Source organism: Mustela putorius, unplaced genomic scaffold (genome assembly GCF_011764305.1).
Source record: "Mustela putorius furo isolate JIRA1106 unplaced genomic scaffold, ASM1176430v1.1 tig00000095_pilon_pilon_pilon, whole genome shotgun sequence".
In the NCBI taxonomy this organism is placed as follows: domain Eukaryota; kingdom Metazoa; phylum Chordata; class Mammalia; order Carnivora; family Mustelidae; genus Mustela; species Mustela putorius.
In genome coordinates, this window is record NW_025421280.1 from 28,177,033 (window position 1) to 28,295,575 (window position 118,543).

General features: G+C 51.2%; 3 protein-coding genes and 1 long non-coding RNA gene across 7 annotated transcripts; all 4 read right to left on the reverse strand.

Moving 5' to 3' along the window:
- Positions 1-735: 735 nt before the first annotated feature.
- Positions 736-2,825, reverse strand: F2RL3 (F2R like thrombin or trypsin receptor 3). Of its 3 annotated transcripts, XM_013060668.2 has the most exons (3): positions 2,508-2,818; positions 1,269-2,239; positions 736-947 (listed from the first exon to the last, which is right to left on the reverse strand). In XM_013060668.2, exons 1-3 carry the CDS (start codon positions 2,815-2,817, stop codon positions 873-875), a joined length of 1,356 nt encoding a protein of 451 aa, XP_012916122.1. In that variant the 5' UTR covers position 2,818; the 3' UTR covers positions 736-872. The 3 variants fall into 3 exon arrangements, 2 of the variants coding, with proteins under 2 accessions (XP_012916122.1, XP_004761124.2); XR_006607360.1 differs by lacking the exon at positions 1,269-2,239 and having other exon boundaries at positions 2,508-2,825; XM_004761067.3 differs by lacking the exon at positions 736-947 and having other exon boundaries at positions 954-2,239; positions 2,508-2,824.
- Positions 2,826-7,190: 4,365 nt separating this feature from the next.
- On the reverse strand, positions 7,191-41,827 carry SIN3B (SIN3 transcription regulator family member B). Of its 2 annotated transcripts, XM_045082150.1 has the most exons (19): positions 41,673-41,827; positions 41,323-41,429; positions 39,879-40,032; positions 33,217-33,417; positions 31,183-31,326; positions 25,612-25,734; positions 24,883-24,972; positions 24,268-24,386; positions 19,997-20,204; positions 19,042-19,158; positions 17,526-17,764; positions 16,627-16,810; positions 14,062-14,671; positions 13,697-13,866; positions 11,135-11,308; positions 10,843-10,935; positions 9,709-9,803; positions 9,266-9,470; positions 7,191-9,088 (listed from the first exon to the last, which is right to left on the reverse strand). In XM_045082150.1, the coding sequence occupies exons 1-19, from the start codon at positions 41,802-41,804 to the stop codon at positions 8,858-8,860; spliced, it is 3,396 nt and encodes a 1,131-aa protein (XP_044938085.1). In that variant the 5' UTR covers positions 41,805-41,827; the 3' UTR covers positions 7,191-8,857. The 2 variants fall into 2 exon arrangements, with proteins under 2 accessions (XP_044938085.1, XP_044938087.1); XM_045082152.1 differs by lacking the exons at positions 24,268-24,386; positions 24,883-24,972; positions 25,612-25,734; ... (3 more) ...; positions 41,323-41,429; positions 41,673-41,827 and adding an exon at positions 21,508-21,562.
- LOC123392620 lies at positions 35,236-38,774 on the reverse strand. Its single transcript, XR_006607367.1, has 2 exons — positions 37,174-38,774; positions 35,236-37,045 (listed from the first exon to the last, which is right to left on the reverse strand). It is a non-coding gene; the product is annotated as an uncharacterized LOC123392620 (long non-coding RNA).
- Positions 41,828-51,320: 9,493 nt separating the features above from the next.
- On the reverse strand, positions 51,321-113,879 carry NWD1 (NACHT and WD repeat domain containing 1). Its single transcript, XM_004761070.3, has 21 exons — positions 112,991-113,879; positions 111,581-111,817; positions 111,121-111,219; positions 107,343-107,428; positions 105,020-105,136; positions 100,449-100,746; positions 93,643-94,915; positions 89,018-89,221; positions 88,074-88,233; positions 87,350-87,467; positions 86,527-86,685; positions 82,042-82,239; positions 78,485-78,607; positions 72,217-72,425; positions 68,123-68,395; positions 66,760-66,850; positions 61,889-62,043; positions 59,679-59,955; positions 57,540-58,090; positions 55,040-55,145; positions 51,321-53,496 (listed from the first exon to the last, which is right to left on the reverse strand). The coding sequence occupies exons 4-21, from the start codon at positions 107,424-107,426 to the stop codon at positions 53,195-53,197; spliced, it is 4,698 nt and encodes a 1,565-aa protein (XP_004761127.2). The 5' UTR covers positions 107,427-107,428; positions 111,121-111,219; positions 111,581-111,817; positions 112,991-113,879; the 3' UTR covers positions 51,321-53,194.
- Positions 113,880-118,543: the final 4,664 nt, after the last annotated feature.

The following is a 118,543-nucleotide window of genomic DNA, read 5'->3' on the forward strand; positions in this document are numbered from 1 at the left end:
CTAAGCCAGATACATATGGGCCCTGATGGGGAGCCCAAGAATGGCCCCCACTTCCCTCTGTCTTGGGGAAGCCTGCTTACTCCCACAGTTGATGCCTCCATGACTCTGGACACAGTGCTCAATGCTGTTCTCCAGGGTGGGGTCAGTGGCTCCCCTTCCCCACGTGGTAGGTACCCTTCCCCTGCATTCAGAACAGCTCAGACCCAGGGTAAACAGCTCGGGGTGGGGGGCGCGGGGCTGTAGCCCTCTCTCCCACCAGGCCCACCCATCTACTCTGCAGTTGCCCACCCACCTGGTCCTGGGGTGGTGGGGGACATTAACATAAAGAAGAGTCAGACCTTGGGTTAGGAGGAAGAGGTACTGTCCTGCCGCCAGGGTGACAGAGGGTGACAGTCCTGTGTGTCCCAATGACAGGCCACACCAGGCCTTGGGGAGAAGAATGAGGGCTTCTACAGTGATTGTCCAGGAGATGCCCCATGCCCTGAAGCCCATCCCAGAGCTAGACCCTGGGCTATGGGGAAGGAGGACTGCCAACCAGCCTCCTGGTCACCTGGGCCATGAGGGAGTGGGGGCCCAAGCCTTCTCCTGGGAGGGGTCCTGCACCTGGTGCACACGAGCATCAGCCCTGCCTCCACCCCACCTCGGACGCAAGGGAGCAGGCTGGTCCTGGGAATATGCATTTCACCCCCATATTAATTTTTTTTGCACTGCTCTAACCAAAAAACACAAAACAGGTGACTTAAAACAACAAATTTATTCTCTGACAGTTCTGGAGGCCATAAGCTTGAGATCAAGGTGTGAGCAGGGTTCGCTTCTGCGGGGGGACTCCGAGGGAGGGTGTCTCAGGCTGCCCACCTGGCTTCTGGTGGCTGCTAGCAGTCGTCCTGTTTCCTGGCTGCGGCTGCGTCACCCCCATGTCTGCCTTCGGATTCAGATGACCTCCTTCCCTGTGTGTATGTGTGGCCTCTCCTTATAAGGACACTGGTCACAGGGGATTTAGGGTCTCCCCCTACGCCAGTGTGACCAAATTGTAATAACACCTGCAAAGGGACCCTATTTCCAGATAAGCTCCCATTCAAGGGTTCCCCATAGATGTGAATTGGGAGGGAGTTCCCCTGCTCCACCCCCTGCAACCCACCTCTCCATTTGCCCCGCCTTCTGGAGGGCGGGGGGCGTCACACGAGTGAGGTGGACCGGGTGCCCTGGGTTCCCCCCTCCCTGGAGGCTGTGGAGGCGCCCTGAGCCCCGCAGAGCAGCCCCTCCCGCACCTTGTCCCTGAACTCCACAGACACGTAGTAGTAGATGAAGGGGTCCACGCAGCTGTTGAGGGTGCTGAGAGCCAGGCTGGGCACGTAGGCGGCGTACAGGTCGCCCCAGGCGTCGGGGCGCGGGTCAGAGTAGTGCAGCAGCAGCAGGACGTTGCTGGGCACGAAGAAGGCCAGGGCCGAGGCCAGCACGAGCGCGGTGAGCATCCGCGCGTGCCCGTAGCGCGGGCCCCCGGCCGCCAGCGCACACAGGGTGGCCCCGTAGCTCAGCAGCATCACCAGCAGCGGCAGGAAGCAGCCGAGCACCGCCAGGCAGAGGAAGGCGGGTCGCCAGTAGGAGGCCTGAGCACCCACGGGCAGCGCGTCGTGGCACAGCACGTGGTCCGAGTGCGACAAGCGGAAGGTCTGCTGCTGCAGCGCCAGGGGCAGCGCCAGGGCGACGGCCACCACCCAGGCCGCGGCGCAGAGCCCGGTGGCCAGGCGCCAGCCTCGCAGGGTGAGGGCGCGGAAGGGGTGCACCACGCCGAGGTAGCGGTCCAGGCTGACGGCCACCAGCAGCAGCACCGAGCCGTACATGTGGCCGTAAAGCGCGGCGGTGGTCGCGCGGCAGGCGGCCTCGCCGAACGGCCAGTGCTGGTTCTGCAGGTGGTAGGCGACTCGCAGCGGCAGCGTCAAAGCCAGCAGGAGATCAGCGGCCGCCAGGTTCATCAGCAGCATGGTGGAGGGCAGCCGCGGCACCCGGGTGGCCAGCACCCACAGCGCCAGACCGTTGGCGGGCAGCCCCACCAGCAGGGTCAGCCCGTAGAGCGCGGGCACCAGCCTCGTGGACACCCAGCCCAGCAGCAGTGCCCGAGAGCTGTCTGGGAGCTCCAGAATGTTGCTGTTGTTGGCCCAGAGCTGACCCGGGAAGCTGCGCGGGTGGGGGGAATGAGGGGTCTCCTCCTGGGGCCCGGTGAAGGGCCCCAGTGTGCCATCTGGGGGAAAGGGGATACAGGTGTTGAGAGTCTGGGAGTTTCCTCCACCTACACTGCCCCCAAACCCCTGATGCTTCCTTGGTGGGGGGGGGGGGCGGCTACAGTCCAGGCCCCAACTCTCAGGAGCCCTCAGTTTGGTGGATTAGAGCCGGACACAGTCCTGTGGGCTCAGGACTGGGCTGGAGGAACCCCCCTCCCCAATTCCCTGTCTCCTACTCCTCAACTGTAGGCCTCCCTCCAGTTCCAAGACAGGCCCAAGGTCACTCACCATTATCTCCTCCTGCGCTCCCCATCTCATCGTAGGTGAGAGTGTTCTGGCTGTCATCTTCCAGGCTGAACCCCAGCACCACGGGCCACAGCAGTGCAAGTGCCCACATGCTGTCAAAGCTCGGCACAGCCAGCTGCTCTGGGCTATGGCCGCTGACCTCAGGCTTCCTGCCGGGCTGACCCCCACCCCCAGCTTCCTGACTGCCAGTGGAGGAGTGGACAGGGCCCAGGGAGATAAACCAGCCCCTGCCCCCAACAAGCCTGTGGCAGGCCCGTGGTATGGGCTGAGGAGGCCTGGTGACTAGAGTCATACACAACGCCGGCGAGATGGGGGAGGAAGTTCCAGGCTGCAGTTCCCTCCTTCAGCCTTTGTGCAGCCTAGAAAGCCTCTATGGGCCAAGTGGCTGCTTCCTGCTGCCCAGTCGTGTCTGCAGCCCCTGTTCCCATGACAGCCCGCCAGGTCACGTACTCAGGGGTTCTTGGCCCTTCCTGAAACCTCTCCCCATCTCCTGTCTGTGCCTGCCTGGATCACAGCCCTGCCTCCCAGGTCATAGATCAGAGCACGTGACTGATCTCTCCCTGTCCGAGCACCCCAGGTCCCCTCGGGGGGCCGCCTGCCTTATTGTGGCCTCCCTCATTCCCCAGCACGCTGCCCTGGGCGGGCAGGCCCAAAGCGAGGTGCAGAGAGGGGAGGCACTTTGTGAGGCTGCAGTCCGCTGAAGGTGTCTGAAGAGGTCTTGGTCCTCGGCCCGGACCCCTGATGCTGACCTATGCTATCCTGGGAGTGGAGAGGAGCCCCTTCGGCTCCCTTCAGTCCTGGCTCCATCATCAGCCCGGGGCTGCTGGGAATGGTGATGGCCACACCTCAGCCTGAGAGTGGTGGTCAGGTCAGCCCAGGACAGAGGGCACAGAGGGCCGCTGAGCCACCACCACCCTCCTCTGGGTCCTCCACTTCCCTGCACTCAGATGGGGGTGCTGTGTAACTGGAAAAAAGCCAAGGGTCCTCAGAGGGCCTCTGTCTTCTGCACACAATCCCCTCTGATGTCTCTCTGGGGAGAGGCCTTGAGTATCTTGCTCTGGAGGTTCTCAACCAGTATGGTCAGGGTTGGGTCACGGTGGCAGTGGGGGAGGGGGATCTGAGAGCAGGAGGACCCTGAGGGGGCGGTGGGGGGTCAAGGAAGGAGAAATGAACTAGGGGTGGTAGACGGAGAGTGATGTGGCCATGTCCTGCTTCTGGGAGCCTTAATCTAGCCACACACTCAAGGTCACAGGGACCAGCCAGGAAGTGACCGAGCAGTCCTGGACAGAGTCAGTGCAGCTGAGGGTGAGACACCGAGGTCCCTGCCCCCAGCCCAGGGGTGGGGGACCAAGGCCTAGAGTTCCGGCTGAGACAGGGTCCTAGCCAGGAACCTCCCACATTTCTGGACTGTTTCTACCAGCACTTGCGACAAATTCAGCCACACCTCTGTCTTTTGGCAGCTTGTGGCCAAGGTCACTCTCAGCACACAGGGGAACCCAGATGAGGACCCCCTGCTGCTGTCCAGGAGTGGAACAGGGAATCTGTGCAGGGAAGGCTGGGGGGCTGGCAGCTGGGCAACTCTGGGGCAGGGTGGACAGGAGCCCCCCCCGGGAGGATGGTTTGACTGAAGAGTCCCGCGTCTGGGAATTGCCAGCAGGTACATGTTCACAGGAAATCACTCATATAGGGGTATTCCCCTTGCACAGAGGGGGGGTGCCTGTCAACCGCCCCATCACAGAAATCACCCTGTGCCAGCCGGTGGGGGGGACCCCAACACTGGAGGCACAGGGTGACCTGTCATGGCGAGGCAGTTCCTGCAGGATGCTGGGGGCAGCTGCCTTTGGGGAGAGGTACTTGGGTGCCTACTTCTCTCAGTTTTTTTTTTTTTTTTGTACTATTGGGATTTTCTATATCATCCATTACTTTAATAAAAACTCATATTTTATTTACTTATTTAGCTCCATGCCCAACATGGAACCCAACGTGGGGCTTGAACTCCCCATGCTGACATCAAGACCTGAGCTGAGATCGAGAGCCAGACACTCAAACCAACCAAGCCACCCAGGTGTCCCAAAAACTCACATTAAGGGGAAAAAAAAAAAAAGGCAGAATAGTAGCTTTAAAAAGGAGGGAAAACCTGATACAAACTCGTCCATGATAGGATATCATAATGGGAGTGAGATAAGCCAGTCACGAAAGCATCAAACTATAAAGCCCCTTGAGGGGTCATATGCTCAGGGACAGGAAGGAGATGGGGCAGGGGTGGGAGGGGGTGCCAGGGGCTGGGGGCGGAGGTGGGGAGTCCGTGTTTCATAGGGACAGAGTTGCAGTTTGGAAGATGCTGAATCCTGGAGATGAATGGTGGGGACAGGAGATGAAGTACCTTCACCAACCATGTGAAGGTACTTAAAGCCACCAAACTGGCTGCTTAGAATGGCTCAATTTTATGTGTATTTTAACACCATTAAAAACTTACTTAAGGGGGAAAAAAAAAACTTAAGGGGTGCCTGGGTAGCTCAGTGGGTTAAAGCCTCTGCCTTCAGCTCAGGTCGTGATCCCAGGGTCCGGGGATCGAGCCCCACATCGGGCTCTCTGCTCTGCAGAGAGCCTGCTTCCTCCTCTCCCTCAGCCCGCCTCTCTGCCTACTTGTGATTTCTCTCTCTCTGTCAAATAAATAAAATCTTCAAAAAAACCCCAAACAAACTTATTTAAAAGGGTGGGGGGAAAAGGGCAATCAGATCCGAGTCAGCAGCTAACGCTGGGTTCCCTCGGCTTGCAGCCTCACCTGAATGCCCCCGCCCCAAGTCCCCGGAGTCCATCCTGGTCCACCTCGCTGTCTCCAGTGTTAGATGGAGGTTGGAGCACCAGGTAGCGCCTCCTCGAGTCCTTCCAGTATGACATCTCTCGGGGTCCCGTCTTCGTGGAGATTATGATTTCCTTCTGATGTCTTCTGAAGGCAGGTGGACTCCCACCACCGTGCCTCCACCTCCCCTTACTCCCCTGCTGGGCCCCAGCCAGCGAGCAGGGACATGAACCCACTTCTGGCCAAGAGGAGGTTGCTCTGACCCCATCCGGGTTTGAGGTCCGGCTCTCCCAACTCCAGATGGCCCATACCTCCTCCCTAGGACCTCTGTCCAAGCTGCTGCACCGGGCCATGTGCGGGAGCTCGGGGACACTGGGCGGTGAGACAAGGTGCTGGAGACTCTCGGGCGAGCTGCCAGTGGTTCGATGGTTTGGGTCTCACTCCACACCCAGGGCCCTTGGCCTCCTACTGAGAGGTCCCAGTCCCCCAGTCCCCACCCCACGCCCTCCTGCGACTGCCTTGAGGTCAGCTGGTTGTTCAGAACAGGTGGCCTCCTTCCTAGCCAGAACGTCAAGGGTAAGGTGCGGTTATACTTTGCAAAAGGTGTAACAGGATAACAGAAGAGAGAAGTAATACAATAGTAACATAATAATAATGGAACGAATGTGCACCAGGCCCTCCTGGAAGCCCCCACCCCCTCACCTCCCCAGGCACCACACGCGGGCTGCCTCCACCACCCTGGGGAGGGGAGGGCCGCCTGCCTGGTCCTGTGGCTTGGTCCCTCCCCAAACTTGGAGGAGGGAGGAAGGGAGGTGCATGGTGGGGAGGAGGGAGGACTGCTGTGTTCTTCATTGTGTGGCGATCAACTGCAGCAGACGGTGGCTTGGCACTATAGGCCCTTAGGATCCGGGACCTCTGTGGGTAAGCCCAGGCCCAGCAGGCTGGTCCCCTGCTCAGCGCCTCGCCAGGCTGCAGGCCTGGTGTCCACAGGGCCAGGTCATGCCCCCTTCCCAACAGGACCAGCAGGTGACCCTCCTTCCCATTTATCATCACAGCCACAGGCCCCGCCCACTCTTCAGACCGATGCCCTTCCCTTTTAGGAGGCTGCCTGGCCAGGGCCGGCACCCCAGGACACCCCTCCCGGTATTTCCAAGCAGGCCAGTCTGTGAGGACACAGGGCCCTGAGACCCATCCTCAATGTGGGCTCGAGGCAAGGAAGAATCTGGGACAGAACTGAGCCTCATTCACCGAACTCCCTGGGAGGCCCAGACTCTCTGTGGAGGGGAAAGTGTGTACAACCAGGGGGCACTGTGTGTGTGTGGGGGGGTGCCCATGGATGACAGGGTCCCTGGAAGGCAGCAGGGGCCACTTGGGGGAGATTGAGGACCACAGGGCCAATGGGCAGGAAGGCCAGCCAGGAGCCTCACGGGGTATCTGCTAAGGGGACCCTAAGAAGAGCTGTGGTCTCCTACTTCCCTGGAGGTGGGGCCCGAGTGAGTTCAGAGGGGTGAAGACGAAGTCACAGGAGGTGTGTTGAGAAGGGGGGCCGGGCTGGGAGCAGGGGTCAGGGAGCATGGAGGGAGGGTGGCTTTGTGGGCTGCGGGAGGGAAAGACCCCGTGTTGGGCAGGCGGAGAAAGCTCGGAGCCAACAGCAGTCTTTAAATTGGGTTTCCCACGGGCAACATCTCTCCTTCCTACTGAAAATAAAAGCTGAGCTGGGAATGAACATTCCAGAAAACTGTGGGTGGGGACAGGACCCTCCTGTAGAGGCGTGGGGTCGCCACTTGGGGGTCTGGGAATCGCGAGGGCGCAGGTGCATATGGGGATTCAGAGACAAGCAACGACCAAGAGACCTCACGGAGTTAGGTCAATATTTAATTTTTAACTTTAATGTGCAAATAAATAGAAAAGGAAAACTACATTCAAAACAGCTGCAAAGGAAGTACAAGCCCCAGAACAGAAATTCTTCAAAAACAGAAGAGAGGCTCCCTAGAAGCATGCAGGGTGGGGCTCGGTGGGGCGTGGCCCGCACCCCAGGCCCACACGGAGGCACGGCAGGGGCCACGGGCTCCCGAGGATGGCGCCGGGAGGGTCTGGTTCAGGAATTCCGGTAGGTTCCCTTCTTACAAAACAAGGATGTGGACAAAGTGCCTGGTAGACTTGAGCCAACATGGGCTAGGAGACCCTGGGCAGGGCACACTAGCCCTATAATCACCCAGACCCCAAGTCAAAAGCTTTGCAAATCTTGAGTTCCACAGGTAACTTCTAGAAAACTTCTAGAAACATGTCTCCACTTCCCAGAACCGCGGATTTGGCACAGCTCAGTTTTTGGGAGGGTGAGGGCTGCCACTGGGTGGGTGGGAGGAAGGCTGCACGCGAGGATGGTTCTGGGCCCCCCGTTGGTCGATCCCCTTTTGAGGGTGCCAGGAGCCCAGCTAGGGCCTCTCAGGGTGCAAGAATTCTAAAGAGCTGGTCCCCCGCCCGAACTGCTTGGCATTCTTGGCATAGAAAGCCTTGCACACCTCTGTGTGACAGTTGCCTCAGCCCCTCACGCCCACACCGTCCAGGAACGGCAACATCAAGGGCAGGTCTGCAGAGTCCCACGAAGGCTCTCACTGCCCAAGGAACCAGGGGACTTGGCTGTTACAGAAGTTACAACCACTAAGAGAGCTTATGAATAAATATGTGTGCATATATGTATTTCTAGAATGTCCTTCTTAGGTACAGGGCACCCCTGGGCCCTCTCAGTGTGGGCTGTTTGAGCTCACTGGGAGTTTCAGGCTGAGCCCCCTCCCCTTGAGAGGCCAGGAAAATACAGGTTTGGAGTCTCCTTTTTTCCAGAGCGGGGTCTCCTCGACACTTCTAGTGCTGCCTGCTCACTCCACATCTTGACAACGGAGCAGAATCTCAACAGTTTGGCTGAAAGGGCCCCTCCTGCTTTCAAAGTGACCAAGGATCCCAAGCATCAGCTGAACTTGGCCCATGCCCCAATGATCAGATGCAGGCAGGGCCCATCTCGGGAAGTTTCCAGAAGCTTTCAGAACCGTTCAGGAAGGACATGCTTTTCAAGCAGATCCACCCCGGCCCGACTCCTTCAATGTTGGGGTCTCCTGAACGCCGACCCCCAACCAAGCACGTGGTTCAGCACAGACTTTTCCAGACACTGTATGCACAAAGGGACCAATGGTGCCCCCGTCTTGGGATTTGGCACGTGTGACGAAAGCGGCCCAGCAGGTACATAAAGGCGATCGCTTGCTCCTGGGCCAGTGTGTGGTGCCTCCTCCTTCCAGCAGGGAGTGGGCCCCCAGAAGTCAAGGGCAGGAGGGGCTCAGGTTTGGCACAGGACAGGCCCAAAGGAAGCAGGGAAGCCGAAAGGGATGGCGACACAGGGCCACAAGCCAACACGACTCCATCGCGCTCCGGTGCTCGCAGCCTGTGGCAGCAAGGCTGGGGGACACACTGCTCCCCTCAGGTTGTTCGTGAAAAGGCCCCGGGGCTGCTCCGGGCCGAGGCGGTAGCCACGCGGGGGTTAGGGTGAGGCTGGGCGGCGGCCGTACTGCACACGGTAGCGGGTCACGGGCAGCCCGTGCACGCGCGCGGTCTCGCAGAGCGTCTTGCAGGGTACCATGTCCTCGTCCTCCTCGCCCATCAGCCAGTCCTGCACCAGGCCGGCCGCCTCCACCGTCACGTTGTCCTCCAGCCAGCGGCCGTGCCACTCCTCGAAGTGCTGGTGGTGGCGCAGCAGGACCAGGGGCTGTACCTGAGGGGGGACGGGTGTGGAGTCAGGGCAGCCCCAGATGGCGGGGGGGCGGGGGTCAGTGGGAACCCGGGAGCGCACCCCTCCTAGATGGCTGGGGATGGGAACCTGGGGGCACACTCCCTCCCTGAGGCCCATGGCCAGACCCCAGGCTTCTGGGCCGCGGAGCCAGGCGGGCACCTGCTTGGCCCGGCAGAGGGTCCCGCGGCGGTACATATAGTCCTCGGAGTTGACGATGAACAGCATCTTGTGGGTGCTGAGCTTGAAGCGGCAGTCCACGTTGCAGGCGCTCTCCACCCCGACCAGCCGCTTCCAGGAGCTCTTGGCCTCGCCGCGCAGAGCGCGCACCTGCTCACACTGCCACCTGCGGAACTTCTTGAGGTTCCTGGGGGAGAGGAGGAGCAGCAGACTGGGAAATCCTCATGGCCCGTAAGCATCGGGAAGGCATCCCACGTCCCCGGGGTCGGAGAAAGGCAAGCAGAAGCAGTGGCAATCTCCACCCAAACCCCTCCACCAGCGCCACGGGAAACCCAGTCAGACCCGCAGTCAGACCCCGTGCTGCCGGCGGCTGGAGGGGCCTCCCTGGGCCCGCGGGGAGGAACCGCGTCTGCGGGTCCTCTTACCTCTGCAGGAACACGGGCTTCAGGAGGAAGCCCTCGGTGGGCGAGCTGGACGCCCCCTCGGTCCCCACGTACTGCTCCACGTAGCGAGCCAGGTGCTGTGGGGCCGGAGGGAGACAGGCCTGTGTTTTCATCCCCACTCCCCAAAGCTCTAGGAGGATGGCGGCCACGGAGGAGGGATGCAAAACTGAAACCCCCAGACGGCTGCTCTGGACGGAGCTCCGGTCCACAGCCCGGAGTTCGACAGCTGTGGCCCTTGGCGAGCCCTACCACTCCCTCGTACCACCCGCACATGACAAGCGCCCACGGGGAACAGGGCCCCCGCACAGAGAGCCGGATCGGAGAGCAGGAACGACACCAGGGCCCATGCAGCAGGGCAAGGCCAGGGAGGGGATGGGGGTGAGCAGAAGGCGGGGCTGGCAGGGGCTGCCCAGGGCTGGGGTGGGTATGGCCTGCAGCGTCCGGGGGATGCTTCACCTGCTTGCCACCCTCCGAAAGCCAGAGGCTCCTCCAGACTCACGCCTAACCAAACCACATTTGCTGGAAACTTCTGGAAGGGGCAGGATGTACAGACCCCGACCCACACTCGTCTTGGAAAGCACTTCATGTGTGGGGAGCCCTGAAGCACGCAGGCAAGGATGCGGTGGGGGGGCCCCCACTGGTTGGGGGCTGAAGCCCCAGGACCCCAGGTGGACTGTGTATCTCGGAGTGCGGGCTGGGGGAGTTCCCCAACTCAAGAGAGTTACAGAACTCTTCCAGGGCAGCATGACCGGAAGCCAGGGCTCTGAGCTTTGCGCCTGGGCAGTGCGAGGTCACACACCCCAGGGGGACATCACAGTGTTGGCAGCAGGAACAGGGCTGTGGGGGGAGGGCGGCCTGGCTCTCACATGGCCTCCTGCCCTGGGACACCCCCAGTGGCTCCTGGGGCGCACGTGCAGCTGCCGTCCCCTGTCAGGCTTCCACAGACAGCGCTGGGGCTGCCAAGTGAGGCTGCTCCGGGTGGGACATTCTGTAGCCTGTACTCCGGCAGCGTGTGCCCAGGGCTTGTGGCGGGTGGGGAGCCCCCCAGGGCTGCCTGTGGCTGCTCCTGACCCCCACAGTGTGTTCAAGGTGCAGAGTCTGGATGGGGGTTCTCACCTGGACCTCCACGGGGTCCTCAGTCTGGGCCTCCTCGGTGTCTAGAAGCTCGATGGTCATGATCACCTGCCCCTTGCGCTGGAGGAACATGACCTGGGGAAGGGAGGGGTGAGCAGCTGAAGCCGCAGGGGGAGCCGGGGGGAGCCAGGCGGAGGCGGACAGGTCCTCTGCGACCGCCCTGCCCAGCCTGCAGGGCCCAGTAAGAGGAGCGGGGGTACCGCATCGAGCGAGGTCGCGGGTGCCCTCCTTGCAGCCCCAGCCTCGTGGGGGGCAGAGAGCAGCACCCCCTCACCTTGAAGCAGTTCTCATCTGCCATGCAACGCTCGGCCTTCCACTGGTAGCTGGTCTCCCTGGCGGCGCGGACGCAGCGGGAGGAGAGGTTCCCCCCGGCGGCACCCCGCTTCTTCTCGTTCAGGTAGAGCTCCACCACCTTCAGACAGACGTCGTCACTCACGAGGTGGTGCAGCTGTGGGGAGCGAGAGCCAGTCGGTGCCGCGCATGCGTGCCCCGGGGGAGGGGGGAGGCATCGCTGCTGCCCACCTCTCGCCGGAGAGGAGGTCAGCCAAGGCCTCGAGGGAAGGTCGGTCCGCGGGGCCGCGCCGGGGGCTGATGGCACCAGACCAGATCAGAAAGCAGCGCAGACCCCAGCAGACCGGACTGGACCAGCAGGCCCTGCCTGGGCGTGAGGAACGCACAGAGAAAGTACTAGAGCAAAGTGCCAGAACAGGAACGGCGACCGCCTGAAGACGGTAACGTGGCAAGTACCTTCTCCCTAGGTGTTGGGCTGTAAACACAATTCCTGTAATCCCTGCAAACGCAGACGCAGGAAGAGAGCAGCGAGGGAGCCGGGCAGCGGGGTCAGGCCGAGCAGGCGGGAGTCGACACCCCTGGGCACCGCCTGTGGCCCCACGACAGGCTCCTGCAGACCCAGGGCCTTCCCTGTGGCTGCTCTGGTGAATAAACACAATGTGTGGCCACTCGGCGAGATCCCAGTAAGCACTGGCTGCTGTCACCAAAAAGAAGAAATGCTCAACAAATAGACTGAAAGAGGCAGAGTGCGACAGCTCGGCCCTGCAGGCTGCCGATGGCACCACGGATGGGGCCCCGCAAGCATCTGGCCTGCTGGAAAGTGGAGAGCTAAGGGCAGGGCATCCTGGCCCAACCAGGGCTTCAGCTAAATAGCTCCATTTTTCTTTAAAAAATAAAAAAAAGACTTCTCGGGGTGTCTGCGTGGCCCAGTCAGTTGTGTCTGCCTTCGGCTCATGTCATGATCTCAGGGTCCTAGGATCGAGTCCCATATTAGGCTCTTTGCTCAGAAGGGAATTTGCTCCTCTCTCTGCCTCTTGCAAATAAATAAAAATCAAATCAAATATAAAAAAATGAGTTCTAGGGTGCCTAGGTGGCTCGGCTCAGTGGGTTGGGCCTCTGCCTTCAGCTCAGGTCATGATCTCAGGGTCCTGGGATCGAGTCCCGCTTTGGGCTCTCTGCTCATCCGAGAGCCTGATTCCCCCTCTCTCTCTGCCTGCCTCTCTACTTGTGATTTCTCTCTCTGTGTGTCAAGTAAATAAATAAAATCTTAAAAAAAAAAAATGAGATCTATAGGAGATATTTGTGGAAAAGGGAATTAAAAAGAAAAAACAACGTTCATCAGAGTGTCCGATCTGGTCCAACTGTCGGGGTGCTACAGACGAAGCTGCCACCCCCAGAATGGGGCCCCACTGGGGGCACACTGGACGCCCAGCCCCATAACAGCCGGTGCACAGGGGAGTGTCCCCGTGCCAGAGACCAGGCTGCAGGGGCCTGCCGGCGGGGAGGGCTGGAAGGAGGCAGGGCTGGGGCTGTCTGGGAAGACCCACCGAGCTGCACGCTCCTGTGTGTTTCTGCCTTGATGAGAAGTCTGTGAAACCTGAAAGGAAATGCCATTTCTAGCAGCCGTACCTGGGTGGGAGAGTCAGGACACTACTCTTTCCTCGGCTTTTTTGCTTTACGGTGAATAGCCTTCCTAGGTAAACAGGAAACCGAGTCAGGCTGAACAGTGCAACTCTGGTGACCAAGCAGGACTCACATCCCCAGACCACGTCTGCCTCATCAGAGGCTTTGCTGTTTATAATAACGCGACTGAGTCACGTGCCTGATTTCCTCCTGTGGACACAGCTGCGGTATCTCCTGTTCTCAGCAATGCGGGTAACCGGCCGACAGTCTCCCTCCAGGAGGAGCGGGCTACGGCTCCTTACATGTTGCTACCCTCGACAATGGTGTGTCGACAAGGAGCCAAATGAATCCTTGTATGGTCGCCAAAAGGTGGCAACAACCACGTGCCCGTCCGCAGGTGAGTGGATGAGCCAATGGGGTCCATCCACATGATGGCGTGGGAGTTGGCCACAGAAGACGATGAACTTCTGACAAGGCTAGATGTGGGTCAACCTTGGAAATAGCATACTGAGCTCAACAGGAGTCAAACTGGAAAGGCTACACGCGGCTGGGACTCCATTTATGTGAAATGTCCAGAGCAGGCAAATCCGTAAGACAAAAGACAGACTGGCGGCTGCCAGGGGCTGGGGGAGGAGAATGAGGGAGGGGTGACAGCGCATGGGGACAGGGTCTCCTCTGAGGCAACGGAAATGTTCTAGAACTAGATACAGGCATGACAATGCCACTGCACTGCTTTTCACTTGAAAACGGTGAATTCTGTGTTACATGAATTCTATTTTGATTAAAAGAATGAAAAAAACATGGGGGCCCCGGGGCCCTCTGCATAGCACGGGCTGCGGGCAGGGCCGGGGCAGGCAGGGTCTCTCCCGGAGGGGCTCGAGGCCTCCCCCCGCCCCGCTCACCGCCTGGCCGGCGCGCTCACCTGCCTGGCGATGCTCTGCACCAGCTTGTCCATGGTGAAGCCCACGTACGCGTGGATGGTGAACATCTCGCGCAGCGTGTCCTCGTACTGCGTGGGGTCGATGCTGCCCTCCAGCAGGCTCCGCACCATGTCCAGGAAGGCCGGGTAGTACTCCTCCAGCTCCACCTCACCTGAGGGGTGGGCACAGCGGTCACCCAGGGCCAGAGACACGCGTGGCCCTCCCCGGGATGAATCCGAATCTCCGTGGCACGCCGCCTCCCGCCACAGACGTCCTTGTTCTCGGCCCAAGGTTCCGGCACCTGCGTCCCCGCCCAGCTGGTGGAGGGGAGCCCCCGTGCGTCACCCCCGGGGGCCCGAGGCCTTACTTGGCTGCTTCAGCCGCAGCTCCATGGCGGGGTCGTTGCCTTTCTCCCGGCGGCCCTCGCAGAGCAGTTTCTCCCTCTCCTTCTCGGTCCGGTACTCGAGCAGCTGCTTCTGCGCCTGGCGGTAGATCTTCAGGAGCCTGGAGCACAGGGTCTGGTGGAGGCGCAGGAAGAAGTACCAGTTGTTGTTGGCGAAGAAGAGGCTGTACACGTCATCCAGGGGCTTGTGCGGCGGCGGCGGCGGTGGCTGCTCGGCGGCCGGTGTCTCTCCCACGGCCCCCTTCTCCTCCGGGGGGCTGCTCTGCGGCCCCGGTGCTGGCTTCTTTCGGTCGCCAGCGTCGGCACCCTGACCCTGGGGGCTCCCCCGGCCCTCGTCAGCGGAGTCCTCAGACGCCCCCAGGTCCAACTGCTGGGAGAAGAAGAGGCTGGGCACGAACTGGTGCACCAGCTGGTGGATGGTGCCCTGGTCCTCCTTCTGGATGGCTGGCTGCCGCTTCACGTAGTAGCTGATGAGGGCGGCCGCGTCCTCCAGGATCTGTCTGTCCTCGTACACGAAGATGAGGTGTGGCTCGCTGGAGGGGGCACTCCGGCCCTCAGAGTGCTGCTCCTGGTGCTGGGGGGTGGGGGAGAGGGGGACAGGCAGCCATTAGGCACAAATGACCAGCTGGGAGAAGTCCAAGAGATGGGGGCCCCAAGGCCACAGGGCTCTAAAAGCATCACACTCTGGTCCTGGGTGCAGCCCAGAGCCTCCCACCTGGTCCCATTCCCTGGCCCCCTCCAACCACTATCCTCTCTGGGTCTAGAGTGATTTGACTTAAAGGAGCACGGTAACCCCTACTGCAGCCCCCTAGACCTTCCTGCACTGCTCAAGATAGGACCCCAGTCCCTGGCATGTCATCCTGCAGCTCCCAAACCTGGCTTCTTTCAATGCTTTAGGGCTGCTGAGCTCCCTCCTGCTGCGTGGAGGACCTTTGCACGTGTCCCTCTGCTCTTTGGCCCTGGAAAACCACAGCCTCTGCTCAGTCTTTATCCAGCTCATGACTTTGCTTCCTATGAACCTGTAGATGATCATGTTCCCTCCAGACTACCCTGAACTGCCTGCTGAAGTCAGGCTGGATGACGCTCTCTCCTGGGTGGCACCGATCACCAGCACCAGGCACGAGGCTACACACACCCACTTTGGAAAAGGTGAGCGTGGATGCCATCCCCACAGGCGGGGAGCTCGCAGGAGCAGGGCCAGGTCTCCATCACCCCTCAGTGACCAGCCCAGAGCACAGCACTTAGGGGACTCCTCCAATAGTCACGAAAGGAGTGACCGACAGAAAACAGGCGCAAGGCCAGGGCCTCAGCTTTCTGGGGTAGGCGACTCTTTCTACCAGAGATCGTGCTCCCTCAGCGACGCTGAATTCTGCTGCAGCCGGAGACCTCCTTCCCCTGCAGGCGGGGAGTCCGGAGGGCTGGCATGTCCGGCTCCTGGCTCTGGCGTGACCTCCTCTTTCCTACTGCTTTCTGAGTTCCCATCTCACTTGGGCCACAAATGCCCTTGAAAACCTTGTTAAGTCCTTTCCTCAGAGCAAGTTCTGCGGCACAGAATCCAGAGCTATGCACTGCTAACGGCCAACGGCGAGGGGCTCACTTCCCTATGCGCAAAGGACTTGCATGTGCAGGGCTCGCCAGGCTGATGGGCTAAGGTCTGGCCCCCAACAGTACTGTGCCCCTTTCCTCTTGGCTCCCATGAAAAAGGAACTCAGTGGTGACCATGGAGGGCCTCATGGGTCACGTCACCGACTCTCATTCTGATCATATCCCACAGACTCTAGCTGGGGGAGTGGCGGTGGCGCTCTCAGGCCTGGACCACTGACTCGAGGATTCAAGTGAAGAAACCAATTAGCGGCAGGTGGGCCCTGCAGGGCTGAGGGTGGCCGGCGGCGGGGAGGCAGGAGGGAAGGGGCTTCCTATCACAGGCTCTCGCAAGTAGCTCACTCCCTGCACGCATTTTTCGAAGCCTAAATCCTCACAGCCTGGCCCCAGTTCTGTGGTTCAGGCCCCAAGAGCCTGACTGTGTCAAAGTTGGCAAGAAGGTGCAGGGCGTGGCTAGAGGCAGAGCCCTAGGGTACGGAGCCCTGGTCTCCTGTGACTGGCCTCGGCAAGTGGCCACGTCTTGGACCTGTTTCATCGCTGCTAAACCCAGGACGCTGGTGCCACATAACAAGGTCTTGTCAGTATGGGTCAGATGGAACATTCCTTCTCAGGGTCTACCTGTGCCGGGCACACAGCTGGTGGCGGAGAAATGAAAGCTGAAGTCACTGGAAGGAAGGTCCATCAAGGCCCCGGGGGTAAGCAGGGAGGGGAGAGCCCCCACCAGCCACAGGGGAACTGCTACAATCCTCCCCCTGGACCCGCTCAAAGCTGAGTGCCACAGAAACATCCCCTCGACCCCAATGTAGCCCTGCAAGACAGATGCTGGGGAAACAGAGGCACAGACAGCCGGCAGCCTGCCTGACACTGGGAGAGCCAGAGGTGGAGCCAGGATCCTTGGTCCGCTCTGTCCTGGGCAGAGAGCCTCACCTCGTCGTAGACGCTCTCGATCTCATTGAGTAAGCTCTTGGAGCGAAGGGCCTTGGTGTCGTTCTGTTTGAAGTTTACGGCCTGATGGTCCAGGGACTTGAGATAGGCCTTCTCGTACTGCTCCCGCCAAATCTTGTTGAAGCCCTGCTGGGCCTCCCGCCACTCCTCCTCTTTAGCCTTCAGCCTGCAGGGTCAGAGGGGCTCAGCATGGGGACAACCCCAGGCCCCCACCCGTCATCCCTGCACGGGTAGCCTGTCATCCACCCACAGGCCCTGCCAAGCGCATTCCAAACTCGGGACAGCCAGTGCCCAGCCTGGCCCATGGGTTCCGTGCTGAAGAAAAGAGGGAGGGAGGGAGCGGTGGCTCTGTAGAACCAATGTCTGGTTTAGTTTCTCAAATATCACTGCCCTCATCCCTGGCCTGGCCCATGGCACTGACACACTCTGGGTAGGTACTGGATCCATCACTAGGCTTAATCGCTTGACTGCAAGCCCCACAAAAAAGGGACTATGTCAGCCTGGCTCAGCTCTGCAACCCCAGGGCTGAGGACAGTGCATGGCCAAAGGCAGCCACTTAATTAATAATTAATACCTGCTCACTAGCACAAACAATGTGTTACTAAGTAAATGGCAAGCTAGGACAATCCTATTTGTGCTTTAAAATAGTTACTTTTCATGTTCAGATATGATTATGTGCATGGTGGAAAGTTCTAGAAGGACACAGACAGTTGCTCAGTCGTGCTTTTCTTTTGGGAGTAGAATGGGGCAATGAAGAAGGACTGGAAACCACACTAAGCCAGCCTGAGGTCCCGGGGACCCCCTCCCAATCACACTGTGACAAACAGCACTAATGAGCTCCACCGGGCTTGCCCATGGCAGGTGGGGCATCTGGAGGACACCTTTTCAAGACGACAGGGACGGCAGTGACTGGATTCTTCTTGAGGCTCTCGATGATCTCTGGTGCCTTGTCACCGTAAATGCGGTGGATGGCGCGGCGCTGGATCACCTCCGACGTGCCCCCCAAACAGTCGTCCAGCCGGAACTTCTCCTGGTCTTCAGGCGCCATCCGCGAGAGCTTCTTCTGCACACTTTCCAACACGCGGATCGTGGCCAGGTTGGTCTCCAGGACGACATCTAACTATGGAAAGGAAGGCAGGGGCCAGCTGTTGGGGGGCAGTGGGGCCCTGGGGACCGGCCCGAGTTGGCAGAAGAGATGTGTGGATAGAACTGATTAACTTCTGTGTCCCTGAGGGGATGATGGTGGATGCCAGGCCATGGCAGCCCTGATGCGGCAGCTCTGGGGGCCCTTAGCGAGCACGGCTGGTTACAGGGCTGGACTTGTGGGTTCCTTACCACTGCACAGATATCCAGCGGCCAGAACACAGATGGACCCATCTGGGGAGGGCGATGGGCCCCAGGCTGACCCACTTTGTAGGTATCGATGGCATTTATAAAAAGGGAGGAGTCGTGGTATTCGCAGCCCTGAGGATGACTCCACAGGGCTGATGGGGAGCGGTCCCCAAAGGTAACACACTGGAATTCCACTTATGACAAAGTGACAGATGTGGAGGACAGGTAGTTGCCAGGGGTCAGCAGGGAGGCAGGGAGGGCCACCAAGGGCGGCAGGAGGGATCCCAGGGGTTGGGGGAGCAGTGCGCTATCTTGGTGGTGGAGAATACCACACACACGTGGACACGTGCGCACACACAAATATAAGTTCAACTGTGAAGATGAGAGTAAGATCTCAGGGTGTGTCACTGTGCCCGTGATTTTACAAGCTGTGACCATTGGGAAGAAGGCTCCCCGGGATCACTTGCTGCGTGTAAAGACCTCAATAAGCATTCCGATGGAAAAATAAATAGGCCTATTTAAAATGGAAACAAATAGGGGCGCCTGGGTGGCTCAGTGGGTTAAGCCTCTGCCTTCAGCTCGGGTCATGATCTCTGGGTCCTGGGATCAAGCCCCGCATCGGGCTGTCTGCTCAGCAGGGAGCCTGCTTCCCCCACTCCCTCTCTCTCTGCCTGCCTCTGCCTGCTTGTGATCTCTGTCTGTCAAATAAATAAAATCTTAAAAAAAAAAATAAATAAATAAAATAAAATAAAACGGAAACAAACAGTACCACTGCCTAGCCAGCCTGAAGGCTAGCAAGTCGGAAAAGGGACACTTTTGGTCACTGAAAAAAAAAAACATGTTTGGTAGAATTTGCCTACTAAAAAAAAAGGGGGGGGATACTTTTGGTGCTGCCCCCTGCTGGAAAGTGCTGGAATCCCAGATACTCGAAAAGAGTCTGGGGAGGGTGGGTGGGGAGGATGATGGGGGTACAACCAGGGGTGGAAAGAGAGAGAGTAAACTGGAGAAGAGGGGACAGGCTCGGACCCCATGCCTCCCTCATCCCAGCAACACCAGCACACACACCTCAAAACGCTCGTCCTCACAGCGGTGCAGCTGCTCTTCGTAGGGTGTCTTCTTGGAGCTGACGAAAGTGGAGTCCTCTGACCACGAGGGGAAGGAGACCCAGGTGTCATTCAGAACCTGCACCAAGAGGAAATGCTATGACCAGTGCAGTAGGCTTCAGTGGCTAGAACCATTTACTGTGCCGTCCAGCATAAAAGATATGAAGACAAGTCATATAATCCGGATTTTACAGGAAATTAGCTTCTCAAACCAAGAGCAACCTTAGTTTTAAAGTAGTTTAAGGAGAAAACAGGACTTTGGTCAAGTAAACAAATTGTACTATTTCCGGGGTTGGCCAACTTTCTCTGTAAAGGGCTAGATAATAAGTATTTTAGGTTTTGTGGGCCAACCCCCTGTCGGCAGACTATCCAACTCTGCCTTTGTCCTGGCAAAGCAGCCATAGGCACTATGTAAATGAACGAGCATACGTATGTGCCAATAAAACTTTATTTACAAATACAGGCATAGGGTTGGAATTTAGTTTGCTGACCCCTGGACTACGTATCCTGAAATCCAGCAAGAACTCTTGAATTCTGGAAAGAGAGTAACAGCCTGTCTATTAACCCTGAAAAGGTATTCAAATGGTCAAGCTAAACGGAGACATACCAAGGGCACCAAATCTGGGACAGAGCAGGCTCCTAGAAGAAATACATGTAAACCTAGAGGGAGGAGTAGGCCAAAGCCAAGGCCAAAGCCAAGGCTCTGTGGTTTGCCAAAGCTACCAGCAGGGTAAGAAGCCATCGTCTCAGCTCAGGCATTTTGTCTGCTACCACATCCCAGCACCTACTACTCAGTATTTGGGGCGTGGGGTGGGGTCGAGGCTTAGTTCTTTCATGTAAAACATGGGTGATGGGGTTTTTGCAGCGTGGGGGGTGATGCACCATGTAAGCTGACAGGAGCCGCAGGGGAGCACTACCTCCTTGCAGATGGCCGTTCTCCCACTGCACTTGGGCTGCTGGTAGGTTTTGGGGAGCGCTCGGTAGCTGGATCCAATGCGCTTGCAAGACGCGTAGTCAATTTCCCGGCTTATTCCATCCCCGGATCTGTCGCTCATGGGCGGGGCGAATGACAGCTCTTTCACCCCCAGGAAGGACTTGAACTGTGCAAAGAGTTCTGGAAATTTCCTTCAGAAACAAAGACAAACAGTAAGTTGGATTCCCTGGGGCTTTCTGGGAGGGACCTAGGGATTTGAGAATGGCTTCCTGCAGACACCTGCCAATGGTCGTCAGGGGCGAGGGGGGACTGAGCATCAGGTGTGTGTCCTATGCTCAAATATGTGAGTAAATTTGCCTCTCACCCCTCCGTCACCTGCCACGTGCCAACACTAACGGGCAAGCCTTGAAACGTGCTGGAATAGACAACTCAGACTGGCAGAAGCTGGGATTAGTGAGGTTTTTTTCACTGAAAAGGGCCAGGCATCAGGCTGGGGGTCGGTAAGCTACTACCAAGCTGCCCGTGCCTGTCCTTGCAAATAAAGTTTTATTGGTACACCACTGTGTCCATTTGCTTAGTATTGCCTGTGGCTGCTTTTGCACAACAAGGCCAGGGTTCAGTAGTACTGCCCCTTGGCCCTCGACAGATAAAAGTCCACCGACTCTTGCTCCGGAATCTTCCTCCCTGAGGGAGATCCCTCCCAGGAAAACCCCCTGCAGACGCGATCTCACAAGTCACAATGTCATGGCCATGCAATGGGAAGGTCTTCATACAACTGCTCCCCAATGTCACCTGGATTTGTGATTAAAGGAGTATCAAATCCTACTGAGAGGCACCTGGCTGGCTCCATCGGTGGAGCGTGTGGCTCTGGATTTGGGGGTTGTGAGTTCGAGCCCCACACTGGGTACAGAGATTACTTAGAACAATCTCAAAAAAATAAAAAAATCCCACTGCAAGGATGCATTACTTTGACGGGGCACAGCGATCCTGCCACCCGCAGCTCCCTTCCTTCTTGCACTGTAAGGCCCCCTCCTGAGATGGCTGTCCACTGTGCCCTGGCTGTAGGGACCCCCTGCCAACTTCACTCCTGAGGAAAACCCACGAGCAAACGGAAACGCACGGTGGAAAGACATCAGCAAACCCATGCAGACGACATCTGACGCTGCAGCTGTGATAAACGCCAACTGTCAATGCTCCAAGGGGGAACAGTCCCTCCGACACAGCCCACTCCAGTCCTGACCCTGGCTGTGCCGTCGGCAGGTGGCCGATCTCTAGACCCCCTTACCTGGCTGCCCCTGGGCGCGCAGACCCAGATGGAGGTTCACACTGCGAGAAGAGGCCTTGTCAGGGTGACTGTTAGCCCAGCCAGGCGTCACAAAGAGGCCTGCTGTAGTTCTTCGCTGCACACCCCTGGGGCCCTCCCCCCACACCGCTCTCGGCATGTGGAAATGGGAATCGCGGACCCCAACCCAACACTGCCCCCCTGCTCAGCACCTGAAATTCCGAGCTCCTTCATTCTTCTCCCTTAATCATCACCCCTGCCCCTGCCAACTGCAGGAGGTAGTGCTGGCCATTCTGCAAACAAAGAAACTCTGATGTGCTAATAGGAAGCAGGGTCCCAATCCAGACTTGGGGCTAGTGATGCACCCAACTGGGCAGGCCCCCCCCGCACAGGCGTCCCTAGGCCCCTCGCCCACCACAGCATGTCCTCTTTCCAGCAACCGCGCCCACTCCTCGGCCAGGACCCATACCCAGGGTTCTGATTCTGAGCTCACACACACTGCTGAGGGGAAGGAGCACATAATCCAAGTCCACACAAAAAGCCAGCCACAGTTCAGCCAAGGGTGAGTAACGGCGCTGTGCTGCTGGGGCCGTTTTTCAGAGTGTCAGGAGATCCTCACTAGCCTGGGTGAGTGAACCCAAGGGAAAGGGACACCCTGACGTGTGTACCCCCTCTGGATCTCAGGAAGCACTGCCTGACGACCCTAACTTGACCTCTGAGTATCCCAACCTATGGAGCATGACCGTAGCACTGACTGTAGAAACTGAAGACAAAGTCCTTCATTACAAACCCTGCTGAGAAAACCTCGATTTGTACAAGCGAGGGAATAGCACGCAGTCGCTACGAATCACGTAGGCCCAAAAGACATCCAAGAAAAACATCCAAGATATACCGAATTAAAAAGAAAAAAAAAAGAGGCTGTTGCAGCCCAGCCTGACAGCATCTTGTCCTGAGGGCAGAGGATGGGCGGAGCGCCGGCTTCTGGGCTGGGCCACCCTAGATTCACCCATCACCTCGGCAAAGCTCTCTCTGAAGGGGTCTCTCAGCAAAGTGAGAAGTATTCACTCTGGGCCTTAGCCTCCCCATCCTTAAAATATACTAAAAAAACCGGGGCGCCTGGGTGGTGCAGTTGGTCAGGCATCTGACTCCATTCTTGGTTTTGGCTTGGGTTGTGATCTCGGGGTCCTGGGATCAAGCCCCGAGTTGGGCTCTGCGCTCAGCAGGGAGTCTGCTTGAGTCTCCCTCTCTGCCCCTCCCACTCATGCTCTAATAAATTAAAAAAAAAAAATCCTAAAAAAATTAAAAAATATATCAAAGCACATCAAATGTGTCCATGAGCCCACATGATGCTTTAAGAAAAAAAAGAATCGATCTGAATAGGAAAGGAGTGTGACTCGTCAACCAGCCATTATAATAAAGGGAGAAATCAAACATCTACTCTGGGCCGCCAGAAGGTGAAAAATGCTGTTGAGGTTCTCTCTTTTGCAACTCGCAGAGAACATATAAATACACGATCAAGCCACAGAAAGAATGTGGACACCACCGCCCCCTGACAGACAGAGGGACATGGAGGACAGGACAGCAGGGGCGGGGCGTGCCAGCACAGAGACAGCAGGCAATCAAGTGGGAAGGAGAGACTCACAGACATGTTCTAAAACCAAACCAAACCCAGACAAGGCGGCCAGAGCGAGCCCTGTGCTGGACAGCACCTGAGCCAACCTCAGTGGGGAGAGGTGCTCACTTCCAAGGGATCCTTTTGAGGGGGGAGGGAGCGTGATGTGACAGCATAGGAAGGGGCTCCCTGGGGGTGGCGAAAGTCCGTGTGGGACTTGGGTGGTGGGCACAAGGGGCTTTGCCTAAAAATGACTGAAGTCATCCGTCATTCGGATTCCTGGACCTGTGCTTTATTTTATATTTAAAAAGAAAACTTAAAAAACTTTTCCTAATTAACAGTAAAGGGGTCAGGAAGCACCTGTCCCTGGGGATGACTTTAGGGCTGAATAAAGCTCCTACACAGTCATTACATACCATGCACGCACCACATTCCAGACACTGTTTTAAAGGTCTTACGTGTAGGGCCCGCTTGCAGCGCTCTGAAGCTGTGTGTGGTAGCTCTAGAAATCCCCATTTCACAACAGGAAAACTAAGACTGTCTAAGAAACTCGTCCGACATGTGAGAGCTGAGGAGCAGGAGGCGGTGCTGGGGCCTCTCCCTTCTTAGAGCGCACGGTGCCCGTGCATCTGCCTCCCGGAAAACTTCTGCACCCCCAGCAGCCGCCCCAGCCCCTGGGGTCTGTCCACGTGCTCACACCCCATGGCACAGGCTACCGGCAGCAGGCTGCTGACCGGGTGACCACGGCTTCTCTCTGACCCGCAGGGGTGCCGAGTGGCTGCTTCTTTTTTCCTGGCAGTTTCTGATTGGCAGAATTTTTAAAAGCACATATCAAAGGGAATCTCTAGAGGATTATTCTGGGTGAAGAAAACCCAGTCCACGACAGTTATGTACGGTGTGATTCCTCCCATGGAACACTTCCGTTGGTTAAGTTTCAGAGCTGGAGCGCAGATCAGAGGTTTGCCAGGGGTGTGGGACCCAGATCCGGGTGGCACGCAGGACGGACGGACATGGGTGTGGCTATTATAGGTCAACACAAGCATCCCTGTGCTGCTGAAGCCGTATCTTGACCGATGGGGTGGACGCAGGAACTCTGCACGCAAGGGGAAAACCTGACAAGACGGGCGGACTCTGCAGCATCAGCATCCAGGCCGCCACGGTGGGAGAACAGGGCCAGGACCTGTCTGTGTTCTTTCTCTCTCTACTGCGGCTCAATCTAGAATGGCCTCCACCACCACAGCAATTTACAAACAGAAATCAAAGAAAGCATTTACTGTTTTCCACAAGCAACAAGCAACAGAAGGGTAAACAGAGCTTACGGACACACACCGGCGTGGAAGCCCTGGCAAGGGTCACTCACCCCAGAAACGGGCTGACGAGCTGGAGGAGCTCGGAGCCGGACACGAGCTCCTGGTTGAAGAGCGCGATGCAGCGCAGGAAGTTCTCGTAGACCTCCTGGCTCTTCAGCACCCTGCGCACCTGCGGGGAGAGCAGATGAGGGGACCCTCGAGGGCCAGCCCCACCCGCACTCCTCACCTCACCCCCTGCCCTCAGTTGGCTCAGGCCCCACTAGGTGAACACGGAGTCACCGAGGCACGTGCTCTCAAGTGACGGGCTGTGGTCAGCAGGGCAATGGTCTCCAGACAACTAATTCACAGCCTGGAGGGAATGTGCGTGAGACTAGCTCGCTGGCTCCTGTTAGCTATTGGGGTCAACTAGCTATTGACCCCAGGTGGGAGCCCCACAGCCACCGGCCTTTAGAAAAGCCACACAGCTTCAGGGAGACCAAAGTGTGCCTTCAGATCTGCGTGGGCCCCAAGCTCTGCTGCCTCCTGCCGGTACCACCTCCCACCGTGCGAGCTGGTGCCAGCCCCTTGTCCCCAGCCTGCCCCAGCCACTGCCCAGCCTACCAGGTCCCTCCCCAGGGGCTCCCGTCCTACACACCGAGCTGTTGAGGCCAGCCTCGATGGCTCACCTTGTCGAAGAAGGAGAACTCCTGCAGGGTGCCGTACTTCCCCACGGCAGCAATGGACAGGTCTTTGGTACCTCGGAGTTTCATTTTCTTCTGTGGAGAGAAACTCTGTGCTGTGAAGGCCCGAGGGACTGGCTGGGGTCTGCCCGGGACCCCTGTGGAGGAAATCTCTAAAAATTTTGGCAGTTTAGGGCTTTGGTATTAGGCAGGAGCCTTATGAAGTTGGGAGAGGAAGGGAGCGGTATCCCTTGAAGAAGGATCAGAAACCTCTCCCCCTGCCTGTTTTGTCCTGTAAGCTCTGACAGTGGTGGTAGGGGCAAGAACAGGATGAGAACAAGATGAGCCCAGAGAAACTTTGGTTTTAAATCTTGTGAAGAGTTTTGTCTCTAAGCTGGACTCAGACCAGAACCTGGCTGCTTGCTCGAGGCACTGAAGACCCTACAAAAACCATCTCCCAATGCAAGGCCTATGTCTAGAGGACACAGAAGCCAGCTCGAGGGGGTTCCACCGGCCAAATCTGAGCCAGTTTAGATGCCAAGATGAACAACAAGTCACGGATTACAACCCAGAGTAGGTCACCCAATAAAAAGAGACGAAGAAAAAGCTCTTCTTCAGGGTAGAAAGCCAACTAGTATTACAGCTCCTGCACACTGCTCCCTAGGTCATCTACAGAGAAGGGAGGCTGCTGGGGGTCCACAGAGGGGGACATCTATGTGCACAGCTGACGGTTACCTTGGCTGGTGCAGATACCGGACGGAGAAGCGAGGGCCGAGAGCGCTTTTTGCTGTGTTCCAGGTTCTTCTCATGCTCACTCTTATGGACACTGTTCATTTCGCATGGCCCATTTCCTGTGAACTAAGAACACAAACACGGGAGGTGATTAGTGTTGGAGAGATACAGCTGGGCCCCTCAGTACTGGCTCTTGGTGCATATGGGTGTGCAAAACCACCTCGGGCTCGGCCCATGGCCCCAGTGAATGCTGCCTGCCACAGGCTGGGACCCTGTCTGCATGTGAGGCGACTCTGGCTCTTGAGATGTCCATGTTGATGAAGGGAGAGACCCGGATACTCAGATTATCAGTTTCCCTGACACTTCTGACAGTTCTTACTTTTTATGATTCCATGTCCCCACTTGTAAACGTGTGAGCTAGATGGACCCTCAAAGACCCTTTGGGCAGGGGCGGACATATTCACCATGCTGGGCCCGTTATCGTAAATAAAGTTTTATTGGCACATAGCCATGCCCACAAGCCAAAGGGGCTTTCCCACCATAACCATGCAGCCAAGTCTTTGTAACAGAGATCCGATGGCTGCAAAGCCTAAGGCACTTACCATCAGGCCCTCTACAAAGCAAAAAAGTTTGTCAACTCCGACTTAGGCCAAGTGGTCATGTTTAATTAGGACAGTATCAAATTTCATCTTTGGTTTCTTTTTCCTACTTTTTTTTTTTTTTAAGATTTTATTTATTTGCCAGAGAGAGAAAAGGTGAGCACAAGCAAGGGGAGCTGCAGGCAGAGGAGAAGCAGGGTCTCTGCTGAGCAGGGAGCCCAACGCAGGGCTCGATCCTAGGACCCCAGGATCATGATCTGAGCCGAAGGCAGATGCTAAACCGACTGAGCCCCCCGATGTCCCTTTTTCCTGCTGTTTTAATAGAACTTCAAGTTTTAATATAAAGGGCAGTGAAAAAAAGCTCAAATTATACAACAGATTCTATGTGAGTGTTTTAAAAATTTAAAAATTAAAATCAATTTTTAAAAAATTGATTCAATCGCTTAAAACGTCCAAGATGCTCCAGTCAACGCACTCTGCTGAACTGGTAACAGGCGCTACTTCGAGAAACTGAGCGGTGGGAGCTTTTCTGAGGGAGACCCGTTTTTCCTGGGCCGGCTCTGCCAGGGTCCAGACTCGCAAGTGCAGGGTGTCCAGCAGGGGGCGCAGCGACCACAGCAATCAGAGAATAGGCGGCCCCAGCTGCCTCCCCTGCGGCACCCTGGCCACCACTGATAGGAAAACTCCAGAGGGAATTAAGTAAGGCTGCCCTTGGAGCAGGCCCCGCAGAGCTCCCAAGCCTGAGTATCTGCTGTACACGGCCCCCCACAGCTGTGGCGGAAGGTGCTCTGCGCTCAGCCCGCCTCACCCAGGCCAACCACTGCTGACTGGGCTCAAGAAAAGAGCGCCACCAGAGGCTGCAGCTGGGATGGCGTGTTTGGGGCTTGTCTGACCCTGGTGCCCTTGGATCTACCTCTTACATCCCAGCATGGGAGATGGGCAGCCCCCCGGGGAAAGAAAGGCCCGGCCAAGTCCAGGCCAGCTTTCCCCTCTTTGGCAGAGATCAGGGGCCAGCAGCGTGTCCTTTCTCCTCACCCCAAGGAGGCTGGAGATTGCAGCCCTGCCTGGACAGGAGGTGGGGGTGGGCAGCCGTCGGAGCAAGAATGCATGGTTGAGGCACCTCCCTGAGCCTCAGTTCCTCCTCTCACAGTCAGGGCCAGGCGGCATGTGGCGCCATGCAGCTCCAGCTCCTGGGGGACACGGAGGGAGGCCTGAGGGCCCGCAACCCACACAAGGGTGCGTGGCAGGCAGGAGGCAGTGAGAGTCCTCCGCTCCTCGTCTCTGTGACCCTGGAGCCTGCAAGGAGGCTCTCTGGCAAGCAGAGAAAGAAATGGGAGTGATGCCAGGACGGCACAGAACATTATTTGGGAAAAGGAGGCCAAGCCCAAGGAGGGACACTGTGCTTCGGGGCTGGGTTTGGAAGGGAAGGGGGCTGAGAGTGGACGTGAGCGTGGGGACATGAGGAGTTAGGCTCAGCTGGAAGTGCAGCCACCTCTGGTGGAGGTGAGCTCCCTGCCCCCCCGGGGAGGGGGTCGGGAAATCCACACTAGGGCTTTGCTCAGCCCTCCCCAGGTACTCCCCAGGGGCCTCCCACAGGCTGACTGGTCCTGGGGAAGCAGAGGGAGGCCTTGCCACTTGGGTGGACACTCGGGGAGGGCAAAGGGGGAATGGACAACACTGGCACTAGGAGGGGATGGGGACAATCCATCTGGATCCTCCGCCTGCTTTTCCTGAACATTCCCAGCTGTTCTTTCTGGAGCATTGCACACGTGCTGGGCTGCACGCAAAAGCGCTTAGAGGATGACGGCTTGCCGAGTCGGAGCAGGAAGGCCTTCATCCCCATGTGAAAGAGAAGGAAACCAGGCCTGGGACATGAGTGAGGGCATTGGCTCAAGCCCTCCTGAGCGCATGGGGACACGGAGTGAGTGTCTCAGCCTGGGCTGTGTGTTCCCAGGGCCCTGCCTAGCCCTCCAGCCCCAGAGGACATACAAAACTCCAGGCAGGGTAAAGGGACAGGCGACAGCTCCAGAACCAGACGTCAACCCTATGGAGAGAGACAGAGCTTCTCTGATTTTGAGTCAGGAAGTATTTCCAGGTGGCATCCTGACTTTGAGGTGGCATTGATGGACGCTGGAAGGCCAAGTAATTCTTGATGATCCAAACCCAGACCCCTGTACACACCCACCAAGCCTCTCCTGCTGCTCCCCAGCCCTGCCCACCCCCACCCCCCGTATCCTCCTTTAGAAGCAGAACCAGGAGAGGTGGTAGTGATGCACTTGGGCCGGCGTTAGTGGGGGAGGACCGCTCGTGTGCACAGGACCCAAGCCACCATCCAAAGCAGAGAAGAACAAAAGGAGGAAAAGGAGTAGCCAATAAACTCGAATAGAAGCGTGTTTCTTCCATCTGACAAAGGGGTGTTTACGAAAAGCCCACAGCTCCCAGAACACTCAGGTGGAAGATGGAAAGCTTTTCCCCTAAGATTAGGAACAAGACAAGAATGCCTCCTCTCACCACTTCTATTCAGCTCAGTAATAAAGGCTCCACTGCAGCGATTAGGCCAAGACAAGGAACGAAAAGGCATTCACAATGGAAAAGAAAGAAAACCATCTCTATTAGCAGATGGCATGGTAACATGCATATAAAAAAATCCTCGTGAATATACAAAGGCTATTAAAGCTGATAAATAGACTCAGCAAAGTCGCAGGAAGCAAAATACACAAAAATCAGTGGTATTTGTATACACTCATGATGCACAATCCAAAAATGAAATTAAGAAAAAAAAAGAATAAGATATTTGGGATAAATTTAACCTAAGAGGTGCAAGACAAGTACATCAAAAACCACGAATGTTGCTGAAAGAAATTAAAGATTTAAATAAATGCAAAGAAATCTCATGCTCACGGATCAGAAGACTTAACATTATCAAGATGGAAATATTCCCCAAAGCAATCTAAAGATTCAAGGCAATTCCTATCAAAATCCCAATGGCTTTTTTCCCTTTTTTTGCAGAAATGGAAAAGCTGATCTTCAAGTTTATATGGAATTCCAAGGGGCCCTGACTAGCTAAAATAATCTTGAAAAAGAACACAACTCAAATCACATTCTGAACTTAGGGCAAAGTTACAGTAATCCAGACAGTGTGGTGCTGCCCTCAAAAGAGACATGTGGGGGTTGGTCGATGGATTGGAACTGAACAGTCCAGAAATAAATCCATACAACTATGCTCAACTGGTTTTCAACAATGGTGCGAGGACCATTCAATGGGAACAGAAAAGTCGTTTCAAAAAACTGTGCTGGGAAGACTGGCTCTCCCCTCAGGAAAGAATGGAGTTGGATCCCTACCTCACACCATACACACAAAAAAATTAAATCAAAATGCACCAATGACCTAACTATGAAAGCTAAAATTATAGAAACTTTTAGAGGAAAATACAGGAGGAAACCTTCCTGTCCTCAGATCTGGCAGAGATTCTGAGACACTAAAAGCATAAGCAACAAAAGAAAAAACAGGTAACTGGATTTGATCAGAACTAAAAACCTGTGTATGTTGAAGGATACTGGAAATGAAAAGACAACCTACAAAAAGGAGAAAAATTTTTAATAAGAGCCTGGTATCCAGAATATATATATATATATATATATATATATATATATATATATATATATATATATATAACACTTACAGCTTAATAATAAAAAGATAAACTAAAAAATAGGCAAAGGAGAGACATTTCTCCAAAGATACACAAAAGGCCAAAAGGCATACAAGATACTCAGTATCCTTAGTCATCAGGGAAATGGAAATCCAAACCACAATGAGATACAACTTCACGACGACAAGGCCATAACTGAAAAACAGACCCAAACACCCAGCGTCGGTGACACTGTGGAGCACCCTGCTGGTGAGAACAGAAGATGGCGCAGCTGCTGTGAAACAGTCCGGCACTTCCTCAACAAGTGAAACACAGTCACCAGTTGACTCAGCAATTCCACTCCTAGGTACAGACTCCAAAGACCTGGAAACACGGACTCCAACACACCCTCCCGCACGAACATTCACAGCAGGCTCACCCACAACCACCAAGAAGAAACGAAACCACCCAAATGAACGCAAATGGATGGCAGGATATGCAAATTGTGGTCCGTCTGCACAGCGGAGGAGGACTCGGCCGTGAAAAGGAACGTGATGCCGATGCACGCCGTGCCGCGGGTGAACCCTCCAACAGCCCGCTAAGTGAAGGCCAGTCACTAAGGCCACATGGTGTAGGATCCCCCGTGTGTGACCTGTGGAGAACAGGTGCAGATTCATGGCTGCCAGGGACTAGGGGAGGGGGAATGGAGAGTGGCTGCTCCCAGGGACAGGGTCTCCTTTACGGTGATGAAAACGGTGTGGAACTAGACAGAAGTGCCGGCTGCACAACACGGTGAATGTACCAAATGCCGCTGACCTATACCCTTTATCCTTTCATGGTGTGTTTCATGTTATGTGAATTTCGCTTCTACTTCTAAGAAAGCCTTATGGAGAAAATACAAGGGAAAGGATATGGAAAGCACAACCCAGCAGGCCTCAGGCCATGATGGTGGGGGGGCACGAGGCTGATGATGCAGCCTGCACCCTCGACCCCCCTACCCCAGACCCCTCCTCATCCTCTCTGCCCTCACTGGCAAGCCTCACAGTGCCCGACAGGCACGTTCCCACAGGGCACTGGTTACAGACAGGTCTCCTCCCAGCTGGCCCTCACCCCCCCGAACACTGTCTGAAAGAGGAGCCCCCCTCAGGATCTGCTCCAACAGGACGTGGCGGTGAGCCTGCACAGGGGGCCTAGGGGTGTCTGCATGCTGTGTGGCTTCTGGGGGAAGCCGGCATGTCCCGGGCACAAATAAGCCCAGCCTGGTCTTCGGGGCTGCACTGAGAAACAGGGTCCCAGCTGAGAGGAAGGTGGCCCTCAGGCCAGGGTGGGCCCTCTATACTCACCAGGGACCGCTTGGCTTCAGGCAGGAACTGTCCAAACTCGGACAGCAGGTCCTCCTGGCCCCGGAAGAGGTTGGCTACCTCGGTAAACACTTCCTCTTCGGACATGCCTCGGAAAGGCCGCCCCTTCGTGCTCAGTTGCTCCTTCTGCCAATTCAGGAAAGGGAAAATGAGCAGTTAGCCAAGGATAGAGGCACGCCAGGCTGCTGACCTTCAGGCATCCCACTGTGGAGGAGACCAAGGGACGACTCACGAAACAAAAAATGGGCTGGCAGAGCCCATGCCTGCTATCACTAGGAGAAAGGAACCCAGTCCACCACCCTGCTAACAGCTTGGGGTGCCCGGCACGATCTGTTCTCGTCCCACCCCACAACACAGCCTGAGCCCTGGCCAGGGATGGGGCTTACAAGGGAGTATAGAGGGGATGATGGCAGGGGCAGAGTCATGGAATGGTCTGGCCTCAGTCCTTGCATGTCCTCAAACAAAGGCTGGGGAAGTACAAGGTCAGTACAAGGGAGAAGAAGGCCCTTTTTTGCGGACAGGGCGCAGGGAGTGTGGAGCTGGTGGTGGGCCTTGAAAGAAACAGGGTGACGGGGGAAGGAAAGGAGTACTGGGACAAGGGACCTGTCCACCCAGAGTCAGAAAGACCCCAAAAGTTGAAGGAAGATGGCCTAATCCAGAGCTTAAAGCACCAAGATGAGGACCAAAGGGGACCCAGGTTAGGAGGACAGAACTCAGGATGGAAGTCCCTGTCAACTTTAGAAGTAAGTCCCTGTCAGCTTCACACCGGAGAATGTGACAGAGCACGAGGTGGTGGAGCTGGGACTCGAGCACACAGCTCGGGCTTCCCACTCCACGGCTGTAAAGGGAATGAGACGACCCATCAAGGGACCATAATACTGCCCTCCCCTTCCTCAGGTCCCCGGAAGCTGGCTGTCTACTCTGACCCCCGGGACTTTGCACAGGATGTTCCCAGCACTAAAGAAAGTCCACCCTTTGTCTATACTCATCTGCCTGATGGCTCTGCCTGATTTCTTGGGACTCAGGCCAACGCTGCCCTTCCTGACACCCTGCAGTCCGTGGTCAGGGCTGGCAATCTGGGCAGACTTCTACCCGCTTCCCTTTCTTCCCACCCCACCCCTCTTAAGTCTCTTCCACCGCCAGACTGAACTAAGCAGCAAACCATTCATCTTTGCTGCCCCACTGCCTGGCATGGAGCCCACTTGTAATCCACTTGTAATCAGCATCAACAGAGGGCTGCTGTGTTGTCAAAACACCGGCGAAGCCATCTTACAAAGAGAAGACCATCTTCTCAGGTTCTTTTTAAATCCCCATACCGTGCGTTTCCTAGTACTTCCTGGGATGCAGGGGTGCCTCACAGAGCAAATTAAAATCCTGAAAAAACCGAACTTCAACAGGTATTTGGATGCCCGTGTTCACAGAAGCATTATTCCCAAGAGCCAAAATCATGGGAGCAACCCTGGTGCCCACCCGTGGAGGAACAGATAAACACACGTGGTACATACACGCCACAGAATGTTCTCCAGCCTTAAAAAGGAAGGATGTTCTGGCCCAGGATACAGCCTGGATGAACCCTGAGGACATCACAGTGAGTGAAAGAATCCAGACACAAAGAGACAAGTACTGTATGCTTCCACTTATAGGAGGTCCCTCGAGTTGTCAAATTCAGAGAGACAGGAAGTGGGATGGTGGGTACCAGGGGCTGGGGGAGCTACTGTCTCATGGGGATGGAGTCTTGGTTTTGCACGATGAACAAGTTTTGGGGGTGGATGGTAGGGAAGGTTGCACAATGTGAAAGTACTTAATGCCACGGAATGCGACACTTAAAAAGGGTTAAAATGTAAGTTTCAGATTATGTACAATTTATCACAGTAAAGAAAAAACAAACAGGCTAAATAAAAACGCATCGGAATTGTACAGGATTTCATGAATTCAGACCAGAAAATGTAAATGCCACCGACGCACCCTGAAAGTGGGCGCCACCGGCACCTGGCCAGGGTCACGTGGGCCTCTTACCTGGTAAGTGTGCAGTATCTCCAGGAATGACCTATAGATCTCTGGGTGGTCTAGAAAACGGGTCTTAATCTTGTTCACGTAGCTGATGGCGTTGTTGAACTCCACGGAATCCGACTCCAAGGGCACCTGGGGCTTGTCCTCCTTATACAGCATCTGCGGCTTGAAGTTCTCCGCACAGTCGCTGTGGTTGTGCGAATTCTCCTGACAACGGCACGACAGTGAGTTATTGGCAGTCCTGACGCCGAGAACAGATGTGAGAAATGCTGGACAGAGCCCTGGCCCACCTGGGAGCAAGCGGCACCCAGCACAGAGCCAAGGTTTTTAATGAGATGCAGGAGAGCGTTCCTTGTGGGGGCCTGGAGGGAGGGAAGTTGGGGAGGTGGTCACACACACACACAGGCAGATGATGCCTCCCTCACCACACTGTGTGTTTGCACTGTCCTGGGGGAGTCTCACCAGCCCACCTCCACCTGATCCAAGACCATGAAGTTCGAATGACACCCAACACCTTGAAAAATGAGCAGACAGTAGAAATACACGGCAAGTGGATTGTTTAATCCCCCTGGAGTTTGGGGCTCCTGCTGTCAGCAGTGCCAGGCCAAGTGGGGACCCTGGAGGTGAGTGGGGCCACCACCAACCAGGTTGTCCAGGACCATGGGACTCGCAGTGCTAAATCAGGGGTAGCCACCGGAGAGAAGAGACAGGGGCTGACTGGTCATCGTGCTTGCCCTCCCTCTGCAGTCTTTTCTAGCCACACAAAGACAGAAAACAGACACACACTTCTCTCTCCTAGACACCCCGAATTCTGATCTGGTGTGGGACTGACCCCACTGTCCTTGAAGGAGGGGGTGTTTGTTTCTAAACTGAAACTTCATGTGTGGTTCTAATGACTCCCTGCAAACCACAACTGGGCTGTTAGGGGTGCCCCCCACCTCCTACAGTATCCTGCGGGTCCAACACACACAGGGGCTGGTTCTGGAGCAGGCCAGGGACCCTCCAGCACAGCTCCAGGGGTCTGTTAGAGGGCACCTTCTCAGCAAGTCTTCCAGAACGATCTGCACCAAACCAAAATGGCCTCCATTTGCCAGCACGCCGAGCCCCTTTCTTGCTCCACCTTCCTCTGTGGCACATGTCACCTTCTCACACACACATATTTTGTCTTCATCTTGTCTACCCCTGACCAGACGGCAAATATCCACACTGTTCACTGCCATAGCCCAGGTGCCCAGAACAGTGTTTGGAACAGAGTGGGCCCCAGCCACTGCTGGGAATCATCAGACGCACGGATGAAGGAACAAACAGCTTGGTGCTTCCATTCGTGCTTGGAAGGCACAGGGCACCAAGTTCAGACCCGAAGGCTCCAGCAGGATGGGGAACGGCAGGCACAAAGGAGCAGGGCCGTCATCAGGACAGATGCACTCGCTGGGCACACTCGCTCTCACCGTGGTGGGTGTGTACTGCTGTGCTCGGGCTGCCATAAGGAAACACCAGAGACCGGGCAGCTTACACGACAGAAATGTATTTCCTCACAGTCCTGGAGGCTGAAGTCCAAGATCAAGGTTCAGCAGAGGTGGCTTGTGGGCAGTCATCTTGTGTGTCCTCACATGATTGTCCCTCTGCTGGAGGGTCGGGTCGGTCCATGTGTCCAAATGTCCTCTTCTTGTAAGGACACCCGTCGGACTGAATCAGGGGACACCCTAAGGGGCTCATTTTACATTAATGACCTCTGTGAAGGTCTCAAAAAACAATCACATTCTGAGTACTGAAGGTTAGGACTTCAACATATGAACTGGGATTGGGGGCGGTGGTTGGGGAGAGGGCACAATTCAGCCTGAACTGTGGGTACAGAGACGTTCTAGAAAAATCTGAGGCAAGACAAGCAGAGACACAAAAGACCCACAGCAGCTACAACTCTGAACACCACCTCTCCCTGGCAGTGGGATACATCCTAAGGCCCTCTGGGGACTGTCTTGCTGATTACCACATTCCTTCCAGGTGTGCTGGCCTGGCAGCAGAAGGAGCTAGAAGGAGCCAGGGAGAGGTGGGAGAGGGAGCAGCCCTGGGGTGGAGTTTTGTTTCAGAGGAGGCTGAGAGCTCATTGGAGCTCCCCACCCCTCCTCGGGGGGCATTTTCAAGCTCCGCGTACCCCTCTCCCACACCCTGGACTGAAGCGTGGGGACAAGATGGAAAAGCCTCCGCAAGGCCAGGGCTTGGCAATGAGGACCCGACGGTAATGGGGCAGCTGCTCTGGCCAGCAGTCTGGTGGTTCCTCTGTAAGTTAAACATAGTTACCACGTGACCCGGCAACTCCGCTCTCAGGTATGGACCCAAGAATCGCAAACAGCCATGCAAACGACTCAAACGGCTACCGGGAATGGATAAACACACGTGCAGCATTGCTGCGATGGACATTTCTTCAACTACAGAAAGGAATGTAGCTCGGACACAGGCCACAGTGAGGGTGAACCTCGACACCGTGATGCTGAGCAGAGGAACCTAGACACAAGAAGTTACATAGGATTCCACTGAAACGAAATGTCCAGAACAGGCAAGTCTGCAAAGACAAAGTGGATTAGCGGTTGCCAGGGGCTGCTGGGAGAGGAGAACTGTGAGATACAGTTTCTTTCCAGGGTGATAAAAATGTTCCGGGATTGAGGGGGGGATGGTTGTAAGATAAGGTAAGTATGCGCAAACCCGCCGAATTATATACTTCAGTTACAAAAAAATCCATTTATGTTATCATGAATCTTGTCACAATTTAAAAACATTTTTAATATAATCTCTGGAATATGTAAAAACCACTCTCCATACAAATATAAGCTGGCTTTGGCTCCTGGGCCAAACCCTGCTCTAAACCTTCCAGAATAATCCAGATTTTTCTCATCTGTGCCTGCCGGGAGTGGCTTCATTCAGGCATAGTCTGGTATAGTCCTACTAGACACCAGGGAGCAACCCTGCACAGACCACCCTCTGAGTGGCCGCAGCCCCTCCTGGATGCGTGTGAGACCCCTCATCAAACAGCACATTCCAAACGCAGAGCAGCTTCCCTGCCACCCCCACTGCTCCTAGGCCTCCCTCACCGCAGGTGCTGCCACCTTCACCCAGAGGCTGAGGCATCCTGGAATCTCCCTGCACTTCCCACTCTCACAGACTCCTCGTCCCCAGGGCCACAACGCTGCTCACTGCCTGGATCACCAAGGACCCCTCCCTGGCCCCCAGATCCTCTCTTGCCCCCCAGTCCACTTCTGGCACCCCAGCCAGAGTGGCCTTTCTGGAACTCTCCACAGGTTCCTGACTCCTGACTCTCTCCCCTACACTCACCCCTGTATCCCCCTCTCCCCCCAACCTCACAGGCTCCCTGGCTGTTTCTTAAGCACTCACTCATCACCTCAGGCCTTCAGACCTGGCCTGGGAAACCCCTGCGCCAAGACACAGGCAGGGTTCTGATCTCTCCCGTGGCCTCTGCCCTCAGCCCCTCAAGCCCTGGCCCCCTTCCCTCACTAAAGTCCCTCGTGTATCTCTTGTCTGTCTACCTGTATCTTTTTTTTTTTTTTGACAGACAGAGATCACAAGTAGGCAGAGACAGGCAGAGAGAGAGGAAGCAGGCTCCCTGCTGAACGGAGAGCCTGATGTGGGGCTTGATCCCAGGACCTTGGGATCATGACCCGAGCCAAAGGCAGAGGCTTTGACCCACTGAGCCACCCAGGTGCCCCATGTCTACCTGTATCTCGAGGGTCCCTGCTTTGATGTGCGCATGCCCAAGAGCAGGGACTCTGGATAAAACCCGGCCTGAAGCAGAAGAGGTGGTTGACACCTGCTCCGTGAGGGACTAAGACACAAATACAAGAGGTGACCCAATAGGGACTCACTGAACTTCCAGATGACCCTCCCCATGGCAGGCCAGCCTCTGAATGTAAAGGGGTCACTTATCGTACGAGCTAAGGGTTTAACCTTTACCTGTGTTCAAGCTGGCTGCTGCTGCAGCCGACCCTGAGGGGGCGGGCTCCCAGGAGGCAGGGGTGGCTCTGAACGGAACACTGGAGCTGAGAGTCGTCACCTTCCCACTGACACGCTGCGTCTTGCACCTCCAACACTTGCCACACACCACCCCAGAAGAGGGACATGGTTGTGAAGCAGCCAGTGCTGTGAAGGGTCCTGCCTGATCTGGACTCAGTCTGCAGGGCAAGCCAGATCAAGACACAGCAGGTTTTGAATTTCAAACCCGAGCTTTGCCATTTTACAATATACAAAACTGGGTGACAGGAGAACAACCAGGGGTGGGAGCAGAGCGGCCTCTGGGGAGTGACGTTACAACTGAGGCCCGCTTTACCAGCTCCAAGAGGATGCTGACTCAGAAGGCTGTAACCCCCGCAAGGGGACATTCTTCCCACCATGCCGCCCTGGCCTTTCTGGGGGCACACACCCCACATCATGGCACACGTCTGTCTTCCTCTTAGACTTGTGTTCTCAGTGAGGCTGATTCGGTCCCGCAGTGGGCACTTAGCGATGTGCGGAGACACTTCCAGGTTGACACACGGTGTAGGGCAGAGGCGGCCGGGGTTGCTGCTCAGCCCCATTCAGGGCACAGGACAGCCTGCTCCAGAAAAGAACAATCTGGTCCCACGGGCAACAGAGCCAATGCTGAGAAACCTGCACCAAGGGCTCCTCACAGCCGGGGACTCCCCTGACTTCTCTTCCTCTGTACCTTAGAGCTACTCCCTCCCTGCCTGGAGTTGATAGGACTCACCAGGACATGAGAAATGAAAAAAAAAAAAAACATCGAAGGTGTACATCGAAACACAGAAGCTAGAAAAACCAGTAAAACAAAACAAAACAAAAGTCACTGGGGCGTGGCACGTAGGGAGGCCTGAGAAGTTCTCGGGCTACTGTGGCCTCTCCAAGGACTCCCGGACATCTCATCTATGCCTGGCAGGAAGGAGTGCTGAAAGCAGGGCAGGAAAACCAGCAGGTCAACTGATGTGGACAGAAATGGAGTGGGCAGCAGGAAACAGGGGCTCTAGACGTCGTGGCTTTGGGGCTTTGGCAAGACCACATGGCTGTGTGGTGAAGTCAGGGGGAGACAGGGCTGGTCCTGTCTCGCTGTGTCCGTAGCATGTCTCCATGGAGTGAGCACAACAGCAGGGGCCTTGTGGCTACTGACCGGAAAACGAGACCTCGGAGCAGTCTGCGTTGAGATCCAGCCCTGCAAGCTGAGTTACTCCAACAGCTGGGGACCGAGCAAGGCAATTTCCACAAGTGAGGTCTCTGACCTCGGCTCTTTCTTAGGGAGCGATGGTCATGACCCACCCGTGTACAGACTCGACTCGTCCAAGCACAGCCCAGCAGCCCTGTGCACCGCTGCCAAGGAGCCTGCTCTTCTTCCCAGCCACCATGGTTCCGCAGGTGAACCCCGCTAAGGCTGCTGATCTTCTGGAGCAACGAGCCCTACATCTGGATTGTGGCGCTCCACTTGTAAATGTGAAATGGAAGCAGCTCTTTGGAGGTCAGCAGCCACGCGCTTCCGATTTCCTTTTCAAAACGGAGATGCTCTCCTTGGCTTTAATGAGGCAACATGCTGGTGGCGGAGCTTGCCTTGCATAGAGAGAAGGCAGAATTTACATGCAGGTCCCTCTGAGAGAGGGGGCGGTCACGGTCACACTGCCTCTGGCCATTCTCCTTCCAAATTTGACTCCTGCATTGATAGGAAACCACTATCTCCTTCATCAGAGGCCAAATGGACAGAACGCTTCCTGGGGTAGGCTTTTTTAATATTCCCCACTAAAACCCAAAGCCCTGGAGCAGAGACAGAGGAGGCTGAAAGAGCTGGTTCACGGAGACTAGGGGCTCTGGATGGGGGCGATGTGGTTCCCAGGAGTCATCTGGCAATGTCTGGGGATGCATCAGCTGCCATCGCGGGGCCAGGGCCTTGTGGGTGGAGTCAGGGATGCTGTACACATCTCCAGGCGCACTGGATAGCCGCCCCACCCCCAACAGCATTTCGGCAACGGGGCCAAGGGGGAGGAAAGGCAGTGGCTACTTTGTTAAGAGTAAAGCTCACACAGACTTCTGTTTTCTCAGGGGGTCTGGTGGGCTTGGGCAAGAAGGGACTGCACGGACAGAGGAAGCAGCAAGCCGCCACTTGAGACAGAAGGAACCAAAGCCACAAGCCGAAGCTGAGCCAAGGACCCTACTGGCAACGAAATGTAGCCCAGCAATGACAAAACGGCTATCCTCACATACATCTCAACTGCTTTATAGTGTGGCTGGTACCTGGGATGATCAGAGAGACCCCATGCCTGAGTCCGAGTGCAGCTTGCCTGGCGCGCTCACAGGGAGAGCATCAGGGTAAGAGCCTGATGATGACGGTGGGTGGTTATTTTGACAGGACATAGAACTGTTAAGACAATGCCCCCCAGACACAAACAACCACATCCACTCTTGATCTGAATCCTCCAAAGGGATTGGTGTGGGGTAAACAGGTGGCTGGGTAGGGACTCTGATCTATTTTGACCTGCATTAGAAGTGAGCACTGTGTCTAGACAAAGATTGGATCTTCACTGACTTTCCGGCAATAAGACACAGACGGGCTGCCTGAGCTAGGTAATTGAGTACCAGGGCTGAAGTGTCAGGACCACATCCCTCAGACCACCAGAGCGGCATACCTGGCTAGACAGAGGCGACTGTATGTTTAACTTGCCGTTCTTGGGAATGTCTATTCTGTACCCGAGGGGAAGGAAAGCGTTGAATCCAACAATGAGGTCAGGGTGTTCGTGGAAGAGCTGCGACACGCGTCGGATGACTCCAGGCGTATCGATGCTGGAAGGAAAAAGAGGGAGAGTGGGCAGAAGTGTCCTGGGGAGCACATGGAAAGCCAAATCTACTCCCAACTCGCTTGGCAGTGCCACCTAATGAGCTTCTTGAAGGACAACAAAGCACCCTGCAACGTGACCAGTGTGATTCAGCCAATGTGTCATCTACTTCCCCAGCGGCCAGGCTCGGGCTCCCTGTGCCTTCCCAGCGAGAACCACAGGACATTTGCATGGCACATCTCCCCCAAACACTCCAAGCACACCCACCCTCAGTTCTGAAAATGCCAGGAGACCAAGGGAAAGGCCGGGACTCCAAGTAGTGGCAGGAGGCCCTCTAAGCAAGGTGATGAACTATGACACAGGCATTAATCCCAGCAAGTGACAGCAAGGCATAAATATCAAAGGCCCCGCAAGCAGGGGTTGCACAACAATGCCAGTGGTCTCCCTTATGGCTGTAGGGGAGACCCCTCTCAAGGCTTTAGCTTGTCTCTCCTGGAAGGAAACCAGGCCAGCCCTGCCATGTTTCCTCAGAGTGTGTGGGGGTGGGGGGGAAGCAGCTGGGTTGGGGATGTGACCACTGAGAATCTAAGAGTCAGAGTGCCCATGTCTAGTCCTGACCGCCCCTAAGATTGGTCTGGGCAAGCAGCTGGCCCACTCTAAGCCTAAGTGAGCCTCCTGTCAGATGATCTCCCCCATCATGGCTAGTTAGAACTAGGTCCCCCACCTAGTTCTAACCCTCCTGACTGTGTGCCTACAAAATCAGCCAATGTGTTTTAAACCCCTTCTATGTGCCAGGCCCCTTACAGAGCATTTTATGTGCATTACTGTCCAACAGGCCAGGCACTAGGGTGCCCCTGGGTGAGGCACTCAGCTTGCTGACAAGATTTAAGGGGGAGAGAGCGCCAAAACACTCAATACTCAAGACAAATAACATTCTGATGTAGTGCTTAAACAAATTAAAATTAATTTTAAAAGATCCTTGGTGAACAAAATTCCTTTAAAAATCATTTTGAGTAAAGACACAACCAGACTCTCTTGCTTGCGGACTTCTCTCTCTCTTGCTCTCTCCTCACCCCATCCCTGCTCTTCTTCCAGGAATCCCCACAACAGCTCCACAGGGGGGTACTCTCCACTCCCGTTCTTCAGAAAGAACTGAGGCTCTGAGAGGTTCCACGACCTGCGCAAGGTCACCCGACTGGGGCGGAGAAGCAGCCGGGATGGGGGTTCCCACTCCGCTCAGCCGGATCGCGGCCCAGGGCGCCCCCCCCCCGGGGGTGAGGAGGGGTCCCGCGGGTACCTCTGGCTTTTGAACTCCTTCATGATCTCCAGGAAGCCGTTGTAGGTGGCAGGGTCGCTGCCGAAGCGGATCTTCACCTGGTCCAGGTAGGTGAGGGCGTCCTCCACCTGCCGGGAGCGGGAGGGTCCCGATGGGCGGGGGTCGGCGGAGGAGGAGACGGAGGACAAGGGTCCCTGGCGGGGAGGGGTACGGGCCGAGCCTCCGAGGAGCTGAGGTAAGTGGTCAGGGGTCTGGGGTCCGGGGCCGTGCGGAGCGGAGGCCGAGGCGGGGCCGGGCGGGGCCCGGGCGAGGGGCATCGGCCCGGGGGCCAGACGACAGGGTTCCTGAGGGAGGGTGGGGGCAGCACTCACGTGCACCGGCAGTTTCTCGTGGCCCGCGGAGCCCGAGCGACCCCAGCGGGCGCCGCTCAACCCCCGGCCCGCGGGGCCACCACCTCCGCCACCGCCGCCGCCACCGCCGCCGCCGCCGCCAGCGTGCGCCATGTTGGAAGTCGGAGCCGCGGCCCGCCCCGCCCCCGCTCGAGGGCCGGCCGCGCACGCGCAGGCTCCGCCCCGTAGGGGCGGGACTTGATTATGTCACGAGGGGGCGTGGCTCCTTGTAGGACTTGCTCTGGGATCTTACTCCCAAAATTGAAATGCTAACCAATTCCTTATATAGTGCAACTGAGCAAACTGAGACCTGCCCTTTGCTTTTGCCCAGCTCCACTAGCGAACTCGTAACGGTCTTCACATTTTTTAAAGATAGAAAAATTTCAAAAGAGAAGACTATTTCGTGACACGTGAAATCTCTGAAATTCAAATTTCGGTGTCTAAAATAATATTGGAATACAGGCGCATCCACTTGTGTACCTATCATCTGTGGCTACTTTTGCACTATGAGAGCAAGGAGAGTAGCTGTGACAGATCCTAAGATGTGCAGACCCTGATATATTTACTGAAAAATATTTGTGGATCCCTGGTTTAGAGGGTTGATCTGACAACGGGCCAGGGGCACACAGCACTACAGAGGGCCTTGCCAAGTGCACTTTTTGCTAACTGGCTCTAGACTTAGTTCCCTTCTCCTATCTTCACTTCATTAGCCCTGATCACATCATTTCCCCAGTGGACCAGTTCAGGAGCCTCTTAAGAAGAAAAATTACTAAATTTCTCAAATACTTAAAGCCCATTGACAAGTCCTTGAAACAGGCAGAGTGAACTTCCTCTAGGAACTCAACTGCTCAATGTTACTACTTTGTTAAGGGCAAAAAGCAGTCTTAGCCTGATCCCCAGGATCCTGTAAATCTACTTTAACATATAAAAATTCCTTTGGAAACTTCCTTTATCTTTAACCCCCAAGATACATGTAGGCAATCATCCCAAGCATATGACCCACCAATATACATCTGAAGGGTCTCATGACTCAGATTCTATTAGATGTAATAAATGACTTTCCCAGCAATAGCCAGCCCCCTCAAGGTCCTGGAAAACTTGCTTCCAAAAATTCCTTAGAGACTTATGCTATCCCTAACCCCCTCCCAACCTGGAAGTATATAATCAGCCACTCCTCCTGGCCCAGAGGGCAGCTCTTTCTGCCCATGGGTCCCGCCCCATGCTTTAATAAACTCACCTGTTTTGCACCAAAGCTGTCTCAAGAATTATCTTGGGAGAGGGAGAAGCAGGCTCCCTTGTGTTCCCTCTCTCACTATCTCTCTCTGTGTCAAATAAATAAATGAATAAAATCTTAAAAAAAAAATTCTTTCTTGAACCCTAACATATTTCCCACATCAGCAGGAACCTGGCCCTTACAAACCTTTTCTTATGGAATTTTCCACATACCCTCTCTGCCTGCCCAGCCTGGCTGCTCCCTGGCCCCATGGGTCAGCACACACCATTTCTCTTGTCAGAAGCCCTGTCCTATGCATTCTTCAAAGCACAACTTAATTTACTCCCCCCGCCCTTGCCACCCTCCCCAGTACATCACTTTCTTCTTCTTCTTCTTTTTTTTAAGGCTTTATTTATTTGACACAGAGACACAGTGAGAGAGGGAACACAAGCAGGGGGAGTGTGAGAGGAAGAAGCAGGCCTCCCGAGGAGCAGGGAGCCCCGATGCGGGACTCGATCCCAGCACCCTGGGATCAGGACCAGAGCCAAACGCAGACGCCCAACGACTGAGCCACCCAGGCGCCCCACCCCCATCACCTCCTTTTTGTGCTTCAACTCTAACACAGATTCCTGATAGAGAGCTACAACTGTGAACATTTATCAAATGAATGCACTTTCACACAATGACCAAATGGCATTTCTTTTTATACGTGAGGAAGCGCGGGAAAGCTAAGAATACCTTGGCAGGGAGTGCATCGCTTGCCAAGCTCCGTGTCAGGATTGGAATGGTGAACAAAACAGGCAAGACTCTTGCCCTCATAGAGGTCTCAGTGTTTTCAGAAAGATAGGGATCAAATAGTCACACACACAAAATGCAGTTTGAACTGTAATAGCTCCTTCAAAGAAAAGATGTAAGTATTAACACTTACTTTGTTCCAGTTACTGTGGCTGAGTCCCAAACCACCCCAAGATTTAGAGGATTGAAACGACAACATTTATTTGCCCTGCAACCTGCAATTTGAGCACTTGGGCAGGGAAAGCTCATGGCTCTGGTCGCTGGGTAGTTGGAAGGCTGGGGCTGGAATCTTCTGAGGGTTTGCTCCCTCACACATCTTGTCAGTTGCTGCTGGTTGTAGATTGAAACCCACACCATGGCTGTTCCCAGGAATACCTCCCTGCAAGTACGACATGCAGCCTTGAAGCGGGAGAGTGAGGTTCTTGTCTCACGGAGTCGAAGAATGAGTCTTGCTGACAAAGGAGGGTGAGCAAAGCAATCAAGTTTTATTAAGCAAAGATACAGAAAAAGCACTCAAGAGCAAGAGGGGTCCCGGTAGGGTTGCCAGTGAGGGCTTTTCATCTCTGGCCTTTTATTAGGACTCAACCAGGAAACTTGCCAGTGGCTAGTTAGGTCAGTGGGTCTGGAGCCAGACATGACATTTATACGTTGTATGAAGAGTCTTTGTTTCTTATGACATCTGGGATCTATAGATCTATTTTGCTAGGTCTGATTAATCTAACGTCTCCTTTGAGGCCTGATCATTTTTTCTGGTTAATTTCTATTTTCTGTGGTTACAGTGTAATTACTAGAAAAACATGTTACCCCTAGCAGTTGGGATAAGGGTTCTGGTTTTTCTTCCCTTATCTCTATTTTTGTTCTGTCCCAGTGTCTGGATACCTGAAATACCCTCAGAACCCAATTGGGACCCTTAGTCTTTCCCTACCTGAAGTCCCTTCCTTTCCCTTTTCAGCCTGAGCATTGTGGCAGCTGAGTTCTAAGAACGATTGTCCTGAGAGAACCTGGGTCACTGTCCTGATCCAGCCTCAGAAGTCGAATTTCCATGGTAGTCTTTCCATAGTGACTGTTACAAAGTCCCTCCTAAATTCAGGGCATCTGGGTAGCTCAGTTGGTTAAGTCTATTCTTGGTTTTGGGGCGCCTGGGTGGCTCAGTGGGTTAAGCCTCTGCCTTTGACTCAGGTCATGATCTCAGGGTCCTGGGTTCGAGCCCTGCATTGGGCTCTCTGCTCAGCGGGGAGCCTGCTTTCCTCTCTCTCTCCGCCTGCCTCTCTGCCTACTTGCGATATCTTTCTCTGTCAAATAAATAAATAAAATAAAATTTAAAAAGTCTGTTCTTGGTTTTTACTCAGGTCGTGAACTCAGGGTCGTGAGATCGCACCTCACATGGGGCTCCACACTCAGCACGCAGTTTAAGTGAGATCCTCTCTCCTCTCCTTGTACCTCCTGCTTGTGCGCTCTCTCTCTCAAATAAATAAATTAAAAAAAAAAAAAAGGATTTCGTTTATTTGACAGACAGAAATCACAAGTGGGCAGAGAGGCAGGCAGAGAGAGAAAGGGAAGCAGGTTTCCTGCTGAGCAGAGAGTTCCATGCAGGGCTCAATCCCAGGACCCTGGGATCATGACCTGAGCTGAAGGCAGAGGCTTAACCCACTGAGCCACTCAGGTGCCCCTCAAATAAATAAATCTTAAAAAAATAAAAAGTCAAGTACAAAAGGAGGGCAAACAGACTCCAGAACCTGAGGAATGGCCAGGTTCTGGAATAGCATAGGGGACAGAAAATACTGCCATGACCATTTTTGGAAAATGCTACCTGCCACCTCTGGGGATTTAACCTGGTCTAGCAGGGGATGAGGAAGGCTTCCCAGAGGAGGTGGCATTCTAGGTGAGTTCTGAGGGTTGTGTAGGCATTCACCATGAAAGTCAGAAGGAGTTTGGGTGCCTGGGTGGCTCAGTCAGTTAAGCATCTGCCTTCAGCTCAAGTCATGATCCCCTGGATTCTGGGATCGGGTCCCACATTGGGCTCCTTGCTCAGCAGGGAGCTTGCTTCTCCCTCTGCCCCTCCCCCTCTCAAGCTCTCGCGCTCTCTCACTCTCTCTCTCTCAAATAAATAAATAAAATCTTAAAAAAGAAAGAAAAGAAGAAAGAAAGTCAGAAGGAACAGCTGTACGAGAGCCCTGCGAAGGGAAGCAAGGTGGTGCATTTGAGCTTAGAAAGGGCAAGACAGAGACACCAGAGTTGTGGGATGGCAGAAGAGTTCAAGGCTGGCGGTGGGGACGGGGAGGTGCAGGGTAGGGGTGCCGAGGCCAGAAGAGGCAGACCACTCATCCTTATGGGCTGAGTTAAAAATTTTGGTCTTGGCATTTTGCACCGGTAGAAACCGCGCGTGGGTTTTCTCCGAGTTGCTGTTTGAGCAGCTTTGAATTTGGAAGCAAATGCTCCGGCTACTCTGCCGGGAAGCGATTGGAGGGGGGCCAGGGAGGCTGCGGGGAGGCTGTTTCATCATTTAGAAGGATGATGGTGGCTGAGACCAGGAGGGGGCCAGTGGAGATGGAGAGAAGGGTGGAGGAAGGGAGCAATAATCAGAAGGTAAAGCAGAGAGAGTGTGGTGCTGGGTAGATGGGGGGGGGGGTATGAGGAGGAAGAAAGCCTCGAGGATTCGTGGCTCCCAGCCCAGAAAGGGATTCAGCTCAGTTTCAGTGCATTCCTGTATGAACATCAGCTAGGGCCGCCTGAACCCCTCGAGGCCACCAGATGTCTAGACTGTCACTCTTACACCAGCGCCTCCGGGCAATCTGTTAGTCACTGTCCCGGAGAGCCAACTGCACTGCGTGGGCTTTTGACACACCGTGGGGGTCCTCACTCCATGCCTCCCTGCCTGCAAGGAGTATGAGTCTGTTTGCATTTCAAGGATCCCTTGTAGTTTTCCATTCTTTTTTACGGATCTCATGTGGTCTGAGGAAGCCCTCAGTCATTTGGAGAACAGGAAACCACAAGGCTATTCTACGTTGGGTGTGTGTGCACACGTGTGTGTGTGTGTGTGTGTGTGTGTATTCAACATGTGGAGAGTAGTACAAAAAATCTTTCACCCTTATTTTTATAAAGCATAGAAAATGCTGAGTTTCTTTCCTTTACTGTTTTCATCTACACGGACAAAATTAACAACCTTAAAGTTGACGGTTTAAAGATTTGTTTGTTTGTTTATTTGACAGAGAGGGACACAGTGAGAGAGGGAACATAAGCAAGGGGAGTGGGAGAGGGAGAAGCAGGCTTCCCTCTGAGCAGAAGCCCGCTGAGGGGTTCGATCCCAGGCCCCTGAGATCAGGACCTGAGCCGAAGGCAGACCCTTAACGACTGAGCCACCCAGGCACCCCTAAAGCTGGCGGTTTAGATGGACCAACACACATTTCCCACCATTTCACAAGCTTGATAACACTGTGGTAAGATTCATAGGTGGGTCTTTCTTTGGATAGTGTTCTGGCAATGTTAGAAAGACAAGTTCAAAGGATCCTACTATTGAACTAATCTGAGTCTTTACAGATGGCAAACTTTATGACCAAAATCTCTACAGTCCAGAATCATGTTGTGGCAGAATTATAAAGCAGGCCCCGAGATTCTCACCTCTGGTATGTGTACCCTTCCTACCCTGCCCTCCTAGAGTGGGGGCAGGACCTTTGAGTATAATGGATTTCACTTTTGCAACTAAGTCACACCACATGACAAAGGTAAAGGGATTTTGGAAGTGGGCTTAAGGTCCCCTTGGGTTGATCTTGAGTTCACCAGAAAGGAGATTCCTTGGGGTGGGCCTGACCTAATTAGGAACATCCTTTGAAAGACAGTCTGGAGGTCAGAGCCTTGAAACAGCAGAGAGGTGAAATCCTGCTGGCCTTAAATAAGGAACTAACTACGTTGTGCATGCCTGTGGACAAGAGCAGTCTTTAGGAGCTGAGGTCTACAGTCTTGTAGCAATGAGGAGCTCAGGGCTGCCAACAATCTGAATGAGCATGGAGGAGGGCTGTGAGCCTCTCAGCGAGATCCCAGCCCGGCTGGTGAGATCCTGAGCAAAAATCCCAGCCACAGTGAGCCTGGACTTGCAACCCACAGAAACTGTGAGTTATCATTCGCAGCTGCTAAATGAGCGGTACTTCGTTTTGTAAAAATGTCTACCTAATCCTTTTTGAAGTCGTCTTGCCAAAAATGTTTACCTTGTGATTATGATGTGTTAAAAAACAAAATTCAACCAAGTAAATTTAAAGATCGAGTTGACTTCATTCAGTGATTCACGAATTGGGCAGTATCCTGTCTAGCAAACAGAGACGAGCGCTAAGGAGCAGTAAAAAATGGAAAGATATTATAGACAGAGCGGGGCAAGAAAAAACAGATGATCTTATCTTTCTTTGGGGGCTGGAGGGACTCCATCAGGTGGATTACCTCACTAGGGCTGACCAGCAAATTCCAGACCGACTGGTTAAGATTCCAGTCCTGGGAAGAGCTATTAAATTAGGTATTAAGTGTTGCTTTGCTGATGTGGAGCTTAGCACAAGTGACTATTCTAGGCCAGCTGTTTCTTTTCTTAAGATTTTATTTATTTATTTGACACAGAGAGAGAGAGATCACAAGTAGGCAGAGCAGCAGGCGGCGGCGGGGTGGGGGGGAGCAGGCCGCCTGCTGAGCAGAGAGTCCGATTCAGGGCTCGATCCCAGGAACCTGAGATCATGACCTGAGCTGAAGGCAGAGGCTTAACCCACTGAGCCACCCAGGCGCCCCAGCTGTTTCTTTTTTAACAGATGTATCAATGTAGGTTTATCAAGTGTAACTAAGGTACCACTTGATAGTAAAGGGGAGCTGTGCATATGTTGGAGCTTGGGGTACATGGGAAATCTCTGTGCCTTTCACTCAATTTTGTTGTGAAGCTAAAACTGCTTTAAAAATTCTGTTAGGAGCACCTGGGTGTCTTAGTCCATTGCCTGCCTTTAGTTCAGGTCATGATCTTGGGGTCCTGGGATGGAGCCCCCCCACCATGGGGCTCCTTGCTCAGCCAGGAGTCTGCTTGTCTTTCCCCCCACTTGTGTGTGCATGTATACATGCACACTCTCTTCCCCCCCACCCCCTGTAGATAAATAAAGTCTTAAAAAAAATCTGTTGGGACTCCTGGATGACTTGGCTAAGCATCTGCTTTCGGCTCAGGTCGGTTCCTGGATTGAACCCCGTATCACATGGGGCTCCTTGCTCAGCAGGGAGCCTGTTTCTCTCTCTGCTGCTCTCCCTGCTTGTGCTCCGCTTTCTCTCTGACAAATAAATAACAAAAATCTTAAAAAAAAAAAAAAAAAAGATTTCCTCCTGCCTTATCTTTAAAAAAAAAAAATCTGTTAAAAAACATTTTACCTTGGGGCACCTGGGTGGCTCAGTAGGTTAAGCCTTTGCCTTTGGCTCAGGTCATGATCTCAGGGTCCTGGGATTGAGCCCCACATGATCTCAGCGCGGACTCTCTGCTCAGCAGGGAGTCTGCTCCCCTTCCCCCCGCACCCCCGCCACCTGCTGTGATCTCTGTCAGTCAAATAAGTAAAATCTTAAAAAGAAAAAAAAGGTTTACCTTGAATCTAATCAAGCCTTAAGATCACAATCATCGCACTTTCCTGTAAAGGGCTGTATTGGCTTTTGGAACTGTACATTCCCTGTCACTAAAGAAAGCTGCCCTAGGCTGTATGTAAATGAACGGGTGTGGCCATGTTCCAATAAAACTTTATGTACAAAAGCAGGTGGCAAGCCTGCTCTAGAATGCAAGAGACTAAAAGAACAAAACAACCATGTGCCACCCGTGAACAAATCTTGATTGGATCCTAGTTTGAAAAAAAAAATAGCTATAAAAGATGTTTTAGGGCTGAGCAGGAAATTTAGGGATGCCTACTGAAAGATATTAAATACGAAGTAACAACTGTTTGTTTTCATAGGTGCGCGGTTACGTTCGAGAATAACTTTATTCCCGAAAAGCCGTCTCCCGATGTATTTTGGCGGTGAGGAGTCTTGACATCACCAGAGTCAAAATGAGGACGAGGCAAGTTAGGCCAGTTCACTCCAGTGCAGGGTCAGATCCCATCTTTAATTTAAAATGTTGATATTTTGTTCAGGATGCATTTTTTAAATTCATTTTGAGTTTTTTTAAAGAATAGTAATAAAATATCACTTACTTTGATTGCTACACCCTTAAAGCCTTCAGCCCCTGAGGGGCACCTGGGTGGCTCAGTTGGTTAGGCGTCTGACTCTTGCTTTTAGCTCAGTTCATGATCTCAGGCTCGTGGGACCGAGACATGTGTTGGGTTCCACGCGGAATGTGGAGCCTGATTGGTATTTTCCCCTTCTCCCTCTGTCCCTCCCCCCCAGCCCTCGTGGGCACTCTCTCTCTCTTTCATGCAAAAGGAAAAAAAAGCTTTGTGCCTGAGATGAGTGCCTCAGTACTCTCATCCAGTCTGGCTCTTACTTTGAAATGTTTTAGCGGAAGATTGACAGTGATCAGGCAAATGTTAGAAATAAGCCCTAAACTTAAAGATACAGAAAACAGATTGGGGGGGGGGCGGTTACCAGAGGCAGGGGAATAGGGTTGGTGGGGAAAATGGGTGAAGGTGGTCAAAAGTTATAAGAGAAATCCAGTTATAAGACAAGTAAGTTCTGGAGATGTCATGTCCAGCACGGTGAGTGTGGTTAGTAATACTGTAAGGTATATTTGAAAGTCACTAAGAATAGATCTTAGAAGTTCTCATCACGAGGGCATCACGAGGGGCAGCTGGCTGGCTTAGTGGGTGAAGCATGTGACTCCTGATCTCCGGGTCATGAGTCTGAGCCCCATGTTGGGTGTAGCGATTACCTAAATCAATAAATCTTTTAAAAAAATAAATAAAATCTTAAAATCTTAAAAAAAAAAAAGTTGTCATCACAGGAAAAAAAAGGTGTAACTATGTGTGGTGCTGGATGTTAACTAGATTTATTGTGGTTATTGTTTTGTGATATATGCAAATATTAAATCTTTCTGTCATATACCAGAAACTGATAAAGTGTTATATGTTAATTATATCTCAATTTTAAAAAGTCTCAGGGATCTCATATATACTGCAACTAGAAGGTTGTATATTCCACTCATCTCGGGACTGTCCAATTTTTTTTTTCAGCTGTCAGGAGTAATCTTTTTTTTTTTTTTAAGATTTTATTTATTTATTTGACAGACAGAGATCACAAGTAGGCAGAGAGGCAGGCAGAGAGAGAGGAGGAAGTAGGCTCCCCGCTGAGCAGAGAGCCCGATGTGGGGCCCGATCCCAGGACCCTGGGATCATGACCTGAGTCGAAGGCAGAGGCTTTAACGCACCGAGCCACCCAGGTGCCCCAGGGGTAATCTTTTAAAGTCCCACCTTTTCCTCTCAAAAGCATCCCAATTCGGATGCTCCATGACACGGTCCTGCTTTGTGTAGGACAGTGAGGCGGGGATTTTGATAATCTTGCTTTCATCCTGGCCCCGCCAGGGCTGGAGACTTCCGGCTAAGTCACTCATTAAAGTACAGAGCTTGTCAAACATTCTTAGCAACCCAACTTCTTTCTCGAATGAGAGCTCGCTGCAAAAAACTCCAACAGAACAATTCAGAGTTGCATTTTATTAGTAAAATTTCTCTCCTCCGTTCAAAGTAGTATTTACTACAAGCCATGGATTCTCACTGAGGTTGTTGAGATGGACACACACATTTTAAACCCGAAGTTTTAGCTGAAATCTTACTCTGTCACAATGTCCACTTTCTTGCTGCATTGGGCAAAGCTCCCATTTCACTGAGGGGTGGTCCCAAAGAGTAGCTTTCCTCAAGAGCTCCCATCAAAATCTCAGTTAAATGAAGATGGCAGGAGAATCCTAAGTTAGTCCAGTATCCTAAAACCCGCTGCCTCATCCAGCTGGCCATGCATTTTAAAATTACAATTTAAAATATTTTTTTCAAAATGGAATTTGATGCTAACATCTGCAGAACTGCCAAAGCCTCCCTGGGAACCCTAGTTTGGGAAATGACTGAAGAAGTCAATAGGGTCACACCTCGCTTCGAAGCCTCTGTTTCTAAGGTTGTTTTTCTAAAACTGTCTGGAAGCCAACAGAGGGGAGAGGGAATAGCACCTTGAAGTTTGGACTTTCCTATTTATGGTGAAAGCCCCAGAAGCAAGGGCGGGGGGGCTTTTGGAAGGCTACGGGCAAAGAAGAAAGATCCATTTCAGTGAAACAGAATCAGTTCCTCTGTTGAACTTGGGGAGAGTAGAGATGGTCGAAAAGCTCAGCAAAGAGATGTTGGTGACTTTTTCTGTCCACTTCCGAGAGCTTCCAGTTTTTTAGATAAAAGACCATCTTTATCCTCAAAGTTGGGGAACCAGGGAGTAGGGATAGAAGAACTAAAATAGATTTCTTGTTTTCATGCTGGTTTGGGTCATGAAGTTGCCTCCTGAACTAGAGACACATAGGCTAAATGTGCCTGTGGATGTAAATTTGAGACAATCGCCAACTTCTAAGAGTGGGAACATTTTGCATAACAGTCTGGGTTTCCGACTTTGCTTACAACAGCAGGTAGCTCTTCCCGCTTTTCCCCATGGCTATTCTGAGGTGGAGTCGGGGTGCCCATATCCACCCAGGGCAGAACACACATCCTCCACGTGGTCCAGGGTCTCCTTTATTCTCGACTGTTCCCCCAGGTGCATGGCAATCACCTAGATTACTTGCTGGCCCCATGGACATTGGACTTGTCACCTATGGAATGGTCATGCTTCTGAGACTAAAATCAGAGGGAAGTGGATAAACAGGATAGGGACAGGATGTCTCCTGGTTCTCATTTCCCAGAGCTCTTGCGCCTGAGGCTTGACCAAATCACAGCTACCTACCAAGGCTCAGTTTCCTCATCTAGAACGGATATGGATACTCCCACTCTCGCTGAAGTATGGGCTATGATAGAGATCAGAAAATAGCACCTGATGCTTTATAAATTATAAAGCTCTGTGGTCTACATCTGTGGTTTGATCAGTCTCACATCCCTCCATCCTCCCGCTGCCTTGTACCAGCACCCTAGGTCCCCTCCCAGGCTTAGCCTCTCCCAAGCTCCGGCAATCTGGGTGGATGCTACTGACTCCATCCTTAGCTCTGGTGAGCACTGGGTCAGATGGGCCCATCACAGCACTGCATTCTCCCAGAGACAGGTGCAGAAGCTCACTGGGGCCCATAGAATCAGGGCCAGTGCTTTGGTTCAGACGGCTGGCAACAGGGAAGGTCTCTTTTCTACTGACCTTGGCTGTCATGTTGTTGACCTGTGGGTAGCTGGTCTTTGACTACAGCCAAAAAGGAGAGAAGAATGGAAGGGTGGTGAGAAACAGGGTTTGAGTTATATAACCTGATGCTTTGGGTCCAGATATACATCAGCACATACATACTCTTTGCATCAACCAGACTGAATGGGGCTAACTCACTGGAGTCCCATGACTTTTGGGAGTTCTACACTAGCAGGCAGACTTGGGAGCGTTTGTTCGATTTGCACTCATTTCCCCGGGCACTTGCTGATCTCAAGTCCTGGAGTGTTCCGGCAGCAGCTGCCAGCTCTTCTCTCTGTCTGGATTTGACCTTCCACACCGCCTTCTTGAAGTTCTTGAGAGGGTCCTGCTGTGACGTTCTCGACGAAGGGCACTGGAAACGCTCACGGATGAGATAGCCGTGTCTAGTGGGGGCGATGAAGCCATTGGAAGTTGGGATGATCCTGTTCACCACAGCGTGGACAAACTGGACAGCCAGCAGAGTGCCTTTTGGGGGTGGAGGGCAGGGCACTAATGAGAAAGTAGGGGCTACAGAGATCCGATCTCACCCACTGGAGAGTTGGCTGCATGGGGTCAAATCCTTCCTATGCCCCTTACTAGCTTACACACACATTCTAAACTCTTGGAGCCCCTCTTGCTTCCTCTGCAATATGGGGATGACAACTAAACCCACCTGCAGAGGGGAATTCCAAGATCTGAAAAGGTCACAGATGTCACGTGCTTTAGTATTAGTTTTAGCCCAGAGTGAACTCGGTAAATATTATTAGTGGAGCAGGAGAGATTGTGAAGCAACCGAGGAGGGGCCTTTAAGGCCACAGTCCACAGATCTCAGCTTCTGAACCACCTGTGACTTTTTGCCAGACATCTTTGCCATCAAATAGTAGACTACAATCTATTTGATTGCACTGTATTTTATTACAATGTATTCGAATCTACCCAATACTCATTCACTCACTTGCTTTGTGGCCTTGGACAAATCTCTTAATGTCCCTGAATGTCAGCATCTTCACTTGGGCACCTATCCCCCTTCCAGTGTCATAAGGGTTCCGTTCTCTATAGAAGACCAGGTAGGAGAGTGACGAGGGTGACCATGGGGACCAGGCAGACCAGCTGCAAACCACTGGGTACCAGTTACTCATTGTGTGACTTTGGGTAAGTCACCCTATCTCACAGAGCCTCAATCTTTGCTCTGCAAAATGAGCTGGCTGTCGAGAGAATTAAATAGCTTAGTGACAGTACCCAATACACAAAAAATGTTCACCCTTATTAATATGCCTCGAAAGTAGTACTGAGCAGACCCAGAAATGTGGGGTTTTCAAAGCAGTTGGTCTTAAGCAAGCTGCCCCTATCATTTATAGAGCGTAGGGCAAGAGAAGGAATCGGGGCCCATATCCTATAAGGTATAATATGTAAATGTTGCAAAGCTAGCTAATAAACTATTAAGTGAAATTTTCTCTATCATCCTTCACTGATGGATGTACCTTCAGAACCACCTGGAAGGTCATGCTTGGGTGGGGAATTGTAAGGCTTTTCAGTCCCACTATAGAATGTAATGGTGTGGGAGGGCCAGTCCCAGCTCTGAGCAGCTTGCTCTCCTTCTCTTCCCATACCCAGCTGTGTCCTTCACTCCTAAGGGCCTGACACATATGCATCCAGACCACCTACCCAGCTCATGCACCCAGACTCCATGCTTATCACCCCATGGTCAACCCCCAAGGCTAGGGATGCTCATACTAGGGAAGACAGTCCACCCTTGAGAGGATGAGCCTGGGGAAGAGGACTCTCCAGGCCCTGAAGAGGACACCATCCCAGGCGGGGAGAATGTTTCAGGGTTCCAGGTACCATGGGTCTAGAAGAGGAGATGTAGCTCCAGGGGGGGCTGTCCCTTTGACTTGCAGACACCTCTCTCTAGGTAGCTCCCTCCCAGCTTGGGAAGGCCAGGGCAGGGCTCTGCAACACCCAGAGCCCAACACAAGGCCTCCTTCTCCAGATCTAAGCTCAGTCTTGCCCCTGAAGCAAAATGACTCACCGTCTAGCACACTCCAGACGATGATGGAGCGATCCTTCAAGCCCGCATACACATACTTGTCATCCATGGAGAAGCAGAGACACTGGACTCCCCTACAGTAAGAATTCTGTAGAAAAAGACGATGTGATCTGGAGTGCAACTGAGATACCCAGGAGACCCACTGAAAGGCATTTGTGTCAGAAGCCAGGCATGCAAGCCTCCCATGGGGATGGATCCAACGGAACCCTGGAGACATGGATATATTCCATCACCAAGATTCTAGGACCAAAACACATTTGCATAGGGATTGGACTAAGAGGTCTGCAGACAGTTTGCCCTGGAGAGCAGGAATTACTGGATTTAATTTCCTAAGTGACCTCAATTCTCTAAGCATCAGCTATCATGGTCTTTAGTTAAAGGCTATATGCTAAATGCATCCTAGTTTGGATCCTAGACCAGGAAAAGGAAATGCACTGAAAAAATAGTATGATCCCAGTGAAGTTGGTAGCTTAGTCAACAATCCAGTCCCATGGTAATTTCTTGGTTTTGGCAAATCTGCTTGAGTTATATAAGGTGATAACATCGGGGAAGCTGGGTGAGGAGGAAGTAGAGGGGAACCCCTGTACTATCTTTATGACTTCTTTGTAGATCTGAAAATCATTCCTGAATTAAGTTCATTTAAAAAAAAATGGGGGGGGGAGGCTGTGCTCGGGTGGCTCAGTCAGTTAAGCCTCCAACTCTTGATCTCAGCTCAGGGCTTGATCTCAGTCAAACTCACGACTGTGAGTTTAAGCCCACGTTGGGCTCCATGCTGGACACAGAGCCTGCTTAAAAATGACAACAAAAACAAAAACAGAAAGCTAGGTGTGTTTGACTGCTATGGTCACATTTCCCATTTCAGTGAAATAGAAGTTTACTGACAGCCCTGTATTATAGTGGATTCATTAAAAAAAAGGTCAGATGGGATGAAGGCCTTTTAAGACAAAACTCTATATACTCTCTTCTCTTAGTTACAAGATCATCTCCTTATGTTTATGAATAATGTTCACATCTTGCAACCAAAAGTGCGGCCTTTGTGCCGACCGTTGAAAAACCGGAATAATAACACCAGCCTTACGAGGGCGTTGAGAAGATTAAACTCTTGGATGATATTTTAATATGTGTTTTTATATACTATATGGATATATTTATGACAGCCCCTGATTCTACGGATACAAACAGCCATCACAGCTCCTTGTGAGATGGGTAATGTGGACTCCTGCACACTTCTTAGGTTAAGGAGTCAGTTACTTGTTTCTGCCTTCCTTCATAGCTGCTATTCCTTCTGTCTAGAAAGCCCGTACACCAGACTTAGTTTACCTTCTTCTTCCTTTTTTTCTTTTAAAGCTTATTTATTTATCATCTCTACACCCAACATGGGGCTCGAACTCGCGACCCTGAGATCAAGCGTCACATGCTCTTCCGAATGAGCCAGCCGGGTGCTACGAGACTTGTTTGACCTTCCTAAATAGCAGCCCATGCCTCTCTACTCTGTTTACCTCGCCATTTTCTCAAAGTTCTTGTCACTCCACAGCCCATCATGTATGTGCTCTATTGCTTTTATCTTTTTTAAAAGATTTTATTTATTTATTTGAGAGAGAGAGGGAGAGTGCAGGTGGTGGAGAGGGGCAGGGAGCTGGCTGTGGGGCTCGATCCCAGGACCCTAGGATCATCCTGGGATCATGACCTGAGCTAAAGGCAGCTTCTTAACTGACTGAGCCCCTCCTCCAGGTGTCCTGCTTTGTTTTTATTCTACAAACATTTGTGGAGCCCCGAGGACATGTCAGGAGCTCTCCTAGGGATGGGGGCCACCTCAGGAAGCAGAACACAAGAAGATCCTGTCATCCCGGAGCTCACCCTGTGTCCCCTCTGACAACGTGGCTCTAAGAGGCGGGACAGCATGGACCCTGGCTATGGCTGGAAAGGGGCCTGTCACAGACAAGGCAATCAAAACCGTTGGACGCAAGAATGGCAGTCAGGATTAGGGTAAGGAGGGTGAGGCAGGGGTGTGCCGGGCAGGACTTGATCCTGTCTTTATTTAAAATGATATTTTTGGGGCACCTGCGTGGTTCAGTCGGTTGAGCATCTGCCTTCAGCTGAGGTCGTGATCTCAAGGTCCTGGGAAAGAACCTAGCATCGTTGTCGATGGGTTCCCTGCTTCTCCCTCTCTCTCTGCCCCTCCTCCCTGCCCTTTCTCCCTCTAAACAAATAAACAAAATCTTTTAAAAAATGATATTTTGTTCTTTGGGAATTTTTTGCATTTCTTCAGATTTTGGTAAACATTGCATTAAAATCGCATCTCTCTTAATGGCTGAGTCTTTTGGTGTCCCTTAAACTCTGCCCCCCAAGGGGAGTGTCTCTCCTTGGCCTCACCCCACTCCAGACCTCAGGCAATGGTCCTTGATGTGCATTTAACCCAGGACGCCTGTCCTCAGCTCTCTAATGCCAGGACCTCGCATCATGCCGTGTGGGGGCCACGCACCGTGTAGTTCATCTGGAATGTCCACTTGCAAGCCTGCAGGTCCCAGAGACACAGCAGGGCTTCCTCAGACCCGCTGACCGCGAGCTGCTCCCTGTGGCTGACCTGCATACAGGTGACCCGACTCCCGTGGGCCTCCAGAGGGAACACTTTGGAATTCACACACTCATAAAGGAAGAGGTCACCGTTGGTCATGCCGTAGATGACGCGGTAGTCGGCCAGCACGGCCACGCTGGATATGGTCTCAGGCAGCTGGGTGTAGAAGGTGTAGGTTGGCCCGTCGATGACCGGACAGGGATCCCCGGGGCTGAGGTCCAGCACCAGGACGATGCTGTCATAGGCGATGGCCAGGCGCTCCTCGCCTTGACTAAGGGCCATGCAGTTGATGGCTTTCCGGGCCTCGGGAGGGGGGATGCACATCACATCCTGTCTGGAGTTCAGGGGGAACACCAGCACCACCCCCGAGACGAGGCCGGTGAAGAGGAGATTGGCCTGCTGGGCAACCTCCAGACACCTGACCTCATTGGACGTGTCCAGGGCGTCTTGTTCCTCCCCTGCCACAGAGAGAAGACCACATTAAGAACAGTTCAGAGGGAGGCTCATGCCACGGTTTTCCTATCTTTAAGCATTTTATTTTATTTTATTTTATTTATTTTTTTTTAAAGATTTTATTTATTAATTTGACAGAGAGAAATCACAAGTAGACGGAGAGGCAGCCAGAGAGAGAGAGAGAGGGAAGCAGGCTCTCCGCTGAGCAGAGCGCCCGATGCGGGACTCGATCCCAGGACTCTGAGATCATGACCTGAGCCGAAGGCAGCGGCTTAACCCACCCAGGCGCCCCTATCTTTAAGCATTTTAAAAACTGCTTTCATGATCCATTCTCCCCAGCTTCTCCGCTGCAATTCCCCTGCCTCCACTCCTGTCTTCCTGTCTCCTCACCGCCCTGCCTAACACCTTCTGAGATTTTCCACTCCCCATCGGGACAGATGGACAAAGGGACACGCAGGACCCCTCATCCCAGCCCTTTATAAATGCCTGGAAAGGGTCACAGACTAAACATCTGGCCTTGTGAGCTCTATGAACTCTGAGTGCAAGTTTGTAACCCTATTAGACAATCTGCACCCTTCTCTCTCCAGCCCCACTGTACCCCTACCTCTGTGCCCGGCTTCACCCCGTGCCTAGCGGGCAGGCACCTCCAACGTGGTAACCTCATCTGTCTTGCTCACAGCCAACCCCAGAGCCCAGCTCCACGGCTGGCACTAACCAAAGATCTGCCAAACCCATGAACACAGGAACGTGAGAGTGAATCTCTTTTCTCCCTTGTTAATGATTTTAATTCCTTGTTAATGATTTTATCATTACCGTGGAGATTACGGCAGACACATCAGTGACATGCCCTGACCCCCCCTATACCAGTCAGGGCACCCAGCCCCAAGGCTGCCCACTGCTGTTGGGGCAAGGGAGCCCCTCATCTCAAAATGTTTGGGGAGCTGTCCCCAAACCAGAATGGCCCCCTGGGGATCAGGCTGAGCACACTTCTTTGTTCAGTCCTCCCCTGCCCCTGCCTGCTTCCCTCACTCCCTCTCGGGTTTCTCTAGGAGCTCCCCTCAACACACCCCTTGGGCAAATGTCCCCATCCTGTGCCGTTTCCGGGAAACCGGAACTAACGTAGAGATGGACAACCAGGTGGTCAGTTACCCACATGCTAGAAAATTTTTAAAGTCCAGTCCTGATCTATGTTAATCACTTTCAACCTGACTGGAATTTGGGGGTTCTTATGGACTGAGTAAGTCCCCCCTCATGTGATGGTGTTGGGAGGTGATGGAGGCATGAGGCAGAGTCCCCACGGCGGGATCAGTGTCTTTATACAAGGCACTGGGGAGCTAGCTTCCTTCTCTGTGCTCCTGTGAGGACATAAGAAGAAAGGGGCCATCAGCAACCAGGAAGACAGCTGTCACCAGACACCAGTCTGCCTGGGCCTTGGCCTTGGCCTTGGCCTTTCCAGCCTCCAGAACTGTAAGAAATTAATGTCAATTTTTTAAACCACCCCAGCTATGGTGTTCAGTTCTGGTAGCCCAAGCAGACCAAGGCAGGGGCTCTACCTCTTCCCTGCACGAATGACCAGGCTTCTATCTTACCCACCTTCCGCTGAGTCCCAAATGGTGACTTTGTTCTTGTCCCCAATCTTGGGGAAGTAAATGTAGCCCCCATTGTGTGACACTGCTGTGAGGCCGGTGCGATCCAGGAACGGGGTGCAGGCCCTCGGTTTCTGAAGGTAGGTGAGATCCCAGACTTTAAAAGACGAGGACTGCTGGGAAGCAGATGCCACCAAGGCCCCACCCCAGGCCAGCAGGCTCACAGGGGCTCCGACACCTTCCAGAATGTCCAGCAGGGTTCCCTGTTCCGACAGACTCCACACCTGTGGATAGACAGCAGATGGCCAAAGCTGACTTCTTCCTTCTGCTTGTCCTAGCTCAGAAACAGGCATAAGCCTATCTGTGCACCTAAGGTGGAGTCTCAGGCTGTAGTCCGAGGGCCTTCACCAGCCCCTCAAACTTCCCCACACCTCACCAATCTGCTACCACAGCAATTCTCAAAGTAAGATCCAGGGAACCCCTGGAAGTTACCTCCAGGCATCTTCAGGAAACAGTGCAAAGGCAAAACTGTTTTCATGCAAATTTAAGAAGTTATTTGTCACTTCTACTCTCTTCCCCTCATGAGTGAGTCCTAGAGTTTTCTAGAAGTTACAGGACGTGTGATATCACAACAGATAGGAGAACGCAGAATCAAATATGAGAAGCCAATTCATCATCCACTAAGTCAGGCATGAAAGAGATTTGTCCAAATGTGCAACAATGACACTCTTGCCATGAGCTGTTTTGTTTGTTTCAGAAACTATACTTATATTCATGGAAGTCTGTCATTAACACTGACATGTAATATTCATGAGTCGATAGTGTTTTTGGATTTCCCCATTTCTAATTTTTTTAATTTTTAATTTTTAATAAACATATAATATATTATTATATATATTTAATATATATATTAAATATAATAAATATATATATATTTTTTTATCCCCAGGGGTACAGGTCTGTGAATCGCCAGGTTTACACACTTCACAGCACTCACCACAGCACATACCCTTCCCAATGTCCATAACCCCTCCCCCCAGCAACCGTCAGTTTGTTTTGTGAGATTAAGAGTCACTTATGGTTTGTCTCCCTCCCAACCCATTTCTAGTTTTTAACATAGTTAATTATCCATAAATACTAAATGCAACGGGGGATCCTAGATTGGATCTTGGAATAAAGAAAAAAAAGGACATTGGTGGGAAAGCTGGTGAAACCAGAACAGAATCTGCGGGTCAGTTAATAGCATTGTCTTAAGGTAAATCTTTCAGTTTGGATAGAGCTCGAGTGGCATGAGGTACTAGTATTAAGCAAGCTGGGTAAAGAGTAGGTACACATATATGGGGCCTCTCTTTGCTTTTTGGCAACGCTTCTGTAAATCCTAAAACTATTCCAAAATAAATCGTGTGTTAAAAATATATCAATCAAAATGCTATAACCCACATGAACAAAAGCCCTTCGGGGTCCTCAATAATCTTTAAGAATGTAAAGAGGTGGGGCACCTGGGTGGTTCGGTGGGGTAAAGCCTCTGCCTTCGGCTCAGGTCACGGTCCCAGGGTTGTGGGAACGAGTCCTGCATCGGGCTCTCTGCTCAGCAGGGAGCCTGCTTCCTGCCCGCCTCTCTCTGCCTGCCTCTCTGCCTACTTGTGATCTCTATCTGTCAAATAAATAAGTAAAATCTTAAAAAAAAAAAAAAAAAAAAAGAACGTAAAGAGGTTCTAGGGCCAGAATGTTGGAGAACTGCTACTTTCTTTTTTTTTTTTTTTTTTTTTTTTAGAGAGAGAGAGCACGTGTGTGCACATGTGAGCACGAGGTGGTGGGGAGGGGCAGAGGAAGAGAGAGAGAAGCCTCGGAGAGACACTCTGTTGAGTATAAGGCCCCACATGGGGCTCGATCTCAAGACCCTAAGACCATGACCTGAGCCGAAATCAAGAGTCAAAGGCTTAACCAACAGAGCCACCCAGGCGCTCTGAGAACTGCCATTTTATTACGTGCCTCTCTCAACAGCCTGAGAACTTTGAGCTCAATGGGAATTTTCTTCCAAGTTCGGTGGGAAGGCTATATCCTTTGCGAACATTTCGGTGGGATTCCTCCCCCATATCCTCCCAATGACCTTCCCTGTTCTGCCTGCATGAGTTTTTGTCTCTCTATTTTGAAGCCAAGAGACGCCTAAGGAATCATACTTTCTGTTCCAGAGGCGGAGTGAGAACGACCCCTCACCTGAATGAGCGCATCCCGGGACCCAGTAATAATCAGGTTGTTCTTGGGACCAAAACCAGCTGTCTCCACCATGTCCTCGTGTTCAAGGTCAGTGGCCATGAATCGATGAAACCCCTGTGAGTCGGCCAAGAATATCCGCACAGATCTTCCAAACCCTGAAACGGAAGGCATGGGATTGTCCCATTCATTCCTGGAGGAGCTCGACAGTCATTCTGTTCAGCCAACAAAGATTTTTCTGAGCACCTGCCATGAGGCGGCGGAAGGAATACGGCGCAGAACAAGAGAGACATCGTCACCTTGCCTGTGGTCGCGGGGAGGGGGGCAGCTGACCACAGCGATCCATACGTTCACAGAAAACAGCCACATTATTTGTCATCACAAAACTGCTCGTTCCCAGAGGGCTGGGACTGCCTGTCTGGGCTGCTCAAGGCATCCCAGGACCCAGCACAAAGCTGGACATAAGGTAGAAAATGTTTTGCAGATGGAAAGGAAGGAGCGGGGGAGACAGGAAGGGTAAGAGAGCAGTTACAATGCGCGATGAGGACAATGCAGTCAGAGGGCTGGGTGCCGTACGGAACAATGACACAGAGACACACGTGGAGGAGGAGGCAATGTGAAGACGGCGACAGGGACTGGAGAGATGTGGCCACAAGTCAAAGAATCACAAGGCAGAAGCGAGAAGGTGCAAAAGAGAAAATTCTTCTCTGGAACCTTTGGAGGGAGCATGACCCCGTCCACATCTTGGTTTGGGATTTCTGGCCTCTAGAACTGTGAGAAAAGAGATTTCTGTTGTTGTCAAAGATACCACGTTTGCGTGGTCATTGGTTGCAGCAGCCACAGGACATTGGAGTGGACATTTGAGAGCGGGGCTAGCACCGGAAGAGTGGGAACGGCGGGAGATGACTGGGAGGTAGGAAAGGCCTGGGGATGTCTCAGGAGCAGCACAGAGACTCCTGTGGCAGGAGTGGTACGAAGGAGCAGGAGATGGGGGGGGGGGTTGCTAGATTTAACACAAAATAACACAAAACAAAAGACCCAACAGGACAGTTCAATTAAATTTGAAATTCAGATAAACAGTAAAATTCTGGTTCGTATAAGTGTATCTCAAATATTACATGGCATATTTTTATGCTGAAAACTTGATTTGTCGTGTATCTGAAATTTAACTGTATTCTGTATTCAGAATGGGCGTTCTGCATTTTCTCATGCGCCCCAGCCAAGGAGACTGGCTCCAGTGTGCTCCAGACACTGGCTGGGTGAATGCTTTGTTAAGAGGACCCCTGGCAGAGTGGGAAGTGGGCAAAGGCCTGGTTATGCAGCTCTTCCAGGGCCCGCAGCCCTGGGGGGTGATGGTGTGGGACACCGAGCTAGGCACCTGGCCCGCGCCAATCGTTTCTGTTTCCTGGAAACCCTGGAATCAGGTCAGCGCAGGAGAAGCTGGGGGCCGAGCGTCCGTTCTCCTGCCTCTCCAGGCCCTCCGTGGAATTGTTTCACTGAAGTCCACTTGAACCTGAGGCTCACACAGAAGGGTGTTACGGGAAACGGATCAGAGGCATCAGGATCGCTGCTATCCAAGGGCATCTGTGTTCCATTCTTGTGCGGGGTGTCAGAGATTTTGGTCGGCTGTGCAGGTGGTCAGCCTGTCTATATAACCCGCCCCCAGGAAGAATCCTGGACACCAAGGCAGGGTGGGCTTCCCTGGTTGGCAGGACCCTGTCGTCACACCCTGTTGCTGAGAGAAGTAGGCACCGTCCATGTACCTCCACGGGGAGGGGACACCAGGAAGCTCGTATCTGGTGCCTTCTCTGGGCTCCACGTGTCTCTATGTCTCTACCCTTTGTTGATCTTCATCTGTGTCCTTTGCCTCCAATAAATTGTGAGCACAAGACTTTCTGAATTCTTTGAACCTTGGCAAGTCACCAAACCTGACAGCGAGCTTGGGGACCCCTGAGCTGCAATTCCATTTATGACACTAAGAAATCCCTGCCTGATCTTAGCTGGGCTGGGATTGGGGTACCTCTCCTGAGCTACAGGTGGGTTCCCGACACTGTGGATAGGGGAACCTGCTCGGGCTCCCCCTCGTTGGCTGTTGGATAGAGCCACACTTGAGACCCACTGTGACAAGGTTCTAGGTCACTGAGGTCCTCAGTGGCTTTGGTCTTGGTCCTGATTCTATCTTGGGCTTCTACCCCACGTTTTTCTTTCTTCTGTCATTCCTATTCCCCATGCTGCATTTCACACATACTTATGCCACCTAAAATTCTTTTTTTTTTTTTTTTAGATTTGATTTATTTATTTGACACAGAGAGAGAGACAGGGAAAGCGGGAACACAAGCAGGGGGAGTGTGAGAAGGAGAAGCAGGCTTCCTGCTGAGCAGGGAGCCCGATGCAGGGCTCGGCCATGACCTGAGCTGAAGGCAGATGACCAATGACTAAGCCACTCAGGTGCTCCCCACCACCCACCTAAAATTCTTTTGGAAACAGGACGGAAGATGCATTACCGGTAGTCACCCATCAGTCAGCCTTGGAGTCTAAGTGTCTATCCATTCGACCTGTGCTCTCCATGCAGGTGTGGTCACCACGAGCCACGTGTGGCTCTTACTGTGGTCAATCCGAGTCGAGACGAACTGTCAGTGAACAACACAGGCCAGGTTTCATATCCCTGGCACAAGAATTTTTTAAACGTGAAATAGACCATTAATCATTTTTATATCAATGGGGTGCCTGGGTGGCTCAGTGGGTTAAGCCACTGCTTTCAGCTCAGGTCATGATCCTGGGGTCCTGGGATTGAGTCCCATATCTGGCTTCCCATGCTTTGTGCGGAGCCTGCTTCTCCCTCTCCCTTCCTCTCCCGCTGCTTGTGTTCTCTCTCTCTCTCTCTTTGTCAAATAAATAAATAAAATCTTTAAAAAATGATTTTTAGGGCGCCTGGGTGGCTCAGTGGGTTGGGCCTCTGCCTTTGGCTCGGGTCATGATCTCAGGGTCCTGGGATCGAGTCCCGTATCGGGCTCTCTGCTCATCGGAGAGCCTGCTTCCCCCCTCTCTCTGCCTCTCTGACTACTTATGATTTCTCTCTCTGTGTGTCAAATAAATAAATAAAATATTTTTAAAAAAATGATTTTTATATCGATTTCATGTTGAATTTTTGGGTGTGTTGGATTAAACAAGATCTGTTATTAACATGAATGACATCTATGTCTTTTTGCCTTTTTAAATAGGGGTATGAGAACATTCGGTTATAAATGTGGCTCATGTTTGTGGTTTGCTTTGCTGGACAGCACTGGTCTCCCACTGTCTTTGACCCTTGGCAAAGTTGTTATAGAAGTCAGGCTGGGGCATCTGCGGGGCTCAGTCAGTTAAGCATCTGCCTTTGGCTCAGGTCATGATCCCAGGGTCCTGGGATGGAGCCCTGTGTCGGGATCCCTGCTCCGTGGGGAGCCTGCTTCTCCCTCTGTTCCCTGCTTGTGCTCTCTCTCGCTGTCTCTGTTGTTATCTCTGTCTCTCTCTCAAACAAATAAATAAAATCTTTTTAAAAAATCAGGCTGATTATAGGGCATTGCAAATGCCCTGAGATTATGATGGTGGGTATATGTCATTACACGTCTGTCCAAACCCACAGAAGGTCCAACACCCAGAGTGAATGGTAAGGTAAGCCATGGACTCTGGGTGATGACGGTCTGTCGAGGGAGTTCATCATTTATAGCAAATGCACCACTGTGATGGGGGATGTTGATATCAGAGGAGGCTGAGCAGGGTGGGGTAGGGGGCATACGGGGGATCTCTGTACTTTCTGCTCAATTTGGCTGTGAACTCCAATCTGATTTTTCTTTTTTTTTAATTTATTGGGACGCCTGGGTGGCTCAGTTGGTTAAGCAGCTGCCTTCGGCTCAGGTCATGATCCCAGCGTCCTGGGATCGAGTCCCGCATCAGGCTCCTTGCTGAGCGGGGAGCCTGCTTCTCCCTCTGCCTCTGCCTGCCATTCTGTCTGCCTGTGCTCGCTCTCCCCCCCCCCCTCTGATAAATAAATAAAATCTTTAAAAAAATTTATTTATTTAAGTAATCTCTACACCTAAGATGGGGCTCAAACTTATAACCCTGAGATCAAGAGTCACACACTCCTCTAAAGGAACCAGCCAGGAGTCCCCCCTCCCCAAGCTGATCTTTTAAAAAAATAGTCTTAAAAAAATAATCAGGCTGAGGAGTTGGTCATCTGTGGGTTACCTCCTATGAAGCCTTCCCCGACTGCCTTAGACTCAAGAAGGGAACCCTGTCACACCCTCCCCTAACCCCTCATTCTTGGCTGGCCATCACACCAACCACTCTGCCCTGTGGCTGCCTTACTGTCTGCAAGCCTGGGAGCCCCTACAAGCAGGGGTCCCGTGGGCTGGCTCATCCTTGAGCACACCCCATCGGCTCACGCGGCACCCCTCCATCCCTGTCCCTATCTGGCAGGGATAACCACCGTCATCTCAAAGATACTGAACAGGGGTTGGCAAGCTACAGCCCGTGGGCCACAACTGGCCTGCCATCTCTTTTTGTATGACCCAGAAGCTCAGAAGACTTAGTTTCACAAAAATAAAAATATTCCTGTTTTGTGGCAGGTGAATATGATATGAAATCCACATTTCAGCCTCTGTAAACGGTGTCTGAGGGGCACACAGCCTCGCCCGCATAAGATAGAATCTGTGGCAGCTTTCATATAGGCTTGATTTGTGGCGAAAGAGACCACCAGGTCTGCAAAGCCAAGGTGTGCACTGTATGGCCCTCTGCAGAAAAGGTCTAGGACAGCCCCCAGCCCCCTTGTTCCCTCTGCTCCTCCAACAAAATCTGAAGCTGCCTCCTCATGGCTCCAAATAAGAGCTAGACGCTACCTGCTGCCAGAAGGGACTCGTCTTCAGAGAGTACCAGGAACCTCACAGCTTCCGGAAGCTTCTCCAGCAGGCTGTCTCCTTCAGGGGAAACCTGCGCAAAGTCAAGGATGTATATCAAGCATTTCCACAGAGTGAAGGGTCCAGGGTCAGGGACTTGGATGCAAGGCTCTGCCACTCACCAGCTTCGAAGCAAATGTCTCAGCCCTTGGGTGCCTTAGTTTCTTTATCTGTTAAATGGGCCATGATGCAGGACTACAGTATGGGGCCATCATGGGGGGGGGGCTCCCCCTTACCCTGCTCACAGTCAGCCCTCAAACCGTGGCAGCTAGTAGTGTTTTTGTTGATGCTGCTTTTGTAATCAACTCAGGGACCTGGAGAACATCCCAACACCTGTTTTCTGCCCCTGGGGGAGCTCTGGAGATCTCAGGTAAGATCGAAACACCAGTTTCTCCCCATTCCCGAGTGGCGGAACTCATTTAGTTTGGACCTAAGAGGATGGGTCATTCCTCAGTCCTGCAGCCCCAGGTCAGCTACTGATTTCTGAGCATCAGACAGCTACCAGCCTGCGAGCCAAAAACTTTATGCTCATTATCTCAGTGAAGGGCACAGATGGGACACATGGTGGGGGAGGGGCAAGAAAAGTGAGTTGTTTGCACCAATCCAAGCCAATATTTTAAAATATATATATATTTTAAATACATATAATATATAAAATATATATTTATAAATATAATATATATATATATATATTTGTTCACCTTTATTTAGCAGGGGTAGGAGCAAGTGAATTTCCTCATGGATGTTACTGCTGACTTTTTAAAAAACAAAAACAAAAACATGTGTTTTGGGGCACCTGGGTGGCTAAGCGTTTGGATTTGGCTCAGGTCATGATCTCAGGGTTCTAGGATCGAGCCTCTCATCGAGTTCTCTGCTCAGTGGGGAGTCTGCTTCTCCCTCTCCCACTCCCCCTGCTTGTGTGCTCTCTCTCCCTACCATCTTTTTTTGCACCATCCAGCAGACACTATTCTGCAAATTTGCTTTTTTTCTACTTTATGTGTCTGGGGCAGTAGTTCTCAAGGGGTGGGGAGGGCCATTTTGTGCCATCCCCGCCAGCTAAGGACAGCTGGCAATGTCTAGAGACATTTTTGGCAGGACCGAGTGCCAGCAACGACCCACAGTGGCCTGTCCCCAGGAAACACCAAGGCATGTTTCCTGAACCGCGCTGAGTTGCAAATCCCTCAATTAGGAAACCAAATGTCATTTAGGGAAAGATCAAAGGTGAAGTGGTTTCTCCCAATTTCTAGGACATCTGAGCACTTTGGAGCTGAGCCATGCAGGCATCACGTTCAGGAGAGGGACTTACCAAAGAGATGGAGCCCTTGCTAAACCCGGTCACCATCTTGCCTTGCTTCTGGACCGAGACCCCACAGGTTGGTGTTTCTTCTTTGACACTGGATAAATGTTGCCTCCCCTGAAGCGTTCCTGTGGCTGAGCTCCACAGACTGACCACGCCAGCCTCAGACACAGTCAGCAGCATGGCCCGGGAAGCAAGTACTCTGGTGCACATCCAGCGGTCAGAGACGTGTCCCAGGATACGGAAAACCAGCTCTGCCGTTTCTAGATTCCAAGCACTGATCTGAAGGAATCGTGGGAAGGAATAGAAATCTCAGCGTGAGACCTGGGTTGCAAGTTTTCCGGAGTCAGATGCAAAACGTGTGCTTTTTCATAGTACATGCATTTATTTTCAACACTCTTAGTTACAAAAAAAAAAAAAAAAGGCAGAGAGGGAGAGGAGGTGTCCTGAATTAGATCCTAGAGTAGCAAAAGGTCATTTGCAGAAAAACTGAGGAAATCTGAGTAAAGTCTGAGTGAGGTTGAGAGAACTTTAGCAATATTAATGTCTTAGCTGTAACGGATGTTCCCTGGTTATATAAGACGTTGACATGACAGAAGACTGGATAGAATGGCATATGGGAACTCTCCATAATAGCTTTATTACATTTTTGTGAACCTAAAATTTCTCCAAAATAACAGTCTTAAAAATGGGAAAAAAGGGGCCCCTGGGTGGTTCAATCATTAAGTGTCTGCCTTCGGCTCAGGTCATGATCCCAGGGTCCTGGGTTCAAGCTCCACATCAGGCTCCCTTCCTTCTTCCTCTCCCAATCCCCCTGCTTGTGTTCCCTCTCTCGTTGTCTCTCTCTCACTGTCAAATAAATAAACAAAATCTTTAAAAAAAAGGGCGGAAAATGTCAACCATACCATATGCATTCTCATATCTGTTCACTACAAGTAATTTTTTTAAAAAGATTTTATTTATTTAATTTACAGAGATCACAAGTAGTCAGAGAGGCAGGCGGGGGGGGGGGAAGCAGGCTCCCTGCTGAGCAGAGAGCCCAATGTGGGGCTCGATTCCAGGACCTTGAGATCATGACCCGAGCCGAAGGCAGAGGCCCAACCACTGAGCCACCCAGGTGTCCCACTACAAGTAATTCTTGATGATGGCAGGTTTCATATTTAACCTCACCCAAAAAAAGTACCTTTTCACATCAATAGTAACCAGGATGCCTGGGTGCCTTCAGCTCAGGTCATGATCTTGGGGTCCTGGGATCGAGCCCCGAATTGGGCTCCCCCCTCTACCCCTTCACCCAACACAAGTGCTTGTGCGAGCACTCGCTCTCTCTTGCTCTTTCTCAAATAATAAATAAAATCTTAAAAAGAAAGAAAGAAGGGGAGATTCAAAGATCTATTTATAAGGAAAGTTGTCTCAGTTATTTGAAAGTACAAAGAACTAGAAATAACCTATATGTCCAGCAGGAAGGGATCAATTTAATAAACTGTAGAGGAGTCAAGGCAAGGACATCCCACAAAATCACTAAGCCTGCGGTTTCTGAAGAATGTTTGAGGTTATGGGCAAAGAAAAATTGATTTATGAAGCAGCATCGCTAGCTTTCTATATGGTTTGATCCCCATTTTGTGTTATGCTTACACACATGAGTATTTGTACATACACATCCACACACTGCAGAACACAAACTCATGTAAATGTCACAACTGTGGTTGTCTTTGGGATTATTATTATTTCTTATTTCTTTTTTTAAAGCTTTTTTTTTTTTTAAAAAAAAAGATTTCACTTATTTATTTGACAGAAAGAACAAGCACAAGCAGGGGGAGTGGCAGGCAGAGGGAGAAGGGGGCTCCCCGCTGAGCAAGGAGCCCCATGTGGGGCTCGATCCCAGGACCTTGGGATCATGACCTGAGCTGAAGGCAGAAGCTTAACTGACTGAGCCACCCAGGCGCTCCTATTTATTTCTTTCTTCCTCTCTTCCTTCCTTCCTGTCTTCTTTTCCTTCTTTCTTCCTTCCTTCCTTTCTTTTTTTAAGATTTATTTTTGAGAGAGGGAGAGCAAGAGACAATGTCTGAGTGCAGGGAAAGGCAGAGGAAGACAATCCAAGCAGACTCTTCACTGAATGTGGAGCCCAACACTGCCGGCCTCTATCTCACGACCCTGTGATCATGACTTGAGCCGAAAACAAGAGTTGGACACTTAACCAACTGAGCCACACAGGCCCCCATATTATTTCCTTTTTTTTTTTTTTTTACTGTGTTTTCCAAATGTATGCAGTTTGGAAATCAGTCAACACTTCCCTAATATTTAAGCCTGCCCTGTCAATAATAGTATAATGAATGCATGCTGTGTGTCTTCAAATTTTGTATTAGTCCCTTAAAAAAAAAGTAAGAGGAAACAAGTGAAATTGATTTAAATTGAAATTGATTGTGTTTGGTTTAACCCTATGTCCAAATGTTACTACTGCAACGTGTAATTAATATCAAATTACTATTGAAATCTTTTACCTTATTTCCACAGTACTAAGGCTTTGAAAGCCAGTGTGTGTTTCCTACTTATGGCACATTTCAGTGCAGAATAGGCACATTTCAAGTGCTCAGTTTCAAACTTCATAATTGAAGTTTGGTGGTGACCTCCCATATTGGGCAGCACAGTTTATAAGCTACCAATATTACTTGTGTTAACAACTGCCAGTTACTAATAAAATATAATAATTAATAGCTATTAAGTATTTGGTGCTTACTATGCACCAAGCACTATGTCAGGTGTTTTAGTCATTATCTAATCAGGTAGAGGAAGAATGGAGGCAGAGAGGTACAGTGATATGATCAAGATCACTCAGCTTGCAAAGAAGTCATCTGGGAGTTAGGTACAGATTTTTTTCCCATGCCTTTAGTTCCTAAGCTTTCACCCACTGTTCTACTGTGTCTCTATTCATCATACAATCAGATTGTAGGTTTATAATTGACATAAGGGAATAACACAGCAGAATACAGATTGTTTTCAGGTGTATGTGGAATATTTACCAAGAGAGACCCGAAAATGAGTTTCGATACATCTGAAAAGATTCATCATACAAATGAAAGTAATTAGGAAAGAAAAAGGTAAGCTACCTGGGAACCTTTCAAATATCTGGGAACGAACAGCACACTTCTAAATAGCCTGTCAACCAAAGAGCAAATCAAAAGGGAAATCTGAAAGTATTTTTTAAAAAGATTTTTTATTTATGTATTTTACAGAGAGAGAGGGAAAGATCACAAGTAGGCAGAGAGGCAGGCAGAGGGGGAGGGAGAAGCAGGCTCCCTGCTGAGCAGCCTGATGCGGGGGCCCGATCTTAGGACATGACCTGGACATGAGATCATGACCTGAGCTGAAAGCAGAAGCTTAACCCACTGAGCCACCCAGATGCCCCCTGATGGTATCATTTACTGACGGTAAATGATAATATGACATAGCAAGTTTTGTGGGATGCAAGTAAGGCTGTACTCAGAGGACAATTTATAGCACTAAAATGACCAAATTAAAAAAGATTAGGGGTGCCTGGTTGGCTCAGTCAGTTAAGCCTTCTACTCTTGGTTTCTTCTCAGGTCACAATCTCATGGGTCAAGAGAGTGAGCCCTGCATCAGGCTCCCTGGTGAGTGGGGGGGGGGTCTGGTTGAAGATTCTCTCTTCCCTCCCCACCAATAAATAAATAAGTTTTTATTTATTTATTATTTTATGGAGAAAGAATGAAAGAGCATGGGGAGAGGGAACAGAGGCTCTGCTAAGTCTGGAACCCAATGTGGGGCTTGATCTCATGACTTGGACATCATGACCTGAGCAGAAATCAAGAGGCAGAGGCTTAACCAACTGAGCCACTCAGGTGCCCCAATAAATACATCTTTAAAAAAAAAAAAGATGAAAGGTCTCAACTCTTAGGGTCAGAAAGAACTATCAGAATCATCTAATCCAACTGTGTAGTTTGAAACCCCTTACAGCATCCCATCCAGTGGTTGTGCACCCATTTATGCCCACCCCCCTCTCAGGGACCCCACCACCTAGAAACAGCATATGCTGTCTTGGAATGCTCTAGTAACAGCTTTTCTTTGCAAACAGGACAGGTGTTTGTTACCTTTGAGCCAGATGCCAAATATACAACCTTCTTTGCTTCCTCCACGTGAAGACTCCAGATCTCAGGTTCAGTGGGATCTCTGGAGCCTCTGTCCCAAATGGTGAATTTCTCCTGCCCAGAGAGTAAGTCCCACAGACGCAGGGTGTGGTCCTTTGAGGCAGAGAGGGCAAGCGTCCCCTTGGCAAACACTTTCACATACTTCACCTCTCCTGCAGTAGACCGGGGGGTCGGGAGAATATGTTAGTTGAAAACATTTTGACTTTCCAACTCCCCAAATGCCTGTTGGTTTGGAAAAGATGATGGATTCGAACATAACCAAATTACAAATAAGGGAATGCGGCAAAACTCAATGAAGAGTGCAAGTGGTTGAGATTAAATCAATTGCCCTGATGTGACTATGTAATAAACAGAGATCGTGGCAATTTTAAAAAGCTCAGCGTCATCCTGGGAGTGTTTAAAATCAACAAACATGTAAAAACAAGGTAAGGTTATGGAGAAGATTTTACAATCATGGAGAGATATTTTCCAAGCAAAACACGAAATTTGGAAGACATAAAGAGGAAAGATTGATCAATTGCATTACATAAAAATGCAAAATTTTAGGAGGATGAAATATAGTTGAAAGTCATATGACAGATCAAGAGAAAATATTTATAATGTATAACAGATGATGGAGACTCTCCTTAATAAGCAAAAAGTTCTTACAGATAAGCAGGGAAAATACAAACAACCCACTCAGAAATTGGACAAAGAGTATAATGCTGTGCACGTGCATGAGCTGGGGTAGGGGCAGAGAGAGAGGGAGAGAGTCTCAGGCAGGCTCCACACTCAGCATGGAGCCCTATGCAGATCTCAATCCCATGACCCTGAGATCATGGTACCTGAGGTGAAGTCAGGAGTCAGACATTTAATGTACTGAGCCACCCAGGTGCTCCTGGCAAAAATTTTACAGATTGATTACTAGACTACTGACAAAGATATTCATACCGTCCTGATGGATGTATAAATTGATGTAAATTTGTAAAGGGTAATTTGGTAACACTGAAAGTTAAAATGTGTAGTCCCTTGGTTTTGTTAATATACTATAGTTATGTAAGATGTTGCCATTCTGGGAAAGTGGATACATGGTAGGGACTTCTACCTGTAGAGAAGTATAGTATAGAGAAGAAGGACTTCTCTGCACTACGTTAGCAACTTCTTGTGAGTCTAGAATTATTTCAAAATAAAATGCTCAGAAAAAGAGGGGACAAGGAAAAATGTGCATACAATTTGACTTAGAAATTCCACTTCTAGACATGCGTCTTGCAGAGATAATGGCACAGGTGTGTAAAGATACAGGATATTGGTTGCAGGGTTGTCTTATAAAAATAAAACTGCAAACAACCTATTTATGAAAAAGGAGTTGTTAAATAATATGGTGTAGGGGCACCTGGGTGGCTCAGTGGTTAAAGCCTCTGCCTTCGGCTCAGGTCATGATCCCAGGGTCCTGGGATTAAGCCCCGAGTCTTGCTCTCTGCTCGGCAGGAAGCCTGCTTCCACCTCTCTCTCTCTCTCTCTCTGCCTGCCTCTCTGCCTACTTGTGATCTCAGCCTGTCAAATAAATAAATAAAAGCTTAAATAATATGGTGTATCCTTATAAAGAATGTTATGCAGCCATTAAAAATAATAAGATAGATTTATATATATACCTAACCATAATAAATTATTACAATAGCCAATACTTACTGGGGGGCTTTCTATGTGCCAAGTGTAGCTGTTAGTACTTTACATGCGTTAAACTCCTTTAATATCATAAACATGTAATGAGGTACTATTATTATCCCATTGTATAGATATGGAAACAGAGGCACAGCAGCTGAGTATGCAACTTAACCAGAACTACATGATTAATAAGTAGTGAAGCCAGGATCCCAGCCCAGAACCAAGCTCTCAGCCACTACAAAGTAACATTACAATATATCGTGACAAAAGTGAGTTACAGCCCAGTGTATAAAATAGCACCATCTGCTTTTGACAAAAACATGAGTTTATCCAGAGCTATGTCTGCATAAGCCTAGAAAAAAAAATTGCTTATGGCATATCACAAACTGTGAGGACTGATCACTTCCATGGAGTCTGATGGATGGGAGAGGTCAAAGGGAGTTTTATTTCTTTATGATTCAAATGACAGGAGAGCGGGTAATTTTTATTTGTTGTGATTTGGATATTTTTCAATCCAAAATGTGTATAAATAGTAATACATTACAAAATATCCCCATACAGGGATGCCTGGGTGGCTCCGTTGGTTAAGCGCCTGCCTTTGGCTCAGGTCATGACCCCAGGGTCCTGGGATTGAGTCCCACTTCTGGCTCCCTGCTCAGCAGGGAGCCTGCTTCTCCCTCTGCCAGCTCTTCCTTCTGCTTGTGCTCTCTCTCTTTCAAATAAATAAATAAAATCTTTTTTAAAATTCCCATACATGGAACACGATGCCACAGTTAAAATGAATTAGAGATATATACATAATGTGGAAAGAGGAAAATATGTAATGTCAACTAAGACAAAAAAAGGTGATACTAGCAAAAGCTTACATGACTTTATAGAAAACCACATATATTTATATATATCCAAACACCCCCGGGGGAAGCGACTAGAACAACAATATGCTGGTAAATGCCTCACAACGGGCTCTCCAAGGGTTGGGAAAAGCCCTGATTTGTGACATTTGCCAATTTCCTTGGTGTAAATATTCCCATCCTCGATTGATTTCAAGACACTAACATGACATCATTGAATGTAGGGTTGTAACGAGAAACCAGTAGCAAGCACCCCATTTCCACTGCAAGGGTACAGTAGCCAAGAGCGTATGTAAGAATGTGTGGTACAATACTTAGAAAGTGCTGAGTTTGGGGTGCCTGGGTGGCTCAGTTGGTTAAGCAACTTCGGCTCAGGTCATGATCCTGGAGTCCCAGAATCCAGTCTCTCATCAGGCTCCGTGCCTGACGGGGAGTCTGCTTCTCCCTCTCCCACTCCCCCCTCTCATGCTCTCTCTCACTGTCATTCTCTACCAAATAAATATATAAAATCTTAAAAAAATAAAATGGGTAGGCTGTAAAAGAGAAATATCCAGGAGAGAGCAAGTTCATGGAGGACGAGAACCAGAGGATTTGTCTCAAAGTTATCACAGAGGGGAAGAACGTAAGGACCTGGTGTTAGAATATTAATGCTTTAAAAAAGAAAATAAAGTGCTGAGTTTTGAGGATTTATTACCTTGTTTAAATAGAATTGATTCAGCTGCAAGCTTCTATAATTGACTATTTTATAATGGCTGTGTTTGGGGCTCAGGGGTGGCTCAGTTACTTGTTCAAGCCAGCTCTTGATTTTGGCTCAGGTCATGATCTCAGGGTCTTGGGATCGAGTCCCGCATCGGGCTCTCTGCTCAGCAGGGAGCCTGCTTCCCCCTCTCTCTCTCTCTGGCTGCCTTTCTGTCTACTTGTGATTTCTCTCTGTCAAATAAATAAATCTTAAAAAAAAAAATAAAAAAAAAATAAAAACACTTACAAAATAATGGTTGTGTTTGACAACTGTCTCACCGCGTTCCTGAAAATTTCCCCATCAACTCTTGCAAGCCAGGATGAAAGACCTCCAGGTCACCAGCACATGATGGGAAATTTTCACTGTCCTTAGTACATATGCCTTTAATGCTCTCTGTTTTGCCAATAAACTGATGACTGAGTTTTCCTAATTACGAAGTTTGATGACTTTTTCAAAAATGAATCAAGGTTCATGGGTACATAAACGGATCCTTGTCTTGAACAGACGGTTCACGCACACACAGATACAAATACTGAATAGACCTAGATGAAAATAGCCATCCCAATGATAATAAAATGAATGGAATCTTATTGGATACTCTATCAGGACCCACCTCACTCCCAGCCCTTGAAAGAAATAAGAAAAAAAAGAAAAGAGTAAATTGAGAACATCTGATGCTGGCAGCTTTGGGGTTGGGGAGGGGGGATAGTCTATTACACACATACAGCCTGTTTGGAAAGCAGTAAGATGCCAGTTCTCAAAACCCCTAGAAAAGCTCACATCCTCCAATTCAAGACTCCTACTCGCTGGAAATAGTCAACAGAAGGAAAAAAGAGTTGATGAGAGTAAAAAGAGATGCGTCGCGGTGTTATCCCCAACAGCAGATAACTAGAAATAGATTAAAATAGCAAAAATTAAAAAATAAATAAATGGCATAAAATAAATTACCAAAAAATCATGTAATACATTCTGGAACATGATCTGTTGAGCATGAACTATTTTTGCTGCATTTTGACACGATAAATATACCATTTGATGGATCATAGCAGTGTGACTCACCCCAGCCTCAAATTGGAAACCATGTAAAAGTCCTTCAACCGATGCAATCACCTGATAAACACATTGCTGTCCCTTCCATACAACGGACAGACTCGGCAACGCAGAGGACAGACTAGTGCCATATGCAACAGTGAGAGCCAAGCCTTCCACACATCAGGCGGTGGACCAAAGGTCACAGAGTATGCAATTCCATTTGCACAAACAGTCCAGAAAAGACGAATTCATAGACCCAGGATGCACATCAGCGGTTGCCACGGGGCTGGGGGTAGTGTGGATGTATTCCAGAGTGGGCAGGCGGTGCAAAGAGAACTCCTTGGGGTAGTGGAAAGTTCTACAATTATGGTGATGGTTGTACAACTCGGTAAATCTACCAAAAAAGGTTGTATCCTCCGCTTAAAATGGGAGGAATGGTATGTCAATTACAACTCAATAAAGTTGTTTAAAAAAGATTCAATGGAAAGAAAAGAATGTCTATGGCAAAATGTTGGGAAAAAATTATGAAAGAGCATACATTTTTGGTTCACAATGATGTAATGTTTTTTAACACCTTTACTGAGGGGTGTCGTGTGGCTCAGTAAGTTAAGCGTCTGCCTTCAGCTCAACTCATGATCCTAGGGTCCTGGGATGGAGCCCCAGATCAGGCTCCCTGCTCAGTGGGGACTCTGCCTCCCCTATGTTGTGTTCTCTTTCTCAAATAAATAAATAAAATCTTTAAAAAATACTTTATTGAGATATAATGCACAAACATAAAATTCACCCATTCCATGGACCATGGTACAATTCATTGGTCTTTGAATGGTCACAGCTGGGCAACCATCACGCCAGTATAAATTTAGAATATTTTCAAAACCTGGATTTCCCTCCCCTTTCTCTCCTCATCATGTAAACCATTTGAAGGTGTGTAACTCAATAACATAATAATTCACAATGGCGTGCAACCATCACTTCTATCTGATGCTAGAACATTTCCATCACCCCAAAAGGAAACCCCATCCCCATGAGCAATCACTTCCCATTCCTCCCTCCCCAACTAGCAACTGCTAATCTGTTTTGCATCTCTCTAGATCTGCCTGTTCTGGACATTTTGTATAAATGAATCATATACATGATGTGGGCTTTTGTGACTGGCTTCTCTCATTTGATACAATGTCTCAAGCTCTGGCCTCATGGCTTCTTTGTTGTTCTGGAAACATACCAACTTCCTCCCCCCTGTCAGGGCCTTTGCATGGGCTGTTTCCCATTCCTGGGATGCTCTTCCTTTTTCTACCCCTCTGCCCTCTGCCTACCTCTTTCTTCGCACCCTTGGAATCTTGGCTGAAATGTTCCCACTGAAGAAATGTCTTACACCTAACTGTCCTAAGTGGGTCACTTCGGTTACTGTCTGTTACTGATGACACCCTGTCGTCCTCACTACAATCTGTAACTATATTTTGCCTTCCCAAATACTTGAGTCTGACTTGGGCCAGAATTAAGGTAAGGCGAGTGAGGCACTCATCTCGGGTGCCAAACTTAAGGAGGTGCCAAATTCCCGAGTTTCTCTTTAGCCTCTGGCTCCCATATGGTTTGGCACAGCACCATTACTGATGTTGTCTTTCAGACAGCTTGCTATTTAATCGTGGTGGAGTTTTTGCATTAATTTTGATTTTTTAAAACATTGCCTTGAAATATTATTGTTTTGAAAGACTATTTTATTTATTTATCTGAGAGGGAAAGAGTAGGAGTGGGTGGAGAAGTTCAGAGGGAGAGTGAGAGGCAGACTCCCCACTGAGCACGGAGCTAGAGGCGGGGCTCGATCCCAGCACCCCAAGATCACCACTGGAGTAGAAGTGAGATGCTCAACTGACTGAGCCACCCAGGTGCCCTTAAATCTTATTTATCTCGATGACCAAGTTGACAAAACCCACTTCCCAAGCCTCACCTGTGTGTCCAGTTAGAATGTGGATGACCTGTTGTTCCTCCATGTCCCAGACAGCGACGATGCCATCCTGGGTGCCAACCACCAGCAGCCTTTCCTCCAGACTCCACGCCATGGCCGTGATGCCTGCAGCCACACAGAGACAACAGTGACCACATCAGCTCCTAGGTTCGGACACGGGGTCCTCTAATGTTACCTCTGCTGTACAGATGGGGAAACTGAGGCACAGGTTCAGTTTCTTGTCCAGAGCGTCTCTAGAAAGTGGCAGAGCCAGGATTTTGAAGTCAGCATTGTCGGGGGCCAGATTCAGGGCTCAGCTGTAAAATTTATGTTGTTCTTAGGGACCAAACCACACTGAGGTCAGAAGTGCCTCGCAAGTTCGGTGGTTCTCACGTAGGGGCGATTCTGCTCCTGGGAAATGTCTGGAGCCTGGGGGTCACTGGGCAATGTCTGGAGACGTTCTTGGTTGTCACAACCAGGAACCAGGTGCTACTGCCATCCTATATATGGAGACCAGGGATGCTGCCGACCACCTCTGCAGTGCATAGGATGCCCCCCTCCCCCCTGCAGAGGATGACCCATTCCCAAATGTCAGTAGTGCCTGGTTGAGAAACCCTGCCCTAGCTGGACAAGACTCAGAAATGGAATTATATTGGCTGAGAATGCGGACTCCTGCTTCTGACTTCTCTTTGAGGTCCATGTGTATGGAAAAATAAAGGCTGGTGCTCCAAAGGGAAAAAAAAATCTTTGCCAATAATTTGGGCAAACAACAGCCTGGGGTGCTCTGCTGGGTTCTGACTGAAACATCGCTGAGGAGAGAGATGCGCTGATTTACACGGGAGAAAACACTGGCCCGGACCGTTGGAGATTCAGATTTGCTGAATGCCCTCGGGTAATTCTTTCCTCTGCTCTGTGCCTCAGTTTCCCCAGATGTAAAATAGCGAGGGGGAAGTGTGGAAATCAGAGCCGTCCAAGTCTGAGAAGCCCAGATTTTGTTCCTGCCTTATTGGGACAGGGAGTGAGGACATGGGATGGATCTTTCTTTCTTTGTCTCTCTCTCCCTCTCTCCATTCCCTCTTTCCTTCCTTCCTTTTTTTTCTGGTCACTTACAGTGTGACCTTGGAAACATGAACTCAAACTTCTCATTTATAAAAGGGCCAAACTGAAGCCCAGAGTGGGTCGAAACTTCCTCAGCTTCACCACGACTGGGGCTGGGATGAGAGTCATGGTGGGTCTGAAACCCAGAACATCTCCCCACCAAGGGATGGCAAAAAACAAAACTTGACCTGACTGTGACTTCCTATGCCTATGCCGTGGTAGAGACCATGAATGTCACTGCACCCTCTCAGATTTGTCCCCTGGAGCCATTCTGTCATGTTTCCTTTTGAAATCAAGCCCCCAGCCCACAGGCATTAGCAGAATCCATACTCCCTGGGACCCTGTAATTCCCAGACTCCCTTGCAGCCAGAGAAGGCCAAGGTCTTGCCAATGAGACACTCACTCCAGAGGTGATAAATTCTGCTTCTAGACCGTGCCCTCAAAGGGAAGGGATCTGCCATCCACCCCCACTTCCTACTGCCCACTGGCTGGAACGCCATGGTGTGGGTCAGAGAGGGAACAGCCATTCTGAACCAACAAATGGAAGTTTCACATTGAACATGGCAGCAAACAAGATTGAAAGGGTCTGGGTCCCTGACACATGGGGGACTAGGAGTTTTACCTCTGCTTATGCCTGGACTGTTACGTGAGGGGGGAATGAACTGCTGTTTTATTTACGTCACTGTTACCCTGTCCTTTGTTATAGCATTTGAACCTGTAACCCAATAAATATACAGTCTTACCCATTAAACTAGATTCGGTCCCAGAACCCTTCTGAACACACATTCAAGCAGCTGTCCCTAAATCAATTCCTCCACGCATCGTACTTAGTCTCTTAGAGCTTCTATTTTGGAAGCACTATGCCTTGGGAATGTAGCTTTCCCTACAAGGCTATGTGTGGCACAGAAACGGTCTGAGTTGCAATGACTGACATTTGAACCAGACATTAATTGTGTATTTGGTGGCCTTATAATTGATGCAAGAGATTATGGGTGGGCAGAGGAAGGGATGGACAAGAGGCAGTGGACTGGACATGAACGGATAGCTAGATGGCTGGCTGGATGGTTGGGGGAGTGGACGGATGGGTGCGCGATGAGTAAGATGGATGAATCAATGAATCAACTGAGAGATGGGGGGGCGAGTTGATGAATGGCTGGGTGGCTAGATGGGTGGAGGGGTGAGTGCTTGGAAGATGTCCAGAAGAGGGAAAGGGAAAGATACGGGGTGTGGCGAGAGGGGTGGGAAGAAGATGACTAATGAAAATATGGATGACTGATGGGTGGATGGAAGGAAGGAAGGGTGGATGGATGATGGAAGCACGGAAGGACAGACAGGAGAAGGAGGGAAGGAGGGAAGGGAGGAAGGGAAGATGAGTGAATGGGTGACGGATGGATGGATGGATGATGGATAGAAGGACAGACAGGAGAAGGAAGGCAGGAGGGAAGGAAAGAAGGAAGGATGATGGATGGATGGATGATGGATGGATAGAAGGACAGACAGAAGAAGGAAGGAGGGAAGGAAAGAAGGCAGGATGATGGATGGATGGATGGATGGATGGATGATGGATGGATAGAAGGACAGACAGAAGAAGGAAGGCAGGAGGGAAGGAAAGAAGGCAGGATGATGGATGGATGGATGGATGATGGATGGATAGAAGGACAGACAGAAGAAGGAAGGAGGGAAGGAAAGAAGGCAGGATGATGGATGGATGGATGGATGGATGGATAGATGGACAGACAGAAGAAGGAAGGCAGGAGGGAAGGACAGAAGGAAGGATGATGGATGGATGGATGGATGGATGATGGATGGATAGAAGGACAGACAGAAGAAGGAAGGAGGGAAGGAAAGAAGGCAGGATGATGGATGGATGGATGGATGGATGGATGGATAGATGGACAGACAGAAGAAGGAAGGCAGGAGGGAAGGACAGAAGGAAGGATGATGGATGGATGGATGGATGGATGATGGATGGATAGAAGGACAGACAGAAGAAGACAGGAAGGAAAGAGGGAAGGAAAGAGGGTGAAGGAAGGAGGGAAGGAAGCAAAACCAACAAATGGAGAGACAAGTCCTCTTGTCTCTGACGTTCTGGTGTCCCGGGGGCGGGATCTACGAGTTCCACCAGCTTCTCAGGGGCCAGTCAGGCATCTGTCCCTACCTTTTGGACTTACTAGCCGGAGCCAGTAAACCACAGAAACTGTAAGATGGACACTCTATTCTTAGAGCCAGTCAGCACCCTCCTTGTTCTGGGCTCATTTGCAGTATTTACAATACTAATCTACAGTCCCTAAGGGGGCAGAGACAGTCGAGTCAGCATGAGACAGCAAGGGCACGCCGATGGGACCCTGGGGGCCTCCCTACTGACAGAGGGGAGCCCCAGGGAGCAGCCAGAAACACCTGCCCTCTGCCGCCCTCAGGCACAACGGGCCAGGAAGGATTTTTGCTGTGCTGGGGAGACTCACCCTTGTGGCAGCCTGTGAGGGTTGCCCGGAGGGGTCCTCCTGGGGGCTGGAAGAATCCCCCCAGGGGTATGAGCACAGGGTGGGGGCACGCCCGGAACCAGCTCTGGGCCTGTTGGCACAGCTGTCCCACCAGGGCTGGATGTGAGGCGGCGAAGAAATGGAGTCTGGCCAGGAGTTCTGTATACAGGATGCTCCTCTCTGCAACAAAGGGAACTCAGGTTAAGGGGAAGGGCGCTGCCGACCAGTCAAGGTCAAGTCCCCCGCCATCTTCTCCTGCCTCCTTCTCTCCTTTCCAAGGACTCTCATCCCTACTTCAAAAGCACCAGGTGGTTCCTAGCTTCTGGGCCTTGGGCCAGGCGGTTCTCTCTGCCTGGGAAACTTCCTCCTCCTCCCCTTCCCCTTTCTCAGGCTAAATATCTCATTTTTTGGCTCAAGGCTTACTTCTTTAAAGAGCATTCTTCATCCCAGCGCTCTAATCCACTGGCCCCGCGCCCGCGAGCTCATCAGAGCTGCAACTGACATTTCTTTGTTTATTCCCTCCCTACCCTAGATTTGAGTTTCCCCTGAGAACAGGGATGATATCTGTCTTGTTCATTGTGTTCTTAGCGCCTAGAACATCACAGACACCCAGTAAATTGCAGAGGCCACTTTTCAGCAATGGGCTTAAACAATGGAATGCAGAGCAAGGCAAAAGGGCCCACAGCGACCATGGAGCTGAAGACAGGCCCTCAAAATATCCAGAAGCCCTAGCTGATGGGGCCAGCTACTGACGAGAGATACAAAAAAAGGAAAATCTCCATATGTTCCCCATACCTCCTGACCTTCCCCCTGTAAATCAGCTCCTCCCACTGCCTTGGGGCAGACAGCCTCCCCTGTGGGGTGTTGCCCACAGCTCCCTTGGGGTGAATTCAATAAACATCCATCTCCTTTGTTCTGGAAACTTCTACCTCCTTTGTCCTGCCTTTTCTGAATTATTTCACTGCTGGACCCTGAGCCGCCAGCTTCCATGGGATCATCATCCCCCCACACTCCATCTCAAGTTTCTTTACTCAATCCCATCATTTGCCGGATAAGAGGAGAGTCACAGGTTCCAGGGATTAGGAAGTGAATATATCTTCGGATCGAGGCAGTGTTTTCTGCCTCCCACAACAGGGGTATCATCATTATTATGCCAAGTTCATAAAGGGGTAATTGAGGCTCAGAGAGGTTAAGCAACTTGTATAAGGTCACACAGCCAGTAAGAGGCAGGAACCTAATCAATAAAGTTTTATTCCAACCTCAAATGGACCAGGGACGTGGAAGGCAGGCAGTTCATTTTCCTTGTTCTAACTGTGGGGTTTGGGGCAATGGTGATGATGCCCTGTGCCCTAGTTTGCTGATGGATGATGTGAGGCAAGGTCAGGACCAGGGGTGAGTGCCCCAATCACCATAGCTGCCAAATTTAAGGTGGCACCACCAAACTCAACCATCCATCCAGATAAACACTATTTTAATGGCAATATTTTAACAAATCAAAATTAATGCTCCCCAACCCATGACGAACAAAAATACCAGCCTTTAAAGCAAAAAACAGCACCACATTGAATCATCCTGATTCAATAGGAGCCTGAGGCAATAGGAGAAATCAGGTGGCCTTTGAGGACCAGGCTCAAGGTCCTGGAATGTACTAGAACTCAAGGTTGGCCAACTGCACCCTCTGGCGGTGACATTCATTCCTACACCTCATTATGGGCAAGCCACAGGGTGTCAATCAAGGATGGTTGAAAAGAACATGCTGTGCTGTGGGCTTTTAAATCTTCCCTCAAACTGGGCAGTTGTTCCCAAGGCTATTCTCCTGGTAAATCACTCCTTGTGAGGCTTACAACCAGTGAGCATGAATACACAAGAAAGGCCACATTGACGGGCACCAGCATCTTCCCTGGATGTCGTTTAGTTACAATCCCATATTTTGCAGATGATGGAAGCTGAGACTCCATGCAGAAGTGGCTCATCCAACAACAACAACAACAAAAACCCCAAAGAAACAAACAACAGCAATAAAAGAAATGGCTCGTGCAAGGCTGTTCAGATCAACAAAAGTGATGCTATCACGTGACAGATAGTAATAGGAGGCTTAGATGGCAGCGTGGGGACAGGCTCTGCAAGAACTGACTTGCATATCTTTCCTCGTAGCTCTAGGTAGAAAGGGTGACCAGCATCCCCATTTTGCAGATGGAAAGACTGAGGGCAGCGAGGTCGGGAATGGGGTCGGAGAGCGAGGGACTTACAAGGTGACACCACCAGCAAGTAGCAAAGCCCAGATTAGAATTAGCCCCGTGGGGCTCAAATCTGAGTTCTTGGCCAGGACCGGTCTGTGTGGTAGGGCTGGCAATTTGGCAGGGAGCAAGTGGATGATAATGTCCCCATCCTCACAGAGCTCAGCGTCCGGTGGGGCCCTCAGGTGATACAAAAGACAACAGGCAGAAGTAACAATTGAGAGCTAAGACAGACGGGAAAAGGGGGCGTTGCTGGAGAACACAGGGACTGGGGAACCAGAGGGGTTTCCTGGTTCAGTGGTGGCTAGACAGGCTGCTCCGAGGAGGAACATTTGGTTAAGCTTCAAGGGAGCCCCAGAAGGATATAGGGATTTAAACACCTTCGAAAAACTCCTTGTAAAACCCTCAAATGAAAACCAGGTGGGAATTGTACAATAAAAACCACTCTGGGGGGACCTGGGTGGCTCAGTCGATTACGTGGCTACCTTTGCTCAGGTCCTGGGATAGATCTCTGGGTCCTGAGCTAGAGCCCTGCGTTGCCTCCCTGCTTCTCCCTCTCCCACCCCCCGCTGTGCTCTCTCCCACTCTTGCTCTCAAATAAATAAATAAAATCATAAAAAAAAAAAAAAGGTATCCTGGCCACCTCATACGCACTGGATGACTATTATTATTATTTATTTTTTTAATTAGAAAATCAGGACACCTGGATGGCTCAGCATCTGACTCTTGGTTTCGACTCAGGTTGCGATCTCAGGGTCGTGAGACCAAGCTCTGCATAGGGTTCCATGGTCAGCGTGGGGGTCTATGAGATTCTTCCTCCCCCTCTGCTCCTCCCCCTGCTCTCTCTCTCTCTCTCAGATAAATTTTTAAAAGTCTAAGAAAAAAAAAATCAGAAAATTAAAAGTACTGGTGAGGATGCAGAGAAATTGGAACCTTTGGGCTCTGCTGGTGGGAATATGAAATGGGGCAGCCACCGTAGAAAATGGTAGGGTGATTCCTCGGGAAAAAAAGAAATAAATAAACATAGAATTAGCATTTGATCCAGCAATTGCATTTCTGGGCATATATGCCAAAGAATTGAAAGCAAAATCTTGAAAAGATATTTGTATACCCATGTTCACAGTGGCGATATTCCCAATGGGCAGAAAGTAGAAAGTGCCCAAGTGTCCGTCCATCAAGGGATGAATGGATACACAAAAAAATGTGGTCCATTCATATAACACAACGCTATTCAGCTTCACAAATAAAGGAAATATAACAAGGATGTACCTTGAGGACATCATGGTGAGTGAAAGAAGCCAGTCCCAGAAGGGCAGACATTGTGGGTCCCCTGATATGAGGTCCCTATGGTGGTCGGATTCATCGAGACAGAAAATTGGAATGGCGGGTGCCAGGGACTGGAGGTGGGGGTGGGGAGTTGGTGTTTCATGGGGACAGTCTCAATGGTTTGTGAAGATGGAAGATCTCTGGGCGGGGTGGGGGTCTGGGGGTGGGGGGGTGGGCGGGGGATGGTGGTGATGTTTGCACAACAGGGAGCATGTGCTTAATACCACTGAGCTCTACACTTAAAAATGATTATGTTGCTAAATGTGACGTTCTGTGTATTTTACCACAATTAAAAGATGAAGATAAAGACAGACCAACAAAACACGGTCCTGGGCAAAGCATCAGAGATTCTTCAAGTTCTAGGGCAGAAGGTGGGCCAAGCCCAGCCCGATGGCTGGCCCCTAGAGCTAAGGATGGTTTTTATAGATCAATATTTGCAATGGACAGAATGGCAGGAAACACCGACTTTGAACCCCAATGAAGAAAAATGTTTTCTTCCGGAGCAAATCTGCCCCCTTCCTTCTCTTGAGTGGACTCATGTTACAAAAAATTATGTTCAATTATTATGATTATATTTTGAATATTATCAATTTAAAAAAGTCACAGGAACGTGATTTCTCTCTTGTTCTATTAAGTACTGACATAATTTCCTTGATTTTTGCCTGAGATTTTCCTATCTGGGCCTTTCTAGAAAAAGGTACCATGCCAGGGAAGGGGATGGACACACTTTGGTAGTGCTTATTCCAAAGCTCTGCCAGGTTCATTTCAAAAATCTAGACACCCCTCATGTGTAGAGATCAAAGATGTGCAGGTTAATGAAAATCCAGCTGGGGGCTCAGTGAGAAGAATGGACTTCTAGAAGTCAGTGCAGCCCACCCCCTCCGGCCAAGCCAACCCAACTCACCCATGCCTCGGAGCTCCACAGCCGGGCGGCACAGCTGGAGAGCATCCCGGACCAGGCTGACCTCAGGACAGTCCAGGTGAGGGCCATACAGGTCAAAGTCCTCCAACAGGCCCTCAATGCCCCCAGAGATGCCCCGGCAGGAAATCCAGTTCATGTTGCCTGTTTCGGGGAAAGGCATTATGCGGACACATGCCTCCCTCTGGTTCACACGGGGAGGCGGGTTCTTACCTGTCCATTTCTCTGGGGGTTCTCAGGCTCTGCACTGCCAACGTTATCAGCACCCCTGCCCTCCACCCATCCGATGCCTGTAGCACCTCCTCAGGCATGATAAGCAACAACAGGAGCATTGCCAAGAGTCCCCAGGGTGTGGAATCCCCCTGAGTTGAGAATCTCAGGGAGAGGCAGATTGATAGCTAGACAGAAAGACGGAAAGACGGAGGGACAGATGGATGGGTACATAGGTAATGATAGATGGATAGATACAAATATAGATATGATATGATGATAGATATGATGATAGATATGACAGACAGGGTCTCATTCTAAGACCACATTTCTCACCTCTGTACTATCAACTAGCACGAGATGCCAAAAAGCGCCCCCGCTCTCCCAGCTGTGACAACTAAAATGTCCCCAGACATCGTCAAGTGCCCCCTGCTGTTGGGAGTGGGGGCACAGAATGACCCCTGGAGAGAACCACTATCTTAGGAGGGGCCGAGGATTCTGATTTTTTCCCTTTACCCTTTCCCAGGCTCCTGGAGGGGGGAGCAGAGCGGAGGGCTGGGACCCGCTCGCTGTTGTCCGCAATGGGTAGGAGCCTTACCCAGAACCTCCTGTTTCAGCTCTTCAGTGCGGCCTGAGTGGACCAGGTGATGGGGCAACTCCTTCAGCTTCCGCAGATTTGCCACCGTGTCTGAGAACCACAGGGGCTGAGGGGCTACCTGCAGGGGAGGAGGGGGCTGGCAGCCAGGCCGCAGTGGTGCAAGCTCACTCATGCACTCCCGAGATATAGGTCAAGCTGGCACACGCAGGGGCACTGGAGGGGATGGGGACACAATTCCAGACAGAAATGACTCACGCCCACCCCTGGCAGGGCCAGGGAAGAAGGAAGATCTTGGGACTCAGGGAATCCGAGGGGCATCGGAGCTGGGTCTCAGAGTTTAAATGGGAGTCTGTCTGGGGAACCAAGTTGGAAAACAATGGTATTCCTGGGCAAGGGAATGGCATGTGCAAAGGTCCAGGGGCAGGAGATGCCAGGAGTTCAGGGCAGTTCTATATGCTCCTGAATGTTGTGATTCTTCCCTACTCTGGAATACTGGGGGTGGGGGGCACAGTCCTCATCAGCTGCTCCCCATCCACCCCCATTATGCTCAGATGCTGAGGGGACATCCTGCTTTCTGGGGGAAGGAAAGGGAAGAAGGTCAGGAGCATTCTGGGTGGAAAAGAAGGAAAGAGCCAGGTAGTCCTTGCCAGGCAGCCTTGGTTTTGCTTGCACAGCAAGGTGGGGCCTGCTGGTAAAGAGCAGAGGTCCCAGACAGACACCTCACCTTACGGTCCAGGTTCAAGGGCTTCCCCACCAGCGGTAGAGTGATGAGTTTCTTGGTGCCCAGGCTCCAGGCTCCTGAGAAGAAGTCAGCCAAGACTCCATGCCTCTTGGCTCTCTCTGGCCTGGACAGGTAGCGCTCTTGGACCACCTCGGCCAGTTGCCTGAAGAAAGGGGACATGGGCTCATGGGCCTGGGGGACGGGGTGAACTCAGAGGGGGCCACCAGCCTTCCAGGAAGCTGTTCCAAATGGAGGTCCCTCCTAAGCCACCTGACGGGTGTTCTCTGGCACCAGTGACCACCTTTCCTACTTGTTACCTAATAGTCATCTATAAATTGGCCCATCTTTCTTTCTTCCCCTTAAATACATTTAGTTTAAAAAGGAACATTTGGGTCTTTCAATACGTCAAACTTAAAATAAGGTAGTATAAGACCCAACAACTTTACTCCTGGGTGTAGACCCCCAAAAATTAAAAAACAAAAAACAAAACAGGTGTTCAAATGAAAATTTGTGCTCAACGTTTTCTTGCAGCACTGATCACAAGCCCGAGGAACGACCCACGTGTCCGTCAATAGATAAACAAACATAATGAGGCCCATCTGTGCACTGGGATATTACTCAGCCACGGAAAGGAATGAAGCCCCGATTCATGCTAGAACAGGAATGATGAACCCTGGAAGCTTTATGCTGAGGAAAGCAGCCGGACGCTAATGGCCACATGCTGTGTGATTCCATCTATATGAAATGTCTAAAACAAGCAAATCTACGAAGACAGAGAGTGGATTCATGGGTGCCAGACAGGGGCTGTGGGCAGAGAGGTGAGGGGGCAGGGAGTGACTACTGATGATGAACAGGGGTAAAAGAAGGATCTGGAAAAAGGAGGAGCCCCGACGAGTGAGCCCTCACTCCCAGAAGCCCAGAGGGCCCTTCCACCATGTCGGACCCACCTGTGGGCGATGGCCAGGAGCGTGAAGCCGTCCACGGGCCGACGGGCCAAGCAGTGACCCAAGTCCCGGCGGAGCCTCACCCACATCAAGGGTGGGAAACGCAACAGCTCCTTGCTGGGCGGGGTCCAGTCCTGGTACACCGCCTGCAGGACCTCGTCATCCAGGGACAGGACGTCCTTCAGCTCTGCCTCTGAGAGCCCATGCCTGTGGGGAGGAGGGGTGGGCACTGGGACACACTGTGTCTCCTGAGGTCGGAGGGCGCAGACACCCAGGGACGGGGAGACGTGGCCAGCCACACAGCATCCTGCCCGTCCCCAAAGGGTCTGCCCTGAGGGTCAGCATTCAGACCCAGTTACAGCCATGCCCATCGAGTACGTTCTTCCTGCTCTTTCCTTCAACACACACACCTGCAGAGCCGTGAATCAGCCTCTCCCCAGCCTCACCTGAGTCAGGCAGCTCAGGGAGGGAGACAGGAAGTAACTTAGAAAAATAATGCAGATGCCACCTGTGCCCACCCGAGCCTCACCCGTGTTTCCAGGCCCCAGAAAGGACAGAGCGAGAGAAGGGAAGCAGCCCTAAAGGGGAGGGGTGGTGACGTTTCGGTGCTGGATCGCAAGGGACTTCTTAAAACCTAAGAGCATCGGACTGGAAACACTGGATTTGCCTGCATCTTTCATCCGGATGGACCACAATCGTAGCGCCCTTCGGGGCAGGGGAGGGAGGGAGGCTGGCTTCTGTGGGCAACCTGCGTATGGTGTTCAACTCTGACGTGGATGGGAATCTTCATTTTGATCGGAAGACCCGCCACCGACATTTAAAACATCTGCTCTCACTGCTTTCTAGTGTATAACGCGGTGGGTGCCCCCCAGGGGCTCTTCTGTGACATCAGTCATCTTGGACGATCCCAGCTATAATATCACGGTTTTCTCCAAACCGGAATTCCTGGGAACCACCTGCCAGCACCCCTGTGTGGTCCTGTGCCTCCTCAAAAACCCCCTCCTTCAGGATAGAATTCTTTCCTGCTCTTCGACACACCCTCGGCACAAATCAAGCTTGGGTCCCCTCCTTTCCCGCTCAGGTTCAGTGACTCGTCCATCCCACCGGCTGCAGGTGGAACAATCCAGCAGGCTTGCGGGAGGAAGCCCAGGAAGCTGAAGTCCCACAATTCCCCGGCATCGGGGCTCTGTACAGGGCCCTCTAGGGAGGAGCCAGGCCAGTCCATTCATTCTCAGAGAAGCAGATGCCGGGTCTTGGGAGGTCAATGGCTCATCAGACCTTTGGCAGGTTTGTTTAGACATTATTCATGGAGTGGCGTCTCCGTGCAAGTCACTGTGCGGACTCCTGAGGGACAGAGAGGTAGACCCCTGTGAAGCTTATCTTCTCATCCGCAGAGGCAGGCAGGAAATAACAGAAGAAGAGCACGAAGAAGCCAGGTGATACCAACGACGAGGAAGAAGATAAACCACGTCCCACGGAAAAGAGCTACAAGGTCGGGGGGAGGACGCTGGAGAGAGACGGTTCTTGGAAGATGTGAGTCCCTCCGAGAAGGTGTCACCGCCGCTGGGACTGGGTGGGAGGGAAGGGACCAGCATGAGATCTGGGGCCGGGGAGCTCCCAGCATGGGGTAGAAGGCAGCCAGGTCCAGTCGAGCTTGGTAAGGAGGCGGGATACTTTTCTCAGAGTGATGGAAGTCACTGGATGGCTTAATAAGGTCAGGAACCGAGTCAGATTTATGATTTGAAAATCTCCCTCCAGACAGGTGTTCCGACCATAGCTTGTACACACATCTTCAGAGCAACATCATTAACAATAGCCAAAAGGTGGCAACAGTCCAAACGTCCATGAACTCATGCGCGGATAAACCAAACCCTTTGCTATGGACTGAGTATGTGTCTCCCCCAAATCCACAGGCTGAAGTCCTGATCCCTAAGGTGATGGTGTCAGGAGGTAGGGCCTTTGGGAGGTGGTTAGGTCATCAAAGTGGAATCTCATGGGTGGGCTTAGTACCTTGGGGAGCTTCCTTATCCCTTCTGTCATGTGAGGACACAGCAAAGATGCCCATTTATGAACAAGGGAGCGAGCTCTCACCAGACACTGTATTTGCCAGCACCTTGACCTTGGACTCCCTAGCCTTCCAGAGAGATAAATTGTGTATAAGCACCCACCCCACACACTTTATGGTGTTTTTGTTACAGCAGCTCAAATGGACTAAGGCAGGGGTGTATCCATACAATGGAATATTCTTTGGCCGCAGAAAGAAACAAAGTTGGGACACACAGTGCAACACAGATCAGCCTGGCAAACAGTAGCTAAGTGAAAGAGATCTGTCATAAAATACCTCACAGTGTATGATAAACTTGAAACGTTTAGAGCAGGATCCAAAAAGCCACAAAGTAGGTTAATGGTTGCCAGGCGCTGGATAGAGAAGCAGGGGACAGCCCAAGGCACGCTCCTCCGCTCAGCCTCCTGTACCGCTGACATTTGGGGTCGGATCACCCTTCGCAGTGGGGACCGTTCTGTGCATTGTAGGGCTTTTAGCAGCATCCCTGGTCTCTGCTCACTAGATGCCAGCAGCATGACCCCCAAGCTGCAACAACTGAAAATGTCCCTGGACCTGGCCAAGTGACCCCTGGGCGCAGACCCTCCCCAGGCAAGAACCACTGGCCTAGAAGGACTCAGACCTGCCCCGAGAGCTGGGGCACCATCCCAGTGCACAGACTGCGTGGGGACGCATGATGTCTTTCCTGGAACCTGAGGTACCTCACCACCCCCCTGCATGGTCCCTCCCTAAACCACCTGCCATGCCGGTCCCTGGGATGGCTGCTCAAACACCCTGCAAGGCCCTCGGCTTTACTCATTGGACCAGACATAGGACCAAGGAGGTCGATTATTTGTGTCTCTCTAGATTTTGGAATCAGGAATCAAGAAGGATCCAGTAGGATGGTGCCAGGTCTCTGAAATGGGAGTGAATGATGCCAGTAGAAGCTTGAGGCAAGTAGAACAAAGGAAGAGTCCAGAACCGAAGCCAATGGGCAGAGAGGACCCAGAGGGCCAGAGGATGAGAAACTGTCCTGATTCTCATGGCTTTCTGGTTCCCATGACAACCCACCTCCTCCATGTGGATTGCATCAGGGTTGGCCTGAAGGTCCACCCCTTCCCCCTGGAACATTCCACAGTCCGTCTTTGTAATCTTACAAAACTCAGGCCCAGCCTTTCCTCTGGGGGCACCGGTCACAAAATCTAGGCTATGGCGTCCGATCTGGGGTATGCCGCCCTGGAGTTAGCAGTTGGGTGGGTGGACCTGGATTCCCTGAGCTCTTCCCATGGCCTTGACACAAAGCCCTTACTTCTTACACACTAGCATGTCTGTGCCTGACAAAAAGAAACAAAAAGCCACTCTCCCTGGTCTGATCACCACCATCTTGACTGACACAGGGCGGAGGACAAAGGTCCGGAAGAAAAACCTGCCCGTGAAACCGGAACGAGGCAAAACCAGCTAGCCCAGCATTTCTGCTGGTTCTGCAGCGGTGTGTCTGCGAATTAGCCTCCATCCCACCGTCCTGGGGGTCCAGAGTCTGGCTGCTGGGTGTGTGATGGACCCACTCCTCTCTCCTGCTCCTTATTTCTCACTCATCTGTGTCCCTCCCCACCATCTCTGAGCGGTAGCTCCTCACCGTCATGACGTCACAGTGCGCCACCCTGAGACTTTCTCTGGGCTGAGCAGCGGGTCTAAGTATTCAGTCCTTCAAGCTCTAGACACACACTGAAGTTGGATTTTCCTATTTGCTTTTTTACTGATTCCCACGCGACAAGATTGGGATGAAGTGTAGATGTGCACTGGTGGACGATCCTTCAGAGGATGTGGCTTTAAAAGGGTTTTTCTGAGCTCTCCCCATAGGATGGCGTATTAAATACAGAGCGGAGGGGCGCCTGGGTGGCTTAGTGGGTTAAGCCACTGCCTTCGGCTCGGGTCGATCTCAGGGTGCTGGGATCGAGTCCCGCATCGGGCTCTCTGCTCAGCAGGGAGCCTGCAAAAAAAAAAAAATTAAAAAAAAAAAAAAAAATACAGAGCGGAGCTGGCAGATTTACGACGGGAAAAAAAAAAAAAAAAAATCCGTGCCCAAGAAGGGCTGAGCGTCACTCAGGTTCAACCCAAATGTGATCACGAGGAAATATCAGACCAAGCCCGACGGAGGGGCACTCTACAAACTGCCCCCAGCCCGGGTGAAGGTGACCTTGTCTGAGAACCTTCTTGAGAGGGGCAGTCAGCGCATGTGGAGCTCCTGCTGGAGTACCGCGGGCCCTGAGCCGGGGAGTGGCGTCCTTACAAGAGGAAATGGACAGGAAGGCCCACAGGGAGGAGGAGGCCACAGGACGGGCAGAGGCAGGGGCAGGAGGGGTGTGTCTCCTGGCCAAGGGTTGCTGGCAACGCCAGAAATGAAGAGAAAAGCCTAGACCCGTGTCCCCTCTGGCGCCTTCAGAGGGAGTGTGGCCCCGCCGACGCCGCGACTTCAGACTCTGGCCTCCAGGACTATGAGAGAGGATGTTTCTGTCCCGGGGCCCTGAGGGGCAAGCGCACGCATTCTGTCCCAGTTATAAAGAGGGTGTAGACAACAGAGACTTACCGGGAAGAAGCGAGGTAGCCCAGCACGTGGGCCACCAGGAGCTGCCCGTGCGTCTGCTCCAGGCGGGCGCACAGCTGGTGCATGGCTTCCTCCGCCGTGGAGCCCAGGGGGGCCGGGACGGTGAAGGAGGCCCATTTCCGGGCCTCCTCGAAGGCCAGCCGCAGCCGCCCTGGGTGGCCACACTCTGGGAGGCTGGCCCAGACCAGCTCCCTCTGCTCCGGGCTCAGCGTCCTCCTCGAGGCTGCCAGCAGGGTCTGAATCATCTCTTGCCCTTGGTTTCCAGAGAGGGGTTTCACCTCCCAGAAGGCCTCTGCGTCTGTCAGTGTCCGTCGCAGGGTGTCTAGAACCCCCTGCTGCCCCGAGCAGGCTGAGAGGATGAGGTGAACCCTCGGCGGGCATGTAGAGGGCAGCCAGGGGACCCTCCGGGCCCGGCAGATGGAATCCATGTCATCCATGGAGTCCAGCAGGATCACCAGGGACTCAAAGTTTCGGCAGGAGACAGTGTGGAGGAGGGTGTGGAAAAGCTGGACCACCCTGGCATGGGCCTCCAGGACCTGGGCCGGGGGCAGGGGCAGCCCGTAGGCCAGGCAGAGCTGGAAACAGAGGCTCGGGAGCAGGCCCCGGGCATCGGAGCTCATCTGTGACATCCCCAGAAGCCGCAGGACGGTCACCGTCTTGCGGTCAAGCAGTCCTGAAGTTTGCTCTGCCAGCTTGCACATCAGAGCTGTCTTCCCGATGCCTGGGGGTCCAAAAAGCACCAGGGGTGAGTGAGGCTGGCTGTCGCTCTGCCGGAGCCGCTTCCCTAGCTGGGCCAGGAGCTCCTGGCGCCCGCAAAAGGTCCGGGTGGCCTCGGCGCTCAGCGCCATGTGGTGGCGGATCTCCTGGTAGAGCCACGCCAGCTCCTGCCGGCTGGCCTCCAGCTCCCGGAGGTGCTCGAGGACCTGGTGGTTAGCCCTGGCCACAAACTGCTCCCCCAGCTCCTTCAGGTACCGAGCATGAGTCTTGTTTTTGGGGTTCACCAGGTCTCGGCTCCATGGCAGGTGGTGGGTCTTGAGGACTCCAGGTTGGGTGTCAGCAATGCGTCCCTTGAGGCCACCGAGAAGGTTCTGGGCATCCATGTCCAGGCAGCCATCTGCGAGCCGGTCCACCATCTTGAGGGCGCAGTCGTCCAGGATGTGCTTGTTGAGGTCTTGGATCTCTCTCAGGAAGACGGTCGCCCCCTGGTCTCCGTCCGTCAAGCTCAGCAGGCCCCGGTCTATCTCCCATTCGATGACTGTAAAAGTTGGGGAGGGGGATGGAAAAAGAGTGTTGTCATCACTGTGTGCTCAGCGACTGGAATGAAGACACTTGAAAGACATATTTGGGAGGTAGGGACCCTAGTTCTCCCACTTAATGTGTTCTGGAGTCACCTCGGCATAACCACAGCTGATATGCAAACAAATGCACTCAAGTGTGTTCCAATAAAACTTTATTAACAAAAACATGCAGTGGGCCGGATTTGGCCAGAGGACTACAGTTTGCCAGAGTCTCCTGGGGGTGGGAGGTGGTGCTCAAAAAACCCACACGGCTGGGCTCTGCCTCCAGGAGTTCTGATTCAGCAGGTGTGTGGGGGGCCCATGAGTTTGCATTTCCAAAAACTCCTCAGGTGATGCTGAGGCTTCTGGTCCAGGGACTGGGCCAAGAATAGCCCTGATTTAGCTATTATTAATCAAAGAGACCTTGGTATAGGCAGCACAGAGGTCGTATGTGAGAAGAAGCCCCATCATAAAACATACCATCAAATTCAAAAAGTTAAATACGGAGTTTCCATAGGAATTCCACTCTAGGTATGGACCCCAAAGAGCTGAAAACATAGGCAAACAGTTATGTGTGGACCCAAATTCACAGCAGTACAATCCATGGTAGCCCAGAGATGGAAACAACCCAACAGTCCCTCAAATGATGAGCGGATAAACACAATGTGATCTATTCCCTACGAGTGACTAGTACTCAGCCATAAAAAGGAAAGTAGCCTTGATTCATGCTACAGCATACATGAACCTTGGAAACATCGTGCTGAATGAAAGAAGCAAGACATAGGAGGCCCCACCCTCTCTGGTTCCATGTACATGAAACGTTTAGAACAGGCAAAGCCATAGAGACAGAATGCAGACTGGTAGTTGCGGGTGGCTGGGGGAAAGGGAGGGAGAGTGGCCGTTAATGAATCCAGAAATTCTCTGGGGGTGATGGAAAGGTTCTGGAACTAGATAGAGGTAGTGATTGCACAACATCATAAATGCATGAAATGCCACCGAAGCATTTATTTTAAAATGGTTAATTGCATGTCATGTGAATTTCACTTCAATTAAAAAAAAAATCCAGTGTTGTCGGTTTTGGGTGCCTCCGTCATCACACATTCCTTCAACAAACATTTACTGAGCCCCCACTTGTGCCAGTCTCTGCTCTCCATACTGGGGCATCTAGCAGTGAGAAAAATGCCCAAAGGTCCCTGTTGCCTTTGTGGAGTAGTTGTTCGGGTCTTAGTGAATAAATGGACAGACAGCAGAAGAGAGTATCTGCCTGTCCTGGGCAGAGTAGGGCAAGCAGGGCATTTGAGGCCACGGAAAGTTGCTTCGAAGGCATGGAGGCCAGGGAGAAAGGTTTTTTTTGTTGTTGTTGTTGTTTTTTAAGATTTTATTTATTTATTTGACAGAGATCACAAGTGGGGAGAGAGGCAGGCAGAAGGCAGGGGAGGAAGCAGGCTCCCCACTGAGCAGAAAGCCTGACACGGGGCTCGATCCCAGGACTCTGGGATCATGACCTGAGCTGAAGGCAGAGGCTTTAACCCACTGAGCCACCCAGGCACTCCCAAGGAGAAAGTTTTTAATAAGCCCAGAGGCTGAGAGCAAAGATCAGCACACTTTTCTGCAAAAGGTCAGATAGTGAATATTTTAGGTGTGCCAGGTCAAATGGTCTCCGTTACAGCTTTTCAACTCTGCTGCTGTAGCATGGAAACAGCCATAGACAACATGCAAACTAATATGTGGAGTGTGTTCCAATAAAACTTTATTTATGAAAACAAGCGGTGGGCCAAATTTTGCCTTTGGGCCCTGGTGGGCTGACCCCTGTCCCAAAGCATGAAGCGGCTGCCCTGAGGACCTGTATTTTCCAGAGCAGACACTGATTTCTCCTTGGAGGCCACTGTTTTGAAATAGCAGCCAGACCTGAGGAGTTATTTTTTAAGCTGCCCTGGGCTCAGCAGAGGCTCCCAGGTCTCTGGAGCTGAGTGAGTCAGGCTCCCTCGGAGACAGGATTTGGTCTCAGAGCCAGAGATAAGGGCCACTGAAAAGCCTTCCTTGGAGTGACACCACACCCCTCTCAGGCCCTTGGATGGAAATCAGGGATAAAGGCAACTAAGAGTCCTGACTTAGGATCCTTCTAGAACACAGCTCGGCATTAATCAATGCAAGACCATCTACTCTGCCCCTGTGACCAAGGTCACAGGTCTAGGTGACCTTGGTCAAATCACTGCATCTCTCTGAGCCAGTTTACTCTCCCGTAACTTGGGTATCCTAGCTTAACCATTTTTTGTTTTGCTTTGTTTTCAAGATTTTATTTATTTGTCAGAGAGAAAGAGAGCACAAGCAAGGGGAGCAGCGTGTAGAGGGAGAAGCAAGCTCCCTGCTGAGCAAAGAGCCCGGTGCTGGGACTTGATCCTAGAACCCCGGGATCATGACCCGACCCGAAGGCAGATGCCCAGCGGACTGAGACACCCAGGGTCCCTGTCCTAGTTTAACCTTGATGAGACAGCTGGCAGGATCTTCTATGAAACGGTGCTTGTGGAAAGCTGAGCTTGATATGCGGAAGGAACAAAGCCAATCTCCAAAGGTTGCAGACTGTGTGATCCCATTCTATAACATCATGAAATAATAAATTATAGGGATGGAAACGGATTACTGGTTGCCAGGAGCTGGGGACAGAAGGGAGGGCCGGGTGTGATCCTAAAAGGGTAGTGGGGGAGTGTCTTTGCAGTGAGGAAATAGCCCCATGTACCAACTGTGGCAGTTATCTGAAGCTATACAGGTGTGAAAATTGCACACATGCAAATGCAGGTTTGTAAAAGTGATGCTTTGTCTGGGGCGCCTGGGTGGCTCAGTCCGTTAAGCGTCTGCCTTTGGCTCAGGTCATAATCCCAGGGTCCTGGGGCCGAGTACTGCATCAGGCTCCCTGTTCCTTGGAGAACCTGCTTCTCCCTCTGCCTTTCTTTCTCTCCCTCTTATGAATAAATTAATAAGATCTTTAAAAAAAAAAAAGTGATACTTCGGTTGTCACAATGTCCACTTTTTGGTTGTACTATTGTACTTTAGTTTTGCAAGATGCTACCTTTGGGAGAAACCGGGTGAATGATACATGGAATTATGGAATTACTTCCTACCTTTTTTTTTTCCTTGCAACTTCCTGTGACTCTCTATTTCCAAATAAAATGGCTGAAAAGAAGAAAATTGAAAATCGGACCTGGAGATAGGCTCTGAAGACACTGTTGCTAGCATGGCTTTGTGCTTTCTGCTACTTTTACAAGTTTCTGTTTGTTCTTTCAACTGGGAATTCTTTTTGTTTAAATCTTTTTATTTTGAGAGAAAGAGAGGGAAAGAGCACAGGAGATGGGCAGAGGGAGAGAGAGAGAGAGAATCTCAAGCAGTCTCTGTGTTGAGTGCAGAGCCTGCATAGGGCTCGATTTCAAGACCTTGAGATCATGACCTGAGCTGTAATCACAAGTCGGATGCTTAACTGACTGTGCCACCCAGGCGCTGCTCAGGTAGGAATTCTTAATGGGCTAAGTCTGATCGTATAGATCATGGCTGGGACTAGATCACAGGATAAGATCCCCACAGCAACTCCATGATGTACTACCTCGGACTGGTTCCATTTTACACATGAGGAAACTGAGGTTCTGAACCTGCCAGAAGTCAGTACAGCCAGGAAAGGGCAAGACTGACCAGCAAGTCCAGGTCCATCCCAAAGCACAGACCCCAGACGCTGACTCCAGTCCCAATGGCAGATATCGCCGTGAAAGCAATTAGCACAAGTCACAGAGCAAGATGTAACAACGTGGTAAGCACTTAATAAATGGGAGCCATTAACATTATTAGTCAGATAGACCCTGTATTCAAAATTGATATGTCACTCGTCGTCTTAACCGAAGTACTGGGTTAGCCTCTCCTGGGATGTCAGGTGGGCATCAGGTAACCCTGATGTGATGGGATATGGAAGGAACTTCACCTCCACGGTCTTCCTCCCGAAACGTACAGCCCCCTCCAAGCATGAGGGGAGAAAACACCAGACAAGCCCAGACTGAGGGACATTCTGCAAAGGTTGTGGCCAGCGCTCCTCAAAATGGTCAAAGTCATGAAAAACAGGGAAAGGTTGAGACACTGTCACAGTGGAACCCGAGATGTGACAACTAAGCTTGTGTGAGAACCTGGAAGGGATCCTGGGGCAGAAAAACATTAACGGGAAAACCCATGGACTCTCAGTAAAGGCTGGAGTCTAGTTACTCGTCATGGGCTGATGTTAATTTCTTACTTCCGGCAAATGCTCTGTGGTCACATAGGATGTTAATTTCTCTGTGTGAAGAACATACAGAGACTCTGTACTTTGTGCAAATCTAAAATTAGCCTCAAATAAAAAGCTGATTTTTAAAAATTGATATGTCATGACAAGAATTAATATATATAATAGATAATAATCAACATATTTTAGTACAATTGAAATCCTATTGGCATAAATTACTACATTGCATATCTTGAAACACATCAATATGTTTAGTATGTTCATAATATAAATCCATATATTTAATATGTGGACCAAATAAGTTCATGTTTTTAATATCTTTGGTAAGAGAAATTCATATGTTATAGTTTTGGTGCTATAAATGGGCATATCTGATACTACCAAACCCGTGAGTGATCATGATCTGTTTCTTGCTGGCAGGAAGCAGTGGGGAAATGGCTTGACAACATTGCCATTTTTTTTTTTAAAGATTGATTCATTGATTTTAGAAAGAGAGAGAGAGAGAACATGAGCTGGCGGAGGGACAGAGGGAGAAAAGCAGGCTCCACGCTCAGCACATAGCCCGACACGGGGTTTGATCTCAACACCTCGTGATCATGACCCCAGCTGAAACCAAGAGTCGGACCAGCTGAGCCATCCAGGCACCCTGGAAACATTGCATTTTTAGAAAAATCTTTCTGGTAGCCAGTGTGGGGGATTGAAGAACCAGAGGTTGAGGCTAGAGGTGGGAGGTAAGAGGCCAGATGGGAGCTGGGTGATGGACTCTGGTCAAATCCCCATTCCCCACCTCAGGTGAAGGAGACCCCTTCTTGTGCCTCAGTTTCCACCTCTGAGGCAGGGGCAGGGAGGCTGGAGGACTCAATGTCCCCAGCAGGGGCTGGCTCCCGGGCTGAACATAAGGTGACCCCTGTTCCAGTTTTTCCTGGACTATCTGGGTTTAACCCTAAAAGTCCCGGACAAACCAGGATAGTGGTCATCTTAGAAGCCTTCCCCCAGGGCCAGGAGTCTCCCAGGGAGAAGAGGAGAGGGAGCTGGAGGGGGAGAGAAAAGGAGGGTCCTACGAGACAGACAATTAACCGGGACATGGCTGAACTCTGGGATCAGGACAATACCCTCGTGCAGAACCAGGGACCCAGGAGCTGGGCTGGGCTAGCATTTACAGAAGGGCAGGCTATGGCATTTGGACAGTATGCGATGTGGGTATTCGAATGCTTGGCGTTTCCTGTGGACCCTGAGGGGGGTCCCGGCAGCCTCACCTGACCAGTGGTAGCGGACCCACTGCTCCTGGGTGATGAGGCCCAGCCTCCCAGCCTCCTGGGCTCCAGAGCGCAGCACAGAGGTCAGTGTGGCCTCTTCGGGCCCACGGGCCTCTGTGGCGCCTAGCGCCTGCAGCAGGTAGGTGGGCGGCACTGAGTTCTCGTCCCTCTGGAAGCGTCGAGCCACCAGCTCCAAGTCCCGTGGCCTGGAGGTCAGCTGGGTTCTCAGAGCTTCCCACTCCTTCTCCTCGATCAGCGTGGGGACTGGACAGGGGCCATACTGGTCACCTAAGAGGGCCTGGCAGAGAGAGGGGGCACAGGTTCAAATCTTGGCTTGGGTGCTTAGCTCTATGACCCTCAGCGAGAGGTCCTGAGCCCCCAACATGCCACGTTGATGGGTACATTAAGAAGTTCAGGCTAGAGCCTCAGAGCACCTGCGTGTGAAGGTCCCTGAGAGCAAGGGACATCAGACAGGTGCATTTTGAATCTGATCATACCTAAGCATCAAGGAATCTTTTGCTGGGAAAACCCTTCATGGAAACCAAATGATGGGCCCCAAAGATAGCCAACCCTAATCCCTGGCCTCTGTGAACATACCTTATATGGAAAAGGGTTGTGATGGTTATTTTTAGGTGTCAGTTTCCCTGGGATGAGGGAAGCCCAGATCGCTGGTTGAGTATGCTTTCTGAATGCGCCTATGACAGTGTCTCTGGAGTGAGGCGGACGGCCCTCCCCGAGGCAGGGGACACCATCCAATCCCCAAAAGGACCCAAAAAACCAAACCCAAACCAAACCAAACCAAACCAAAATGAAAGTGAGGAACGATGAATTCCCTCTCTCTGCTTGAGCTGAGACATATGTGGTCACCCGCGCTTGGCCATCAGCGCTCTGGTTCTCGGTATTTGGGACTCAGGTCAGGACTTGCATCTCCAGTCCCCCGATTATCAGGCCCTATAACTGAATGACACCTGCATTTTGGGTTCTCCAGCTTATAGACAGAAGATGGTGGAACTTCTTGGCCTCCATTAACGATGTGAGCCAATTCCTGTCACAAATCTCCTCTTATGTCTCTCTATAGATCCTCTCAGTTTTCTCTGAAGAACCATGACTAGCACCAAGGTCTTTGCAGATGTGTTTAAGTGAAGAATTTTAAGCTGGGGAGATTATCTTGTATTATTGGAACCCTAAATGCAACCCCAAGGTTCCTTAACAAGAGAAGGGCAGAGGAAGAGAAAAGCTACAGTTTCTCATATGTAGGCACTGGCTTGTCTCAGAAATAAAGCCACGGCAAGAGCTAAGGCCTCCATTGGCCCACCTCAAATCTCATGCTATGATGTGGTCCCCGGGGGCAGGTAGGTCTCAAAGATACAGGGTGGACCCTGCTTTTATTTAGATTTAAGGACTGAGCTGAAGAATAAGACATGAGAAAAGATGCACCGGTCAGAGTGCTTTTCAGACAGAGGGGACAGCACATGCAAAGGTCCTGTGGCAGGAAGTGATTCCAAAGAGCTAGAGCAGGAAAGCAGGGTGAGGGAGGGGCTTGAAGAGGGGGCAGTGGTGAAACATAAAGCCATCCCTGTGTTCGCTTTGGCAGCACATATACTAAAATTGGAACAAAACAGAAGGTCATCCCCGTGGGCAAGATTTTGGGGGACTGGGGGTGATAAGGTCATAAGTATTGGTTTTTTTTTTTTTTGTTTTTTTTTTTTTTGTTTTTTTTTTTTTTTTAAGATTCTAGTCTTAATGCTAAGAACCTAGGAGGCTGTCTCTCTGCCCCAACAGAAGATACAAACTAGAATGCTAGAGAATTAGGCTAGAGGAGGTCTAGGACCCCGAGCCTGACATCTTGAGTTTCATCATAAAATGGAAGTAATCACCCTTCCCCTCTTCACTGGCTTGTAGCAGAATATTCTAGGGGTGTGCACTGAGGAAACCTGGATGCACGGAGCCTGTGATGATGGAAGGTTGAACACGAGGCCACTCTCTGGGGGCCTTTCTCAGAGCGTCGGTCTTGGCGCAGTGAGGGAAGTTAGAGAAACCTGCCGACCACAAACCACAGATCTTAGGAGGGAGACAAGGTGGAAAGTGTTCCTGCCTGAGGCACCAGAGCAAGAAGAGAAGAGCTTGAAAGAAAAAGGTCAGGAGCCATCAGGAGCAACTCTCTGGAGACGTTGGAGATGCAGGGGACCCAGGAGAGCCAGAACCTCTAAAGGAAGTCCCTGGGGAGCCGTCCTCTGCTACTCATGCTGCCTAATGACTTATTTACCAGAGAGACGCCTCTCCAAGGGCTGCAGCACAGCTCTGATCTCCACGGGAAGACCCTCCACTCGGAGCCACTGAAGGAGAAGGATGCCGTGACCATCGGGGGACAGAGGGGAGATGCCTGGTTCAAGAACAAAGCAGGAAGCTGGTAGAGGTCAGCCGCAGCCCAAGGAGCCCTTCTGGAAGGACAAGCAAGGTCCCTGGGCCAGTCGGGCCTGGGGGAAGCTCAGAGATCATCATCCTGTCCCCCATGCCACCTGGAAGCTGCGTTGTGCTTTTCACTGCCTGCAATTTGGGTTGCAAAATCGAATTCCTCCTGGAGTTCCTTCCTTCCCCATCGTCCATTTTTCTTTAGAAAATTTCTTTTCTTCCTTTTTTTTTTTTTTTAAACTACAAAATGATCAATCGTCGGGCTCATTTGGAAAACTAAATTGGAAGGTTGGGTGGGTAAGGGAATGCACGAAGGAGATACATAAAGAGGAGGGGAGAGCCCTCCAAACCCTAGGATGCCTTTGAAAGCAATAATAATTGAGGCAGAGGGGTTCAAAGGGCACCAACTTCCAGTTACGAGATAGACAAGGACTAGGGATGTAATGTACCACACGAGGACCACAGTGGACGCCACTGCACGTGTATTTGAAACCTCCTGAGAGTTCTCATCACAAGGAAAAAACCCATCTTTTCCTTTCTCTCTCTCTCTCTCTCTCTCTCTCTCTCTCTCTTTTGTATCTATAGGAGATGATGGATATTAACTAAACTTACTGTGGTTGTCCTTTCATAACCCAAGTCAGTCGAATCATTAACACTGCCCATCAGAAACTTAACACGTTGCTGGGTGGCAAAAACATCTCCGTAAAACTGGGAGAAGAAAAAAAAAAAAGCGATGCCAACAGACAAAGAAAAGCGTAGAGCAAAAGACTGAAAAAGGAAGCTTGAGTCTATCGATCGAACTTGACACATAATAAAGAAAGCTTCTCACACATGTTGGTACTTAGTTTCTTCAGGGGCGTCTTATCTCTAAGGTCGCACTAGAACCTTCGGCAGCGCCAAAAGGGTGCCCATCTGTGTCGTCCAATGTGGTGGCCAGTTGCCACATGGGGTTACGAAGCCATTGCGACATGGCTGGTGGGACTGAGGAACTTAAGTCTGAATCCTACTTGATCTTCATTTATCTACATCTAAATTTGCCTCGTGTGCTTTGTGGCTTAGCCAAGGCGATTCAGAAGCCAAGCAGCCCTCACATACTTCTTTTTATTTCCCTAGAAAGCAGCTTTTATAATGGGGATCACTCCTACACTCTCCTTTGTCTCCTGGAGAGGTTCCGGGGGTAGTTTTCTTTTTATTCAGAACTCCTCAAAGCTTCTTTGTGACTAAGGTGTTTTGGGCAAAGATACTTTCCTAACTTTTCCCCTCTATACATTTTTAGGACAGAGGTCAGCAAACTTTTCCTGGGAAAGGTCAGATAACCAATCTTTCCAGCTTTGCAGACCAGGTAGCTTCTGCCACAACTACTCGGGTCTCTGCGTCTAGCTGGAAAGCAGCCGTGGATGATATGTGAATGAAGGAGTGTGGTTGAGTGCCAACTAGCTTATTTACAAAAACAGGCAATGGGCCAGATTTGCCCCAAAGGCTGTAGTTTGCTGACCCCTGCTCAAGGGTTTATGAGCTTGAATGTCATAGTTCTTGGATGTATCTGGAACTTGTGGTGGAGTCAATCAGGACAGTGGAATAGCATTTGCCGATTGTAGCTCAAACCACTAATTGTGGGCTGGGAGGTGTTTTGGGGATGGAGAGGGTGCTGTTGGGGTGGGAAGAGAGAATGCTCTGGAACATGGAAAAACTGGTCCCACCTAGTGTCGGAGGAAGTTTGCCCTGACACAGGCTCTAGACAATGCCACAGAGGTTGCTCTCGACAGTATGAAGCAAATGGAAGAAAAGAATTCCCAACATCCCTATGCTTTTCCAGGATCCCCAAATTCCACACACATGAACTGGATGAGGTGGGAAAGCTAGGAGGGTGGGGTAGGTCCAAAGCAAATTCTAAGATTCCCTTGGGCTTCTACCCCCTGCCCTCCCACTTACTGGTTGCTCCCACTTGACTGTTAATGTCTGGATCCCAGGTAGCTCGGTGGAAAATGAGTACTGTGATCGATTAGCAATGTCTGCCATGGGCAGGCAAGGGAGATTAGGTACTATAGCAGAAATGCCACCCACATCCCTCCACTGATGGGTCTGGCTAGTGGGTAGGAGCCATGTATCGGGGCGGGAATGAGAAGTAAGCACCAATCCATTGCTCCCAAGAGACTCACGACAAAGGCAGGCCCTATGGATGTTTTCCGACACCGGTCGAGCTCCTCCAAGCAGAGTTCTGTGGTCATGTGGTCAGTGGCCTCCGAGCTCCGAATACCCCACCTCAGATCAACAACCTGAAGATTATAAGCGTGGGTATGTCAGGGAGGTGGCAGAATGGGTGATTTTTTTCAGTTCCCTTTGACAAAGGCATAAAGTTTCTTTCAGTAATTTTTTTAAAAAGATTTTATTTATTTATTTGACAGACAGAGATCACAAGTAGGCAGAGAGGCAGGCAGAGAGAGAGGGGGGTGGGAAGCAGGCTCCCTGGTGAGCAGAGAGCCCGCTGCAAGGCTCGATCCCAGGACCCTGGGATCATGACCTGAGCTGAAGGCAGAGGCTTTAACCCACTGAGCCACCCAGGTGCCTGCCCCTCTTTCAGTAATTTTTGACAGTCTCTCCCCAAAGGGGGGCTGTCCAAATTGAAAGAACTAGAATAAAGCCCATAACCCTGGGGTCATCACAAGAAAAACCATGAAAAACATCAGACAGACCCAGATGGGAGGCAATCCTGCAGGATGGCCAGTCAGCCCTCTCCGAGACTGCCAAGGTCATGAGCAACAAGAAAAGACTGTCTCAGCCCACAGGGAACCCCGCAGCATCCCCTGAGCCCCGCTGGGTCCTGGACCACAGAAAGGACACAAAAGGAAGAATGGTGACATCTGAATGAGGCTGGTTCACAGCATCGTACTGATGTCCATTTCTTTTTCTTTTTTTAGATTTATTTAATTTATTTATTTGTGTGAGAGAGAGAGCACATAAGCAGGGGGAGCAGTGGGAAGAGCAGGCAAAGGGAGACACAGACTCCCCACTGAGCAGGGAGCCCGATGTGGGACTCAATCCCAGGACCCTGGGATCACAATCTGAGCTGAAGGCAGACGCCCAATGGACTGAGCCACCCAGGCACCCCCATTTCTTAGTTATGACAAATGTGGCCGATGATGTAAGATGTTCACAATAGGGGGAAAACCGGGTGCAGAACATATGGGAACTCTGGACCTCAGGCTACCTTCCGGTAAGTCTAAATCCGAAATAAAAAGTTAACTTTAAAACAACGTATAAAAAAAATGTTGAAAGAACTTGGCCATATTCAAACTGTTCCTTTCTAAGGGAGGACATGTCCACACTTGTTCTCAGAGCTTTCTTTGCAAAGGAGGGCATTTCGTTTGGCCCAAATCAGACTTGGCAGCGTCTCCCTGGCAACCACACACTGGTGGTCACTTTCACCTGCTTGCCTGAGCGCCCCCCACCAACACCCCCAGCAGAACGGCTCAGTTCAGGTAGCAAAGCTCGCGGAAAGCTGGGATAGGGAAGCAGGGAAAGGGAACTCAGAATGTCCCTTTCCTCCCTACATTCTTTTACCTAGAGGGAAAGACCCAGAAATTCCTAAGGAACTGGAACATGGTGATAGCAGCACCCTACTACTGAATGTGGCTGAATGGAGAGCAAGAGAGGGTCAGCATGGGGCTCGGGCCAGAGCCTTGGGCTCTGCGGGCCACCGCCTCCCATCTGTGCATTGAGGATGTTTACGCTGTTTGTCGCATAGCACCTGTGTGGACGTCAAAGGCACGAGCCTCGGTTCTCATATTTTCCTTTTCGGTGCCTCTGCCATTGAGCTATGTCTCACGATCGATGGCTGGCAGAGTCGGCTTCCCAGCACTGCTTCTTTCTCAGTAATACAGAAACTACGGTGGGTATAATCAAGGGGGCCTTTGATGGCGTGGCTTGCTGTCCTACAGGTCAAGGAGTCAGGGTCAACTGAAGCCAATGCTCCAAAGACGCTTTATTGGTTTCCGCATCAAAACGGGCAGGGGGCAACGCCCCACCTCCAGATTGGTGGGAGAGCAATGGGGGCCTCTGTCTGGGGACCGCGGTGACTGTGCCTGGCAGGTACACCACTAGCGCTCCTGAAAAAGGCACATCGCACTTCCGTGTTCACCCCAAACACCCCCCAGTCCTCTTAGACTCCCCTGGAAACTGTCCCAGCGCGGGGAGAGCCAGGAGAGCAGGACAAACCAACAATGAAAGTCAGTTCAGTGGCGTGCCCAAGGCGTGGGGTCCGATGGTGGCCACTCCTAGAGCTCCCACACCTCCTGGGCTCCCCACAGTGCCAGTGCCTGCTATCCCTCCCCCTGCCTTTTTAGAGGACCTTCATCTCCATGCTGCATGGCCAGTGCAGAGCCTCTCTGAGCTAAGTAAGGGTCCCATGTGACAACGTGGGTGGCCCGCCCTCGTCCCCTAATTTCAGGGCAGGGGACGCTGAGGCAGGGAGGAAGCTATTACCTCGAACATCAGCCCGTGCTTTTGGCAGAAGGTTTGCACTTCGGGGAAGGCCGTGCTCTGCAGAGCTTCTCTCTCCGCGTCCATATCTGCAAGGAACAGCACAGAGCGTGTGAGCTGAGAGATCCCAGAACCCTTTCTTGCCCTCACAGCTCTGTTTTTGGCCTCACTTGTCTCCACTATGAGACAAATGAAAAGATACAAACCCTGCGGGCCCTGCGGGGCAAATGAAAAGATACAAAAACCACGAGGTAAACCAGAGAGGGACTTTCCTGGTGTTAGTACTAAAAATCCCACATCCCAGGAAACCCCTCAGTCCCAGCTAGCCCAGATGGTTGGTCAGTCTAGCTTAGGGTTGCCAGATAAAGTAGGGGATGCCCAGCTGAATTCTCGCTTCAGATCCTCGATGAAAGACTTGATAGCATAAGTATATCCCGTTCCATGTCCTATTTTGGACAAGTGTGCAGATTTGATCAGCCCAGCTCAATCTGCATTTCAGATAAAGGACAACTCATCTGTTAGCATAAGTATATCCCATGTCGTGAACTATTTGGGAATTACTTATACTAAAGGATTATTCATTGTTGATCTGAAATGCAAATTTAACGGTGTCTTGGTTTTTGCTGTTTTTTTTTTTTTTTCCTTTTGCTAATTCTTGCAGCCCTACCTGGGGTAAACCTGGATTCTAAGACCTTTTGCACCACTGACTTCACTTTGTGGCCCAGTGCCAAGTGTTAGGCTATGCTCAGTTCCCCCCCCCCCCTTTGTAATTGGGGATGATGCTTCTACTTTGCATGGCTGCAAGCTCCCCACAGTCAAACACCTCTGCTTGTCTTGGTCATGGCTAAATTCTTAGCACTCAACACAGTTGCTTAGAAGTGTTAGTTGGGGACAAGTAAAAGCACGTAGATAGACGTGGAAGAAATGTTCGTCTTCTCCCCCTACTCAGGGGGAGGGCGTAGGAGGGTACAGGAAAGGATTCCTAAAGCTGTTGGCACAAAGAAGCCATCCAGGCTCTGGGATAGGAGCTGATCAGGCTTCCAGTCTTGGCTGGGCCTCCTCCCCCCGCCCCTCGCATGCCTGTCTAACGCATTCCGCGGGTTATTCACATCCGTTCATAAAGTGTCTGTTAGGAAGTTGCTTTATGCTCAGGACCTTGCTTAACCATCAGGGGCAGGAATTTTGTGAATTCACGTAGCCACTACGAGCAATTGAATCATCGGAACTGAACAACAGAAAAGGCGGAGATGGCAAATAAGCAGAGTGCATCACTTCCTCATTATTTCGTGGTATTTGGCTGTGCGCTCTGTTCTGGAGTTTGGTCCGAGCTGCTGACGTTGGATCAGGGCAGTATTCGTCAAGGTGGGACTGCCATACGTCTCTGCCTGCCTCCTTGTTTGGAAAAGTCTTATCGGCAGCTCGAAATGGACCCTGGCGGAAGGATTTACACCAGGGAAATTGGCAGATGGTACAAACCAGGTATTTTGGTGTTTTTCGTTTTGTATTGTTTAAATTTGAGGGGAACAGGTTAGTAGATGTCTGCTAGCACACTGCCATGCTTAGTCCTTGCCTCACAGGGCTGGCCACCTGCTCGGAGGAGCCAGACATTAGACACACATCCATGACTATCGGTTACGGGGCCCAGGATTTCAAGGGTCCCACAATCTGCTGCAGCCCAGGGTGACTACAGCAGGATCCTGAGGGGAGGACCCTATGAGATGGGAGATGAAGAGGTTGGGGTCATGCAAAGCCTGGAGTCTGGGGGCAGGGGTGGGAGAATGGCTCTCACACTCTTTAAACCTGGTATGTGGTTCCTTCATCCTAAATGTTAGTTGCAATATGATCTGTCCCCTCATAGCAATTCTGTCAAGTCAGGCTCTCAGCCTGGCTTATTGAAGAGGACACAGAGGGTCTAGGAGGCTCCCCTTCACCAGTTCCCATGTGGGTCACTGGCCAGGCTGCATTCTTATCCAGGTCTCCTAGAGGACCCTCTGAGCCATGCGCTGGCCACCTGGCCCCTCCCCCGAGAGTACCTGCTGACTCGTCACCCCCCAGCCCTGCCCTGCCCCTTACCCGAGACTGTGGAGCTGATGAAGATGGCCACGCTGCTGGGCAGAGGCGCTGGGAGGGGGCCTGCCTGACCCTGGAGAAGCCGCCGGCGGGTGCCCGGGCTGAGGGGGCCCACACTCATGCTGCCTGTCCAGCTGGATGATACTTCCCCAGGATAGGGCCTGGGACTCAGAGACCTCAGGCCAGAGGCCAGGGGGCCTTCCTGGGAAGGCAGCCAGACTGGGCGATCTGGAGTGGGGTGTCCATCTTATCCCCTCCGTGCCTGAGAGTCCCCGCCACCTCCAGCGCCCCTGGGGAGCTGAAGCAGCTGCTCCCCGCTGTTCTGCTCGGTCTGTGAGCACTCACGGGGGGACATTGGACAGCCGCCTCCCAGCCGAGGCCCCTGGATGTTGGTTCCTCCAGGCACTGGAGACTTTTGCCCCTCAACCAGCCAGCTCCTCACCCCAAGAGCTCAGCAGTCGCTACGGCAACTACCGTTTCCTGGAGCCCAGCGTTGGGGCCTGGGGACCAGCCAGCCTCTGGAACACCTAGGTCCCCTGGGGATCTCTGAAAGTTGAGCCCGGGCCCAGGTGTGCGGAGGGAAGCTATCAGATGCTGGGAGTCGTGCCCATCCTGGTGGGGCGGGGCGGGCCAGAAGGGCAAACACTTAGCAGAAACCCCACTTCTGGCTGTGCTCACTGTCCCCTCCAAAGGTGGTCCAGGCGCTGGGCATCCTATTCTCAACAGGGGAATATTCTTCTTCTTAGGGGACACTTGCAACGTCTGGGGACATTTTGGTTGTCACGACATCAGGGAAGGAGAGCTGCTGGCGTCCAGTGGGTAGAGCCCGTGCACGCTGCTCAGCCCCCTACCATGCACAGGATGGCCCCACCAGAGAGGATTATCTGTCCCCAAATGTCAGCAGTGCCGAGAAACGGAGAAACCAGCTTTCAATCAACTCTAGCCAGATCTCCTTGCCTGCGTGAGGCGTGGAGCCTGAGGCCAACTCTCTTGGATGAGAAGGGAGATTAGCAGATCTCCAGGGGCAGTTGGGGACCTACCCACATCAAACTGAGACGGGCTCTTTGAAATAATCCCCAAACACTGCTTGTGACAACACGAAGAGACCTGGAGGGCATTCTGCTAGGTGAAATAGGCAGGACGGAGAAAGACAAAATTACTGACAGATCTCACTGGTATGCGGAATCAAAAAAAAAAAAAAAAAAAAAAGCCAAGGTCATCGAAACAGAAAGTAGAGTGATGGTTGCAGGGGAAAGGGTGTGGGGAGATGGGGAGATGTCAGTCGAAGGTCACCAACTTGCAGTTAAAAGGTGAATAGGACCGACCTAGGAATCTAACACACAGCGTGGGGGTCACAGTTAATAATACCATATTATACGCTTGAGAGTCACTAACAGCATAGATCTCCAAGCTTCTCGCCATGAGAAAGAAATAGAAATGAGGTGTGTTTTGGAAGTGTTCACTAATGCACTGCAGTAATCACAGAGTGAGATAGAAGTGCATCAGATCAGTATTTTGGATACCTTAAACTCACACATACCCGATCATCTGTCAATAAAGCCAGGGAAGAGAAATGAACCCAAACCAGGGCCTCTATGGCCAGGAAATTTTTAAGGTCTCATTATTTGAACTTACTGAAAATACCCAGGTGATCTGAGTTCTGCCCACTCACCTCTCCGTAGTAACGAACCGCAGGAGAAAGAAAGTGTACCTGGGTGTCCACGGGCCTGGTCGGGATGCCATCACTGTCCATCCCTGTCCTGGGGGTCTTAAGCAAGTGACCTCTCTCCGGGGACATCAGCCGTATCGCCTGTGAGTTGGGGAGTGAGAACCGCTCAAAGATGGGCTAGGACCAGGAGAGAAAGGCAGTCCCCTCGGGATCCACACATAGGAAGCACGACGGGCCTGAAAGCCAGAATGAATTCCAAACATGCCCGCGATGACCCCCGTGTGAACGAGGCCTTTGGGAATTGGGATGCCAAGTCCTCGCTTTACATACAGGCCCTTGAGAAATGGTCGTATCAGTTCAACCAAACGGCTTGAGCTTTTTTATACCTTTCCTTCTCTGCCTCAACTTCCCTTCCCTGCTTCGTCCACCCAGGAAAAGAGTCTGCTTTTCAGGACCTCCCCGACCACGTGCTCTGATTCAAAGATTCATTAGAAGGACTCACGGAATTCGGGAAAGCTGTTCTCATGGAGATGGTTCGTTATAGTACAAGGACACAGGTGAAGGGCGGCCAAGGAGAGAGGCGTGCAGGGCTGAGTCCTGGAGACACAGGGCTTGGGGCTCTAGTTGTCTCCTCCCAGCAGAGTTGTGTGAGCAGCACTAGATTCTCAGTGTGTGACAACAGGCTCAGAGGATGGTCAAGCAGGGAAGCTCCCGGTGTCTTGGTGTGTCCAGGTTTTTCCTGGGCATTAAGCACACAGACACGGCTGACTTTAGAGTCTAGGCCCCCGGAGCCCGTCCGGAGAGGATTCCACGAGGCCCAAGGTCCCCACCATAAATCACATCGTTAGCGTAGACTCTCGGGTATATTCCGAGGCCCCCAGGTAAACAAACACACTCCGATCAGGCAAGACATTCCAAAAGGGCACATGCTAGGAGCCAGTCAAGGGCCAAACCTTTTTGAAGCAGAGTGTGGACCACCCAGGCTGCTGAGTGAACCTTGCCTGCACAGACCAGAAAAATATTGTAATATCACTGCCTGTCACCATTTTACAGATGAGGAAAACTGAGGATCATGGTGAGAACTTTTTCACTAGCTTGGAAGGGCAGGTTCTGGGAGTGAGTGCTGCTCTGGCCCCTTCTCCTCCAGGGGCACCCCCTCCCCCCAAGCCAGACTGACCATCCAGACACCTTTCCCTGATCCACCCAGACCCTCTGATTAAGCTACACCCCGCTGACCTCACCTAAGCCCCAATTCTTGACTCCTTGGAAAATCTAGGCCTTTTCCCATCACCTCACCAAACTTCTGACCTTGAATTTGCCTCCTGCCAAATCTCTGCTTCTTCCTCCATTTGTTAGAGGTCCCAGTAGGCCCCTTGAACCCTACCCCACTCCAGTACATGGCCATGTTCCCTTGCTCACAGGAGGATCGGAAGGTTTTGACCTTGACGCTCACACTAGGCTTTCTTTCCAACCATGTAGCCCGGACTTTTCCAATCTCAGCACTACTGGCGTCTGGGGCCAGATCATTCTTCGCAGTGGGGGCCATTCTGTGCAGTGTATGACTACTGAGGAACATTCTGGCCTTGACTTGCCGGACGTCAGTAGCAGGGTTCCCCACCTCTCGCCAAAGCTGGAACAGTCAGACATATCTTCCAACATTGCCAGTGTCTGCTAAAGGGCACAGTCATACCTGGTTGTGAACCCCCAGCCCGAGAAAACCAGCTTCTTGTAGCCTCAGGGCCTTAGGCTGACCTGAACTCCCCATCCTGAACCCTTTCCTGCCATCCACACCTTGTCTTAAATGCCATTTCCTAGGAGGCTGTCTCTGACCCTCCCATTGCTCGATGACCAACCCCACCCCAAGTCACTCCTGATGCCATCACCCTGTTTTAATTCTCTGCATGGTACTCACCACCAGCTGATATGTTTCTTCTTGTTTCTTTATTGCTTGTCTTTCCACAAGGACATGAGTCCCATGAGTACAAGGACTTTGTCCGCCAAGGTCGGCGTGCTCGGCACATAGTAGGTGCTCACTCAATGCTGTTCCCACCAATGGGCTCATCCACAACCGTCCATCTTTCCTGGCTCCTACTTGTCACTGCAGGCAACTGAGCAAGACTGCATTTCCCCTAGGAAGGATGGAGGCTCCTTGCAGGGCCCGCCTTCTGGTGTTTCTTGGGGGCTCCAGCCTCCCTCTCACTCTCGCCTGTGGTGGAAGGGCCAACTTCAAATCTTCTGGAGAAGTAGGCTGGAGAAGAAAGTTTTCTGGTCGCACCAATGCCCGGAAGCCAGGCCCCCAGCAATCCTAGAAACTTTTGTCTTAGGTACTTCCCAGGTCTCTCTGTGCCAATTCACCCAGCAACTGGGATAATGAGAGAAATTGTGTGGCTCTCGGGCCCTGGCTTAGCTGGGCACTTAGCCAGACTCGATGGTTAACCGTTGGGTGCCGGGCTAAGACACTCGTCACAGAGGAGGCCGTGTGTTAAGCGTCCATCAGGTGCCAGCTGGTTGGCATCCTGTGTGGGCAGTGGGCCTAAGAGGCAGACATTATCATCCTGTCCCACGGATGAAAAAAAATGAGGTCCAAAGAGACGAGGCCTCTCGCCCTGGCCACTTGACCTCTCTGGGCTTAATTTTCTTCACGAGCTCCTGAGTTGGCAAGACAACGAAATTCATTCATGCAGTTGAGCCTAATGCTGTGCCTGGGGCATGTGAAGGACCCATGAATTGTGGGTCATGATCAATTACTACAGCTTCCAGGCTCACCCAACACTCAGGAATCAGAGTGTCCAATGTCGATGTCCCCGCAAGCGTTAAATGAAATCTAAGTTTCTAGAGCAGGGTTTCCCAGGCTCAGCACGGTTAATATATGAGGCCAGAGCACTCTTTGTGGTGGAGTGTGCACAGTGGAGGAGGTCCTCGAGAACACGTGACTGCAGATTTGACCCACCAGCTGGACCCGGGCAGTGAGAGGCTCTTCCTCCCCCTCCCCTGTCCTTGGAGTGTTGGCTCCACTGGCCTTCCCCGTGCTAGATGCTCCCCAAGGACACAGCCTTGAGATAGTGATGTGGTGTTAAGACCATCTGGATGGTATATGAGCCTGAAGCCAGTGGAGGTCTCTATGTAAAGGTTAAGATTCTGGTTGGTAGTTGTGGAGATCTGCTTGTCCACTAGACAAGCCTGGTAGGTAAGTTCCCTTGCTTATCAAACCTGCCACCTACCCTTCTGAAATGGCCTGAATTTCTTTGGTCTTGCCCTCTCTTCCCACGATGGGGGCTGGTTCCAGATTAAAAGGGAGGGTTGGTAGGCAAAGGTAGCTGAGGCGGTAGCAAAGCTTCCACAGTGCGCTCAGAGTAGGCTGCTGAGAATCACCCCCCACCCTGGTCTCTGCCAATTAGATGCCAGTGGCAACCAAAAATGTCTCCTGACATTGTCATGTGTCCCCTGAAGCTCAGAATCCCCACCTCCACTTTCTGGTTGAGAACCATGGCTCTTTAATGTTACTCTATTCCCGTGACCATCATCATGTCATTCTATGATGAGGAGCTCTTAGCTTCAGGTGCTAATGTAACATACCGTCTCTGATTCTTCCTCTGACCTGGGAGAGCTTCCTTGGGCCACCCTGGTTTACCCATGATGAAAATAAGCTTCAGAAGGGGGGGCACCTGGGTGACTCAGTCGATTAAGCATCTGCCTTAGGCTCCGGTCACGATCCCAGGGTCCTGGGATTGAGCCAGCATTGGGCTCCTTGCTCAGCGGGGAGCCTGCTTCTCCCTCTCCCTCTGCCTACTTGTGCTCTCTGTCTCTCATGAATAAATAAATAAAATCTTAAAAAAAAAAAAAAAAGCTTCAACGGGGCACCTGGTGGGCTCAGTCAGTAGGGCAGGTGATGCTTGATCTCGGGGTTGTGAGCTCAAGTCTCATGTTGGGTGCAGAGATGACTTAAAAATTAAAAAAAAAAGGAAGAAAGAGAATATGCCTCAGAGAAGTTTAGCAATTTGCCCAAGTTCCCTTGGCAAGGGAATGATGGCGCTGACCTTCAAAACCCAACATTTGTGAACTATATAGGAATCTGTAGGGATTAGGGAATTCTTGGCAAAGTTTTTAAAGTACGATGATATCATTGTAAGGTTTGTTTTTTTTAAGTGTCTTTATCTTTCAGAGATGCATAATAAAATATTTACAGAATAAGATTTCTAGAATGACTGGGATTTGCTTTGGAGTAATAATCCCAGACGGCAAGATGGATGGGGTGAGGTTGGCCAGGGAGGGGCAGCAGCGGGACCTGGAGCTGGTGGTTCATTGTACCATTCTGACTACTTTGTGTTTCAAATTCTCTGCCTTAGGAGTGTAATATATTCTTCCAATCCTGTTCTTAGGGAATAGTTACAATGATCATTATGTGTTGGGTAGGAGCTGTGCCCTAGGAGGGGCGATTTCCACAGCTCTGCCTACCATTCCCATCTTATACAAGAGGCATCCCGACAGGGAGATGTTAATAACCCAAATCAAACTCCTAGCCCAGATGGACGCGCCTGGGCTGCGAATGAGCGGGGAAGCGGCGCCCTCTTGAGGTCAGCGCGGGAGCTGCCACGTGAATGAGCAGAAACCGCTTGAGCACAGCGCAGAGGGAGAGGGTAGACCGAGAGGGGCTGGGGTGCCACATTTTGGGGGGGAAGGCACACACGAAAACCCAGCAACAAAAATAAGTAATACCTTTAAATTTCAATGGTGATAAACGTGTAATATTTTCAGATAATATTTAGAAAAATTCAAGTCAATGCCTAGAAATCCGCAATGAATGAACTATCACAATTTTAAATACAGTGAGGCAAGTGAGTTGAGTATACACATGCAGGGTTGGGTCCCGTTCTCATTAAGATTTTGATGTTCTGCTCAGGCACGGTTTTTTTGGTGTGGATTTCGATTTTTAGGAAATATTATTATTATTTATTTTTTATTTTTTATAAACTATATAATATATTTTTATCCCCTGGGGTACAGGTATGTGAATTGCCAGGTTTACACACCTGACATCACTCACCATAGCACATACCCTCCCTAATGTCCATAACCCCACCCCCCTTCTCCCAACCCCCTCTCCCCAGCAACCCTCAGTTTGTTTTGTGAGATTAAGAGTCACTTATGGTTTGTCTCCCTCCCGATCCCATCTTGTTTCATTTATTCTTTATCTGTAAATCAAAACCACAATAAGATAGCATCTCACACCTACCAGGACACCTGTAGTCAAAAGAGTAGAAAACAAGTATTGGCAAGTATTGTGGAAGAATTGGAACCCTAGTGCACTGCTGGTGGGAGCGTAAAGTGACAGACCCCATACGGAAAACAACTTGGAGTTGCCTTGGAAAGTTAAACATAGAATTTTCAGGGCACCTGGGTAGCTCAGCCTTCGGCTCAGGTCATGATCCCAGAGTCCTGGGATCAAGCCCTGCATTGGGCTTTCTGCTTGGCAGGGAGCCAGCTTCCCCCGCCCCCACCCCGCCTGCCTCCTTGCCTACTTATGATCTCTTTCTCTGCCAAATAAATAAATAAAATCTTTAAACAAATAAATAAAAAAATAAAAAAAATTTCCATACGATCTTGCAACTCCATTCCTAGGTATATACCCAAGAGAACTCAAAACAGGTGTTCAAGCAAATCCTGTACAAGGATGTTAAGAGAAGCACTAACCCAAATAGCCAGACGTGGAAACAACCCAAATGTTCATTACTGGTAAGTGGATAAACAAAATGAGATCAACCATTACGATGAAATGTTACCCAGCCGTAGAAAGGAAGGGATTGCTGATATACACTACATGTGGAAAGAACCTGGAAGACATTGCACTGCGTGAGAGAAGCCAGTTGCAAAGGGCCACAGAACGTACGACTTCATTGACATGAAACGTCCAGAATGGGCAAATCCGCAGACAAAGACAGCAGATTGGTGGTTGTCAGGGGTTGGGGGTGGGGGTTGGGGAGTGACTGCTTATGGGAGTGGGGTATCTTCGGGGGCCACAGAAATGTTCTAGAACTAGAGAGAGTGATGGCTGTGAATGTACGAACTGCCACCCAGTTGTGCACTTTAAACTTATTTATTTTAAGATTTTATTTTTAAGTAATGTCTGCACCCAACACGGGGCTCAAACAACCCCGAGATCAGGAGTCACATGTCACATGCTCCACCCACTGAGCCAGCTAGGTGCCCCAACAATTAATTTTATGTTATATGAATTTTACCTCAATTTAAAAAATTGATTTATTTTGTGTTTTGTATTTTTTTTAAATGGATTCAAATGGGAAACAAATCTTTATCTGCTCATCGCTGATGTGTTGGGAACCCCCTGCAAGTATTTTGCCCCAGGAGAGCGCCTCTCTCCTGTCTTGGCCCAGTTCACAGCTCCTAGGTGTGGCCGCTGTTATCATCCCTATATGGGGGATCCAGGCCCCTGGTCACAGAGCTAGTGACAACGTAGTAACTGGAATGGTATTTGAAACCAGGTGCCGCATCTCCTGTATTCCGAATTACAGGAAGGTCCAGAATGGTCCTGGTGGAAATTGCCCATTGGCCTCATTTTTGCCCACTGGTTCTGTAAGTTTTTCGAGGTTACAGATCACACTTGAACATCCTCAATAAAAGCTCTGGACCCTCTCCTAGAAGATGACGTGTACACACAATTTTGCTTAAGGTTCCAGGAAATCTGCGGAACATCTAATTCCTCCTGGTCCTTGACTGGAACCTGGTCAATGAGATCTTGGTTAAGAAGTTCAAAATCAGAGAAATACTCTGAGATTCAACCGTTTATGAAGAACCAAAGGCATAATTTGTTACTAAAGAGACACTTACCTTCAGGCAGAAGAGACATATGCCAAGCACAGCTGTCACTTCCTGAGTGTTTACATGTGTCGGAGAACTGTTCATAGCATTTGCCTCTGGGATGGTGGGTTGTAGGTGAGAGGGGTAAGTCTCGCTTTTCCTCTTCATGCATTTCTCTGTCATTGGCATTTTTAACAACCAGACTGTATTGTTTTTATAATTTAAAAAATCTGAGGGGCACCTGGAGGGCTCAGTTGGTTGAGTGTCTGCCTTCGGCTCAGGTCATGATCCCAGGGTCCTGGGATCGAGCCCCGCATTGAGCTCCTTGCTCTGCAGTGAGCCTGCTTCTCCCTCTCCCTCTGCCCGCCCCTCCCCTTACTTGTGTGTGCTCTCTGTCAAATAAATAAATAAAATCTTTAAAGAAAAAAAAAACAACTCCAAAAGATGCACAAACAGAAATCTCTGCTTTTATAGGGCATGGAGAGCAGGATCTCCCTTCAGGAGACGGTCTTGGATGTTTGGACATTCATGCCACAGTCCAATAGATGTGCCTGTCTCTGTGTTCAGAGAGAGCTGCCCTCCTCACTCACTTATCTAGTTGCAATTTTGTTCCAGGTCCATCGTTCAGGGAGAGGTTCCTCTTGGTCTT

Bases quoted from the DNA above. Each gene is read 5' to 3' on its own strand.
- SIN3B (XM_045082150.1), bottom strand. From the start codon at position 41,804: ATGGCGCACGCTGGCGGCGGCGGCGGCGGTGGCGGCGGCGGTGGCGGA. The intron at 33,418-39,878 runs GTATGCCGCTCT...TGCCGTTGTCAG, and splicing joins AGTCGCCTCTGTCTAGCCAG to GAGAATTCGCACAACCACAG. The intron at 14,672-16,626 runs GTGAGGCTCTCT...CCCACCCCCCAG, and splicing joins TCGAGAGCGTCTACGACGAG to CACCAGGAGCAGCACTCTGA.
- F2RL3 (XM_004761067.3), bottom strand. From the start codon at position 2,817: ATGACTCTAGTCACCAGGCCTCCTCAGCCCATACCACGGGCCTGCCAC. The intron at 2,240-2,507 runs GTGAGTGACCTT...CCTTTCCCCCAG, and splicing joins GAGCGCAGGAGGAGATAATG to ATGGCACACTGGGGCCCTTC.
- NWD1 (XM_004761070.3), bottom strand. From the start codon at position 107,426: ATGGACGCGGAGAGAGAAGCTCTGCAGAGCACGGCCTTCCCCGAAGTG. The intron at 78,608-82,041 runs GTGAGTCTCCCC...GTGTGGCTGCAG, and splicing joins CCTCACAGGCTGCCACAAGG to GCATCACGGCCATGGCGTGG. The intron at 55,146-57,539 runs GTGCGTGGCCCC...CTTTTTCTACAG, and splicing joins CATTCCAGATGAACTACACG to AATTCTTACTGTAGGGGAGT.